The sequence below is a fragment of the Muscardinus avellanarius genome, assembly GCF_963383645.1.
Source record: "Muscardinus avellanarius genome assembly, chromosome: 13".
In the NCBI taxonomy this organism is placed as follows: Eukaryota; Metazoa; Chordata; class Mammalia; order Rodentia; family Gliridae; genus Muscardinus; species Muscardinus avellanarius.
The window spans coordinates 37,841,344-37,955,096 of record NC_137799.1 but is presented as its reverse complement, the minus strand read 5'-3'; the positions used below and the strand labels follow the sequence as shown (position 1 = coordinate 37,955,096).

The following is a 113,753-nucleotide window of genomic DNA, read 5'->3' as shown; positions in this document are numbered from 1 at the left end:
TAAAAAATAAAATAGGGCTTGGGTGTAGCTTGGAGGTAGAAATAGATAAAAAGAGATAAAAAATTAAAAAAAGGAAAGGAAAGCCGGGCATGGTGGTGCATGCTTATAATCCCAGCATTTGGGAGAAACACGGTTCATGGACAGCCTCAGCTACTTAGTGAGGCCTTTTGCAACTCAGTGAGACGCAGTTTCAAAATAAAGAATAAAAAATAGGGCATGGGGTATAGCTCGGAGGTCGAATGCCCCTGGGTTCTGTCCCCAGACCCACAAAAATAAATAATTAATTAATTAATAACATAAAAAATAGGGCTGGGGTTAGAGCTCGGAGGTAGAATGCCCCTGGGTTCCATCTCAGGTACTGCAAAAAAAAAAAAAAAAAAAAAGGGAAATAGGAACAAAACCAGACAGCCAGGCATGGTGGCACACACCTGTAATCCCAGTACTCTGGAGACTGAGACAGGGACAGGAGGGTTGTAGTTTCGAGGGAAGACTTAGCTACTTAATGAGACCCTGTTTCAAAATAATAAAATAGAACTGGGAGTGTAGAGCCAGCCATTTAATTAGGGTCCATGAGTTCAATCCCCAGTACCACACACAAAAATAAGTAATAAAAAATAAAGCAAGGTGTGGTGGTGGTACACCTGTCATCCAGTACGTGGGAGGTAATGACAGGAGGTTTGCAGGATTAAGGCCAGCATGTTGTAACTTAAAAGACCCTGTTTCAGAGTAAAAAATTAAAATGGCTGTGGGTGCAGCTCAGTGGTAAAGTGCCCCTGGGTTCTATTTTCCATACTGCAAAAAATAAATGGCCCGGCATGGTGGCACAAGCCTGTCATCTCAGTATTGGGTAGCCTGTGACAAGAGGATCGCAAATTGGAAACAGGGTCTCACTGAGTTGCAGAGGGCCTCACTAAGTGGCTAAGGCTGTCCGAGAACTGCGATCCTCTGGTCTCAACCTCCTGAATGCTGGGATTACAAGTGTGTGTCACCATACCCGGCTGCCAGATACCTTATTTAGATAGTTCAATTTATTTATTTTTATTTTATTTTTATTTTTTGCAGTACAAGGGATGGAACCCAGGGGCATTCCAACTCTGAGCAACACCCCCAGCCCTATTTTTTATTCTTCATTTTGAAACAGGGTTTCACTGAGTTGCATAGGGCCTCACTAAGTGGATGAGGCTGTCCGTGAATGGCGATCCTCCTGTCTCAGCTTCCCAAATGCTGGAATTACAAGGGTGTGGCACCACCCTTGTAATAATTGTAATGTGTGCTTCGAATACATTTTAACACTAGCAACATCCTAGAGATTGTTATATATTAGTGTATATATATATATATATTTTTTTTTTTTTTGGTGGTACTGGAGTTCCTGGAAGCCCTTCTACCTCTGGGCTACACTCCCAGAACTCTTTTATACTTTTTTATTTTTGGAAACAGGATCTCCTAAGCCAGTGCGGCTGGCTTCGAACCTGCTCGATCCTCCTGTCTCTGCCTCCCAAGCGCAGGGATTACAAGCGTGCGCCACCATGCCCGGCTTATTAGTCAATATTTTTACAAGAAATAGTTATGGAGGGCAGGAAGAAGACTAAAGCCTCCAGGTGAGGTGCTCAGTCAACCTGGGTTCCCTTCTCTCTCTGTCTGTCCTCCTCTCAAATCCATCACCTTTCTTGGGTTGCAGCTGTATGGCATTGGCCTTTTTCTTTTCAGTCCCATGAGGACTAAGCCCCAGAAGTGATGGGAACCCCTCACTGTTGTTGAGAAGCTAATAATGTTCAGGAGAGGCCACCATGTTTGGCACTTTCTTTGTGATGCCGGGCCCCCCTACAGGAGAGAGCAGGATGAGACTCCAAACCCTGCCTCACAAAAGTCCATTGTTTCATGACTAAGAAACTACTGGACACTTATGCCCAGCCCCCCTTTTTTCATCTGCCCTTGTATCAGCTGATCTATCTCTTTCAGCAAACATTTATGGTACAGCCATGCCAGGTGGTGCCCGGTGCAGAATTAATGGATATAAATAATGAGGCGGGAATCCTATATTCAAGAGCTCCTGGTGGAGGTTAGATGCTCGTAGAGACAACATAAGGCATGGTGTGGGTGTGCTCAGGGCCACCAAGGAGAAGAGACAAGGTGCTGGGAAACCCCTAAAGAGACTGATGCCATTTGGGGAGTGAGAAGCAGAGTAGTAATCAGGGAAAGCTTCCTGTGGGGCAGCATTCATATGTCAGGAGTATTTATTGAGTATCTACCATGTGTCAGGGCACAGATTCGGTAGGTCGAATTTGGATGTATCAAGAAAGGAGAAAAGTAGCCGGGCGTGGTGGCGCACGCTTGTAATCCCAGCATTTGGGAGGCTGAGACCCGGAGGATCGTGGTATGGGGACAGCCCCGGCTACTTAGTGAGGCCCTTTGCAACTCGGTGAGACCCTGTTTCAAAATAAAGAATAGATAATAGGGCAGGAGGTATGGCTCAGAAGGTGAATGCCCCTGGGTTCCATCCCTAGACCCGCCCCAAAAAAAGAGAAAAGTCATTTATTCTGTCAATATTTACTAAGCAGTTGCATTGGAAATGCAACCATGAACATGTCAAGCAATCTCCTTAAGTTACAATTAGCAGAAAAGATAGAAAACAATACATTATTGACTGAGAAGTTATTTTATTTTATTTTATTTTATTATTTTTGGTGGTACTGGGGTTCCTGGAAACCCTTCTACCTCCGGGTTACACTCCCAGACCTATTTTTATACTTTTTTATTTGGAAACAGGGTCTCTTAAGCTAGCACGGCTGGCTTTAACCTGCGCGATCCTCCTATCTCTGCCTCTGAAGCGCAGGGATTACAAGCGTGCGCCACCACACCCGACAGACTGAGACATGATTTTAAAAAAACAGAGAAGATGCCAAGACAGGGGGAGAATGAGCCAATCTTACCTAGGGTGGCCAGAAAAGGCCTTTCTGCAAAGGGAGTGTTTAAACTGAGGCATAAAGGACGTGAGCCAGCCACAGAAACCATGAGAGGGAAGGGGCCAGTATATGCAAAGGCCCTTGTTGTGCTTAAAGCATTTTGAAACCAGTGCAACTGGAACATGGTATATTAGAGAGAGAGGGACAGGAGATGAGGTGGGAGGGGCAGTCAGGAACCAGGTGGTGCAGGCTTGAGAACAGGGTTGGGTTTTACATGCAGGTACAGTGGGGACCACTGAAGGATCTGGAGTAGAGGAGACACGGGGCTGGGTGTAGTGGCGCACGCTTGTAATCCCAGCATTTGGAAGGCTGAAACCGGAGGATCGCGGTTCACAGACAGCCTCAGCTACTTAGTGAGGCCCTTTGCAACTCAGTGAGACCCTGTTTCGAAATAAAAGAAGAAATAATAGGGCTGGGGATGTCGCTCAGAGGTAGAACGCCCCTGGGTTCCATCCCCAGTACCAAAAAAAAAAAAAGAGTAGAGGAGACACATAATCATATGGCAAATGGGTGACGTAGGGGAAGCAGTGAGACCAGGAAAAAGGCCTTTTCTTTCTACAAAAGGGTGGCCATGCACTCATTCAGAGGTGAAGGGACACAGTGCCATGTGTGCACATGTGTGTGGGAGGGTATCCATACAGCTGAGCGTGAGGTGCAGGGACGGGACTGGCAGCTATGGTGCGAGCTCAGTCTTGAAAGGGTCGCCTGAAGCTGCTCCAGCCACTTTGTGAGCCAGCTGACAGAGCTGGGTTTAGAAAACACCTTATGCAGGAGAAGGGCTGTTTTGTGACAGTGTTTAAAAATCACATCAAAGAGGCATTGACAGGAGGGATGCAAAGAAAAGTCCAGAATAAAAACAGTGGGTCAGCCGGGCATGGTGACACACACCTGTGTAATCCTAGTACTTGGGAGGCTGAGACAGGAGCGTCACAGGTTCGAGGACAGTCTCAGCAAGTAGTGAGACTCTCAGCAATCCAGTGAGACCCTGTTTCAAAATAAAAATAAAATAGAGCTGAGGGTGTAGGATCTCAGAAATAAAGTCCCCTAGGTTCGATCCCCAGTGACACACACACACAGAGAGAGACACACACAAAAAGAAAACATAAAAGAAAAGCAGTGGTCCAGAGAAGGCTCCAACGAGGCCTTGGTAGAGAGAGAGAGAGAGAGAGAGAGAGAGAGAGAGAGAGAGAGAGAGAGAGAGAGAGAGAGAGAGCGCTCAGGTTTATTTGTGGTATGGTTCTGTCCTAACGGGTGAGACTCCCAGGACTGCAGGAGTGAGGGGAAGTGTGCCTTTATCAACACAGGCGTGAGCAAGTTGCTTCATGTCTTCCAGCCTCGCTTTCCCCATTGATGGTGAAGAAAGATGGATAAGGTAGGGCAGGCAGAGGCTAGATCCCTTGCCTGCCAATCCCAGTCATACATTTCTGTTGTGAGTCTGGATAGCCAAGCAGAGAGGGGTTGTGCCCCAGGAAAGGGCTATGGTAGCTCCTGAGCCCTGCTAGTTATTGGGAAATCGAGCTAGGGCTAGAGCCCCAGGCTGAGAGATGATGGTGGGTGGTTCGAGGTGTGCTCCTACCTCAATTTTGCAATGGGCAGCATTTTTTTTTCCCCCTGAGGGGAAAAAAATACCCCTGAGGGGTATTGAGGATTGAACTCAGGGGCGTTTTTTACCTCTGAGCTACAACCCCTAGTCCTACATTTTTTTTTTTTTTTACTTTTATTTATTTATTGCGGGTCTGGGAATGGAACCCAGGAGCATTTGACCTCCGAGCTACACCCTTGCCCTATTTTTTATTCTGTATTTTGAAACAGGGTCTTACTAAATTGCGAAGGGCCTCACTACTTGACTGATGCTATCCATGAACCACGATCCTCTGGTCTCAGCCTCCCGGATACTGGGATTACAAGCATGCGCCACCACGCCCAGCTTATTTTATATTTGAAACAGAATCTCACTAATTTTCTGAGAGCCTCGTTAAATTCTTGAGGCTGACCTGGAACCTACAATCCACCAGACTCAGATTCCCAAGTACTGGGATTCTAGGCATGGGACATCACGCCAGTCTAATGTCCAGTCTCTAAAAACCAACAAACTGCCTGGTCACCTGCAGGAGCCCTGTGGGGTATTTAAGGGACTAGGATTGTAAACATCAACTAACAGAGGAGGAAACTGAGGCTGGGAGGAGCTCCTGGCCCAGCCCTCCGCACCGCCAGGTTGAAAACTACAATTCCCAGAATGCCGCTCGGAGCTGGGCCAGAAACCGGAAGTGGGCGGGGCGAGAGTGCGCGTCTGCAGGCCCACGAGCCGTAGGGTTCAGGTCCGTCGGGGACTGATTTCGGGAGGGCTGGCGGCTGTGGGGTCCTACATGGGGATGCCGGGCAGGAAGCGTTCGGGTCCCGCGGCAGCGGTACCCCACCCCGGTGGTGCTTCTCCTGCATGCCTCCCCGCGGGTTCGCATCCTACGCTCGGGCCTGGGTTTAGGGGCTCTAGCGCGGGTGGAGCGCTTGACCAGCGTGCACGAGGTCCTGGGTTGGATGCCCAGCACCGCAATAGTAGTAATAATGCCGGGCGCACGCTTGTAATCCCAGCATTTGAGGGGCTGAGACCGGAGAGGATCGCGGTTCGCGGACAGCCTCAGCTACTTAGTGAGGCCCTCTGCAACTCAGTGAGACCCGGTTTCAAAATTAAAAATTAAAAATAGGGCTGGGGCTGTAGCTCGGAGGTCGAATGCCCCTGGGTTCCACCCCCAGACCCGCAAAAAAAAAAAAAAAAAAAAAAAAGAAAAGAAAAAGAAAGAAAGAAAGTAATAATAATGATTAAAAAAAGACACATGATAAAGGATTTAAAATGTTAGGGGATTTACTTAAGTGATGTGACTTCTCCTGTTTCATTGGGAGTCGGTAAGTTTAAAGCAGGTAAATTTACTAATAAGGGGTTAAGGGGTTAGTTGCCAGACTAAAATCAGCTGGTTAACAATGGTTGCACTAGAAGTAGGTGCGGTAAGGGTGAAGAGCATTAGTTTTCATTATAAATAGGTCTTTATAGCCGTGCATGGTGGCACACATTTGTAATTCCAGTACTTGGGAGGCTCAGACTGGCGGATCCGGGTTTGCGGGCCAACCTCAGCTAGTCAGTGAGCACCCCCACCCACCCACCCACCCCGCCCGGCAACTTAGTGAGGCCCTGTTTCAAATTAAATAATTAAAAAATAGGGCTGGGAGTGTAGCTCAGAGATAGAATACCCCTGGGTTCAATCCCCAGCACCACAATAAATGAGTAAGTAGGTGATTATACTACATACATCAATTGCATTACATGCATTTACATTTTTAAATATATTTTTTTTTCTAAAATAACGGCGTTACAACTCAGGACCAGCACGGGCAATGAAAATGGTCATGCAACTCTTGATCTGTGTCACTTGACACATGACCAGAGACTGGAGCCAGCATGCCTTTCTCTCTCCCTCTTCTTTTTCCTTCTCTTCCTTCCCCTGGATTGAACCTAGGGACTTTCTGCCTCCAAACTACACCCCCAGCCCTATTAAATTTTACTTTTTTTAACTTGGAGACAGGGTCTTGACAAGTTGCTGAAAGCCTTGCTAATTTGCTGAAGATGGTATACAACCTGGTATCCTCTGGATTCAGCCCCTCCTGTACTGGGATTACAGGCGTGTGCTGCCACACCCGGCTTAGACTAGAGCTTTCTGACCTATTTTCTCCTCAGGGAGTTTGACCACTGAACTTATAACATCCTTTGTTAAGTGTGCTGTTACTGTAAGTCCATATTTTTCAGCCTCAGCACTTCTGAGGGATATTAAACAGTCTCGCAGTTGGCTGGGACTTTGTGTTACAGTGGTACTCAGCTGAGGCAGGGGAGAAGGAGTAAATTGAAGAAATAAAACATGATACATCGCCAAAAAACCAGAAGCATCTGGGTTGGTTTTGTGCCACTTTACCACATTTTTTGGCTGGCTCTCTATTCTCCCAAAATGTTTTGGATACAGGATTTTGTATATAGTAGGTGGCTTACTAAGTATTTGCTAAGTTACTGACTTGAAAGTAAACTGTTTAAAAGATAATCACAGAGTACATTTCAAAGAACACAATAACATGGCTATCTGTCACTACAAAAATGGCTGGTCACTGATTGCTTGGAGATGTCAGGAATTGTGTTTGTTCTCTTAAGTGTGTTTGGCTTCCTTGCTACTAAGCTGTTGCTATGCTGGATATTTCTCTGGAAGACACATGCTTTTCTTAGTTCAATAAATCTGAGTCCATATTTTATACTCTTGTGCTCCATCAATAATACAATAGTACTATTTGTCTTTTGTATGTAGGGAGTTGGCTATGTAAGTAAAATAATGTAGTATTTCAAGTAATGGTGAATTTCCTCCTGTGGTTGAAAGGACCGAGGTCTAAGCACATGGCCTGGATGTTGGAAGGGAGTGCCCAGGGAACAGAGTCACCAGTGTTGCAGGGGCAAGAAGGCATCCCAGAGGAGAGTGGTGAAGATGGACTCTTTGAAAGCTTCCGGCTCCTGCAGATTGATGTGGAGTGTGAGTGCCGAGAGAGAGAGCCCCTCCCCACAGGCAGTGAGACCTGGTGCTCGGTGAGTGCAGGGCTTTGATGGCAGAGTGTCCCGGAGACCCCTGTCCTATGGGTAGATACTGATAATAAAAAGACTGGAAATAAACTTGGGGGTGGGGTACTGGGAGTTGAGCCCAGGGGCATTCTACCTCCAAACTACACCCCCAGTCCTATTTTATTTTTATTTTTTTTGAAACAGGGTTTTACTAGGTTGATGAAAGTCTCACTACATTGCTGAGGCTGGTCTTAAACCTGGACTCCTCCTATCCCAGTCTCCCAAGTATAGGACATGTGCCACCACCTCCCCGGCTAGCTTTGTGTATTTTAATTGGGGAATTAATTTCCTGCTAAGTGGCTTAAAGTTTCAGTTTCATCTGAGTCACAGGGAAAGCAAATAAAAATTCAAAAGGGAATTTTTGATATCAGAAGGATCAGGGAATCTAGACTCTAGGACTTGACCCCAGTGAATTTACTGTGGCCTTGAGCAGGTCACATGTCTTTTCCAAGTGCTGATTTCTCAAAACACAACCCAGTGTAGGTTTTTTATTTTATTTTACTTTATTTTATTTGAAGTACTGGGGATGGAACCCAGGGACATTCTACCTCTGAGCTACACCCCGAACCCTATTTTTTTCTTCTTTAATTTAAAACCGGGTCTCACTGGGTTGCAGAGGCCTCACTAAGTAGCTGAGGCTGTCTGCGAACCGCGCTCCTCTAGTCTCAGCCTCCCAAATGCTGGGATGACAAGCGTGCGCCACCACGCCCGGCTGTTTTTTTATTTTTTAAGACAAAAATATCTTTTTTTTTTTTCTCCTAACCTTAAGTGGAAAAAAGTAATTAAGTAATGTTTAATATTAATTTTCCTTTTTGGTGCTTATGAAGTTCTCAAACAATTTTTTTTTCTGCATAACATAAGAAAAATGTCCAGAGAAAACAGAGACACTGGGAAAAGATAGTTGCGGCCAAGAAGAGCAAAAGGAAGCAAGAGAAAGAGAGAAGGAAAACCAGCCGTGCCGAGAATCCAGGTGACAATGAGATTCTGACGTGATCACATGCTTATTCCAGAAAACTAGTGTCTTAATGTTTTTAGAAGAATAGGGAAAGCCGGGCGTGGTGGCGCACGCTGGTAATCCCCGCGCTTGGGAGGCTGAGACAGGAGGATCACACAAGTTCAAAGCCAGCCTCAGCTACTTAGTGAGGCTTTCAGTAACTTAGTGAGACCCTGTATCCAAAAATAGATCTGGGAGTATAACCCGGAGGTAGAAAGCCTCTGGGCTCCACCCCCAGTACCACAAAAAAAAAAAAGAAAAAAAGAAAGAAAGAAAGAAAGAAAGAAAGAAAGAAAGAAAAGAAAGAAAGAAAGAAAGAAAGAATAGGGAAATATCTGAGAGGTAGAACTCATCTGATTTTGTTGGGACTCGAAGTGTCAAAGAAAGCAAAAGTTAAGGCTGCTTTTTAAATATAAGCTGTCTAGTGGATATATGTATTTATAAACTCAAAAGCAGAAGAAATACTAGCAACAGCTAGCACTTACTTAGTGCCGTCTGCTAGGTTCCCTTGTAAAAAGGTTCAGTAAAACTCTACAACTTTGTAAGAAGTTGTGTGAAGGGAGATTTGTTTCTTACAGAATATTGTTTTCTATTTTCTTTTCTGATGTTTCTGTTACAGGCATCTGCCCTCAGCACAGCAAACGTTTTCTGAGAGCCTTAACCAAAGAGAAACTTCTAGAGGCCAAACACTCAGGACCAAGACTGTGTGTTGATTTGAGTATGACCCACCACATGTCCAAGAAGGTAGGGCATGCACTGAGGCTGGAATTCCTGCTCACCGGAGGGAGGCCCCAAAGGGTGCGCCTTTACGGAGAATCCACCACCACCGGTTTAAGAGTCCACCACCACTGGTTTCTGTGGTTCTTTAGTAATCTAGCTAAAGTGTTTGGTTTTCTACACTGTGCTACTAAGTTCCAAGGTGGCTGTTGGAAAGAATCTGTTAGAGGACATACATCCCTTGGTTTAGTTTGCAAATCTTACTATGGCTTCTGTTTTGAGCTCACCACCTTTGCTTCTGTGTTCATGGCTGCCCTGGTCTCCATGGCACCTTTCAGCCTCCATTCTCCAGACACTAAATCTTTGGCCTTCTGCTGGGAAGAAGAATATTTGCCTTTTGGAAGGCTACTGGTAGAAATCTTCTTGCAATGTATATGTTTTAATCATTTCTCAATCATCCTATAGGTGGGGGAGGGATTTCCAACACCTGCCACTGGACAGATGAGGAAGACAGTTTATTAGTTTCAGGTACTCATAACCCGGGGCAGGAGGATACTGCATGCCGCACAAGGCCACCTGTGAATAGAATGAGCAACCGGGACTCGTGGGATGCGGGCTTTGTTGTGTCAAGAGGATGTAGTGCCCCCTGGTTCCCACAAAAGTATATATCCATGGGGTGGCAGGGAACCAAAACCCACACAACTCAGATGAACAGGAACTATGCATCCCCTTGATAAAAAGATTTTTAAGCTGGGGTTTATGTCATGTGCAGGGGCAGAACTGGGAGAGAACTTGAATTAGGCCGTTTGAGGTCTTCCCAGTTTTACCAGGAGTCAAAGCGATTTATTTTCAGACTTCCCTATTACATGTACTAGTGCTTACGTGTTTTTCAGAGAAACTAGGAAAATTGTAGATCTGGGATCTTTCAGGAACATCTAACTGAAGCCCTGTGAAAAGATGAACTTGGGATTCTCTACTGTTTATGTTCATTGAAATATCAGATTAAATCAAACCAAGGCCTGTCTCTCCCTCCCTCCCTCCCTCCCTTCCTTCCAATAGACTAGGTTGTGAAACAGTCTTTCTAGAATCAGGGTAGACATTTAAACCTTTAAACTGGCATCTCTAAGTTAGGATGAAGTTGCCAGATGTGTCTGATGAGGTATTAAGATTTCAGTGTAGCTGGGCGTGGTGGCGCACGCTTGTAATCCCCGCGCTTGGGAGGCAGAAACAGGAGGATCGCGCAGGTTCGAAGCTAGCCCCGCGCGCTGGCTTAGGAGACCCTGTTTCCAAATAAAAATGCAAAAATAGGTCTGGGAGTGTAGCCTGGAGGTAGAAGGGCTTCCAGGAACCCCAGTACCACCAAAAAAAAAAAAAAAAAAATTTCAGTGTAGCCATCTAACCCCTTTATATTAGCTGAATAGTAAATATCACATGGTGACATTTTAGCTAAGAGCTAACGTAACCATTTCATATATCAAATATGCAGCAGGGTCAGCATGAGAGGGGATCCTGCTTATCCACCCACTCGCTACCTCTGGGCCAGCATGGTCTTATCTGTGAGGTGCCGTCTCGGGCTGTGCAGCGTGTGCATGGGCTCATTCCTGGAGTGACGGGGCTCGCCGAGGGCATGAGGTTTTCTGGGGGAGCACTTGGTGAACTTTCTGTGTAAACATTTTTGACTGAATTCAAAGTGAGTGCATGTTTCCATCCTGAGTTGGCCTTATTACTTTGAAGGAATTGAGTAGGCTGGCTGGACAGATCCGAAGATTGTATGGTTCAAACAAAAAGGCTGACAGGCCCTTTTGGATCTGCCTCGCTGGACTCACAACCGACGGTCCACTCTACGAAGAATGTGTGAGGATGAATGATGGATTTTCTAGCTATCTGGTAAGAATCTTTTTACTACTGTGTTTCATATTTTGATGGTCCTCTATCTCTGGGGATCCACCTCCACAGATTGAAACATATTTTTAGAAAATTTGAGAAAAGATGTGTCTGTAACAAAGATGTAGAAACTCTATCTTTCCCTTGTCATTGTTCCCTAAATGATGCAGTTTAACAGCTATTTACATACCATCTACTTTGTATTAGACATTGTACTCTAGTAATTTATATGGGAGGGGTATACATAGATTAAATGTAAATATTAGGCCATTTTATATAAGGAATTTGAGCATCAGTGGATTTTGATATCCATAGGCGGTCCTGGAACCAATTCCCCCATGTACTGTAATGTGTATATATAAAGAAAGTACAGCTTTTCTGTATTACAGTCTAAAAACATTTAGAAAGAAGAGTTCAGAACTTCTCATTCTTTAGTTCTTTTCTTCATTTTTTCATTCATTAAAATATTTTTCTCAGCCAGGCGTGGTGGCATACCCTTGTAATCCCAGCATTCGGGAGGCTGAGACAGGGAGATCGTGGTTCGAGGCCAGCCTCAGCTACTTAGTGAGGTCCTCTGCAACTCAGTGAGACCCTGTTTCAAAATAAAGAATAAAAACTAGGCAGGGGGTGTAACTTGGAGGTCAAATGCTCCTGGGTTCCAGCCCCATACCCGCAAAAGAAAAAAAAAAATTTTCTCAGCCAGGCATGGTAGCGCACACTTGTAATACCAGCATTCAGGAGGCTAAGACACATGGACAGCTTCAGTTACTTAGTGAGGCCTTCCGCAAATTAGTGAGACCCTGTTTCAAAAGAAAGAGTAAAAAATAGGGCAGAGGGTGTAGCTGGGAGGTTGAATGCCCCTGGGTTTCATCACCAGACCTGCAAAAAAAAAAAAAATTCTCTTTCTTCCACTGCATTGGCGAACTAATAATTAATATTACTAGTATCTAGGAAGTAGTACAGAATTAGGAAACATGATTTTCTTTTCTTTATTTCTCCCCCACCCCTGTGGTACTAGAGATTGAACCCAGGGGTATTCTAACTCTATATCCCAGTCCTATTTTATTTTATTTTATTTTTTTGTGGTACTGTGGATGGAACCCAGGGGCCTTCTACCTCTAGGCTATACTCCCAGACCTATTTTACATTTTATTTGGAAACGGTCTCACTAAGTAGCTGAGGCTGGCTTTGAACCTGTGTAATCCTTCTGTCTCAGCCTCACAGTACTGGGATTATAAGCACACACCATCATGCCCGGCCCTATTTTATTTTTTATTTTGAAACGGTCTAAGTTGTGGAGGGGCTCACTAAGTTGCTGAGGCTGGCCACAAACCTGCAATCCACCTGTCTCAGCCTCCCAAGTCCTGGAATTACAAGCGTGCACCACCACACCTGGATCTCATAAATGTAGTAAATAAACAAGTGAGAATCCAGATTGGTTTCGTGTGTGTGTGTGTGTGTGTGTGTGTGTGTGTGTGTGTGTGCGTGCGTGCGTGCTACTAGGGATGGAACCCATGTACATTCTATCACTGAGCTATACCCTTGATCTTATTTTATCATTATTGTTGTTGTTGTAATTATTATTATTATTCTTGTGCATGGTACTTGGGTTGAAGCCAGGGACATTCTACCTTTGAGCTACACCTCCAGCTCTATTTATTTATTCACTTACTTATTTTTTGTAGTCCTAGGGATTCAACCCAGGAGCATTTTTACTCTGAGCTACATACTCGACCCTATTTTTTATTCTGTAAAGAGTCTCATTAAGTTGTGAAGGGCCTCACCAAGTAGCTGAGGCTGGCTGCCAATCTTCCTGTGATCCTCCTGTCTCAGCTTCCCAAGTGCTGGGATTACAGGCATGCGCCACCACGTGTGGCTCTTATTTATTTTGATACAGAGTCTTGCTAGGTTGTTGAGAGTCTCACTGTGTTGCTGAGGCCAGTCTCAAACCTACAATCTTCCTTTCTTAGCTTCCCAAGTACTGGGATTGCAGGTAGCGCCGCCACGCCCAGCTCCAGATCAGTGTCACTTAAAATGCCTTTGCATTGTATATCTAGGGCTGAGCAGTGGTGGCCTTCCCTAAGGAGGCACAGAGGCCACAGGTGCTCCTTGATCCACCTAGAGGCATGCCTGCCAGGAGCAGGTGTCCAGTAACTAGCTGTTGGACTGTGGCTTTCATTTTAACTTCACTTCTGACATACTGGGTCCTTTGCATTTTCCAGCTAGACATGACAGAAGAAGACTGCTTTAGTTTATTTCCTCTGGAGACCCTGGTGTACCTGACTCCTGACTCTGAGCACGGTATGTTCATTACTGCACGGATTCACGTAGCACTTTGTTCCTAGCCCTTGGTCCAAGTACTTCCCGTGGCAGAAATTTATTTATTTATTTATTTATTTATTTATTTATTTATTTTTTGTGGTACTGGAGTGGAACCCAGAGGCTTTCTACCTCCGGGCTATACTCCCAGACCTATTTTCTATTTTATTTGGAAACAGGGTCTCACTAAGTTGCTGAGAGCCTCACTAAGTAGCTGAGGCTGACATCGAACCTGTGTGATCCTCCTATCTCAGCCTCCCAAGCGCGTGGATTACAAGCGTGCGCCACCACACCTGGCCAGACAGAATTTATTAAAGCCACTCAAGGAGGATCAAAGTGGGAAGGCGGATGAACCTGAAGTGCACGCCATTTGTGGGCAGGCATTTGCCAATGCTTTGTGTATGTCCTGCCATGTGCACACTGCTGTACAGTCAGGGCACCATCCTCAGTCCGGGCCCTCTTCCTCCTTTGGCCCTTCTGGGATCAGTATTAGACAAATTTGTTTTTCCCTAGGAAATCATCTGTCTCACATATCTTTCAAGTTTATTAAGTTGATTGTAGTATTCTCTTCTAATTATTACATGTTCCTCTATATAGTTTTGTTTCCTGGGATGAGGATATAGGTCAGTGATAGTGCTTGCCTAGTATGTGGAAGGCCCCGGGTTCAATCCCCATCACCACAAAAAAAAGTCATGATTTTATTTCCTTTCTGAATGTAGTGTTGATTTGAATAAACTCTTTTTTGATTAGATATGCCAACAGACTATTTTATTGGTCTTTTCAGAGAACTAAATTTCTAAATTTGGTTTTACTGGGCAAGTCTCCTGTCTTATCGTTACTATTATTATTTTTTTTTTTTTTGGCGGTACTGGACATTGAACCCAGGGGCATTCTATCTCCGAACCACACCCCCAGCCCTACTTTATTTTGAAACTGGGTCTCACTAAGTTGCAGAGGGCCTCACAATTTGCTGAGGCTGGCTGTGAACCTGTAATCCTCCTGTCTCAGCCTCCCAAGTATTGGGATTACAAGCATACGCCACCATCCCTGGCTGTTTTTTTTTTTGTTTTGTTTATTACATTTCATCTTTATTTGTTAATATTTATTTCCTTTTGCTTTCTTTGGATTTGGAAATTATAAAACAGATTTGATCTCAATAGCCTTCATTTTTTCATTAGCTCTTGAAGATGTCGACCTAAACAAAGTTTACATCCTTGGTGGACTTGTGGATGAAAGTGTTCAGAAGGTAAATATACTTCTGTCCCAGCATCTATATTTTGAAGTCCAGTGCTTTCTTTTAAAGGCATATGTGCAGTCATATTCTTACCCAAAGGGCCTAGGCGCTTAGAGGGCATTAGAGGACACAGAAAAAAAAGGCCCGCTTGTCTAGGTTGGCCCTCCCGCCAGTGAAGTCTGTCTTCTCATCAGCAGTGTCAGCAGTCCTGAGCCTGACAGAAGCTGGATTTAGGAATTAAGCTTCTTTCTTCTCAGTGCTGCAAGGTTGAGACCATGCATTGACTCAGCATTCTTTTTTTTATTTATTTATTTATTTTTATTGGTGGTACTGGGGTTCCTGGAAGCCCTTCTCCCTCTGGGCTACACTCCCAGACCTTAAATATTTATTTGTAAACAGGGTCTCTTAAGCCAGCGAGGCTGACACGAACCTGCGCGATCCTCCTGTCTCTGCCTCCCAAGCTCGGAGAAGCAAGCGTGCGGCATAATACAGCCACCACGCCCGGCGTCTTTTTTTTTTTTTTTTTAATGCGGTACTGGGGATAGGACCCAGGGGCATTCACTCTGAGTGACACCCCTAGCCTTTTTTTTTTTTTTTGCGGTACTGAAGATAGAACCCAGGGGCATATTACCTCTGAGCTACATCCCCAGCCCGATTTTATTCTTTATCTTGAAACTGGGTCTCACTAAGTAGCTGAGGCTGTCCGCGAACCTGATCCTCCCGTCTCAGCCTCCCGAATGCTGGGATTACAAACGTATGCCACCACACCCGGCTTCCGACTGCATTCTTACCAGCAATTTTTTTTTCCTAAGATTCTTATTCCAAAACTTCAAACTCAGTGAGACTGTCCAGATGTCTTTGTCGAATTGAAATTTTATTGGAATAATTGAAGTATCATCAAGGCTTTAAAATTTGTTTCTAAACCGGGTGTAGTGGTACACACATGTAATCCCAGCATTTGGGAGGCGGAGACCAGAGGATCATGGTTCGCAGACAGCCTCGGCTACTTAGTGAGACCCTCCACAACTTAGTGAGAACCTGTTTCAAAATAAAGAATAGGCCAGGTGTGGTGGCGCACACTTGTAATCCCAGCGCTTGGGAGGCTGAGATAGGAGGATCACACAGGCTGGAAGCCAGCCTCAAATACTTAATGAAGCTCTCAGCAACTTAGTGATACCCTGTTTCCAAATAAAGTATAAAAAAAATTAAAGGTCTGAGATTATAGCCCGAGGTAGAAAAGCCCCTAGGTTCCACCCCAGTACCACACACACACACACACACACAAATAAATAAATAAATAGGAAGAAAGAAAAAAACTAAGGAAAGAAAGAAAGAATGAATAAAAAATAGGGCAGGGGTGTTGCTTGGAGGTTGAATGCCCCTGGGTTCCATCCCCAGACCGGTAAAAAAAAATTGTTTATATTATACAAATATTTACTAGGAGCTGGGCACAGTGGCATACACCTGTAATGCCAGTACGTAGGAGGTTGAGATAGGAGGATCACAAGTTTGAGGACAGCCTCAGGAACTCAGCAAGAGCCTCAGTAAAAAAAAAAAAAAATGGCTGGGGGTATAGCTCAGAGGTAGAATGCCAGCTGGATGCACTGGCACATGCCTGTAATCCCAGTACTTGGGAGGCTGAGACAGGAGGATCTCAGGTTCAAGGCCAGCCTCAGCAACTTGTGAGACCCTCAACAACTTAGTGAGACCCTGTTTCAGAATAAAAGAATAAAATAGCCTAGGGGTGTAGCTTGGAGGTAGATTGCCCGTGTTCAGTCCCTAGTAACACACACACACACACACAAATATATGTCTATATATTTGCTGATATGATTTTATTTATATTTACTAATTAACATAATAGCTATTAAGTTGAATGATGGTAAAATAGATAACATGTACAAAAATACACAAATAGTGAGAACTAAGTCTTCTTCCCACTCTCCTCTCTCTCCATCTCCCAAGGCAAATTGTTAAGTTTTTCTTATGTATCCCTCTTGGTCTATTCTGTGATCACACAAGTATGTGTTGTGGATCTATTTTACATAACTGTTTTCTATATGTGAGGGTGTATTTATATAATTTCATATGTACCAATCTTAACAGGCATGGTAGCTTAAATGCATTTATTTTGGAATACACTGTTTCATGACTTCCTGGTGATGATCTAAAAAAATGGGCAGTGGGTCTCTTTAAAAAGCACACCAGCTGGGCGTGGTGGCGCGCGCTTGTAATCCCAGCATTTGGGAGGCTGGGACAGGAGGATCATGGTTCATAGACAGCCTCAGTTACTACTTAGTGAGGCCCTTTGCAACTCAGTGAGACCCTGTTTCAAAATAAAGAATAAGAGCCCGGCATGGTGGCGCACGCTTGTAATCCCCGCGCTTGGGAGGCAGAGACAGGAGGATCGCGCAGGTTCGAAGCCAGCCTTGCTGGCTTAGGAGACCCTGTTTCCAGATAAAAATATAAAAAAAAATTGGTCTGGGAGTATAACTCAGAGGTAGAATGTTCCTGGATTCCATCCCCAGTAACTGCAAAAAAAAAAAAAGCTAATAAATGAAGAATGTATCATAGAATTAGAAGGTCATCTTTGTCAGTCCCAGTATAATTATTGAATCAAGCATTTGATTAAATGAAAGGTTATGGAGGAATCAGCTATTTATGTGATCTTAAGGTATTACTACACAAATTATAAAGGGGAAAATGTACCATGACAGTGACGCAGTCTGGTGGTCTCCTTCCTACCGCACACCACCAGTCTGACATTGTGTCTCCTGATGCAGTAGAATCTCACCTGTGAAGTATTCTTGCTCAAAATGCTGAGGAAATAGACAAATACAGAATGAGGAACATTCTGTAAGATAACATTTTTTCTTTCAAAAACAAAGTCACTGTAATGGCAACTAAAACAGGCAGAAAGCTGTTTTAGACTAAAAAGATTAAAAAACAGGCATGGTGGTGCATGCCTGTAAGCCTAGTTCTTGGGAGGCTGAGACAGGAGGATCATAGATTCAAGGCCAGCCTCAGCAATTTAGCAAGTCCCTCAGCAACTTACTGAGACTGTTTCAAAATAAAAAATGTAAAGGGCTAGAAGTGTAACTCAGAGGCAGACTGTCCCTGAGTTCAATACCCAGTATCATTTAAAAAAAAAAAAAAGTATGCCTAGGGGCATGATCACTGGCTTCAGGCATCTGAATGGCCATCTTGTAGAAAGGCCATTTTATTTGCTTGTTGGCCTTGGCATAATAGAACTAGGTAAGTAAGTAGAAATCTTAGGGAAGACAAGAAATTTTTCTGTGTGAAGATTTTTTTTAACCAACTGATACCACCAAGTTGGAATGAGATGAGCAGGGCATAGTGGCACATGCTTGGAATCCCAGTTCTTGGGAGGCTATACAGGAGGATCACAGGTTCACAGCCAGCCTCAGCTACTTAGTGAAACCCTACTTCAAAATAAAGAATAAAAAATAGGGCTGGGGGTATAGCTCGGAGGCATAATGTCCCTGGGTTCCATCCCCAGTCCCTGCCCCCCAAAAAAAAAGAAAAAAAAAGTTGGACTGAGTCATTCCATTATATATGAACTCTGGTGTCCCAATGGTTGTCCATTTAGAGGTCAGACAGCCACTTTAGAAGGAGGTCATGGAGCCGGGTGTGGTAGCACATGCTTGTAATCCCAGCATTTGGGAGGCCTGAGGAGGATCGCAAAAATAAAAGCGGTCATAGAGAATATGGGACAAACATTGGAGCGGTAGTTGAAGTGGAATACTATTGAGGCTCTCTAAACCCAAGTCTGCCGGTTATCCTAGTGATTTAACCCTTTCTCTTTTACCCTGAACTCTTTTACAAGGAAGAAAATCCTTACTGTGCTTCTTACAAGGTAGCAAATATAACTTAAGCTTCAGTTTGTGACTCAGGGATATCTTACAGAAGTCATTTTTGGTACAGTAACCCTCAGTGGCCTCAAATTGTTGAGCTTTTTGAGTTGTGAATTTGTTGTTTGGAGCACTTCCTTTTGGTTGGGTTACCAGATTTTATACCTCATGCTGCTTTATTGCCTACTGCATACTCGTCTTAGATCTTATGTGTACATTAGAATGGAAGTAACTGCAGGTAACGAAGAATACTTATCCCAGGGCAGGGGCCTCTGAGCTACATCCCAGCCCTATTTTTTATTCTTTATTTTCAATCCGGGTCTCATTGAGTTGCATAGGGCCTCACTAAGTAGCTGAGGCTGGCCGGAACTGTGGTCCTCCACCAGTCTCAGCCTCCAGAATGCTAGGATAAGCATGTACCACGATACCCAGCTTTTTTTTTTTAATTACCTTTTTTTCTTAGATCTGTCTCTCTTGCAACTACTGCTTGGCTATGAGCTTAAAAAAAAGATATTCAAAACACTAGATATCCAAGGCAGGCATGGTGGCACATGTTTGTAATCCCAGTACTTGGGAGGGGGAGAAAGGAAGATCTGGGTTCATAGCCAACCTCAGCTACTTAGTTGAGACACTGCAACTTAGTGAGACCCTGTTTCAGAAATTAAAGAATAGAAAATTGGGCTGGAGGTGTGTGGCTCAGAGGTACAATGCCCCTGGGTTCAATCCCCAGCACTAAAGAAAAAAAAGATAATTAAAATAAAAAAGCTGGGTGTAGTGGCGCATGCTTGTAATCCCAGCATTTGGGAGGCTGAGACTGGAGGATTACGGTTCATGACCAGCCTCAGCTACTTAGTGAGGCCCTCTGCAACTTAGTGAGACCCTTTTTCAAAATAAAGAGTAAAAAATCGGGCTGGGGGTGTAGCTTGGAGGCCCCTGCCCTGGGATAAGTATTCATTACCTGTAGTTATTTCCATTCTAATGTATTCTTATTTTTAATATGTTTGTCCTTTTGTTATGACTACAGATTGAAACCAGAATAGTGAATTCTTATAACTTGCTAAACTATTATGAGATTATATCATTTTGTTTTGTAATAAGAAAGACATTTAACTTATTTACAGAAGGTGACATTTCAGAAGGCCCGGGAACACTCTGTTATGACAGCCCGCTTGCCAATCCAGGAATACATGGTCAGGCATCAGAATGAGAAAAACTACCATTCAGAGATACTGGCCATCAATCAAGGTACTGCTCGCATGGCGCACACCCAGTGTGCCTGGGTCCTGGGGCTGCTGCTTTGCACTGTGCTGAAGTATAAATGCTCCCTGACTCCGTCTCCTGTGACTAGTATGCCTGACTGACTGCACGCACTTTGCGCCATGTATTCTGACCACTGAGAGGCATTCTGCATTTCCTTCCCAGTCTCAGCTGTGTTAAAGATAGTTGAAATCCTCCCCTTTGCCGGGATGCCCCACCTTTAACCCCTCACTGAGCAGTGGACTCCTGTCTGTTCTTCACAGTGGCTTCCTGCCGGCCAGTTGGGGCCCTGTTTTCCGTTTCCCTGTGCTCCTGTGTTGTCGCACAGCCTGTATCTCTGTCTAGTGAAGTCTTTGTGAGCTGGCAGGGCTGTGTCTTTGCCTCTGTCCCAAGATCTAGTACCGTGTGTGATTGTTGCAGAAGACATTGGTTCAACAAAATATCCAGAACACCCCGTCCCTCTAGTCATTCACTGTTTCTCTTTGCCTGTATGGTCATTGTTTTCTGTTTATCCTTTAACAGTCTTCGATATCCTGGCCACTTACTTTGAGACTCACAGCTGGCCTGAAGCATTGAAGAAAGGAGTTTCTTCAGGAAAAGGCTACGTTCTTCGGAATCCAGTGGGATGACGGAGCCTGCGATTGCAGCTGCAGAAGTGCCTGAGGTGCCTTGACCAAAGAAAAGGGCACAGGGTGGCGGCGGCACACACTTGCCTCTGCTCAACATTATACTACAAGCTACTAATGACAAGGACCACCATTATGCTGTTGCGTTACCCATAGTGCCTGGCTCACAGAAAGTGCTCTGATAAATATTAGGTTTTTTTTTTTTTAAATGTAAGCCGGGCGTGGTGGCGCACGCTTGTAATCCCCGTGCTTGGGAGGCAGAGACAGGAGGATCGCGCAGGTTCGAAGTCAGCCACGCGTGCTGGCTTAGGAGACCCTGTTTCCAAATAAAAATATAAAATAGGTCTGGGAGTGTAGCCCGAAGGTTCAAGGGCTTCCAGGAAGCCCAGTACCACCAAAAAAAAAAAATGTAACAAGGAGTTAGCCCTAAAAGTACAGCTTTGGATGTACTAATTCATCTTTTGTACATATATCTCTTGTTTGCGAAGGACCTACTTGTAGAGATTGTTTACATGATTAAATAATTATATCAAGAGTTTAATTCGCATTAAACTGGCATAAAACTGTGTAGCTTTCTTCAGTCTTGTCTGAACCTGCTGCTTTTGTAGCTCAGTGATTCGCTTCCCATGGCTTTGCAGGTGCGGCCTGGCCTGGCCTGTCTACTTTGAGCTCCCATAGCACTGTTCCCTCCTTTGGCTTTTGCTTGTTCTCCAATTACTAGTATAGATAGGCATGCGGGCTTCTCTCTTCCAATTTATCTGAATAACTTTGTATCTTCTTGAGCCTTGTACAAACTAGAGTCTTCATATATATTTATAATTATTCACATTGAAAAGCAAAAACAGTATTGATAAATTTAACTTGAATAGCCCTAAAGTAGTTGCATTCTGACATGTGAGCATGTTAGGTAATCTACCTATATTACACAAATATCATACTTCTTGTGTCCAAGAGTAGCTGGTAGTTATTCTTGCCAGTTGGGTCAGCTAACTTGCTGGTTAAGCTGCTAACAAATTCAGAAAATTTTGTTGTTGCATGAGGTGTTTTGTTGTTGCTGTTTTGCTTGCAGTACTGGGGCTGAGACAGGAGGATCACACAGGTTCGAAGCCAGCCTCAGCTACTTAGTGAGGCTCTCAGCAACTTAGTGAGACCCTGTTTCCAAATAAAATATAAAATAGGTCTGGGAGTATAGCTCGGAGGTAGAAAGCCTCTGGGTTCCACCCTCAGTACCACACACACACAAAAAGAATCGATTGTAAAACAGTTATGAAGCCGGGTGTGGTGGCGCACGCTTGTAATCCCTGCGCTTGGGAAGCTAAGACAGGAGGATCGCGTAGGTTCAAAGCCAGCCTCAGCTACTTAGTGAGGCTCTTTAGCAACTTAGTGAGACCCTGTTTCCAAATAAAATATAAAATAGGTCTGGGAGTATAGCCCGGAGGTAGAAAGCCCCTGGGTTCCACCCCCAGCACCCCCAAAAATAATATAAAATAAAAATAAAACAGTCATGAAAAAAATATGTTGTTTAAAGTGGAGGAAGTATATTGCAAAGAACATATTAAACCTAGCCTGTAATCCCAGTTCTTGGAAGGTTGAGACCGGAGGAATGCAAGTTCAAGGCTGGCTTCAACAACCAGTGATACCCTGTTTCAAAATAAGAGCTGTGGATGTAGCCCCTGGGGTCAATCCCCAGTACCAAAAATAGCATATAAAGTATCCTGAATTCTAATTTGACAAACATACATACACATAGTGCTTGAGAATGTAGGCCAATTTAAACTGCCTGTTGCAACTATGAGGATATGTGTTCTGCAGTTAATAGGAATAAATTAATCCATGTAAGGGACTTGGAACAATACTTGCTACATGGTAAACAAAATTATTAGCTCTTGCTCTTCAGATTTGGGATTACAGGTGACTTGTTTGCCTCTTTATTATCTATCCTACATTTCCTTTGGTGAAAAGTTTTACTATTATGATCAGAAAATACTTTAATGCTGACTTCTAATTCACTGACTTGGGGGGGGTTACTGGGGGATTGAACCCACAGACATTCTGCCTCCAAGCTATCCCCCCATCCCTATTTTATTTTTATTTTGAAACAGGGTCTTGCTAGGTTGATTAGTCTTAACTACTTGCTAAGGCTGTCCTTGAACCTGTGATCCTATCTCAGCCTCCCAAGTACTGGGATTACAGGCATGTGCCACCATGCGCAGCTTCTAATTCATTATTGAAGCTACACTCCAAAACTAAAGGAGTTAACTTCAAATTAAGTAAACCAAAGCATTTACTTTTTAGTAAACTTTATTGTATAAAAAATACATCAAATCTTATGATTTTTCTCACCCACAAGAACATAAGTGAAAACCAATAACTTTCTTATAAAAATACCTTATTTAGAGCCAGGTATGTTGGTGTACACTTGTAATTCCAGTACTTGGAAGGCTGAGAGAGATCACAGGTTTAAAGCCAGCCTCAGCAACTTAGCAAGGCTTTCAGCAACTCAGCAAGACCATTTCCAAATAAAAAAATAAAATAGGGCTGTGAGTGTAGCTCAAAGTAGAACACCCATGGGTTCCATTCCTAGCACCACACAAAAAAATTTATTTAGGACTCTGAAGATTTAATAGGAAAAGTTTTACCTGAAGTTTCCCCAGGAAACCCAGTCTCTTCACTCAACTGACCCTTTAAGCAAGTCCACAGTATCAACTTTCTGCCAATCTGGCAAAGATTTGCTTTCTTTGATCAGATGTCATGTGTTCACAAGCTTCCAAAATGTTTGCCAAAATTAAAGTTTGCTGAATGGTTTTTGCTTTAACCCATATTCTTCCATTCATTCCAAATACAATCTCCAGTGGGTAGAGTTTTCCCACTTCCTGGATGATTTCACAATCTGGAGCTAATAACCTGGTGGGGAAGAGGAAAGAAAATGAAATTTAATAAAGTGGTGAGGTGTGTCTTGGATATCTTTTCCAAGGGTGCTCTTTCTCTGGATAGTTCTTCAAGTTATTCAAAGCCCTAGCGACATCATTGCAAGAATAAGACCTCTATGATGACATTTGCCTCCCTTGCATACTCCCCCCTTTTCTACATGGAGTCTTGCTATGTTGCCCAAGCTGGTGTCAAATTCCTGGGCTCAAGAACCTCCTGCCTCAATTTCCCAAGTAGTTGGAACTAGGGGCATGCCCTACTATGCCCCGTTCACTCCCCCCTTTCAAGAAGCTTTACACTTCTCAGAGGTATACCAGAAGTCACAGTGATGGGTTGTACCCCACAGAAAACCAAACTCCCTCTGTCAACAATGTTCTGTCATCAATCTTCCCTGGACTATAAGAATACCTTCAGTCTAGATGACAGAGTCTAGCTTTTTTAATTACCTACAACGCTAAAGGAACACTTCAAACTTATTTTCCTATGTAAATTATTCCCTGTCATTAAATTCTTGAAGAAGAGCACTGACTTTTTGAGAGCACAAGGATGCTGCTTGGTTAATAACATGCTTCTCTCATGTTCTAAACTTAAATGGGTAGCAAGGAAAGGCCTAGAAAACAGCTCTGAACTTCAATGACTGGTGGAGTCAAGTCCTTTAATATCACACAGCTTTGGTACATAAAGGTCCAAAGTCCTTAACAAGGAAAACCTGCCTCAGTGGGAACTATTAAATCTACCAGAACAAAGTAACAGGAGCCTTCTATAAATATGTAAGCTTGAGGATCATATCACCTTAGCTGCATTTGGTCACCATTAGAAAAATCCAGTAGGTCTGTACAAGTGCAGATTGCCTCTGTATTCAAATGCCTTAGAAATGGAGAAAAGGCCAGTTTTCACATTTGGACTGAGTATGTTGAACATAAGGAACAGCCAGAGAGTTGAGGCATGAAGTATTAGTCCAGATTCCACACTCACACCAGAAACAACCAAATTCATCTGAATTTGATATATTTACATTAAAAGTCAGCATTGATTCATGAGTTTATAAACATGCTAATATGAATATTGGATGTTTAACTTAGAACAAAATGTTGGATATTAACCAAGAACCCAAAATCCAAAGATTCACCAGCTTTCTGAGCAGCTATAGTAATAATGAAAGGCAGGACTAAGGACTTACTTTCTAACTAAGCCCAAAGTCACTTTAAAGAGCAGACCATCCTGTCCAATCACGCCCATCCCATTGGCTCGTCCGCAGCTGTCAATACAGACCATTTCTGGTTCCATATCTTTATTAGCAACCACAAATTGACCATAGATGAGATCTCCAACCTACAAAATATTAAAAAACAGTTCAATTCCTCTCAGCATACCATTATGCATGCTATTTTCAGCTCCTTCCCCTAGGTGGCAACACCAGCCACCTACAGGTCTACGGCTAAGGGATTGACTGCCCTCTACATTCTACTTGGGGAGGTGATGTACCACTCCCTTCACCCACCAGTAAATTCTCAGACCAGGAATCATCTCCAGGCCAAAGACCACTCCACAGCTGCACTGTTCAATATGGTAGCCAGTACACATATGTAATTATTTAAACACATTTAAACTGATTAAAATTAGATAATTGAAATTCAATTCTTCAGTTGCATTAGCCACATTTCATGTGCTCAACATATGTAAGTTATGGCTCAACATACGCCACCATATTACTGCAGATATAAAATAGCATCACCGTAGAAAGTTCTATTAGCACTACTCTAGAGAATTACAGAGTTATGGACAGAAGGGAACTCCTGGCTTGCAAATCATTCAAAAGAAAATGGAATAAAGGTAATTCACTGATACCTTCCCATTCAAGATTTGCTTTAGAAACCTCAGAGTTAACTTCAAAGTAATGAAATGAAGGAAATGAAGGTTGAATTTGTTTTGCTCACTCAAAACATTTTTATTAAGTACTGACTGTTTGCTGGTGACCAGAGAGTAACAAAACACTTTTCTGTCTTTCAAAAGCATTTGGTCTTAGAGGGCAGTGGGAATTTCTATATAAATAAACCTCATTCAATACTAAATCAAATAAGTGCTAGACAAAGATATAAAAATGACAATTATGGGCTTTAGAGAGATAGTAATGTTTAGCCTGGGCTTCAAAGCAATGAGCATGTATTCCACAGGCTGAGCAGGAGACCAGGACAATCCAGAGGGAACATGAGCAGACACAGGGCATGAATTTTAGGTCAGCAATGTTTGTATGGGTTAAGCATGGTTTTATGAAGGACATGGATGACGTAATGTCAAGAGATTCTGCAGACTTTGAAGAAGACTTTAAAATCTTTTCCTTTGAGAAAAGGAGTATGTGAAGATGTCAGTTCTTAAAAGCCTGGATCAAGGGGTAAAAGTATGGAGGCAACGGTATTAATGAGAGTGTTGGCTGATTTTGGTCAAAAGGGAACTAAACTTAGTGAGATAAAGGGATGGACATGCAAACACCAGATTCTAATAAGACCAAAAAAGAATTAAAGACTCACAAGAAGTGAATAAAAAGAGGCAAAGAAGCCACTACATTTTTGGCTTGGGTATATATAGGAAGAATACAGCTAAACTACCTGAAAAACTCACATTGAAAACCAGCAGTAACAAAATCACTTGTCTATTAGATACAAAGACACACAACCCAGATGGAAAGATGACTGATAATGACAGTGTGAACCACAGATATGAACATGAAAGATAAAAATGGGGAAAACATCCAACATTTCAACTCAGTAGAGAAAAAACATTCCCAGAACCAATGTAGCAAATGTAAAGTAAGTATATGACTGGTCCTGGAAGCCATTAAGCCTGTAGGATTAGGAAAATAGTTTAAGCTTTGGAGACCGTTCAAAGAGCCCCCTGGTTAGGACTGTTCTGGGAAATGGATTATTTTAATTACTATTGGAACCAAAGGCCTCCACTGGTTTTTTGTTTGTTTGTTTGTTTGTTTGTTTTATGGTACTAGGGATGAAACCCAGAGATATTCTACCTCTAAGCTACACCGCTAGCCTTATTTTTGCTGGCAGCAACCATATGATCCTCCTGTCTCAGCCTCTTAAGTACTGGGATTTCAAGCATGTGTCACAACGCCTGGCTAAGACTCCATCATTACCTGCACATTTGGTCTGTTTCTTTTAGTTGCACCTTCAAATGCCAAGTAAGACAAAGAAGCTGGCTCACTTCCTCCAACATCAACTTTGAATATATCTCCAGATTTAGCTGTCACTATGCCGATCACATGGTCTCCTTTCACTGGTACATACTACAAAACAAGAAAGAGAGAACAGCCATAAATGACAAGGTATCATTGGAAGATATCTTCAGCAAATCTTTAGTAGTTATTTTATTATTTGTCATTCAAGAGAGGTTTAGGAAATTTTTTCATTTTATTTTATTTTTTTGCAGGTCTGGGAATGGAACCCGGGGGCATTCGACCTCCGAGCTACACCCCCTATTTTTTTGTTCTTTATTTTGAAACCGAATCTCACTGAGTTGCAGAGGGCCTAAGTAGCTGAGGCTGTCCGCAAACCGTGATCCTCCGGTCTCAGCCTCCCAAATGCTGGGATTACAAGCGTGCGCCACCACGCCCAGCTTTAGGAAATATTTTAAAATTCAAGTTTACAGATACAAAACTCACAAGAAACATGATCATGTGCCACATTCAGTAAAAATCATATCACAAACCCTCAGGTTGCCAGGTTTGTCTGCTTTTTGAGTCAGGGTCTCTCTAGGTTGCACAGACTAGTCTCGAAGTCCTGGGCTCAAGTGATCCTTCCGCTTCAGCACACTCTAGTAACAGGCGCACTCAGCAGCACTGCAGCTTTCAATAGTCTGTTCGTTTGAGTCAGTCTCCCATACTTCTTCAGCACTTACCAGTAAGTCCCTAGCTTCTGCTGCACAAAAAGTCCAGGGGCATAGGGGTCCTTTAAAGCCAAGTTAGCCCATTCTGTGTGGGACAATTTTTCCTATATGAACATACTTAATATTCTAAAAGAAAGCCCGGCGTGGTGGCACAGGCTTATAATCCCTGCATTTGGGAGGATAAGACAAGAGGATCACAGTTCAAGGACAGCCTTAGCTACTTAGTGAGTCCCTATGCAACTCAGTGAGATCCTGTTTCAAAATAAAGAATAAAAAAATAGGGCTGGGGGTGTAGCTCGGATGTAGAATGCTCCTGGGTTCCATCCCCAGTACCGCAAAACACATTATATATATGTATGTATGTATGTATGTATGTATGTATATATATATATACATACGTGTTTTGTATACATATATAAATTACATGTTTTGTATATATAACTTCTAAAATAAATTTAACTTCCTGTGAACTCACTGCAACTGGTTCTGCCCTTGAAGATTCCGAGGGTAGGCCTACTGCTTCCTGGCCTTTGGGGTTTTGAAGACAACCAAAACATGCCACATAATGTCCAGAGGCCTTTTTCTCTCGGTCGCCCTTCTCTAGCTACGTTTCTATTTTTCGCAGTCCCTCTAAAGAAGATGGAGAAGTGGGCACAATGCTACGGTGGCCTAAGCTAGCCTGGGCTCTAGGCTAGCCCAGGGCCACATCACTGCCCCTTTTAGAAAGTCTTCCCAGCGCGGGCATTCGACTTTCACCGCCGTCGGTCCCCTCCGAAGCCCCAGCTCACCCGCTTCTGTTGCGAGTCCACCCAATAAACGCCACCACTGCTGCCGCTGCCGGGCTCCTTGTGACGGAGGCGGCCGCACTTGGTGACTAGGAGCCGGTCCCCACAGCGCCGCAAGCCGGGGCCACACACCACGCGCAATCGCGAGCGCGCCCCGGCGTTCAGGCGTAATGGCCTCTCTCCCGCGCCACCAGGGCCTTCCAAGTCCTCCTGTTCGGGCAGTAGCAGCTCCTCACCCGGGAGCACCACCTGATCTAAAACAGTACGCGCCGCCCTGGCAGAGCGGCCGGCGAGAAGCTGAGCCGAAACCGGTACGGCTTCAGCCATCCTGGACCCAACCAAACCCACTTCCGGCCTCTGACTTCCGCTTCCGGCTCCGCATCCAGTCCCCAGCGTGCTCAGGAGCTCCCGTTTCCGGCAGTTGCAGTGAGTCGGACCTGTACCTGGTCCACGACGCTTTCAGCCAGTGGGTTCTCCCCGACTTCCCCGCAGCTGTTAGTGTATCCCTAGCGGTTCACACATTTAGCAGACTGTCCGCGAGTGGGTTTGAGAAATACGCTGCTTCGGTTGATTGAGGAGCCTCCACTTCCGGTACCTCGGGTCGCACCTGTTGAATACGCGGTGCTTCCACTTAGGGTTCCCGTGAGAACCCTGAAAACTGAGTGAAGAACTCCGCCAGTTGAAGGTTGGCTTGGATTCAGAGCCTTTGCCTTCCGATCTCGCCCCCCGTAGAAAGGCGGCTAGCATTGTAGCTGAATTTTTTTTTTTTTTTTTTTTTTTGGTGGTGGTACTGGAGGTGGAACCCAGAGGCTTTCTACCTCCGGGCTATACTCCCAGACCTATTTTCTATTTTATTTGGAAACAGGGTCTCACTTAAGTTGCTGAGAGCCTCACTAAGTAGCTGAGGCTGGCTTCGAACCTACGTGATCCTCCTGTCTCAGCCTCCCAAGCGCAGGGATTACAAACGTGCGCCACCACGCCCGGCTTTTTTTTTTTTTTTTTAATAAACCTTTTTGTCTGGCATGGTGACGGGCACTTGTAATCCCAGTACTTGGGAGGCTGAGACAGGAGGATCGCAGTTCACTGACAGCCTCAGCTACTTAGGCCCTTTGCAACACAGTGAGACCCTGTTTCAAACTAAAGAATAAAAAATAGGTCTGGGGTGTAGCTCGCAGGTAGAATGGCCCTGAGTTCAATCCCCAGTAAAACACACACACACACACACACACACACACACACACACACACACATGCACACACACACTAATGCTTTTTTATTGTAACTGGATTTACATTGTGGGAAACAATTTAAAAAATAATGTATTGGTCTTTCCCCTTCAATTTATATGTTGTCAGCTGTAGTTCTGATTCTTATAGACTGCAATACCTGATGGGTGAAACACTTTGGCGTTTATTTCTCTCTAGACTTTTTGCCTTCTGCAAACACACACATATTAAATGCACCTTTTCACATACCTATCTCCAGGACTAGAAAAGTCATTAACTCAGACAAGTCTCTGCTGCTTTCTCTGGAGCACACTTTAGTAACTCATGTAAGATGTAACTGAAACCCAAATCTGCAGTACAGATACTTTAACCTTACAATCTTCTTAGTTTAGGGGGTTTTCTTTGAAATCGCCATTTCTCTGTTAACTGGCATTTTCAACCAACACAAATTCCCCATCAACGTCGAGAGCTCCTGGAGACTGGGACAGCATGATCCGTGGCTTTTAGCTGCCCTCCATTTCTACTCCCCACCTCTGCTTCCTACGTGAATTTTTAGATTTGGAAGTGAGATGGTGTTTAAGACAGCCCATCATGAACACCTCCTCCAAATCTGGCAAAATGGAGCGAGCCATTTTTCCAAGATGTAATACAAGGGCAACTGGAATATAACTTGTTGTTTTGCAGTAAGATTGTTGAAATAACTGTTCTTGCTTAATCCCCCTGGAAGAAGTGGGAGCCTAAGCAAAGAAGTCTATAAACTCTGTCTCTCTCCCCGACTCCAACCCAACTCCAGGGGCCTGTGACCCGTAGGTATTCTGACCCAGCACAAAGCTCCATGACCTCAGCCAGACCGAAGGAAAGTCGCCCAGCGCTCCCTGGTGCGAAGGGCGGAGGCAGCAGGGCGCGAGCCGGCCCGAGACCCCAGCGGGCCAGAGGGGGGCGTCTCGGCTGCGGCCGCCGCCCTTCGACAGAGACCGGCTGCGCTGCGCTGCGCGGGGCGCGATGTGGGCGCCCTGGGGTCTGCGCGCCCTGGGGTCGCGGGTGAGTGGGCGCTGCGGGCTGGAAGCGGGGCCTCCCCGAGGGTCGCGTGGGGTCGGGGTTGGGAAATTAGAAATTTGGAACAACACGTGCCCCCTTTACTGGTCGTAAAAAGTGAGGGCCCGCGGAGATTGTGGAATAGGAGGCGGCGGGAGGCCGGGGCTCCACGCTTTGGAGCCCAGGATTTGCAGGCTGCCCGCCTTCAGGGGCCTCTGGCAGGTATTTCCCATCGGGAAATGGCAAAACTGTCTTTCCCCAAGACTGGACCTGACAGGCCTTCCAGATTCTTATCCAGAAAGTACTCTAGAAATGTTTGCTACTTTAGAAGTTGGAAAGATAGCCGGGCATGGTAGCGCACGCTTGCAATCCCAGCGCTTGAGAGGCTGAGACAGGAAGGTCACACGGGTTCGAAGCCGGCCCCTGCTACTTAGTGAGGCTCTCAGTAACTTAGTGAGACCTTGTTTCCAAACAAAATATAAAAGAGGTCTGGGAGTGTAGCCCGGAGGTAGAAGACCCCTGGTTTCCATCCCCAGTACCCCCCCACACACACACACACGTTGGAAAGATGGCATTTTGTAGTTGCTTTTTGTTGCTTACTGATGAGATGGGGGTGAGGGTATTTTGGGGGGGGGGGAATGGGCTTGGTGTTCAAACCACACCACTTGGAGCATTTGCACCCAGCAGGAACTTGGCAAGCAGCTATATCCTGTTCCCTGCCCTGGGAGAGTTTGCTGTCTCCACAGGAGGACGCCCAGGTTTGTGGTGGCAGTAACAACCTGAGGAGAGAGCTTTCTCCTGCCACCCTACCCCCAGTACAGAGGATGAGGTGGTTCACTCTACATGGTGGGATGTCGGGGTAAAAATAGATGTCCTAAATGAAGTGGCTTCTGAATGAACCTTTGATATTTTTTAGTGTGCTGGTTCCTAAAAATCGCAAATGAATTACCTGCCCATCTATGTACAGAAATCAGTGGTAGAATAGCCCATGGAAGTATTAATATCTTTATTCAAATACAGGATTTAATCTAAATTATCAGTGCATAAATTAAAGTTTAGTTGCTATAAATAGTTTTGTTTTTGTTTTGTTTTGTTTTGGTGGTACTGGGGTTCTTGGAAACCCTTCTGCCTCCGGGCTACACTCCCAGACACCTATTTTTTTTTTTTTTTTGTGGTACTGGAGGTGGAACCCAGAGGCTTTCTACCTCTGGGCTATACTCCCAGACCAATTTTCTATGTTATTTGGAAACAGGGTCTCACTAAGTTTCTGAGAGTCTCACTAAAGAGCTGAGGCTGGCTTCAAACCTGTGCGATCCTCCTGTCTCAGCCTCCCAAGCACTGGGATTACAAGCATGCGCCACCACGTCCAGCTATAGTTTTAATCACAAAGAATCATATCTTCTCAAACAAGATTTATTGTGGATAAAAACACTTCCTCATCAGTAACAGTTTTTACCCCCTTGGTACTAGGGACTAAACTTTCAATCCTCCCTCCTCAGCTGGGATTACTGGAGTGTGCCACAATGCCCATCTCAGCTATTTTAAATGTGAAATTCTATAAGATATAATTTGGTTTCCTTATCCTCTTCATCTGAACTTGTGTAACCAGATAGATTATTTGACATGGTACTCAAGTTAGATCCAGGTGTATCACAGTCCAAAACCAATTTTTTTTTTTTTTTTGTGGGTCTGTGGATGGAACCCAGGGGTATTCCACCTCCAAGCTATAACCCCTGCCCTATTTTTTATTTTTTATTTTGAAACCAGGTCTCACTGAGTTGCAGAGGGCCTAAGTAGCTGAGGCTGTCCACGAACCAAGATCCTCTGGTCTCAGCCTCCTGAATGTTGGAATAACAAGCGTGTGCCACCACGACCGGCTTCAAAACCAATTTTTAATACGCGAAGTTATATGATTCTCTGGTTTCCAACAGGTTTGCAACTTATCTGCATTTCTAAAATAAGGACACATTTTTCTAGCTTATATTTAATCTCATTTTGTAGTGTGTGTATGTGTCTGTGTCTGTGTCTTGTCACCTTTTATTAGTCAAAGAAGAACTCCAGTCTTATAAAGGATTAACAAGAAGTAGTAGCAAGATTCTAAAGGAAATAGCTAAGCAAGAAAATAGGTTCTTCTACCACAATGGAATAGGTACGAAAAGTAGATGAGATTTAGTGGATCAGATCCAGAAGTTTAGTACTTGGAGGAAAAACACCAGTACCCTCAGCATGGTAGGTTCTCGGCCCCCAAGTCCCATGGAACACACGCAGTAGGCTAGGCTGATGGCTACACATGCAGTGGGTTATAGCGTGACAGGAATCCAGGGGCTAGCATATTTTATCCTAAGCAGCAAACAAACCAGTCTCCTTTCTCCGGGGAAGAAACAGTGTCCTGGTAGCTATCCTGTGATCCTCTTAGCCTACTTCATTTCTTATGTGATTAGCCACAGACACTGCTTAGTATGAAGGGAATGTTAGGCCTTGTGTGTGGCACACCTGGCGAGCACATACAGATGAAGGCCTGTGGCAGCTTGCCCCTCCTGAACAGAAGCTCAGGTCTGATGAAAACATCATCAGACTGCAGCTTATCTCTGCAGGGTCATCTCACTGTATTTTTCTTCAGTTCTCCTAAGTTTCTATCATTCTGGCTTATTCATTAAGCTCACTTTGGCTGTTGTTATTCTCCTAACTTCTGATTCTCTTTTCTCTTGCCATACTTCAAACTCCTCGAAACAGAGAGGGCATGATACTTTGAACAGATAGGAACTGTTAAAAAACTGTAAGATGGATGATGGATGCCAGGTGTGGTGACACAGGCTTGTAATCCCAGGACTTGGGAGGCTGAGACAGGAGGAATGCCGGTTCCTGCCAGCCTCAGCTACTTAGTGAGGCCCTCCGCAACCTAGTGAGACTCTGTCTCAAATTAGAGAATAAAAAATAGAGCTGGGAGTGTAGCTCAGAGGTAGAATCCCGCTGAGTTTAATCCCCAGTACCACAAAAAATATATATACATCATATATATATATATATATATATATATATATATATATATATATATATATATAATATATTTATAAAAGACGGATAAAAGAAAGAGCTTGAATTAATGATACCTGCATATGGAAATTGTGTGTCATGATGCTATTAAAGGATATTGAGTATAATAGCTTCCTGTATACTAGGTCCAGACACAGATGAATACATGGAAAAGTATTAAGTGTCTCTGTCAGTTCAAGTACAATCAAGAGAAAAACCACACCATACTTGGAACAGTGAAAGGTTTTTTGTTTGTTTGTTTTTTGCAGTCCTGGAGATGGAACTCAGGGGCATTCTACCTCTGAGCTATACCCCCAGTCCTATTTTTTATTCTTTATTTTGTTGTTGTTGTTTTTGTGGTACTGGGGGTGGAACCCAGAGGCTTCCTACCTCCGGGTTATACTCCCAGACCTATTTTCTATTTTATTTGGAAACAGGGTCTCACTAAGTTGCTGAGAGCCTCACTAAGTAGCTGAGGCTGGCTTCGAACCTGTGCAATTCTCTGTCTCAGCCTCCCAAGCGCTGGGATTACAAGCGTGCGCCACCACGCCCGGCTTATTCTTTATTTTGAAACCAGGTCTCACTGAGTTGCAAAGGGCCTCACTAAGTAGCTGAGGCTGTCCTTGAACTGCAATCCTCTGGTCTCAACCTCCCAAATGACAGTGAAAGTTTTGAAGGGAAAGTTTAATATAATGAATTATTAATTATAACAGGACATTGAAGTAATGAGGGAATGGCTAGTAAGAACTAAAGAGAGCTTTAAGAGTATAGGAATAAGCCGGGCATGGTGGCGCACTCTTGTAATTCCAACATTTGGGAGGCTAAGACTGGAGGATCGCGGTTCACGGACAGCCTCAGCTACTTAGTAAGGTCCTTTGCAACTCAGTGAGACCCTGTTTCTAAATAAAGAATAAAAAACAGGGCAGGGGGTGTAGCTTAGAGATGGAATGCCCCTGAGTTCCATTCCCAGACCCGCACACACACAAAAAAAGAGTATAGAAATAAGCGCTGTACAGTGGCACATGCCAATAATCCTAATTATTTGGGAGGTTGAGGCAGGAGTATCACAAATTTGAGGCTGCCCTTGGCAACTTAGTGAGACCCTGTCATAAAGAGAGAGAGAAAAAAGTGAGGCGTGGGGTACACACCTGTAACACCAATACTTGGGAAGCTAATATAGGAGGATACCAGGTTCAAGGACAGCCTCAGCAAGTACTGAGACTCTCATCACCCTAGTAAGACCTTGTTTTGAAGTAAAAATAAATAGGGCTTAGGGTAGATAATAAGCCCATGGAGCTTTTCATAAATCTCCCTTCCAGAATTTGAAGGTACTTCTAATGTGCTAGAGAAAGCTATTCACTGGGAGGGATCTCCTGGAAGCCTCTGCCACAAAACTGCCTGGTAGAGTACCTGGAAAAACACCTGGCTACCAGCATTTCTTGCTACCAAGCCAAGCAAAAACAGGTCTTGGAGAAGCTGCTGAGCTGCAGGATGGCTAGTAAGCACAGCTGTGGAAGAAAAAAACCCATTTCTTCTATAGTTCCTCTCTAGGACTATATTCTACCTTTTAAGCTTGTTATCATGATAGATAGCAATGGAAAAAATAGTTCAAAGGCCCAGATCCATTTTCTCAGAGCAGGCCCTGAAGGGTGATTTGAGAGGTAATAGGCTGATGCCTTTGTAAGAATGGTGGAGTTCTTATGCAGTTGCAATAAGGTGGGGTCTGCCAGGGCACAGACAGCTTCACTGGTGAAGATGCCACATCTAAACAAGCGTTAATATGCCATCTCATTAGATGCAGATAAAATATACGACAAAATACATCACCCTGTCGGGATGTTTTTAAAAGCTAGTATTAAGAAGGAACTTCCTTCACCTGATGAAAGGCATCTATGAGAATCCCACAGGTAACCCCATACCTAAAGGACTGAAAGCTTTCCCCTAAGATGAAGAATAAGACAGGAAGTCTGCTTTTGCTACTTCTAGTCAACATTTTACTGGAGGTTTTATCCAAGGAAATTCTGTAAGAAAATTTTTTTTTAAATTTAAATCTAGCCAGAAGCCGGGCATGGTGGCGCACGCCTGTAATCCCAGTGTTCGGGAGGCTGAGACCAAAGGATGGTGGTTCATGGACAGCCTCAGCTACTTAGTGAGGCCCTCTGCAACTCAGTGAGACCCTGTTTCAAAATAAAGAATAAAAAATAGGGGCTGTAATAAAAAAAGCAGGGGCTGTAGCTTGGAGGTCGAATGCCCCTGGGTTCCATCCCCAGACCCGCAAAAAATAAAAATAATAAATAAATAAATAATCAATCAATCAATCAATCTAGCCAGGCATGGTGGCACACTCCTATAATCCTAGTACTTAGGAGACTGAGACAGGAGATTGCAGGTTTGATGCCAGCCTCAGCAACTTAACTAGACTCTGTTTCAACATTTAAAAAAATAAAAGTGGTTAGGAGAGCCAGGTATGGTGGCCCATACTTGTTCTTGGGAGGTTGAGACCAGAGAATCACAGGTTTACAGCCAGCCTTAGCAACTTAGTGATGCCCTCAGCAACTTAGTGAGATCTTTTTTTATTTTATTTTTTTGTTAGTACTGGAGATGTAACCCTTCTACCTCCAAGCTACACTCCCAGGCGTATTTTATATTTTTTATTTGGAAACAGCTCTCTTAAGCCAGAGAGGCTGTCTTTGAACCTGCGCAATCCTCCTGTCTCTGCCTCCCAAGCATGGGGCTTACAAGCCTGCGCCACCACACCCGGCTGAAATCTTTTTTTAAAATAAGAAAAAAACCCAGCATTTGGGAGGCTGAGACAGGAGGATCGCAGTTTGAGGACAACTTCAGCTACTTAGTGAGGCCCTTTACAACTAAGTGAGACCCTGTTTCAAAATAAAAAATAAATAAAAGCAAATAAAAAATAAAAGCAAAAAAATAAAATAAATAAGAAAAAAGAATAAAATTGGGCTGGGGTGTAGCTTGGAGGTAGAATACCCCTGGTTTCCATCCTCAGTACCACAAAAGGGGGAGGGGGGTAGTGCTGAGGTATAGCTCAGAGGTAGAAGGCCCCTGGTTCAACCCCCAGAACCAAAGGGAAAAAAAAAAATTCAGATAAGAAAGAAAGAAGTAAAACTCTCTATGTGCAGGTAATACAATCTGGGTATATAGAAATTCCTAAGGATTCCATAAAACAAAATGAAAGTTCAGTGAGGTTTCAGGGTCAAGAACAATATATAACAATCTTTTCTATTTCTGTACACTTGAAGAAGAGCCCCCAAAAATGAAATAAAAAAAATAACTCCAGTCAGGGTCAGTGGCTCACATCCATAATCAAGAAGTTCTGGAAGCTAAAGCAGAAGGATCACGAGTTCAAGGCCAGCGTAGGAACCTTGGTGAAGCCCTATCTCAAAATAAAAAATAAAAAAGGGCTAGAAACATAAAAATCCCCTGGGTTTGATACCCAGTACCACAATATAGTAAAACTAATGATAATTTCATTTATAGTAGAATGAAGATAATAAAAATTTGGGAATAAATTTATTATTATTTATTATTATTATTATTATTATTATTATTATTATTATTATTTAGTGGTACTGGGGTGGAACCCAGAGGCTTTCTACCTCCGGGCTATACTCCCAGACCTATTTTCTATTTTATTTGGAAACAGGGTCTCACTAAGTTGCTGAGAGCCTCACTAAGTAGCAGAGGCTGGCTTCGAACCTGCGCGATCCTCCTGTCTCAACCTCCCAAGCGCGGGGATTACAAGCATGTGCCACCACGCCCGGCAAAATTTGGGAAAAAATTTAACAAAAGAAATTTAACAAAAGAAATCCCAGTACTTGGAAGGGTGAGACAGGAGGATCACAGGTTTACTGCCAGCCTCAGCGACTTAGCAAGGCCTTTCACAACTTAGGGAGATCCTGTTTCAAAATATAAAATAGGACTGGGGGTATAGCTCAGAAGTAGAATGCCCCTGGGTTCAATCCCTAGTGGAAGAAGAAGGAGGAGGAAAAGGAGGAGAAGGAGAAGGAGAAGGAGAAGGAGAAGGAGAAGGAGAAGATTTCTCTCCAAACTGGTATACAGATTCAACCTAATCCCTGTCAAAATCCCAACTAACTTCATTTTAGAAATTAACAATTCACACCTAAAATTCATATGAAAATTTAAGGGGCCCATAATAGCCAAAACAATCTTGAAGAACAACAAAGTTGGAGGATTCACACGTCTGATTTCAAAGCTTATATGTCAGCAATAATCAAGACAGTGTAGTATTGGCATAAGGAGTAGTTATAGGTCAACGTAATAGAATTAAGAATACAGAAATAGTTGATGTGGTGGCGCACATTTGTAATTCCAGCATTCGGGAGGCTGAGAGAAGGATCTCGGTTCGTGGACAGCCTCAGCTAATTAGTGAGGTCCTTTGCAACTCAGTGAGACCCTGTTAGTAACACACACACACACACACACACACACACACACACACACACACACACAAAATAACAACCAGAAATACACCCTCACACCTTATGATCAACTTATTTTTGGCCAGGATGACAAGAAAATTCAGGGGGAAAATAATATTTTTATAATGATACTGGGACAAATGGATATCCATATGCAAAAGAATAAATTTGGACTGTGTCCCAAACCACATACAAAAATTATCTCTAAATTGGGCATGGTGGCACACTCTTGTAATCCCAGCATTTGGGAGGCTGAGACAGGGGGATTGCAGTTCATGGACCTCATCAGTGAGACCCTGTTTCAAAGTAAAGAGTAAAAAATAGGCCCTGGCTGCCAGGCGTGGTGGCGCATGCTTGTAATCCTCGTGCTTGGGAGGCAGAGACAGGAGGATCATGCAGGTTTGAAGCCAGCCTTGCTGGCTTAAGAACCCTGTTTCCAAATAAAAATACAAAAAATAGGTGTCTGGGAGTGTAGCCTGCAGGTAGAAGGGTTTCCAGGAACCTCAGTACCACCAAAAAAAAAAAAAAAAAATAGGGCTTGGGGTGTAGGTTGGAGGTAGAATGCCCCTGAGTTCTATCCCCAGTACCACACATACACATACACACACACACACACACACACACACACACACACACACAACCACCTCTAAATAGATCAAAGTTCTAAATGTCAGAGAAAATTATAAAACTCTTAGAATGGGAAAGTTTTTATCTTATTTAGTTTTGAAGTTCTGGGGATTGAACCTGGGAGCATTTTACCTCTAACTATACCCCCCTCCCAGCACTATTTTATTTTTTTGAAACAGGTCCTCTCTAAGTTACTACAGGCTTCTAACTTCGAACCTGTCATCCTCCTGTCTGAGCCTTTCAAGTACTAGGATTTCAGGCACATGGTACTGCACCCAGCTGGCTTTTTTTTTTTTTTTTTTTTTAGTCAGGAATACATTGAGGGAAGAATAGAGATTCTGGAGTAGGATAATTCTGGAGCTGAAGCCAGACACAAACATTTAACTCTGTATGGCCTAATCTTGTGTGTGTGTGTGTGTGTGTGTGTGTGTGTGTGTGTGTGTGTGTGTGTATTACTAGGGATGAATCCCAGGGCCATTCTACCTCTGAACTATACCCCCCAACCCTGCTTTTTTATTATTTTATTTGGAAACAGGTTTCACTAAGTTGCAGAGGGTGTAAGTTGCTGAGGCTGGCTGCGAACCTGCGATGATCCTGTCTCAGCCTCCCAACTACTGGGATTAAAAGCGTGTGCCACTATGCCTAGCTAGAACCCAACCTTTCTGTCCATAGTTTTCACATCTGTAAGATGCAAAATTGCTGGGAGTACTGGACAGTATATGCAAAAACCCTGGTACATAATAAGTGCTTATGTCATAGTAATATTGTTGGCAGAGGATGGTTAAGATCCTGGCAATCATTTGGTAAACTTAAAAGGCTGAAGATAGATTTGAAGAGCCCCGGGAGGTTTTATTGTTAGTAAGTGGTACTGAGCTAGACTTTAACTCAGCATTGCAAATATCAATTCACTGGACCACCACATCCCTTTCCACATCAGACATTCCTAATTGATTGCAGCACTGTTTCATGTTGGTCCCAGGATCCTTTTCAGGATTGCTCATCTCAGGGACTTTGGATCAGTGGGAGTTTGCCCAGGAGATGGAACCTTTTTGCCCTCTCTCTTTTAAGCCTAGATACAGATTATCTACCCAAGCCACTCCTTCAAGAGCTCATGTCTGTGTTCCCTTTCAGGTTTTTCTTCGCCATGTGACAAGTAGGATTTGGAAGAAGTCACCCAGGGTGACCCTGAGCTTGCGCCTTTATGAGACTCAGCAGGAAGAAAAGTTAAAACCCATTGGTCGTTATCCCATTCCCTATAAGAAGGACCTGCCTTTTGACATTGTAGAGCTCATGGAGGAGACAGAAAAGAAGGTGAGACACGCCCAGTCCTAGGAGCCACAGCCAGTGCACACCTTTGTCAGCTTGAGCGGAATCCCTGGTATTAGTTACCGCTGACATCCACATTCTCCACTGCAGATGAACCCTTCCTTAGGGGGCCAGTTCTAGCTCATATTTTCTTTTTCTTTTTCTTTCTTTTTTTTTTTGGTGGGTCTGAGGATATACTCCCAGACCTATTTTATATTTTATTTGGAAACAGGGTCTCACGAAGTTGCTGAGAGCCTCACTAAGTAACTGAGGCTGGCTTCGAACCATGGGATCCTCCTGTCTCAGCCTCCCAAGCGCGGGGATTACAAGTGTGCGCCACCATGCCTGGGCTTGTATTTTCTTTCTTTCATCTTATGCATGGGCACCTTGGGTTCTGGAACTCTCCTCTGTTACTGAGTCCTCTGCTCTTTGTGACTGAGGCGGACATTTTTGTCTTGGTTAGTACAATAGTGTTGAGATTCAACCACTGAGAATATGTGGAGCTGCTTAAACAAATATGGGAGGTATCTTGCACATTCCTGTAAAAATTATTTTTAAAAATCACATGTTGAAAAATTAGATAAAGCAGAAAATTAAAAAATGATATCTGGGGGCCAACGGCCGGTATCGGAGCCTTCCGTGAGGCAAGGCCGTTATTGAGGCCTCCGAGGCTGGGATCGGAGCCTGCCGAGGGGTTAGGCCGGTGCTAGGGCCAGCGAGGCCGGGATCGGAGCCTGCCGTGAGGAAGGCTGATGCTGGGGCCTCCAAGGCCTGGATCGGAGCCTGCCGAGGGGTTAGGCCGATACCAGGGCCATCGGCTAACATTGGAGCCTGTTGTGAGGCAAGGCCAGTGCTGGGGCCTCTGAGGCCGGGATCAGAGCCAGCTGAGGGGTTAGGCCAGTGCCGGGGCCACTGGCCAGCATCGGAGCCTTCCATGAGGCAAGGCTACTACTGAGGCCTCCGAGGCCTGGATCGGAGCCTGCCGAGGGGTTAGGCCAATGCCAGGGCCATCGGCTAACATCGGAGCCTGCCATGAGGCAAGGCCATGCTGGGGCCTCCGAGGCCGGGATCAGAGCCAGCTGAGGGGTTAGGCCAGTGTCGGGGCCAGCGAGGCTAGAACCGGGGCCTCCCATGAGGCAAGGCTGCTGCTTGAGCCAGCGAGGTCTGATCAGTCCACCGGGTAGCCAAGCCACAACTGGGGCCATCAAGAGTGAGATCGGTATTTACAACGCGGCATGCACAGAGAAATATCGCAGAAAATTAAAACCAGATGCTTCCCCTAATCAGCAATAACTAGGAAGAAACGGGCAACAGGAAGTGGTCGAGCTATAGAAAGGGCCCTATAGTGAATCAATTAAGGTGATCAATCAGAGGGTATGGAATAGGGGAGGATGGAGCCTCTTTAAAAAGCAGGAGGTACATAAACATATGTATCAAAGTTAATCACCAAACAAGCATGGGATCGAGGGAGGGGAAGGGAATGGGATGGGGGCTGAATGAGGGCTAATTGGATGATGTGTGCTTGTATATCCTCTCAAGTCTTATATTCCAATGTGATGTATGATTACAATGCACCAATAAAAATAAATTTAAAAAAAATTAAAATATATATATATAATTATTAAATACCCTATTGATTTGCTCCAAATTAAAAAAATAAAAATAAAATAAAATAAAAAATGATATCTGATTCCAGTATACAAAGTCAACCACTATTAGCACTTTGGTTTGTTTTCTTCTCCCTATTTTGTTTGTATACATAACTTGTTTTTTCATTATACTTCTGAGCTACACTTGCCCTCGGCCCTATTTTTATTATTGTTTTTTATTTGGAAAGAAGGTCTCACTAAGTCGCTGAGGTTGGCTTCAAGTCTGAAATCCTCCTATCTTATACTTCCAAGTGCTGGGATTGCAGGCGCATGCTGCCAGGCCTGGCCGGTGAATGGTTCTTTTTTGCTGAGCCTTCTAAATCATAGTGACCATTTAGCATCTACTATCAGTTAGGGTATTTTCACCTACAGATTACATAGAAAATCCAATTTATCTGGCATAACAGTAGAGAAAATGCAAGTCCAGAGGGAGATTGCTAGTTGTTAATACTTTAGTGGCTCAGTGAAAACCATCATGGATTAGATTCTTTTTGATTGTTTCTTTTTGCAGGTCTGGGGATGGAACCCAGAGGCATTTGACCTTCAAGCTACACCCCCTGCCCAATTTTTTATTCTTTTTTTTTTTTTTTGGTGGTACTGGGGGTGGAACCCAGGGGCTTTCTACCTCCGGGCTATACTCTCAGACCTTTTTTTATATTTTATTTGGAAACAGGGTCTCACTAAGTTGCTGAGAGCCTCACTAAGTAGCTGAGGCTGGCTTCGAACCTGTGCGATCCTCCTGTCTCAGCCTCCCAAGCACGGGGATTACAAACGTGCGCCACCACACCTGGCTTTATTCTTTATTTTGAAACAGGGTCTCACTAAATTGCAAAGGGCCTCACTAAGTAGCTGAGGCTGTCCGCAAATCGCGAACCTCCAGTCTCAGCCTCCCAAATGCTGGGATTATAAGCATGCGCCACCACACCCAGCTAGATTCTTTCTTTCTTCCTTTCTTTTTTACAGTACTAGGAATTGAACCTAAGTCCTCATGTATGCTAGCCTTTTTTCATTTTATTTTGAGATAGGGTTGCAATAAATTACTTGGGCCAACTTCAAATTTGTCATCCTCCTGCCTCAGCCTGTAGCTGGGTTACAGGTAGTGTGATGGCTCAGATTTATTCCCCCAAGGTCATTAGATGACTATAGCAGCAACAAACATCACATCCTAGCAGCACCTCTAGCAACAGTAAGAAGGGGCTACCCTTTCCTTGTATTCCTTTTGGAGCCAGGAAGTTTCCCCACTGACTTCCCTCCTATTTCTCCTTAGCCATGTGGCATCACGTGCCTATTTCTTGAACAATCACTGACAAGTGAAATGGAATCATTATAATTGGTTAATAGCAATCATGATTCATCCACTAGAGTTGGAGAAGGGGTCAGCTTTTCCTGAAATCCACGACAACCTCATATCTAAACAACATCTAGGTTCTGCTGTCAAGGGAAGAGGGGAGAAATGGTCACCTGCCACAGCTTCCTAGTAGAAAATATACTGAAATTTTAAAAATACCAAGAGGGCTGGGTGTGGTGGTGCACGCTTGTAATCCCCGTGCTTGGGAGGCGGAGACAGGAGGATTGCACAGGTTCGAAGCCAGCCTCACTGGCTTGAGACCCTGTTTCCAAATAAAAATATAAAATAAGCCGGGCGTGGTGGCGCACGCTTGTAATCCCAGCATTTGGGAGGCTGAGACCGGAGGATCGCGGTTCACGGACAGCCTCAACTACTTAGTGAGGCCCTCTGCAACTCAGTGAGACCCGGTTTCAAAATAAAGAATAAAAAAATAGGGCAGGGGGTGTAGCTCGGAGGTCAAATGCCCCTGGGTTCCATCCCCAGACCCTCAAAAAAAAAAAAAAATAAATAAATAAATAAAAATATAAAATAGGTCTGGGAGTGTAGCCTGGAGATAGAAGGGCTTCCAGGAACCCCAGTACCACAAAAAAATTAAATTAAAAATAAAATAAATTAAAAAATAAGCCGGGCGTGGTGGTGCACGCTTGTAATCCCCGCGCTTGGGAGGCAGAGACAGGAGGATTGCACAGGTTCGAAGCCAGCCTCACTAGCTTGAGACCCTGTTTCCAAATAAAAATATAAAATAGGTCTAAGAGTGTAGCCCGGAGGTAGAAGGGCTTCCAGGAACCCCAGTACCACCAAATAAATAAATAAATAAAAATAAAAATAAAACAAATTAAAAAATAAAAAGGGCTGGTGGTACAGCCCAGTGGTAGAGCACACCTGTGTTCAAGCCCCAGTATCCCCCTCACACACAGAGAGAAAGAAAAATCCAAGGCTGCCCCTTATCCTAGTGTGGCCTTGAGCAAGTCACTCCAATGCTCTGAGCCTCAGTTTTACTATCTGTAAACTAAGGATAATAACACCTGCCTCACCCGACTCATAAGGTTGTAGAGAAGGACAAATGAGGTTAGATGTATGAAAGAACTTTACAAAGTACTTGACCAATATTAAGGCTTGTTACTAATCTCATTCTTAGAAATACTGAACACTAGCCCTTCTGTGAAAGGGTAGGGCCTAACCAATAGAACCTAAATTCTAAGAAGCATCATTTGGTTTAGTTGTTACATTCATCCTCCAGATTTCACAAGATCACTTACCAAAATGACATCATTTACACCTTAAGAAGTAACAGTTATAATCGGGGTGTGTGGTACACACCTGTAATCCCAATATTTGGAAGGCTAAGACGGGAGAATCTCAGGTTCGAGGCCAGCCTTAGCAACTTAGCAAGACCCTGTTTCAAACTAAAAAATAAACTAGGGCTGGGGGTGTGGATCAATGGTACAACACCTCTCGGTTCAGTCCCTAGTACCACAAAAAATGAAAAGGAAAGAAAAGTAACAGTTATAATACCCTACAAGATGAAGTTATATGCAGACTGGCTGCGACTTTCCCAAGACCGCTGGGCATCCAGCGGACAACAGAGTGAGTACCCCGTTACTGCTTGCCTATCCTGCCGATAGTTTTCATTTTATGTGACTCTGTCTTTTTTTCCTCCCTGCAGACAGGATTTCTACCAAATATGTTTAAAGTGTTGTCGTACCGGCCGTTGGAATTCCGAGCCTTCTTTGCCTTTTACAATGCCGTTTATAACAAAGAAACAGGTAATGAAGAAAGAATACGAAATCGTTCTGGGCTGGGCCCCAGGCGCCTGCTCGCTGCCATTCTTTTCCCATGTCCTGCTAGAGTTAGGGAGGAGCTCAGCTTCTGTGACATCTCTGGATTCTCAGCGTCAGGCCTTTATGTAGCTTCGTGGTTGTAGATATAGGACTGATATAAATTAGGTAATAGCCCTGGTTCATCTTTCTTACTCTGGGCTTAAAAGCTCTCCAGGGTTCCCTAGGCCCTGAAAAAAGTCATAAACCTGGCAATCATGGATTTACCTCTTAGGATTCAGGTTAGGCTGCTACTGCCCAAAGCCAGAGATACACTGGTTTAAAGATGTTTCTCACTCCCTTTTTTAACCTAATAGCCTCCAAATGAGCTGCCCAGGGCTGGCATAGTGCTGTTTCCTGTCTGGGGCTGCCCTTGCCTACAGGCTTGTGTTGGTCTACGACCACCTACGGGCATTGTATTACTAATACCCAGTCTGCAGAGCTTATGTGAAGAGCAAATGAGATTCCATATGTAGAGTTCCCAGAATTGTGCCAGGAACTGGAGTGAGCTTTCTCCTTTTCTGCCTCTCCCTACCTTCACATAGTAGGTTTCCTCACATTACGAAGCCTCTTCTTTTTCCTCCTCTTTTGTTTGTTTACTTGTGTATTTTTGTGTGTGGATGGTACTGGGTTTTGAGCCCGACGGTCTCACACATGCTAGGCAACTGGACTATTTTATTTTGTTTTCAGATAGGGTCTTGCTATGTTGCCCAGACTGGTCTCAAACTTGTAATACTTCTGCTTCCTGAGTAGCTGATATAACAAGTGTATACCCCCATACCAGTTTTGTTTTGTTTTGTTTTTTGTTTTTTTGCAGTGCCAGGGATTGAACCTAGGGGCATCTACCTCCGGGCTATACCCCCAGCCCAATTTTTTTTATTCTTTACTTATTTTTAAAAAATTTTTGGTGGTACTGGGGATGGAATCCTTCTACCTCCAGGCTACACTCCCTGACCTATTTTTAATGTTTTTTAAAATTTGGAAACAGGGTCTCTTAAGTCAGTGAGGCTGGCTTCGAACCTGCGCGATCCTCCTGCCTCTGCCTCCCAAGCGTGGAGATTACAAGTGTGCGCCACCACGCCCAGCTTATTCTTTATTTTGAAACAGGGTCTCACTAAATTGCTGAGGGCCTCACTGAGTAGCTGAGGCTGGCCTCAAACCCGGATCCTCCTGTCTCAGCCTCCTAAGTACAAGCGTGCGCCACCACACCTCGCTGTTGTTGCTGCTGCTTTTTTTTTTTTTTTTTTTTTTTGGTGGTACTGATGATTCAACCCTGGGGCATTCTGCCTCTGAGCTACACTCTCAGCTTTTTTTTTTTTTTTTTTTTTTTTTTTTTGCACTAGGGATGGAACCCAGAGACATTCTGCCTCCAAGCTATACACCCAGCCTTATTTTCTTTCTTTCTTTTTTTTTTTTTTTGGTGGCACTGGGGTTCCTGGAAACCCTTCTACCTCTGGGCTACACTCCCAGACTATATATATATATATATATATATATATATATATATATATATATATATATATATTGTTTGTTTGGAAACAGGGTTTCTTAAGCCAGCAAGGCTGGCTTCGAACCTGCATGATCCTCCTGTCTCCACCTCCCAAGCACAGGTATTACAATCGTGCACCACCATGCCCGGCCTCTTATTTTATTTCTTATTCAGAAATGGTCTCATTAAGTTGCAGAGGGCCTCACACGTTGCTGAGACTGGCTGTGATCCTGCGATCCTCCTGTCTCAGCCTCACAAATACTGAGATTACAAGTGTGTGCCAACATGCCTGGCTTCACCCAGCTTTTTCTCCTCTTTATTAAAGTGTTAGTCTAGCACCTGACTGGCCTTCTAAACTATTTCTTGAACTTAATGATTCACTCAACACATCTTCTGAGCAACCAAGGTACTCCTCTGGGGATAATGCAGTGGTCTCCTTTCTTCTTCCTCCCCAGGCCAGCTCAGCAGAGCTGACAAGGAACTCATCACTGTAGTGGTCAGCCTGTCCGACAGGAGCCTGTATAATGTGGTTGTCCACAGTGCTTGGTACAGGGTCTACTCCAAGGACCCAGTGCTGTCTGACCAGGTTAGTGCTCACCCTGCCCTGCCTGTGCCAGTTTCAGGGCCTCTCCATACCTGAAGAAAGGGCAAAGCCTAGGTAACATCCGGTGCAGTGAGCACAGATCTCCAGCTCCTTCCATGGCTTGAGTTCCCTTCCAGTCCCTGTCACTGGGCCCCCTGCTTCCACATGCTTGGTAGTGGGGTGTCTGGTCGTGGGAGGTAACTGAGCCCCAGCTTTATGCCAGACGTGATACTGGGTATTTGACCTACATTCTCTTAAACGTGCTGAACTCCCCCTCTACGGCAAGCCTCATTATTACCATTCACACTTGAGACTCGGAGACTTAGTTTGGAACTTGCAACTCGAATGTGACAGTTTCTTTTCAAAGTTTTCCCTCTTTCTGTTATATTATACAGGGTTTTTTTTTTGTTGTTGTTGTTGTTTGTTTGTTTGGTGGTATTGGGATTGAATCCAGGGGCATTCTGCATTCTGCCTCTGAACTACACCCCCAGCCCTATTTTATTTTTTATTTTGGAACAGAGTCTCACTAAGTTGCCGAGGGTCTTGCTAAATTGCTGAAGCTGGTTGTGAACCTATGACCCTCCTGTCTCTGGCTCCCAAATTCTAGCTAGGATTGGAGATGTGCATCACCACGCCTGGCTCCTGTTTGCATTTTATCTATTCACTAACTGTTCCTGGTGGGGGCCCACACCAACTTTTTAACTTTCTTTTCTCAACTGCTGGCCCTGTGTCTGGTCCTGTCTGCCTCTCTTTCTGGAACTGCCTCGCTCTGCTCTTGCCCACCAAGACCGGTTGCAAAATGGGTCTCAATCCCTCAGTCTGCAACTTCTCCTCTCCTTGCTTTATCCAAAGCCACGCCCTTTGAATGTCAGAGATCATACTAATTATTTCCAGAGAAATAAGATGAGGGAAAGGCGTAGCAAATGTAGGCTGTCGCCAAGTTTACAAAGTCCTACTGATCCCTGTAGTGATAGCCTTAGGGATGGGAAAGAGAAACATATGTTCTCTGCTTTTATCCCCAAGGTTTAGGTTCATAGGTTTCCTTACTACCCAGTCTTCCCTCCTTCTCTGACATCAGTGGAGAATTTATTGCCTGAGGGCCTCTGTTGCCAGCATGGAGATAACTGTAAGTCCAACCCCTTTGCTCTGCCGAGCACCCCCTGATCTTCACTCAGCCAGGACCCTCCAAGCATTGCCTCCCGAGTGCCATAGGCTATGCTATCACTCCATGGTTTGCTCAACTATTTTAATTCTACTTTTTTTTTTTTTTTTGCCGGTCTGGGGATGGAACCTCTGAGGTACACCTCCAGCCCTATTTTTTATTCCTTATTTTGAAACAAGGTTACGGGGGACCTCACAAGTAGCTGAGGCTGTCTGTGAACCGCGACCCTCAAGTCTCAGCCTCCCGAATGCTGAGATACAAGCGTGCGCCACCACGCCTGGCTTTCAACTATTCTTCTATTTTCATTTTTAGTGGTTTCCAGTATTTTGCTTCATCAAGGGCAATGATTATTAGTAGAGTCTTTGGAATCCATCATACTTGGAGTCAGATCCCAGCTCTGCCATGCTCTAGCTATGTGACCTTGGAGAAGTCACTTCATCTCTTTGAGCTACAGTTTCTTTTTCAATAAAATGGGGATACAGTGGGGTATGATGGCCCAGGCTTATAATTCCAGTACTTGGGAGGCTGAGACAGAAAGATCAAAGGTTCATAGCCTAAGCAACTTAGTGAGACCCTGTTTCAAAATAAAGAATAAAATAGGGCAGAGGGTGTAGTTTGAAGGTAGAATGCCCATGGGTTTAATCCCCTGTATGGCAAAAATAAATAAATTAAATAAATAAGTAAATAATAAAATGGGGATGATAATAAAAACGCTACTGTCTAGTGTCTCCTCCCCAGTATTGGGAATTGTACCCAGGGGCATTTTACTTCTGAACTACACCCTCAGCCCTTTTACACCTGTAATCCCAGTTCTTGGGAGACTGAGACAGGAGGATCACAGATTTGAGGACAGCCTCAGCAAGTAGGAAGACTCTATCTCAGAATAAAAATAGAAAAAAAAATAGGCTGGGGGTATAGCTCAGAGGTAGCATGGACCCTGGCTTCAAGCCCCAGTACTACACACACACACGGGGGAGGGGGGGAGGCGAGGGGGAGAGAGAGAGAGAGAGAAGAGAAAGAAGAGAGAGAGAGAGAGAGAGAGAGAGAGAGAGAGAGAGAGAGAGTTAGAGAGAGTTTTACTATGTTGTCCAGGCTGGCCTTGAACTCCTGGGCTTAAGCTATCCTTCTGCCTCAGCTTCCTGACAAGTTGGGACTATAAGTATGGCACCACACCCAGCTGAAAAAGAGGTTTCTGTAGCCAGAGTGGGCATAAAAGACTTCTTGGTAGAGATGGTATGGAGCCAGGCTTCTCGTGTGCATTTCATTGGAATTTACCAAGAGATTTACCCTCCTACAAAGTTTGACTTGTCTTTGTCCCTCTATTCTAAACTTGAGGATTTTTTCCCCCATTACCTAATTTCATTAGGCTGCATTTTAGTCTTTGTGTCATATAGAAGTCTGCTTCTGACTACGTATTTTCTTGCAGGTCTGCGTGAATTGGAGAAAGTCTGACCTCCCTGCTCGGGAAAAAGCAATGCTGGAGTTTGCACTCGCTGTTTCCCGGGCTGAAGACCTAACAGATGACCATTTCAAAAAGCTTGAGACGCATGGCTTCAGTAGAGAAGATGCCTGGGACATAGCTGCCATTTCATCCTTTTCTGCCATGTCCAACCGCTTTGCTCATTTTATCAAACTCATTCCCAACAAAGAATTCTATTCAATGGGCAGAGCCAGCGATGTTAAAGACATTGATGTTAAAGACATCTAGAGCATAGTCCCTGCTCCCAAAGTGTGAGCTGAGAGGAAAGGCCAGTGATATCCCTTCAGGCATGTTGTATTATAAGACATCAGTTGGAAAGTAATTTTTTAAAAAATCTAGTCATTGGGTAAAGAAGAAAGTAAATAAATTTATTCCCTTCCTGCTTGATGAGATAGATCCTGTTATGAATATCCAGGGACATGTGATATGTGCCCCTGGGAGACACATTTCAGAAAACTTTTGCTAATTATTTACTTTTATTGTGATCTAAAAGGACCATCAAGGCAAAGGTGTTTTGAGGATGTATTAGGTTGTGTGTGTGTGTGTGTGTGTGTGTGTGTGTGTGTGTGTTACTGGGGATTGAATCCAAGAGCATTCTGCCTCCGAGTTACTCCCCTAGCCCTTTTTATTTTTTATTCAGAAATTATCATCCAGGCATGGCTGCACATGCCTTTTTTCACTTGGGAGGCTGAAACAGGAGGATTATAGGTTCAAGGCTAACCTCAGCAATTTAGTGAGACCCTGTTTCAAAATAAAATTTTAAAAACTGGGCTGGGGGTGTACCTCAGAGGTAGACTGTCCCTGGGTTCAATCCCAACCCCCACAAAAAAAGAGAGATTGTTTTACTAAGTTGCTAAGGGTCTCACTAAATTTATGAGGCTCATCTTGAACCTGTAATCCTCCCATGTCAGTCTCCCAAGTGTTGAGATTACAGCTCATGCCACCACACTGGCCTCTAGATCTTTCTGATGAGCTGATAATTAACTGAATTTCAGCTGTTGAAGTTGGATGTGTTTGTGTGTGTATGTGTATGTGTGGTACTGGGGTTTCTGGAAACCCTTCTACCTCCGGGCTACACTCCCAGACCTATTTTATAATTTTTTATTTGGAAACAGGGTCTCTTAAGCCAGCGAGGCTGACTCCAAACCTACGCAATCCTCCTGTCTCCGCCTCCCAAGCATAGGAATTACAAGAGTGCGCCACCATGCCCGGCTAAAGTTGGAAATTCTTTTTAGCTTTCCCAAGTGGTGTTACATAGAAACTAGTCTATACAGATTGTAATTTGAAATAAATTTCTTGTTAACATGGTTGTGTTAAAATACTTCCAAAGGCAGTGGGTCAACAACAGCAGGCATAGTTTAGTTCTCTTTAGTGCCTTCTCAATTAACCTGTGATTTATTTTACACCAATAGGTTATAAAATCATGGTAATTTCAATTTCAGTCCTTACACAATTTATTCTTATTTTAAGTTTTCATAACAATTACTTGGAAAAAGAGTGCTCAGACTTTAAGTAGGATTTTTTTTTTTTTTTTTTTTTTGGTACTAGGGATGGAACTCAGGGGCATTCTACCTCTGAGCAACACCCCCAGCTCTATTTTTTTATTCTTTATTTTAAAACATGGTCTCAATGAGCTGCAAAGGGCCTCAGTAAGTAGCTGAGGCTGTCAGTGAACTGGGATTCTCCTTTCTCAGCCTCCCAAATGCTGGGATTACAAGCGTGAGCCACCTCACCCACCTGGAATTTAAAAAAAAAAATTACTAAACCAGGTGTGGTGGCATAAACTTGTAATTCCAGTACTTGGGAGACTGAGACAGGAGGATCACAGGTTCAAAGATGGCCACAGCAATGTAGCCAACTCTCAGCAAACATGGATGCTATCTCCAGAAGAATGGCTTAACTTGAGGCACATGCTCCTTGCCCTTTTCCCAGTCAGTTCATGGACAGGAAAAACAGTAACTCAGGGGAAGATATGCTGAATATTTAGCCTCTGAATCTCATTCCCTTCCTGGAGAGCTCTATCTTCACAAGATAGATCTTCCTCCAGATTTGCCATCATAGTTACTAAATGTGAGCTTCCTACAACACTGTGTGTGTATGCGTGCGCGTGTTTTGTTAGGTACTAGGAATTAAACCCAGAGGCATTCTATCTCAGAGCTACACCCCTAGCCCTTTTTATTTTTTGCTTTGTCTTTTTTTTTTTTTTTTTTCAGTACTGGGGATTGAACCCAAGGGCTATCTACTGCCAAGCTACATCCCTAGCCCTATTTTTTTATTCTCTATTTTTATTTTGAAACAAGGTCTCACTAAGTTGCAGAGGCTTCACTAGTAATTGAGGCTGTGATCCTCTTGTTTCAGCCTCCCAAATACTGGGATTACAAGCTTGTGTCACCATAGCCGGCTTTTTTTGTTTTGAAACAAGGTTAGGTTGCTGAGAGTCTTACTACACTGCTGAGGCTGTCCTCCAGTCTCAGCCTCCCAAGTACTGGATTACAGGCAGCACCATCTTGCCTGGCTTACAACACAAGATTTTTTTTTATCAAGGCCTAGACAATTTGTCCATTCTTATATCTACCTTTCTTTGTACTTCAAACTCTCATTTATTGAGGACTGCTTCACTCCCAGGAAATCCACAGTTCCTGTTAACCCTTTTCTACAGACCTCTGTGTATTATCTTTAGACAGCAGTGAAGAAGTCTCAGGTCTGTCGTGTCCTCCATGCCCTGCCTAAGCAGGATGGCCTCTGGGTCTGTAGCTTACGAGGCTGATTTGATTCTGGTCTCCAGCCCTTCCTGGCTGGATATGTATTCTTTCCTATAGGGAGGAGTCGTGGCGTACAGGGCAGTAGATGGAAGTTGAGTAGAGAGATTCAGGGTACCAAAAGGTCCCTTTATTGTAGGTACTGCACAGGCCTTTTTATTATTTTTGCAGTGCTGGGGATTGAACTCAGGGTCTTGCTCTTGCTGAGCAAGCGCTCAACCGGAGCTACACCACCCAGCTCCAGACCAGGGCTTTTTAAAAGTGTGTAAATTTTTTTTTTTTTCCGGTACCGGTACTCTGGATGGAACCCAGGGACATTCTACCTCTGAGCGACACCCCCAGCCATGCTTTTTATTATTTTGAAACAGGGTCTCGCTGAGTTGCAAAGGCCCTCACTAAGTAGCTGAAGCTGTCCTCGAACACGATCCTCCTGTCTCAGCCTCCCAAATGCTAGATTACAAGCTTGCATCACCATGCAGGGCAAAAGTGCGAAAATTCTTAACCTGAGTCCTCAGGGTTCCGGGCTGAGCAGGCAGTGTGCCATGCCGCTTACTTGGTGACCTGCGCATCATGCAGTAATCCCACCCCCATGCCCCCGCCTTTATCCCAGTGTGAAGTAGGGACAGGCTACGCTCCGTAATCCTACTCAGCCTCTCAAGGCCGGTCAGGCGCGCAGCCGCTGCTCCTCGACAATTACAGACCGACTCCAGCCTGAGGCGGCACCCGCGCGGCGTCCTCAGCGGCCCGCTCGCAGCCAGCTCCTCCCCGTCTCCGGCGCCGGCGGTGTCCCCGCGATCCTGGTCCCCGCGATCCTGGTCCCCGCGATCCTGGTCCCCGCGATCCTGGTCCCCGCGATCCTGGTCCCCGCGGGCGGACCCCGAGCGGCGGCGCGGGTTTCCCAGCCGGCGGGTTTAGGCCGCCGCACCCGGAAGTGCCGGCCGGAGCGGGAGCGGCGCGTCGGCCTGCGGGACGGCGACCCTGAGCGAGGGGCGGGGGCGCCGGTCATGTTTCCCTTAGCGCGCCGCAGCCCGGGCCCGGAGGAGCCCGCGGCGGCCGCCGGGCCGCCCTCCCCCGCCGCGCCGCCGCAGCCCCGGGCCGACGCGGCCCCTCCCCCGCCGGCCGCCCGCAGCCCTCGGCGCCCCGGCGGCCCCGCGCCCGCCCCGGCCGCGCGCGCGGCGGAGCTGGGGCCCCCCGGAGCGGCCGCCCCGACCGAGGCCTCCCCGCCGTCCCCGCCGCGCCGGCGGCCCGGGCCCGACTGCAGGGCGGGGAGCCGCGGCCGGCACGGGCTGAGCGCGGGCCTCGGCGGCCCGGGCGCCGGGCTGTTCGGGTGGCTGCGGGAGCGCAGCCTGGGCCGCGGGCTGTTCGTGGACCCGGCGCGGGACAATTTCCGCACCATGACCAACCTCTATGGTTCCATCCACCCCGCGGACTCGGTGTACCTCAGCACCCGCACCCACGGCGCGGTCTTCAACCTCGAGTACTCGCCCGACGGGTAAGCGCGGGCAGCCCCTCGGCGGGCTCGGCTGCGGGGCCCCGGCCGGCGGGACCGCCCCCAGCCGCTGGCCTCCGTGCCTCCGGTAGACAGGCTGCAGGACCCCGGAGACCGAAGGAGAAATGCCCCGCGGGTCCCCAGGCAGTGTAGGTCTTGGGCTTTTGGCACCCCGTAGTTGCTCAATAAACGCAATTTTGTAAATAACCGTTTTTCGCTGTCGTCCTAGGTTTTTTAATCTAAGCTTGTATCAAGGGTAGGGAGCCTGCAGAATCTCTGTACCTGAGCCTGAACCTGCCCTCAGGAGACAAATGTGTGTTTATTTGCTCCAGAAAGATACTAAGACACTGCAGAGAGGTGGCTCTCACGATTTAGACCATTTGTGAAGTTCCCAGGCTAGATTATTCTGTTAAGGGTATCCAGCCTTTTTTTTTTTTTTTTTTTTTTGGATGCTTACATATTTGATGTTTGGTCTTGGTTTATTATTTGGGGCTATGGGAATTATCAAGATATTATACTGTATATTTAAAGCTTTTTTTGTGAGTTCACAAGTTTAATATCAGTGAAAGGAAAAATTTACATAAAGTTCCACGAAGAGTTGGTGTATTTTTGTGGTTGTTTTTGCCATAGTGGGGATGGAACCCAGGGACATTCTACCTCCGGGCTACACCCCCAGCCCTAATTTTTACCCTTTATTTTGAAATAGGGTCTCACTGAGTTGCAAAGGGCCTCATTAATTAGTAGCTGAGGCTGTCTTTGAACCGGGCGCCTCCTATCTCAGCCTCCCAAATGCTGGAATTACAAGCATGCATCCTCGGTGGGGGGGGGGTGTTTTAATATCATTAAATGTAGTTAATATAATTCTTGCCACATCAAGGCCTCTGGGTTGTTATTTTATTTGTTCATTTAGCAGATGTTCCTTGGGCAGTTGCTCTGTTCTAAATGCAAGAATAACAGTGGTAAGCAGAACTAGTTAATGAGAGCTTAGGACCTTTCAGTTCAACTAGATTTTAAATAATCCTACTAAAGAATGCATAATGTCTATTTACAAATTGATATAAAGGCCTTAAGGAATCTGTTGGATACTAGAGTGTTTGAAATTTCCCTGAGAAAGTGACTCTTGAACCAAGGTTAAAAAAAAAAAAATTAGTAGTAGCCAGGTTCAGTGGCACAAGTTTATAATCCCAGTAATTGAAGAGGCTTGAGGCATGTTCAAAGCTAGCCTAGGGTAATTGAGTGAGACTGTGTTTCAAAATAAAAAGAGCTGGGGTATAGCTCAATAGTAAAGCATCCTAGTACCACACACACACATGTACATGCACATAAATTATAGGAGATAAATGAGTCAAGAGAGGTTTGGAGAGGGAACAGAAGTATTTTAGATAAAAGTTGATATGAAGCCAGGTGTGGTGGCACAGGCTTGTAATCCCAGCATTTGGGAGGCTGAGACAGAGGACCACAGTTCACAGACAGCCTCAGCTACTCTTTAGTGAGGCCCTTTGCAACTCAGTGAGACCCTGTTTCAAAATAAGGAATGTAAAAAAGGGCTGTGGGGTGTAGCTTGGAGGTAGAATGCCCCTGGGTTCCATTCCCAGTACTGTAGTTAAAAAAAAAAAAGACCTATAGTAGGAGAGAGGCAGTATGTCATGTTAGGGAAGCTGAGAACTGATGAAGAAAGTTTGTTTGTTTTTTTTTTCTGAAGAAAGACCTAAAATATACCATATTTTATTAATGCAAATGCTACTTCTTAATCACACCTGTGCTAGGATGGGGGGGAGTCTCCTTATAGCAGTTGGGTAGAGATTGACTGGCTGGCTCATAATTTAATAATTAATTACATAATATGTTTATTGTGGAAAACCTACACAATAAATGTGATAACTTATCCTTGAGACTAAATGGATTTCAAGGAAAGTTTTTCTTTGTATGTGTTTGTTTCAATATAAACATGTAACCAATCAAGTATGGTGGCACATGCATGTAATTCCAGTACTTGGGAGGCTGAGCAGGAGGATGGTAGATTTGAGGCTAGCATATAGAACTTAGGCCCTGTTTCAAAATAAAAAGGGCTGGGCCTATAACTTAGTGGTAGAATACCACCACCACGCCCGACTTGAACATTATCATTTAAAATCTTGCTTTACGCATGATGTACTTATTCATATTGAAGTCAACCACTAAACCAACCATGGGAGGGAGAGATGGGGAGGGAGTGAGGTGGGGACTGGGTGGGGGCTGGCTGGGTGATGTGTGCATTTATGTCTACACAAGTTTTTTACCCCATTACGATGTATAAATACAATATACTAATAAAAATATATATTAAAAAATTAAAATAATAGCCGGGCATGATGGCGCGCGCTTATAATCACAGCATTCGAGAGGCTGAGATCCTCTGAGAGGATCGTAGTTCGTCAACAGCCTCAGCTACTTAGTGAGGCCCTCTGCAACTCAGTGAGACCTGGTTTCGAAATAAAGAATAAAAAATAGGGCTGGAGATGCAGCTCAGAGGTAGAATCTCTCTGGGTTCCATCTCCAGTACCGCAAAAACATAAAAAATAAAAAATAAATAAAATCTTGCTTTAAGTGACATGTATAGAATACAGAGTTCAGTCAGGCCTGATCTTAAGCTGCTTGTGCATATTGGTTCTGCTGTATCAGGGTATTTTTGTTGTTTTGTTTTTGCAGTACTGAGAATTGAACCCAGAATTGAGGCACTCTAAGACAGGCTGGCCTCAAACTTGAGCTCTTGCTGCCTCACCTGGGATTACAGGCATGTGCTAGTACACTCAACCAGTTGTTACAATATTGTGGTTGAATAGCTATTGCCCAGACCTTAAATTTTATGCTAATTCTTTAGCACCTTCCTTGGGACTTCCTAGAGTAACCCATTACATAGCAATTTCATAGTTAAAAACTGGAACAGTGAGAGGTTGTCAACAAACATCTCACTGGAGAATAGGCTGTGTTCTATTCTAATTGCTCCTTACCCGTGCCTCGCGCCCTCTCACACTCACACAGAAATCCTTAGGAAAATGTCCAGTGATCATTTGGCTTCCGTGAGGGTGGGTCTACCTATGTTTTTCATGCATTCTTTCTATCATTCTCACATGGTCACTTGTGGAAACTACAGACTGAGGAGATCCAGAAAGATGAAAAGAGCAGTCACATGAGAGTGGTAGTACTACTGTGCGCACCGTCCAAACATAGTAACCGTGGGAAAAGGGTACAGTCCCATGGCAGGATAGACTCCTTCCTTAATAAGGCCTATGGAAACGGCTTATGGATGAACAACTTCTGGGAAGCAGATCTCTAGTTTTATCGTTCTTGTTGATTTTACCATTGTGTAGTGGGATAAGTTGGTCAAAACTCATGGATTTCCTGCCCGTCATAGGCATTAATATCACTCCTCTTACTAATGAAAATGACCATTAAAATAAAAGTTTTTTCTCTGTATCCAGTTCATTTGGATGGAGGAACTGAGAAGCAGAAAGGTTATTAACACAAAGGATGTGTACCTTGGCTTATGACCTTAACCGCTGTATTGGTCCTCATCTGGGCTGAGGGATTAATTTTCATTGAATTAAATATGATGTATCAAGTTATTTTGTGATTTTTTTTTTTTTTTTTTTTTTTTGCTGTACTGGGGATGGAATCCAGTGACATTCTACCTCTGAGCTACACCCCCAGCCCTAATTTTTATTCTTTATTTTGAAACAGGGTCTCACTGAGTTGCAAAGGGCTTCACTAAGTAGCTGAGGCTATTCCCAAACTGCCATCCTCCTGTCTCAGCCTCCCAAATTACAAGCATGCCCCACCACACCTGGCTTATTTTGTGACTTATTAATACAATTTAAAAAAGATAGGATAGCTGGGCGTGGTGGCGCACGCTTGTAATCCCCGCACTTGGGAGATGGAGACAGGAGGATCGCGCAGGTTCGGAGCCAGCCGCGTTTGCTTGAGACCCTGTTTCCAAATTAAAAAAATATAAAATAGGTCTGGGAGTATAGCCCGGAGGAAGAAGGGCTTCCAGGAACCCCAGTACCACCAAAAAAAATGTGTGTGTGTGTGTGTGTGTGTGTGTGTGTGTGTGTGTGTGTGTGTGTAGTGTAAAATTACCAACAAACATTGAAGAACTAAACAAATTTTCTTACTATTCAGCAAAACCTGAAAAGAGGATTCGGTCCCATGAATTTGTGTGAGCCTAGGGGCTGTCTACCACTAAGCTACATATCCAGTTATATTTATTTATTTATTTATTTTTCTGTACTGGGGATTGAACCCAGGGGCATCTCACCTCCAAGCCACACCCCCCACCCCAGCCCTATTTTTCATTGTGTGTGTGTGTGTGTGTGTGTGTGTGTGTGTGTGTGTGTGTGTGTTACTGGGGATGGAACCCAGGGACATTCTACCTCCAAGCTACACCCCCAGCCCTATTTTTTATTCTTTATTTTGAAACAGGGTCTCACTGAGTTGCAAAGGACCTAAGTAGCTGAGGCTGTCTACCAACTGTGATCCTCCAGTCAGCCTCCTGAATGCTGGGATTACAAGCATGTGCCACCATGCCCAGCTTTTATTCTTTATTTTGAAACAGGGTCTCACTAAGTTGTGGAGAGCCTCACTAAGTAGCTGAGACTGGCCACGAACCTGCGATCCTTCTGTCTCAGCCTCCCAAGTACTGGGATTACAGGTGTGTGCCATCACAACTGGCTTTTTATTTTATTTTAGATACAGTCTAAGTTGCTGAGGCTGGCCTTAAACTTGCAATTTTTCTGCTTCAGCCTCCCAAGGAGCTGGAAGGATAGGTGTGCACAACCACATCTGGCCTCTGAATATAAAGAATGTTTTTTTACTCACTAAAACTACAAATTAATCCTGATTTAGTGGTGCTCGTCTATAATCCCAGTACTTGGGAGGCTAAAACAGGAGGATTACAGGTTTGAGGACAGCCTCAGTAAATAGTGAGATTCTCATCAACCTAGTGAGACCCTCTTCCAAAAATAAAACCTAAATAGGGCTAGGGGTATAGCTTGAAGGTAGAATGTCCCTGGGTAGAGTCCCCAGCCCCCCCCCCCACAAACTACAAGTTATTTAGTAACTATCAATTTAATGTGGAATTCTTAGAATGGCTTTATCTAATTTTTATATCAATATATGGTTCCAACAAGGGCATCTAGGTCAAATAAAAGATTTTAGGTAGCCGGGCGTGGTGGCGCATGCTTGTAATCCCTGTGCTTGGGAGGCGGAGACAGGATGATCGATCTGATTTGGAGCCAGCCTCTCTGGCTTAAGAGACCCTGTTTTAAAAAAAAAAAATTATATATATATATATATATATATATATATATATATATATATATATATATATTAGGTCTGAGAGTGTAGCCCAGCGGTAGAACCACTTTAAAAAAAAAAAGATTTTAGGTATAGTTTCCCAAATTAATAAATACTTGGAAATTATTGAATAACTTGATGAACAATTTGAGATTCAGCTGATATCACCTGATGAATGTGTTGTGTATGTAAGGTATTGGAGATTGAACCCAGGGGCGTTCTATGAACTCCAAGCTACAGCCCCAGCCCTCTTTTGTTTTTATTTTTGAACCGGGGTCCTGCTAGGTTGTGAGAACTGATGAGCATTTTTAGGATGGTCTTGTTTATTTAGAGAATAAACTGTTTACTCATGTTCCTTTGTGTTGTCTTTGATCATTTAGCCTCTATAGAATACTATCCTTGACTATACGTAGCAGATGTCCCATGCTTGTTTGTCTCAAACACACAAAACATTTACAGAATTTTCATTCACAAGGCCACAAATTTTAAGATTGGTATCATACAGATTATGATTTCTTATCATAGTGTGATTTCTAGAAGTCAATAGTAATAAGATAACTTTAAAAATCTCATGGGTAGAAAATATACATCTTCTAGCTTTGTTCTTCTTTGAGACTGTTTTGGGTATCTAGAGTCCATATTCCATATCAGGATAGATTTTTTCTGAAAAATAAATAAATAAATGTATGATAGTTTCACCTAAAAAAAAAAAGAAAAAAATATTCTCTGGTAAGAAAGAAAGCAAAAAGAAATATTGAAATGTTATCTTTAAGTCATCAAAAGTTTGGTACCAGACAAATGAAACTGTTATGTGAGATTATCAATGTTAATATTGTATAAATTGCTATAATACTAGATGTCAACCAGTAAGCCAAGCTTGGGAAGGAGGGATGGGGAGGGAATGGGGTGGGGATCGTGGTAGGGGCTAACTGGGCGAGATGTGCATGTATGTCTACAAAAGTATTTTCTTTATACCACTATGATGTATGAATACATTGCACCAATAAAAAATAAATTAAAAAAAAATATCATGGGTAGCCTGGCATGGTGGCATGCACTTAGAAACCCCAGTACTTGGGAGACTGAGACAGAAGGATTGCAGGTTCAAGGATAGTCTCGGCAACCTAGTGAGACGCTGTTTCCACATAAAAAATAGGACTGAGAGTGTAGCCCAGAGGTAGAATGCCCCTGGGTTCCATCCCCAGTGCCACCAACAAAGAAAAGAAGACATCCTGTGTGTTTTCAAGAAACACATCAATAATTCCTGGGTTGAAGAAATGGAATTAGAAATGTTTAGAGCTAGCCAGGCGTGGTGGCGCATGCTTGTAATTCCCTCGCTGGCTTAAGAGACCCTGTTTCCAAATAAAAAAATATAAAATAGGTCTGGGAGTGTAGCCCGGAGGTAAAAGGGTTCCATCCCCAGTACCACCAAAAGAAAAAGAAAAAGAAAAAAAAGAATAAAAAATAGGGCTCAAGTGTAGCTTGGATGTAGAATGCCCCTGGGTTAATCTCCAGTACCACAAAAAAGAAAAGAAATATTTAAACTAAATTAGAAAAAAAAAAAAAAAGCATACCTCAGCTGGACATAGTGGCACATGCCTGAAATTTCAGTTACTTGGGAGGCAGAGGCAGGAAGATAACAAGTTTGAGGCCATCCCCAGTAATTTAGCAAGTTGTTATTAAAAAAAAAAATTAAAAGCCAGGCATGATGGCGCACACTTGGGAGACTTGAGGATCGCAGGTTGCAGCCAGCCTCAGCTACTTAGGCTTCTGCAACTTAGTGAGACCCTGTTTCAAAATAAAGGATGAAAAATAGGGCTGGGGTTGTAGCTTGGAGGTAGAATGTCCCTGGGTTCCATCTCTAGTACCGGAAAAAAAAAAATCTGTTTAAAAGAGTGAAAATGTAAGTCAGTGATACAGTATCCCTGGTACCAATTCCTAATGCCACCCCAAAAATTATATATAAATGGGATTTCAGAAGGAGGCTTTTGAAAAGAGAATAGGGATGAAGAAGTATTTGAAGAGATAATAGCTGAAATTTTATAAACTTGACAAAAGGCATGGAATCAAGAAGAGCCACAAATCCTAAGCAAGAGAAAGACAAAAGAAACCACACTGGTACAGAAACAAAGCTGCTAAAAACAAATGAAACTTGGGCACAAAGACAAAGAGGAAAGAGATGGATTACTTTTTAATTATTTTTAAAGGAGACATAAAAAGGAGCTAAATCTTCAAACAATGGAAGTCAGGAGGGAGTAGATGCTGTATCTTTTTTTTTTTTTTTTTTTTTTGTAGTGCTGAGGGTGGAACCCAGGGGCTTTTCTACCTCCGGGCTATATTCCCAGACCTATTTTATATTTTATTTGGAAACAGGGTCTCACTAAGTTGCTGAGAGCCTCACTAAGTAGCTGAGGCTGGCTTCGAACCTGTGCGATCCTCCTGTCTCAGCCTCACCACGCCAGACTTGTATGTACTTCTAAACAAGCTTCAAAATCCGTTTTTCTAATCAACAGATCAAAGAATGCCCTGGTTTCCATTTCCAGACCCACCAAAAATAAATAAATAAATAAAAAATAAAAACAAAAGTGTGTGATCCCAGCATCCAGGAGGCTGAGACGGGCGGGCGGATCATGGTTTGAGGACAGTCTCAGCTACTTAGTGAGGCCCTTTGCAACTCAGTGAGACCCTGTTTCAAAATAAAGAATAATAAAAAAAAATAAAAAAATAGGGCCGGGCATGGTGGCGCACGCTTGTAATCTCTGCGCTTGACAGGCTGAGACAGGAGGATCGCACAGGTTCGAAGCCAGCCTCATCTACTTAGTGAGGCTCTCAGCAACGAGTGAGACCCTGTTCCAAATATAAAATAGGTCTGGGAGTATAGCCTGGAGGTAGAAAGCCCCTGGGTTCCGCCCCAGTATCACACACACTCACACACACACACACACACACACACACACACACACACACACACAAATAGGACCAAGGATGTAGCTGGGAGGTAGAATGCGCCTGGGTTTCATCGCCATTACCACACACACACACACACACACACACACACACACACACACACACAAAAGAATAAAAGGGAAAAACTGGATGTGGGTGTGGTAGTACACACCTATAATACCACTACTTTTGTGTGTGTGTGGTACTGGGGATGAAATTCTAGGGCTTTCTACCTCCGAGCTATACTCCCAGCCCTATTTTTAGCTCTTTCTTTTGAAACAGGGTCCAAGTTGCGGAGGCCTCACTAACTAAAGCAGGTGAGGCTGGCTGCGAACTTGGAATTCCTGTCTCGGCCGCCTGAGTACTAGGACTGCAAGCATTCGACACCACTCCTGGCTTAATCCCAGTCTTTGGATACTGAAACTGGAGGATCATAGATTCAAAGCCTCAGGAACTTAGCGAGACCCTGTTTTAAAAAAAAAAAAAATTTAAATAGTGCTGGGTGTATGGCTTAGAGGTAGAATGCCCCTAAATTCAATCCCCAGTACAAAAAAAAAAAGTTATAGTACTTTAGAGGTGCTCTCCAAACATTAGCTGTATCATTTTATATGCCATAATATATATAATGTAATATTTGTAATATGTAATATTTTGTGGTATTTTTGCTACCAGTGGATAGCATAAATTATTTTTATGTATTTTATTCAATTGGTACTGGTAATTGAACACAGGGGCATCCTACCTGTGAGTTAGACATCCTTGGCCCTGTTTTATTTTTTATTTTGAAACAGGTTGTCACAAAGTGGTGGAGGGCCTGGCTAAGTTGCTAAGGCTGGCCTCATACCTGCAGTCTTTCTGTGTCAGCCTTTCAAGTACTGGGATTACAGAGTATGCCACCTTGCCCAGCTCATTTAAATATTTTCTCGTGCCAGGTGTGGTGGCACACTCTTGTAATCCCAGTACTTGGGAGGCTGAGATAGGAGGATCACAGGTTTGTGGCAGGCTCAGCTACGTAGCGAGACCCTCAGAAACTTAGTGAGAACCTATTTCAAAATAAAGGATAAAAAATAGGGCTTGGGGTATAGCTTGGAGGTAGATGCCCCTTGGTTCCATCCCCAGTACCCCCCAAAAATTGCTAGTAATATGGGTGAAAAGAAGTTCTTCATCTAAAGTTTGTGTAATAATAAGTTAGTATTAGCTGCGTGTAGTGGCCTATATTTGCAATCCTTTGGGAAGCTGAGTTCAAGGACAGCCTCAGCAACTTAGTGAGACCTTTGGCGACTTAGCAAGATTTTGTTTCAAAATAAAATATAAAGCCGGGCGTGGTGGCGCACGCTTGTAATCCCAGCGCTTGGGAGGCTGAGGCAGGAGGATCTCACAGGTTCAAAGCCAGCCTCAGCTACTGAGTGAGGCTCTCAGCAACTTAGTGAGACTCTGTTTCCAAATAAAACATAAAAAATGGGTCTGGGAGTATAGCCCTCAGGTAGAAAAGCTCCTGGGTTCCACCCCCAGTATCACACACAAAAATAAAATATAAAAAAGGTTTGGGTGTGTAGCTCAGAGGCAGAATGCTCCTGGGTTCAATCCCCAGTACCAAATAAATGTATATGTCTATATTCATAGCCAGAGAATGCTAGGAAACTAAACGAGAATGTGCTGTTTGCTTTTAGGTCAGTGCTAACAGTTGCTTGTGAACAGACTGAAGTTCTGCTTTTTGACCCTATATCTTCAAAGCACATAAAAACACTTTCTGAAGCTCATGAAGACTGTGTAAATAATATCAGGTTAGTATTATAATGAGAAAACTGAACTTTATTAGTGTGACTCAAAATAATCTGTTGTGGGAGTTAGTTAAAAAAATGTCATTCCTTGTCCAGCATCACTAAATGATCCACATGTGTGAATTATGATTTTAATTCCTTGTAAAATATTGCTTTAATTATAAATTTTACTGTTATCTATTTTGGTTTGGAATATTTTTGAAATGCATTGTTCACTTTCATATGAATTTTTTCTTCCTTCTCTTTATAGTAAGGTCATCATAATGAACCTCAGCCATGTATTATGCTGGTCCTATCATGCCTTTATGCTAATGATTTTTGTGGAATTATAATTGGCAGTCTTATTATTTAACATCTGTCCACCACCACGTTACCACCCCTAGATTCAAACTGTCAAGAAGAAAAACACATACATAGAGAACTTATTTGTAGCATTGGTGGAAGCTTCTTAAATTCCTAATAATGTGGGAAGTAAATTACAACAGAATAGTCTGTTGGATTAATAAGCAGCCATTAAAATGATGGTTGGAAAGCCGAGTGTGCTGGCACAGACCTATAATCCCATAATTGGGAGGCTGAGACAAGAGGATCCCAGGTTTAAGGCCAGCCTCAGCAATGTAGCAAGACCCTCAGCAACTTTGCAAGACCCTGTTTTAAAATAAAAATTAAGTTGGGCGCACGCTCATAATCTTAGTGCTTGGGAGGCTAAGACAGGAGGATCACGGGTTGACGCCAGCCTCAGCTACTTAATGAGGTCCCCCCACAACTTAGTGAGACCCTGTTTAAAAATAAAGAATGAAAGAGGTCTGTCTGGGAGTGTAGCTCAGAGGTAGAATGGCCCTGGGTTCAGTCCCCAGCAACAACAACAAAAAATAAAAATTAATATTAAAAGGGGCTAGGCATGTAGCTCAGAGGTAGAATGACCCTGGGTTCAATCCCTAGTATCAAAAAATAAGAAAAATGATGGTTGTAGAGACTACATAGCAACAGACATAGGTTAAACTCACAAAATTATGAAATGATGTAGAAGAAAATGATTAAAAGGAAATATTTTAAAATGCTAATAGTTTATAATGAATGGATTATCATTAATTTTATGTTTCTAAACTTTATGAAATGAGCTTGTTACTTTAATAATTATTTTGTATTCTAAAACAGTGAAATGTGGCTAGAACAGTGACACACACTTGTAATCCCAGTACTTGGGAGGCTGAGACAGGAGAATTGCAAGTGAGGCAAGCCTGGGCAACTTAACACCCTGTCTCAAAATAAATAAAAATAAAAGGGGCTGAGGGTGTAGCTCAGCAGCAGAGCGTCCCTGGGTTCAATCTTCAGTACCACACAAAAATAAATAAAATGTGGACATTACTTCTAATCAGGATAACATACTGAGTTTTGATGCAGCCCCTTTTCACTAAACACATAAAATAATAAATAAAAATTAGCACAAAAATTAGCTGATTCTAAGACCAAGCTAAGCATGTCTTTGGAGTAGAGTGTAGATACGGAACTCTGTGCTCTGAACAGGCTGAAGGCATAGTCCTGCCAGCTGCTCAGTCTTGCTCTGACACCCGGGGGTTTCCTCCAGCCACGTAAAAGAACTAAAAAGGCTCAGATGTTTCATGTGAGGCCATGAAGCAGAGCCAGCATCACCGCCTGATGCAGGGTCTAGCAGAAACCCTGGTCTGCTTGTGAAAGGCTAAGAAAGGGGAAAGCTCCTTACTGCCTGATGTTGCAGGTTTAGCTGATAGAGTTCCAGCCTCAGCCACAGGAGACCGAGGCCGCTTACTGAATCAGGGACTGCATGTGTCCGTGTGGTGATTGCCAGTAGCTTTGTGAACCTGGAGCCCTGCAAGCTCATGATAAGCCGGGGTTGTGGACAGGGTCCCCGGTGGGCAGCCAAGTAGAAGCCACTCTAAAACTGTCAAATAGGAAGGAAGAAAAGAAGAAAAAACCCTTTTCCTACTCGAGCCTATAAACAAAACTACAAAATTCATGAACACATCTAATATTAATATTATAAAAAAACTATCAGAAGAGGCATTCTCTGGATGAAATTAATATAATGGAGTAGTCCAACGAAGACATTATTTTAAAAAATAAATTATTTATTTTTTTTTCGACTAGGTAATACATGCACGTGGTACAAAATTCAAAGGTACAAAAGGGTAAACAGTGAAAAGTAAGTCTATTTCCACCTCTGTCGCCTAGCCACCCAGTTTCCCTCCCCAGAGGCAACCACTACTACCAATTTCTTGCTATCCTTTCTTATAGTTTATGCATGTATAAGAATATAAATACATACATACATAAGCTTTTATATAAATGGTAGCATTCTAAACACACTGTCATATGCCTTGCCTTTTTTACTCAACAGTAGAGATCATTCTATTATTGGTATCCATGGAGTGATCTTGTTCTTTTTAATGGCTGCATAGTATTCCATTGACTGGGAAAAACTTGAAAACATTTCTAGAATGTTCAAAGAAATAATTTAAGCCTGGCATGGAGCTGCACGCTTATAATCCCAGTACTTGGGAGGCTGAGACAAAATCCTGGGTTTGCAGCCAACCTCAGCTACTTAGTGAGGCCCTTTTTCAAAATAAAAAAAAAAAAATAGGCCTGGGGGGTTAGCTTAGAGGTCGAATTCCCCTGGATTCAATCCCCAGGACAACAAAATACAAAAATAAAAAAACAAAGAATTTGAGGGATACTCTAATTAAAGAGCTCAAAATTATAAAATAAAACAGGTTTAGAAACAAGAACACATTCGTATAGTAAATAACCAGCTAGAATGCTTCAAAATTTGCAATATAATTGATATATAAAATACTCAAAAGTGGAAGGAGGGTCTGTGGGTGTAGATTAGAAGTAGAATATATACATAGTACACGAAAGACCCTGGGTTTGATCCCCCCAGTATTGTGCAGGATGGGTATGTTTTGAGCTGGCCCCGTTTTGGGGTTGAGGGTATAGCTCATAGGTAGAATACATGTTTAGCATGTGTGAGGATCTGGGTTTAGCCCCTACACCAAAATAAAAATTAAAAATTAGCCGGGCATGGTGGTGCAGGCCTGTAATCTCAGTACTTGAAAGGCTAAGACAGGAGGATCACAGGTTCAAGGACAGTCTCAGCAAGTAGTGAGATTCTCATCAACCGAGGGATACCCTGTTTCAAATAAAAAATAAAATAGGTCTCAGAGTGTAGCTTAAAGGTAAAATTCCCCTGGGTTTAATCTCCATTACTACAAAAAATAAAGATAAAAATAAAATAAATAAAAGTTAGCTGGGCATGGTAACAAACATTTGTAATCCCAGTACTTAGGAGGCTAGGACAGGAGGAACACAGGTTCTCTGCCAGCCTCAGCAAATTGTGAGGCCCTCTACAACTTAGACCCTATTTCAAAATAAAGAATAAAATAGGGCTGGGGGCGTAGCTCAGCGGTAGAATGTCCCTGGTTTTAATCCCCAGTACCACATAAAAAAAAGAACTAAAAAATCCTTAATAGATGAGATAAACTTCAATAATTTTATTTATTTATTTTTGTGAGTGGTACCTGGGAATTGAACCCAAGGGCACTCAACCTCTAAGCTCCACCACCACCCCAGTTTTTTATTCTTTATTATGAAACAGGGTCTTATTAAGTTGCAGAGGGCCTCACAAATAGCTGAGGCTGGCTGCAAATCTGTGATCCTCCTGTCTCAGCCTCTCAAGTACTGGAATTACAAGCCGGTGCCACCATGCCCAGCTTAAAATTTATTCTTTCTAACACTGATGAATAATAGTGAGTTATAAAGTAGTACTAAAAATATTTACCCCCCTAACACTAAAAGAAGATAAAAATATGAGTAGTTTAAAAGACAGAAGATTGCTGGGTGTGGTGGCTCATGTTTGTAATAACAGCAGTTTGGGGGCTGAGACAGTAGGATCGAGGTTCATGGACAGCCTCAGCTACTTAGTGAGGCTCTCAGCAACTTAGTGGACCCTGTTTCCAAATAAAGAATAAGAGCCGGGGCTGGGCGTGGTGGCGCACGCTTGTAATCCCAGCATTCGGGAGGCTGAGACCGGAGGATCCCGGTTCATGGACAGCCTCAGCTACTTAGTGAGGCCCTCTGCAATTTAGTGAGACCCTGTTTCAAAATAAAGACTAAAATATTGGGCAGGGGGTGTATCTCGGGGCCAAATGTCCCTGGGTTCCATCCCCAGACCTGCAAAAAAGAAAAAAGAAAAAAAAACGAAAAAAAAAAAGAATAAAAGCCGGGCCTGGTGGTGGTGGTACACGCTTGTAATCCCAGCACTTGGGAGGCTGAGACAGGAGGTTCGAAGCCAGCCTCAGCTATTTAGTGAGGCTCTCAGCAACTCAGTGAGATCCTGTTTCCAAATAAAATATAAAATAGGTCTGGGAGTGTAGCCCAGAGGTAGAAAGTCTCTGGGTTCCAGTCCTGGTATCTCCAAAAAAAAAAAAAAAAGAAAAAAGAAAGAATAAAAAATAGGACTGGAAGTGTTGCTCGGAGGTAGAATGACCATGGGGTCCATCCCCAGTACCACACATACATACACAAAAAGACAGAGGATTAACTGAGATATTGCAGTGTCTATAAAGAGTTACAGAAAGCCAGGTGTGGGAAGCTGAGACTGGAGAATCACAGGTTCAAGTCCAGCCTCCCAGTTTAGCAACACCCTTAGCAACTTAGTAAGACCCTATTTTACTTTATTTTATTTAATTTATTTTGGTGGTACTGGGGGTGGAACCCAGAGGATTTCTACCTCTGGGCTATACTCCCAGACCTTTTTTATATTTTATTTGGAAACAGGGTCCACTAAGTTGCTGAGAGCCTCACTAAGTAGCTGAGGCTGGCTTCGAACCTGTGTGATCCTTGTGTCTCTGCCTCCCAGGCACTGGGATTACAAGCATGCGCCACCATGCCCGGCTCGTAAGACCCTATTTTAAAGTAAAAACTTCAAAAAGGCTAGGGGTGTTGCTTGGAAGTAGGATGCCCCTGGATTCAATTCCCAAGTACTCCCCCCCAAAAAAAAAGTTTCAGAAAAATAAAATATAGAGATAAGTGAAAAATTAATTTTATAATGACTTAGAATTCTTAGCATTGAAGAAGGACCAGAGTCCTGAAATCAAAAAAGTTAACTTTAGCTGGGCGTAGTGGCATAGCTTTGTAATCCCAGTACTTGGGAGGCTAAAACAGGAAGATCTCAGGTTCTCAGCCTGTCTCAGCTACTTAGTGAGGCCCTCTTCAACTTAGTGAGATCTTTTTTCAAAATAAAGAATAAAAACTAGAGCCGGGCGTGGTGGCGCACGCTTGTAATCCCCGCGCTTGGGAGGCGGAGACAGGAGGATCGCACAGGTTCGAAGCCAGCCGCGCTGGTGTAAGAGACCCTGTTTCAAAAATATAAAATAGGTCTGGGAGTGTAGCCCGGAGGAAGAAGGGCTTCCAGGAACCCCAGTACCACCAAAAAAAAAAAAAAAAAAAAAAAAAAAAAAAAAAACTAGGACTGAGGTATACTGACAGAGGGTGGAATGCCCTTGGGTTCCATACCCAGTACCCCCCCACACACAGAGGTAAGAGTGCCTAGGATACTTAAATAAATTCACATCTTGACAGCTTGTGGTGAAACTCAAGAATATCAAAGATCAAGAGAAGATGGGTGTGGCAGTGCATGCTTGTAATCCCAGCATCTGGAAGGCTGAGACGGTAGGATCGCGGTTGGAGGACAGCCTCAGCTACTACTTAGTGAGGCCCTTTGGAACTCAGTGAGACCCTGTTTGAAAATTAAGAATAAAGCTGTGTGTGGTGGCATATGCTTGTAATCCCTGCGCTTGGGAGGCTGAGACAGGAGGATTGTGCAGGTTCGAAGCCAGCCTCAGCTGGCTTAAGAGACCCTGTTTTCAAATAAAATATAAAACAGGTCTGAGTGTGTAGCCCGGAGGTATAAGGCCCCTGGGTTCCATCCCCAGTACCACAAAATAATAAATAAATAAATAAATAAATAAATAAATAAATAAGAATAAAAAATATAGGGCTGGGGGTGTAGCTCAGAGGTAGAATGCCCCTGGTTTCCATCCCAGTACCATGCCAAAAAAAAAAAAAATCGAGATAAAAATCTTAAAAGCCACTAAAATTAGAAGCTGAATTACATATAGAGGCATCATAGTTGAACTAATAGATTTCTTACCAGCAGTAGTTGGTACCAGGAAAAAGTGTAAGAATATTAATAACTGATATTAAGGCAGAAATAATGTTCAATACTATATTATATCTAAGTTAACTCTTAATCCAGGTTAGAGAATTTTAGGCACAATGTTAAATGTTATTATTAAAAGTATAGAAGTATGGTAGCACACATTTGTAATCCCAGTACTTGGAAGGCTGAGACAGAAGAATTTCAGGTTCCCAGCGAGTCTCAGCTACATAGTGAAGCCCTCCACAGCTTAGTGGAACCCTGTTTAAAAATAAACAATAAAAGCCGGGCGTGGTGGCGCACGCTTGTAATCCCCGCGCTTGGGAGGCGGAGACAGGAGGATCGCGCAGGTTCGAAGCCAGCCGTGCTGGCGTAAGAGACCCTGTTTCAAAAATATAAAATAGGTCTGGGAGTGTAGCCCGGAGGAAGAAGGGCTTCCAGGAACCCCAGTACCACCAAATAAAATAAAATAAAATAAAATAAACAATAAAAAAATAAATAGGACTGGGAGTATAGCTTGGAGGTAGAATGCACCTGGGTTCAATCACCAGTTCAACAACAACGTGTGTGTGTGTGTGTGTGTGTGTGTGTGTGTGTGTGTGTGTGTGTGTTTTAGAGGTTGTTTGGGGGTACATTTAAAACACAAGAAAGCTGGGTGTGGTGGTACACGCTTGTAATCCCTTCGCTTGGGAAGCTGAGACAGGAGGATCGCGCAGGTTCAAAGCCAGCCTCAGGTACCTAGTGAGGCTCTCAGCAACTTAGTGAGACCCTGTTTCCAAATAAAGTATAAAATACATCTGGGAATATAAGCCTGGAGGTAGAAAGCCTCTGGGTTCCACCCCCGGTACCACCAAAAAAAAACCAAAAAAAAACATAAGTTAAAACTAGTAATGTACCTGTAGTCCAGAGAGCCTGAAGCAGGATGATCAGTTGAGCCCCAAAGTTCAAGGCCACAAAGATGGCATAGTAATACCCTATTTCCAAAAAAAAGTTCAAAATACATAAGGCAGGGTAGGGATGCAGTTCAGTGGAAGAGCACTTGCCTAGCGTGTCCAAGGCCATGGTTTTGATCTCCAGATCCACAAACAGGTTAAACTTCTAGAATACCACTATCCAATAGAAATGTAATGCTAACCACATATGTAATTTTAAAATTTTATAGTAGTTACATTGAAAAGAAGAAGAAAGAACCCAGGCCTGGTGGCACACCTGTAATCCCTGTATTTAGGAGGCCAAGACAGGAGGATCGCAGGTTTGAGGACAGCCTCAGCCTTAGTGAGACACACATCAACCTAGTAAGACCCTTTATTATTTCCAAATAATAAAGTCAGGCTGGGGGTGTAGCTCAAAGGTTCAATCCCTAGTACCACAAATAAAAGGGGAAGGAGAAAGAAGCCAGGCATAGTGATGCATGCCTATAATTCTAGTACTTGGGAGGATGAGATAGGAGGATTGCAGATTGAGGCCAGCCTCAATAACTTGATGATGCTCTTAACTTAGTGAAACTGTTTCAAAGTAAAAATAAGCTGAGCATGATGGTGCATGTTTGTAATCTCAGTAGTGTGTGTGTGTGTGTGTGTGTGTGTGTGTGTGTGGTACTAGGGGTAGATCCGAGGGGCTTTTCTACCTCTGGGCTACACTCCCAGACCTGTTTTATACTTTATTTGGAAACAGCATCTCACTAAGTTGCTGAGAGGCTCACTAAGTAGCTGAGGCTGGCTTCAAACCTGTGCGATCCTCCAGGTAGAATGCCCCTGAGTTCAATCCTCAGAACAACAATAAAAGAAAAGGAGAAAGAGGAGAAAAAAGCCAGGCATGGTGATGCATGCCTATAAGCTTAGTACTTGGGAAGCTGAGATAGGATTGCAGGATTGAGGCCAGCCTCAACAACTTGGTGAGGTTCTTAGTAACTTAGTGAAACCCTGTTTCACTAAGCGCATGCATGTAATCTCAGTACTTGAAAGGCTGAGACAGGAGGATCGCAGGTTCACAGCCAGCCTCGGCTACTTAGGCCCTCCACAACTTAGTAGTGAGCTCCTGTTTCAAAATAAAGAAAAATAGGGAGCCTGTCTGGTGGCGCACACTTGTAATACCACCATTTGGGAGGGTGAGATCCTGGATCCAGATTCACAGACAGCCTCAGCTATTTAGTGAGGCCTTTTGCAACTTAGTGAGACCCTGTTTCCAAATAAAGAATAAAAAATAGAGATGGGGGTGTAGCTTGGAGGTAGAATGCCCCTGAGTTCCATTCCCCAGTACAAAAAGAAAAAGAAAAAAAGGGGGGCTGGGGTATAGCTCGAAGGTAGAATGTCCTTGGGTTTAATCCCCAGTACTGCAAAAAATTAAAAAATAAAAATAAAACCTGGCGTTGTGGTGCATGTTTGTAATCCCAGTACTTGGGAGGCTGAGACAGAAGGATCACTGGTTTGAGGACAGCCTCAGCAAATAATGAGACATCAACCTATGGAGATGCTGTTTCAAAATAGAAATAAGGCCAGGCGTGGTGGCGCATGCTTATAATCCCCGCGCTTGGGAGGCTGAGACAGGAGGATCGCGCAGGTTTGAAGCCAGCCTCAGCTTCTTAGTGAGGCTCTCAGTAACTTAGTGAGACCCTGTTTCCAAATAAAATATAAAATAGGTCTGGGAGTATAGCCCGGAGGTAGAAAGCCTCTGGGTTCCACCCCCAGTACCACCAAAATAAAGATAAATAAGTAAATAAATAAAAATAATTTGTTAAAAAAATAATAGAAATAAAATATAGATAGGGATGTAGCTTAGAGGTAGAATGTCCCTGCATTCAATCCCTAGTGCCACACACACACAAAAAAAAAAGTTAATAGATAAGGGGATGTATAGCTCAGAGGTAAACTGCCCTGAACAGTCCCTAATACCATGAATAAATAAGAAAAAAAGCAAAAGCAAAATTAGTTTTAATAATGTATTCTGTTTAGCACAATATGTCCAACATATCATGATTTCAACATGTAATCAAATATAAAAATTATTGAGGTATTTTACTTTCATTTCTTCATGCCAAGGCTTGAAATCCAGTATACATTTTATGCTTGGAGTGTATCTCAGTTCATACTGGTCATCTATCATGTGGCTAATGGCTACTAAACTGGACAGGGTAGCTTGAAATAGTGACAATAAATAGGCCAAATGTGTGCGGAGTTCTATTCAGTAGGAGAAAGGTAGAAATGTTATTTCTGATGCTTTTAGATCAGTGCATAATTAGATCTATACAATGGAAAAAACACTAAATGATAACTAAAGTAATGAGATGAGAATATTGGAAATTTGATTCATTCAGTATATAAGAAAGCTTACAAAAGTAAAAATAAAAATAAAGCAAAGGAAGTCAGGCATGGTGGATATACTTGTAATCCCAGTATTAGGAGGCTGAGACAAGAGGATCCCAGGTTCAAGATCAGTCTCAGAAACTTAGTGAAGCCCTGTTTCAAAATAAAAAGTAAAAATAAGGCTCAGATAGAATACCCATGGGCTCAATCGCTATTACCACAGAATGAATATATATATACACATATATATACATACATACATACATACATACATACATACATACAAGAATGGGATAAAAGCCGGGCGTGGTGATGCATGCTTGTAATCCCAGCATTTGGGAGGCTGAGACAGGAGGATCACAGTCCGCAGCCAGCCTCAGCTACTATACTGAGTGAGGCCCTTTGCAACTCAGTGAGACCCTGTTTCAAAATAAAGAATAAAAAATAGAGCTGAGGGTGTCGCTCAGAGGTAGAATGGCCCTGGGTTCCATCCCCAGTACCACGAAAGAAAGAAAGAAAGAAAGAAAGAAAGAAAGAAAGAAAGAAAGAAAGAAAGGAGGGAGGGAGGGAGGGAGGGAGGGAGGGAGGGAGGGAGGGAGGGAGGGAATAAAACAAAATGTAAAAAGGGTGCCATTTTCACTTCTGGAAAAAGATCATCCCAGAGCCTTTATTTGGAAAGTAACCCTTTATCATGACCTCTTAAACTGTATCCCCACGTCCCTAAATAAACCTCTTTTGTTCCCCTAAAGAAAAAGTGGTGGCTCATATCTGTAGTTCCAGTATCATGAAAAGTCAGTTCTCAAATTAGTATATTAATTCAGTGTAGTTTTAGTAAAAAATGCCAGCAGGGGTTTTATGTTTGTTTGTTTGTTTGTTTATTTTTGGTGGTACTGGGGTTCCTGGAAACCCTTCTACACTCCCAGACCTATTTTATACTTTTTTTTTTTTTTTTTTGGAAACAGCACAGCTGGCTTCGAACCTGCACGATTCTCCTGTCTCCAGCATTTGGGAGGCGGAGACCAAAGGATGGCAGTTAGCGGACAGCCTCAGCTACTTAGTGAGGACCTCTGCAATTTAGTGAGACCCTGTTTCAAAAATAGAATAAAAAAACAGGGCAGAGGGTGTAGCTCGGAGGTCAAATGCCCCTGGGTTTCATCTCCAGACCTTCAAAAAAAAAAAAAAAAGAATAAAAAATATGGCTGGGGGTGTAGCTTGGAATTAAAATGCCTCTGGGTTCCATCTCCAGACCAGCAAAAAAACAAAACAAAAAAAAACTTCTCAGCTGGGTGTGGTGGCACACACTTGTAATCCCTGCACTTGGGAGGCTGAGACAGGAGGATTGCACAGGTTCGAAGCCAACCTCAGCTACTTAGTGAGACTTTCAGCAACTTAGTGAGACCCTGTTTCCAAATAAATTATAAAACAGGGCTGGGGTATAGCCCGAGGTAGAAAGCCTGGGTTCCATCCCCAGTACCACAAACACACACACAAAAATTTTTCTTACTAGGGCACAAATAATAATACAGACAAGCATATTCTGTACTTTCTTCTAAAAATATAAAGGCTTGCTTTCATAATTAGGTCTTTAACTGGAAATTATTTTCAGTTATGGTATTAAGCATATCTAGTTTTATTTTTTCATATATATGTCCTCTTTTTCTACCAATTTATAAGCTACACCCCCTGCCCAATGTTTTATTCTTTATTTTGAAACAGTGTCTCACTGAGTTGCAGAGGGCCTCACTAATGCGATCCTCATCTCAGCCTCCTGAATGCTGGGATTACAAGCGTGTGCCACCACACCCGGTAGAAGAGATTTTTAAGACTCTAAAAGCACAGGCCATTAAGGATTGATAAGTTCAACTGCATAGAAATTTGAAAATTCAGTGGAGTTTTATTATAGACATGACAAAATGAGAAAATTCAGGCTGATAGGAGAAAATACTTTCAGTATCATAACCAAAAAAGGACTAAAATCCAGAATATTTTAAGGCTGTAACCTTATATCAAAATAAGCAGAGAGCAACATAAGAGAAACTATAGTGAGCAACAAATATGGAACATTCAAGCTTTGTAGTTATGGAAATGTAAATAATAATAAAAATGAAGTAATACCAATTATTGGCAAAGATGTTGAAAAATAGGAACTCTTAGATATTATTGGTAGCATATAAATTGTAAAATCTTTTTTTTTTTTTTTTGGTGGTAATGGGGTTCCTGGAAGCCCTTCTACCTCCGGGCTACACTCCCAGACCTATTTTTACAAATTTATTTGGAGACAGGGTCTCCTAAGCCAGCACGCGTGGCTGGCTTCAAACCTGCGCGATCCTCCTGTCTCTGCCTCCCAAGCTCTGGGATTACAAGCATGCGCCACCACGCCCAGCTTGTAAAATCATTTTGAAAAACAGTTTAGCAATATCTGGCATAATTGTTGCTTATTATGTTTCTTAAGAAGTTAATGTACATGAGAACAAATAGACATGTAAAGAAAAGAGGGTTCATTTTAGCATTGTTAGTAGCAGACAGAAGCTGGAAACATCTTGAATGTCCATCAAGAGAAAATAGCCAAGCTGGGTGTTGTAGAGCATGCTTGTAATTCCAGAACTTGGGAAGCTAAGACAGGAGGATCTTGGTTCACAGACAGCCTCAGATACTTAATGAGGCCCTTTGCAACTTAGTGAGACTTGTTTCAAAATAAAGAATAAAAATAGGGGCTGGGTGTGGTGGCGCACGCTTGTAGTCCCCGCGCTTTCGAGGTGGAGACAGGAGGATCGCGCAGGTTTAAAGCCAGCAATGCTGGCTTAAGAGACCCTGTTTCCAAATTTAAAAAAAGTATAAAAATAGGTCTGGGAGTATAACCCGGAGGTAGAAGGGCTTCCAGGAACCCCAGTACCACCCCAAAAAAAAAAAAAAAAAAAGAATAACAATAGGGCTGGGTGGTGTAGCTCAGAGGTAGAATGTCCCTGGGTTCCATCCCCAGTACTGCAAAAAAAAAAAAAATAGCCAAGTGTGGTAGCACATGCCTGTATTACTAGTACTTGGGATGCTGAGACAGGAGGGTTGCAGGTTTGAGGTCAGCCTTAGCAACTTAGTGAGGTCCTGTTTCAGAATTTAAAAATCGCTGGGCGTGGTGGCGCACGCTTGTACTCCCTGTGCTTGAGAGGCTGAGACTGGAGGATCCCGCAGGTTCAAAGCCAGCTCAGCTGGTTTAAGAGACCCTGTTTCCAAATAAAATATAAAATAGGTCTGGGAGTGTAGCCCAGAGGTAGAAGGCCCCTGGGTTCCATCCCCAGTACCATCAAAAAAAAAAAAAAAAAATTAAAAAAATCAAGCAATGGGTATATCTGAGGTAAAATGCCCCTGGGTTCAAACCCTAGTATCAAAAAAAAAAAAAAATTAAAATAAAAAAAGAGCATAATAAGTAAATTCTAGCATACTCTGCAATGGAATACTATCAGTTAAATGAATTAAATGCATCAGTATTTGGTATGCATTTCAGAAATATAAGGTGAAGGCAGAAAAGCAAATTGTAGAATGAGCTGTACAGTGTGGTGTCATTTATATAAAGTTTATACACATAAGCTCAGTGAAAGCATGTATTTTCTGCTCTATTCCAGCACGAGCCTCACATGTGATGGGTGCTCATTAAATACTTACAGAATAAATTTGAATGCAAAACAATATGATAAATTATTGGCAGATACGTAGGAATTCATGGTATTAATAACTTGCATGGGGAATGACATCACATTTGGATAGTGGTTCCCTCTGGAGAAGGAGGGAGGGGAATGGGGTTGGGGAGGGAATCCACAGTGTACTTCAGCTCTTTGTAATATTGAAAAAAATCTGAAAGATAACAAAACGTTAAAATTTGATAAAGCTGAGTGGTGGGTATCACAGATGTTTGTTATATTTATTTTTTCCTCTGTTTCTAATATTTTAGAATTTTAAAAATTCTTATCTCAAAAAAAATAGACTTGTGTAAGGTTGTTTGCCCCTCTTCAAAATGACTGACTAATCTGCTGTTAGAATTTGTTCTTTATCAGTGTCAGTTTTCACTTGCTGCTGTTGCTGTGCTTGCCCCAGCACCCGCATACCTACAAATTTGAATCGGTTCTTTTGATCAGTTGATTAGGAAAATGGATTCTGAAGCTTGTTTAGAAGTACATACAAAGCCGGGTGTGGTGGCGTACACTTGTCATCCCAGCATTTGGGAGGCTGAGACAGGAGGATCGAGGTTTAAGGACAGCCTTTGGTACTTAGTGAGGCCCTTTGCAACTCAGTGAGACCCTGTTTAAAAATAAAGAATAAAAAATAGGGCTGGGGGCATAGCTCGGAGGTCGAATGCCCCGGGGTTCCATCCCCAGTACCATAAACAAAACCTAGTGAGACCCTGTTTCCAAGTAAAGAAATAAAGAAATCAGGCTGAAGGCATAGCTTGGAGGTAGAATGCCTCTAGGGTCAATCCTTAGTACCAAAAAAAAAGTGACTATCTCACAGGACTGAAGAAAGGCTCTTGGGAAAGTTGATAAAAAAAAAAAACCTTGACTATTTATTAAAAATTACCCTCTTTGATTGTAGTTTAAAGCTCAAATATATAGTAAGGATGTCCTATTTTATCATAATTTCATTGAAAAGATTATGCAAAAACACCACTTAATTCATTCTTGTTCTGAGAATTTAAATAAAATTAAGTGAGGAAAGGTTTATTTTCTTAATATTTAAGATATTGAACAACACTTTCTTGTTACCTCTATTAAGAGAATTCACTTCCAATTGCTTTTATTTTTTACCAGTTATCCTGATAACGAAGAACTCCATTGGTCCAGATTGTCTGTTTATTCAGTGCTGTCATAACTGCATGTTGGAGTTTGGGATAGATATTTGGGGAAGTTCTATGATTTAAAGACACCTAGATTTCAGTGTGTGAAAAGTGTCTCCTATTTATCAGGGACTGTGGTGTTATATTTTATAATTATTAACTTCCTGGGACATTTTTTTTTATATTTAGTTTGAGAAGACTGGGCCACATCTCCAAGGACTTGTCTAATATTCTCTGCCTCTGCTTATTTTGGGATTTAAATTGCCCTAAGTGTTTTATTTATTTATTTATTTATTTATTTTAATTTTTTGGTGATACTGGGGGTGAAACCCAGGGGATTTTCTACCTCTGGGCTATACCCCCAGACCTACTTTATACTTTATTTGGAAACAGGGTCTCACTAAGTTGCTGAGAGCCTCACTAAGTAGCTAAGGCTGGCTTTGAACCTATGCGATCCTCCTGTCTCAGCCTCCCAAGCACCGGGATTACAAGTGCATGCCACCACACCTGGCTGGCCTAGGTGTTTTAACAATTCTTTTTACCAGTGATTCTCCAGTATAAATTTTTTTTTTTTTTTTTTTTTTTTTTTTTTTTTTTTTTTTTTGGTGGTGGTGGTATTGGGGATGGAATCCAGGGGCTTTCTATCTCCGGCTACACTTTCTGACCTTTTTTTTTTTTTTTTTTTTTTTTTTTTTTTGCGGGTCTGGAGATGGAACCCAGAGGCATTTCGACCTCCAAGCTACATCCCCTGCCCAATTTTTTATTCTTTATTTTGAAACAGGGTCTCGCTGAGTTGCAGAGGGCCTCACTAAGTAGCTGAGGTTGTCTGCGAACCGCGATCCTCCAGTCTCAGCCTCCCCAATGCTGGGATTCCAAGTGTGCGCTACCACGCCCCGCCTATTTTTTATATTTTATTAGGAAACAGGATCTCACTAAGTTTCTGGCTTCGAACCTGTGAGATCATCCTGTCTCAGCCTCCCAAGTATTGGGATTACAAATTTGTGCCACCATTACCTGTCTCCTTTTTTTTTTTTTGCTGCTCGAGATAGAACCCAGGGGCATTTTACCTCTGAGCTATACCCCCAGCCCTATTTTTTATTCTTTGAAACAGGATCTCATTGAGTTGCAAAGGGCCTAAGTAGCTGAGGCTAGCCGAGAACTGCGATCCTTCTGTCTTAGCCTCCCAAATGCTTCTCAGACCTATTTTATATTTTTTATTTAGAAACAGGGTCTCTTAAACCAGTGGAGGCTGGCTTTGAACCTGCGCGATCCTTCTGTCTCAGCCTCCCAAGTGCTGGGATTACAAGCATGTGCCACCACGCCCGGCAGTATAATTTTTTTTAACAATGTATGTATGTATTATGTATTTATTTATTTATTTATTTATTTATTTATTTATTTATTTATTTTTGGTGGTACTGGAGTTCCTGGAAGCCCTTCTACCTCCAGGCTACACTCCCAGACCTCTTTTATACTTTTTTATTTTTGGAAACAGGGTCTCTTAAGCCAGTGGGGCTGGCTTTGAACCAGCGCTATCCTCCTGTCTCTGCCTCCCAAGTGCAGGGATTACAAGCGTGCGCCACCATGCCCGGCCAGTATAAAATTTTTTAACAGATAATACTATCTGGCAAAAATGAGCTAACAAAAGTCAAAGTATTATATTTTTTATTAAGATAAACTCAGTCAACTCAAAATTATTAACTTTTGATTTTTTACTTATTTTTTCTTTTTTTGTGTGTGGTACTAGGGATAGGACATAAGGGGTCTTCTACCTTTGGGCTACACTCCCAGACCTATTTTATATATTATTTGGAAACAGGGTCTCACTGAGTTGCAGAGGATCTCACTAAGTAGCTGAGGCTGGGATTATAAGTGTGCGCCACCATGCCCAGCTAGCAGAATTTTTAAAAACTCTATTGTGCCAAGAGTTGGGAATAATATTCTTTTGGAGGACAATTAAGCTCTATGTTTCAAAACCATTGCATTTTTAGAAATTCCTTTTTATGCTGGGCATTAGGGTGAATGCTTGTAATCTCAATACTTGGAAGGCTAAACTAGTAGGATTGTAGGTTTGGAGCCAGCCTCAGCAATTTAGTGAGAAGACCCTATTTCCAAATAAGAAATAAAAATTGGTCTGGGGATATAGGAGTTAGAAGACCCCTGGGTTCCATCTCTAATACCAAAAAAAAAAAAAAAAAATAGAAATTCCTTTTTACTGGTAATACATTTGTCTGGGAATATACTTAGAGAAATAAATAGGGGTATAATTAATATTTAACTATAAGAATATTCCTTTTAGAGTCGGGCGTGGTGGTGCACAGTTGTAATCCCAGCATTTGGGAGGCTGAGATAGGAGGATCCAGGTTTGCGGCCAGCCTCAGCTTCTTAGTGAGGCCCTCCACAACTTAGTGAGACCCCGTTTCCAAATAAAGAATGAAAAATAAAGCTAGGGGTGTAACTCGAAGGTAGAATGCCCTTGGGTCCCATCCCCAGTACTGCAAAAAGAAAAAAAAAAAAAAAGAATATTCATCTTAGTATTTTTAATAGTAAAAGATGAAAGCTAACAATTGCACATCAGTTTAAAAAAGAAAACAGTTTATGATTCATTCATTCAGTTAACACTGAAGCCATTAAAAGTGATTTTGTTGGGCTAGATATGTAGCTCATGTCAAGTGGGTTCTTATCATGCCCTAGGCCCTGCAACAAAAAGTGATGTTGAGCAAGGCGTGGTAACACACACCTGTTATCCCAACTACCTGGAAGCTAAGACAGGAGGATCACCCTACCTGTTTACACTTCCCACTCATAGTACTCTCTTACATGCCTTTTTTTTACCTCTTGGCCACTTAGGGAGTACGTGCTCTTTTAGGGGAGGAGGGGGTCTGGGAATGATTAAACCTAGGAGCATTCTATCTCTGAGCTACACTCATAGCCTACCTATTTAGAAACAGGGTCTTAACCAGGCGTGGTGGCGCACGCTTGTAAACCCAGTACTTGGGAGGATGAAACAGGAGGATCACGTAGATTCGAAGCCAGCCTCAGCAGCTTAGTGAGGGTCTCAGCAACTTAGCAAGACCCTGTTTCCAAATAAAGTATAAAATAGGTCTAGGGGAATTTATCTCAGAGGTAGAAGGCCCCTGGGTTCTATCCCCAGTACCACAAAAAAACAAACAAACAAACAAACAAACAAAAAACCAGGGTCTTACTGAGTTGCTGAGGCTATCCTTGAACGTTTCATCCTCCTGTCTCAGCCTCCCAACTACTAGGATGCACCACCATGCTTAGCTTTTCCTCATTGCTTACAGTTAGTTCAAATGATGCACCATCAAGACTTCCCCAGCCATCTTCTTTCCTTTGCTTATTCTACACAGTCATTTTATGTAACTGTATGTATAATGTCTTCTTCAGTAAATATTGGTTGGATGTGTATGTGCCTGGCACTGCGAGTTTTGGGTACTACTGCAGATCTAACCATGAACTAAGCAGACAGATTCTCCCTGCCATCAGGGAGTTTGTAGTCATGTAAAGTTATTCTTACACTATAGAATTAAATATTATAATAGAAGTATAAGGGTTTGAGGAGCTTAAAGAACTGGTAGATCTACCCCTGGCTGGAAAGATAGGGAAGACTTCCTGGAGTGGATGATAGCTGAATATTAAAAAGAAAGCAAGAGTTCATCAGACCAAGGGGCAAGGGGAGGTGGGCCTGAAATGTTTAAAACCATGATAATTTCTGGAAGGTCATGCATGGTATTTGCGGATATTGACATTGATTCTGATAAGAATTATATATAATTTGGTCTTAGAAGAAGTTCCAGGAATCATTTCTAATGGAAAAATTAGGAAGTTGTATATAACAACATATGTTAGAGAAACATCCTAAAACTTAATTAGATAGAAATTCAATTGTAAATAGTAGGTTTGTTATTATTTAAGTATTTGTATAAAATATATTCTTGCTAATGATTGAAAAGTTAGTGCCAAATGATAAAAAGTCTGAATAATAGATTGTTTTCATTAAGTTTATCTTGTAATTTTATCTGGTCCTAATAAAATGTTGCTAAGTAAGATTATTTAGGGAATACATTTGGCTTAATAGATTAAAATGATGGCAATTTGAAGCTGGGCACTGTGTTGTACTCCTGGAATCCCAGTACTTGGGAGGTTGAGATAGGAGGATCATAAATTCAAAGCCAGCCGGGCCTGGTGGCACAGGATTGTAATCCCCGCACTTGAGAGGCTGAGTCAGGAGGAGCGAAGCCAGCCTCAGCTACTTAGTGAGGCTCTCAGCAACTTAGTGAGACCCTGTTTCCAAATAAAATATAAAACATAGGTCTGGGAGTATACCCCAGAGGTGTAAAGCCCCTGGGTTCAATCCCCAGTACCACCAAAATAACAATAACAACAACAACAACAACAACAACAACAACTATTATTATTATTATTATTATTATTATTATTATTATTATTATTATTATTTCAAGGCCAGCCTCAGCAAGTTAGTGAGACCCTATTTCAAAGTAAAAAGGACTGGGTGTATAGTTCAGGGGTTGATGTAAAAAGGACCGGGGGTATAGTTCAGGGGTAGAATGCACTTGGGTTTAATCTCTAGTACCACAAAAAAATAAAATGGCAATTTGAATAGCAATTTCATATGTAAATGAGTTCTGAATAGATATGTATAGAATAAATAGTTCTCATTATTTAGAATCCTTTATACTAACATGCCTTCTTTAGCAATCAAGTCTTTAAAAATCTTTCTCTTCCAATAAATTCTCATAATTTTTATTTCCTATATAGACTCCAAAGCTTTTCATTTCCTCTGTCACTGTCTCCAAACACTTTCATTTCCAGCTTCAAAAAATATTAATAACTTAAAGTAAATGGATCAAATTATACTGTGGTTCTCATTAAATTATAGTAGCTTGACCCTGAAATTATGTGAATTTTACTTACTGTTTATCATATGTCAGAATCATTGGGTTCATACAATGAGTTTGTGATCCTTGTTTTTTCTTCTTTCTTGGTTAGGTCAATGTAGAGATTGTTTCTCAAATCAAAAAAATTTTTAAAGAGATTGAATGAACCAGTTTTTCTTTTCTGCTTTTATAGATTTCTTGATAACCGGCTGTTCGCCACCTGCTCTGATGACACTACAATCGCACTATGGGATCTGAGAAAACTGAACACCAAAGTATGCACTTTACATGGTCACACTAGCTGGGTGAAGAACATTGAATATGATACTAATACAAGACTCTTAGTAACATCAGGATTTGATGGAAATGTCATTATTTGGGACACTAACAGGTTTGTGAATAGGAGACTTCGTTAGGACTATGAATAAAAAAATGTTTAAAAGATGGTGAACAATCCTTTGAAAAGTTTAGAAAAATATTCTATCCCAAACTCAAGAAATAAATGGTTTTAGGATAAACAAAAAGCCGTCTTTTGTTACTTAAACTGTCATATAACAACTAAAAATTTTGAAGTGAGAAATGGAGGGTGGGTGTGGGAATGTAATTCTGTGGTAGTGCACTTTTCTGGCATGTCTGAAGCCCTGGGTTTGAGCCCCAGCACTGCAAAAATAAATAAATACTTAAAAATAAAAACTTTGGAGAAAATTGTATTGGAAATAGACCAAGTAATATAGCTAATGATGAGAATTGGTTTATAAAATGAATTTCCTTCAAGCCAGGCATGGTGGCGCACACATGTAATCCCAGCATTTGGGAGACTGAGACAGGAAGATTGTGGTTCACGGACAGCCTTAGCTACTGCTTAATGAATCCCTTTGCAATTCAGTCAGGCCCTGTTTCAAAATAAAGAATTAAAAAAAAAAAAAAATAGAGCTGGAAGCATAGCTCAGAGGTAGAATGCCCCTGGGTTCCATCCCCAGTACACTATTGTAATCCCAGCATTTTGGAGGCTGAGACAGTAGGTTCGCAGTTCACAGCCTCAGCTACTTAGTGAGGCCCTTTGCAACTCAGTGGGACCCTGTTTCAAAATAAAGAATAAAAAAATTGCCGGGCGTGGTGGTGCACACTTATAATGCCCGCGCTTGGGAGGCGGAGACAGAAGGATCACGCAAGTTCGAAGCCATCCTTGCTGGCTTAAGAGACCCTATTTCCAAATAAAAATATAAAATAGGTCTGGGAGTGTAGCCCGGAGGTAAAAGGTTCCATCCCCAGTACCACAAAAAAAAAAAAAGTAGGGCCGGGTGTAGCTCGGAGTTAGAATGCCCCCGGCTTCCATCCCTAGTACTGGAAAATAAAGAGTACACTGACTATATTCTACTTTGAAGGGCAAAATAATCAGTCACTGAGCCATGACATGTGTGGTGTTTGTGGTTTGATTTGTTCTGCAGGTGTACAGAAGATGGGTGTCCACACAAGAAATTCTTTCACACTCGTTTCCTCATGCGAATGAGGTTAACACCAGATTGTTCCAAAATGCTGATCTCAACGTCCTCTGGGTATCTCCTGATTTTGCACGATCTGGACTTGACCAAGTCCTTAGAAGTGGGCAGCTACCCTATTTTGAGAGCCAGAAGAACAACATCAAGTTCTGGTAAGCTTTTTTTTTTTAATTAAGCTTTTCTAAAGAATTATTTGTACCTATCTTTGACATGGCATTAATTTGTTCCTCTATCACAAATAGCCTAGGAAGAATAACTGCTAATTCTAAAAATATATATATATTTTTTTAGTTTTCTGCTAGCCAGAGAATCTTTGATGAGTACTCTGGAATCATCACCCTCTCTAAAATTAGTAATGGCCCAAGACATTATTCATCTTCTCAAGTCCTTCTGGAACCCAGCAGAACCCAACAGTGGTGGCCCTCATAGAGTTTTACTTTCAAGACTATTGTACCCCATACTTCCAGATGTCTAGGTACGGGTCGCTGGTGCCATCTTATAAACACCCTGTAGCTGCCGGGCGTGGTGGCACACGCTTATAAATCCTAGTGCTTGGGAGGCTGAGACAGGAGGATTGCAGGTTTGAGGACAGCCTCAGCAAGTATTGAGGCTCTCATCAACCTAGTGAGACCCTGTTTCCAAATAAGAAATAAAATTGGTCTGGGGCTATAGCTCAGAGGTAGAATGTCCCTGGGTTCAATTCTTAGAACCACACAAAAATAAAGTAACACCCTGTAGCCCAAGCCCTTCTTTCATTCCATCAGACTTAAGTGAGGTGAGAGCTCAGGAAAACATTAGGTCCTCTATTTTATCAGCATTATGTACTGAGGAGACTGTAAGTCATGTCGTCTGCCTTTGGGAAAGAGAGGACTGCTCTGGGAACACATCTGTCATTGTGACTGTTTCTAGAAACAAGAACCCAGAAGAAAAGGCATCATTATTTGGTGCACAGGCTGTTATAAAGTGCAATTAGAAAGCAACTTCAGCTGGTTGGAATCTTTCTCCTGCATGTACAGGGCACCTCCTGAAGACTTCTTTGGAAAAGTACAGGCATAATTATAAACTGCCCAGTTTAACTGTTAAAAGTACAAAATTAAGTTTTACCAACTTATTTATAAGCAAGGAGTTTCATAACTATGCAGTTATAGTCCTTATAGGTCCAGAATTGCTGTGTGGGTGGGGGTGCTGGAATTGAACTCCGGCATTCTACCGCTGAGCTCCACCCACGCCATCCACGGACTTTTTTTTGGTGGTATCAAGGATAGAACTCAGGGGCATCCTACCGCTGAGCTCTACCCCAGCGCTATTTTTATTCTTTGTTTTGAAATAGGGTCTCACTAAGTTGTGAAGAATTTCACTAAGTACTGAGGCTGACGTGAACCGTGATCCTCTTGTCTCTTGGTTTTGCACGACGTTGATTTAACCTGGTCCTTAGAAGTAGGCAGCTGTCCTCTTTTGAGAGCCGGAAGAACAGCATCAAGCTTGTGCCACCACACCTAGCAGAATCGCTTTTTTACTTTAAGGTAAACATTGTTAATCAGCTTTAGTGAGATAATTTAACTTAGTGATAAATGATGATTTAAAAGGTTTAGACAGCCTTTTGTAACTCAAAAACAAGAACCATAATCCCAGTACTTGGGAGGCGTCAGCAAAAGGATAACAGGTTTGAGGCCAGCCTCGGCAATTTATCCAGGCACTCAGCAATTTAGTGACACTCAGTTTCAAATTTTATTTTATTTATTTATTTATTTAATTTTTTTTTTCAGGTCTGGGGATGGAACCCAGGGGCATTTTACCTCCGAGCTACAGCCCCTGCCCTATTTTTCCTTCCTCCCTTCCTCCCTCCCTTCCTTCTTTCCTTCCTTCCTTCCTTCCTTCCTTCCTTCCTTCCTTCCTTCCTTCCTTTGTGGGTCTTGGGATGGAACCCAGGGGCATTTTACCTCCAAGCTACACCTCCAGCCCTATTTTTTATTCTTTATTTTGAAACAGGGTCTCACTAAGTTGCGAAGGGCCTCACTAAGTAGCTGAGGCTGTCTGCGAACTGCAATCTTTTGGTCTTAGCCTCCTAAATGCTGGGATTACAAGCATGCGCTACCATGCCCGGCTTATTCTTTATTTTGAAACCAGGTTTCACTGAGTTGCAGAGGGCCTCACTAAGTAGCTGAGGCTGTCAGCGGACCGCAATCTTCTGGTCTCAGCCTCCTGAATGCTGGGATTACAAGCATGTGCCACCACGCCTGGCTCAAAATTTAAATAAAGGGCCAGGTATAGTGACCAAGCCTGTAATCTCAGTACTTTGGGAGACTGAAACAGGAGGATTACATAGCCAAGGCCATCTTCAGCAACTTAGCGGGCCCTCCACAACTTAATGAGACCCTGTTTCCAAATAAAAAAAATAAAAATAGGGCTGAGGATATAGCTCAGAGGTAGAATGCCCCTGGTTTCAATCCTCAATACAGAAAGCAAAATCTTTTCTTTTGGTACTGGAGATTGAACCCTAGGGCATTCTACCTTTGAACTACATATATATATATATATGTAATCCTACATATATATATATATGTAATCCTACATATATATATATATGTAATCCTACATATATATATATATATATATATATCAGCATTCAGTAGGCTGAGCCCAGAGGATTGCAGTTCGCGGACAGCCTCAGCTACTTAATGAGGCCCTCTGCAACTTAGTGAGACCCTGTTTCAAAATAAAGAATAAAAAATGGAGTAGAGGGTGTAGCTCAGAGGTCAAATGCCCCTGGGTTCCATCCCCAAACCCGCAAAAAAACAAAAACAACTGTCTCACCAGGTTGATAAGAGTCTCACTACTTGCCAACACTGCCCTCAAACCTACAATCCTCCCGTCTCAGCCTCCCAAGTACTGGGATTACAGGCATGCACCACCATGCCTGGCTCAATGGGTAATTCTGATACAAAATACTAGCACAGGAAATTAGATTAATATGAATTCCCAACATACTGGGCATGGGAGTGCACAGTTGTAATCCCAGTACTTGGGAAGCTGAGACAGGAGGATCATAGGTTCAAGGACAGCCTAAGCAAAGTAGCAAGCCCCCCCCCCCCCCAGCTAGTGAGACCTTGTTTCAAAATAAAATAAGAGCCGGGTGTGATGGGGCACAGTTGTAATCCCAGTACTTGGGAGGCTGAGACAGGAGGATCACAGGTTTGTGACCACCCTTAGCAACTTAGTGAGACCCTATTTCAAAATAAAGAATAAAAAAATAGGGCTGGGGATGTAGCTTGGAGTTAGAATGCCCCTGGGTTAAATCTCTGGTGCCACAAATAAGTAAACAAACAAACAAATAAATAATGAAAGGGGCTGGAGGGTAGAGCTCAGAGGTAGAATGCCCCCTGGGTTCAATCCCCAGTACCACAAAAAAAAAAAAAAAAAAAGGAGAAAGAAAAAAAGAATCTCTAATAGAAGTGTGGGATTGCTGTTACTGGAAATGTATGCTGAAATTTAGATTGCTATTTGAAGAAATATGTCAAATTCAACTACCCAATATTCATTTTTTCCACAGGTATTAATGTAAACCTTTATGTTGTATTCCAAAGATGCTGTTTACATATTTGAAGGATTATAATGCAAGTTTTACATATACTTTAAAGAAAGATGTGTTCCTGTTCTCAGTAAGGGCCCTATTTCTAACATTGAGCAGCTCAGTTTTCATTGTCATTGAATTTTCTTGTTCTGTTTGAGGACAGAAGTGATAAAGAATGAAAGATGTTCCAGTGCCTATTTAGCTTTTCATTTTTATTTCATGTACACAAGTCTTTGGTATAAAAGTTTTTAGGAAGGGATTAGGCCTCAAGCAGAACACTTCCAGGTTATAGCTTAATTTTATGGAACCTTTTTTTTGGCCATGTTTTGGATAGATTTTAAGAATATGGCTCAGATAAATAATTAAAAAGAAACACTACCAAGCTTATTGTCAAACTGTTTGTATTTTTAAGATTTGACCACTTCATCAAGTTCATCTGGTCCTAGAGTTTCTGGTTCACCTTGTCATCATAGTGATTCTAATTCATCTTCTGAGAAACACATGTCACGAGCATCTCAAAGAGAAGGTAGGTTAAAAGTTGGATTTATAATCTTGTAATAACAGATTCTATCACATATTTGTTTGGTTTTTTGTTCTGTTTTGTTTTGTTTGCAGTACTATGGATTGAACCCAGGGGCATTCTACCTCCAAGATATATCCCCAGCCCTATTTTTTATTTTTCATATTGAGACAGGGCCTCACTAAGTTGTGGAGGCCTCACTAAGTGGCTGAGGTTGGCTGTGAACCTGTGATCACAGGAGTGTCTTAGCTTCCCAAGTACTGGGATTACAATTTCGCCACCATGCCCAGTTTGGGGAGTGTGTGTGTGCGTGTGCCTGTGCGTGTGTGTGTGTGTGCCTGTGCGTGTGTGTGTGTGTGTGTGTGTGCACCTGTGCGTGTGTGTGTGTGTTACTTGGGATGGATCGGGGGGGGGGGGTTACTGGGGATGGAATTTAGCAGCATTCTACCTCCAAGATATCCCTCCAGCCCTATTTTATTCTTTATCTTCCAAGTTGCTGAGGCTGGCTGCAACTCTGTGATCCTCCTAACTCAGCCTCCAACGTACTGGAATTAAAAGCATGCACCACCATACCCAGCTTGTTTGGTTTGGTTTTAATCTCTAAAAATGAAAGCCAGTAGAGACTATTTCTTTCCCTTTAGTGTCTACTCAGAAACCTGAGGCAGGAGGATCTGAAGTTCAAGGCCAGCCTCAGCAGCTTAGCAAGACCCACTCTCAAAAGTGGCAAGGGATGTAGCTTCTATGTAGCAACTTAGTGAGACCCTATTTCAAAATAAAGAATAAAAAATAGGGCTGGGGATGTAGCTTGGAGTTAGAATGCCCCTGGGTTAAATCTCTGGTGCCACAAATAAGTAAACAAACAAACAAATAAATAATGAAAGGGGTTGGAGGGTAGAGCTCAGAGGTAGAACCCCCTGGGTTCAATCCCCAGTACCACAAAGAGAGTCCCTAGGTTTGATCTCCCGTACTGCTAAGTAAATAAATAAGTAAAATACCATATCTGCTTGAGAAACAATTCTCAAAGTGTCTAACAGAGGAAGTTCTTTACCTTCAAAATAACTTTTTACCAAGTAGGGAAGTATTAAATTATTTCTTTGTTTTTGTTTTTGCTTTTGCTTTGCAGGTCTGGGGAAGGAACCCAGAGGCATTTGACCTCCAAGCTACACCCCCTGCCCTACTTTTTATTCTTTATTTTGAAACAGGGTCTCACTAAATTGCGGAGGGCTTCACTAAGTAGCTAAGACTGTCCCCAAACCGCGATCCTCCAGTCTCAGCCTCCTGAATGCTGGGATTACAAGCGTGCGCCACCATGCCCAGCTAAATTATTTCTCTTGATGTTAAGTGTGTGTGTGTGTGTGTGTGTGTGTGTGTGTGTGTGTGTGTGTGTGTGTGTGAGAGAGATACTGAGGATTAAACCCAGGGGCATTCTACCTCCAAGCTATACCCAGCCCTATTTTATTTTTATTTTGAAAGAGGGTCTTGCTAGATTGCTGAATCTCATTACTTGCTTAGGCTATCCTTGAACCTGTGATCCTCCTGTCTCACCCTCCAAATACTAAGATTAAAAACATGTGCCACTATCATGTGACCAACCAGCTGATCTTAAATTTTTAAGGTGCTTCTTTATAATGTCTGTGAAAGTTCTCTACATACCCAAGGAATCTGTTAGTAACAGTGGATTACCATCATAGTTATAGTATAATCTTTGACTTTTAATGGTTCAACTTTGGAATTTTAGACTTTAGTGTGGTGCAAAAATGGTATGCATTCAGTAGAAACCATATTTTGAATTTTGACTTTTTCCCAAGTTAGCAATATGCAATATAGTACTCTTTCATGATGCTGGGCAGCAACAGGGAGCCCCAGCTCCCGGCCAGCCACTCAGTCCCAGGGAAAACACCAGTTACTTCTGGTGTGCTGTGTTGCTAAGGTAGAATATTCTGTAGATTAGGTATATTAAATGCATTTTAAATTTGTGATATGTTAAAATTAAGATGGGAGCCAGGCGTGCTGGCACACGCTTGTAATCCCCATGCTTGGGAGGCTGAGACAGGAGGATCACGCAGGTTCGAAGCCAGCCTCAGCTACTTAGTGAGGCTCTCAGCAACTTAGTGAGACCCTGTTTCCAAATAAAATATAAAATAGATCTGGGAGTATAGCCTGGAGGTAGAAAGCCTCTGGGTTCCACCCTCAGTACCTCCAATAAATAAATAAATAAATAAATTAAATAAATAAATAAATAAATAAATAAATAAATAAAATTAAGATGGGTTTATTAACCCCATTGGAAGTAAAGGAACATCAGTACCATCCTTGGGAAACGTAAGTTCTGATCAAAGCTTTTATTTACTTAAAGTCAATCCTCCCCAGGCGTGGTGTGCACACTTGTAATTCCAGTACTTGGGAGGCTTAGAAAGGAGGATTGTAGATTCAAGGACAGCATCAGCAAATAGTGAGACTCTCATCAACTTAGCAAGACCCTGTTTCCAAATAAAAATAAAATAGGCTGGGAGTCTAGTTCGTAGTAGCTAGCCCCTGGGTTTAATCCCTGTACCACAAAAAAGGAGGGTAATCTTTGTGGCGCCCAGGTATTTCCTTCTTTGGCTTATAGAGCACTAGGTTCTCTGAAATGTGAAATGTCATCTTTTAATTTTCTAGATTCCTTCCACGTTATGTAACTGTTCTTCAAGCACTTTCTGAGGTGTAGATACAAATCAAAAGAACACATACTTGGCTTTCATACCTTAACTACTTTAGGTCCTGGTGACCCCTGATGCAGAAACTTGAGACAGGGTCTTTCCAAGTTGCCCTGGTTGGTCTCACACTTGCAGTCCTCATGCCTCAGTCTCCCAAGCAGCTGGAATTACAGATGTGGTGCTTTGCTTAACTAGGAGTTTTGGGTTCTTTAATTATAGTAATACTCTTTTCCCATATTCACATCCTCAAAACTCACATACCGTGCATTGAGGAATACCATATTATTTTATATGTGGGAACATAAAGGACAGTCTAAGGGATGAAGACATGGGAGGTGGCTTCCAGATATTACAGCTTGGAGCCAGGCGTGGTGGCGCACACTTGTAATCCCAGTACTTGGGCTGAGACAGGATGATCACAGGTTCACGGCCAGCCTCAGCTATGTAGTGAGGTAAAGAAGAAAAATAAGGGCTGGCGGTGTAGCTCGGAGGTAGAATGCCCTGGGTTCAATCCCTAGTACCACAAAATTAAAATATATATATCTTGGATGAACTGCCTTAGTCCTTCATTAATATAAATCCCAAATCCTCATATTCTTGTATTTTAGGAGTTTCACCACGAAATAGTCTTGAAGTCTTAACCCCTGAAGTTCCTGGTGAGAGAGACCGTGGAAACTGCATCACGTCTTTGCAGCTGCACCCCAAAGGCTGGGCCACTCTTCTCCGGTGCTCAAGCAACACTGATGATCAGGAGGTACAGGCGGCAGTACGCCACTTCAAAAGGCTCGTTGGACAAATTGCTATCGCCACATGGCAGACCTTAGGTGCACTGGAGCCAGAGATCCCGCTCCTCAACTCTTCTGTTTCTGTCCTCTGTTGCTTTGCAGTATTTTATCTCTAGCACATTCTTTTTCTCTCCTGCCTACATGTAGTGAGCTGGGAAATACCCCAAAGGCCATCATCAGCTCAGATTGTACCTAACTTCTTAATTCTTGCCTCCTTCATCTCATTCTAAAACAAAACAAACACGCAAAAAACATTGTTATAGTAAAACAGCACTGTGATTTTTCAGCTAAGCTGGGTACATGTGAGGTTTTGGTAAGCCAGTTATCATTTTCTCTTTTTTTTTTTTTTTTTTTATGATACTGGAGATAGAACCCAGGGGCATTCTACCCCCGAGCTACACCCCCAGCCCTATTTTTTATTCTTTATTTGTAAACAGGGTTTCACTGAGTTGCAAAGGGCCTCACTAAGTAGTAACTGAGGCTGTCGTGAACCATGATCCTCCTGTCTCAGCCTCCCAGATGCTGGGATTACAAGCGTGCACCACCACGTCCGGCTTCATTTTCTCCTTTTATTTTTATTTATTTATTTATTTTTGGTGGTGCTGGGGGTGGAACCCAGAGGCTTTCTACCTCCGAGCTATACTCCCAGACCTATTTTTATATTTTATTTGGAAACAGGGTAACACTAAATTTCCGAGAGCTTCACTGAGTAGCTGAGGCTGGCTTCGAACCTGTGTGATCCTCCTGTCTCAGCCTCCCAAGCGCGGAGATTACAGGTGTGCGCCACCACACCCAGCTCATTTTCTCCTTTTAAAACCCAAAAGGAGCCGAGCGTGCACGCTTGTAACCCCAGCCCTTGGGACTGAGACAGAAGGATTGCACAGGTTCAAAGCCAGCCTCAGCAACTCAGGCCTGCATCAATTTAGTGAGACCCTGTTTTCAGATAAAAAATATAATAGGGCAGGGGGTGTAGCTCAGAGGTAGAACACCTCTGAGTTCCATCCCCAGTACCACAAAAAAAGAAAAAGAAAAAAGTATTACTACAGAAGTCACAGGCAGCCTCAGGAACAAAAGGCTTTAAAACATCATAGATGCCGGGAGTGGTGGGGCACGCTTGTATTCCCAGCATTCAGGAGGCTGAGCCCGGAGGATTGCGGTTTGCGGACAGCCTCAGCTACTTAATGAGGCCCTCTGCAACTTAGTGAGACCCTGTTTCAAAATAAAGAATAAAAAATAGGGCAGGGGGTATAGCTCGGAGGTCGAATGCCTCTGGGTTCCATCCCTAGAGCCGCAAAAAAAAAAAAAAAAAAAAAAATCACAGAGTAGAATAACCTTAGCTTATGATGATAAGAATGGATGGGGCTAACATGTTTCATTAGTTGGGAGGGTGATAGTGTTCATGTGATTTCTTGCACCAGTCCTGTGGCTTTCAAAACCTGTTGAGCTTTTAAAAAATAAGGAATACCTATAGCACTATTTGTAACCTTAGTTTGTCTCCCTTTTCTTCCCCTAGTGGACTTGTGTCTATGAATTCCAAGAAGGGGCTCCAGTGAGACCCGTGTCCCCGCGCTGTTCCTTGCGACTGACTCATTACATTGAAGAAGCCAATGTAGGCAGGGGTTACATCAAAGAACTTTGCTTCAGCCCCGATGGGCGAATGATTTCTTCCCCACACGGCTATGGGATTCGCTTGTTGGGATTTGACAAACAATGCAGTGAACTCGTTGACTGTTTACCCAAAGAATCCAGTCCCCTGCGGGTGATCCGTCCTCTGTACTCTCATAATGATGTGGTACTGACAACAAAGTTCTCTCCAACACATTGTCAGATTGCCTCAGGGTGCCTTAGTGGACGGGTCTCTTTGTATCAGCCAAAGTTTTAGGCACAACGTACATCAAATAAGGAACTCTTCTGATGTTTGACTTACTTCAGTTTGGTGAAGTGTTTTCTTTTTAGAAGATCTTACAAGTTTGGGTCAAGATCTTGGTTCTTATGGGGCCATGCACACACCTGGGACCCGAGTCCTTGATCATCCAGCATCCTCCAGGCATCTCCAAGTAGACTCTATGCAGCGGCATCATTCTCAGCATTCCTCTGCTCCTGCTGGTCTGCGCCACTGAGCTCCAGTTCTTCTGTTTATTTCGCATGGTAGTTAAGTTCTCTCCCTCCTTCCTCCCTTCCTCCCTCCCTCCTCTCTCTCTTCCTTCCTGTTTTTTGGTTTTGGTATGAATTTTGTGGATGTTTGACAGGAATTTTGGTTGGGATAAAAAAAAAAAATCAACCCATGGTACTAGTATTGAATAAAACTAGAAGTTGGATATTGGCATACCATTTATTGAAAAAAATTATCATTTATTAGTATATTTGCCCTTTTAAAGTTGCTGTTACAGTTCTCTATACTGAGCACAGATAATGGCATTATTCTCATAACTGTTAAAATGTCTTTTAAGTTTCCTCTTAAAATTATACAAAATTTTTCATGTGAGAGATTTTGTGAAATCTAGAAAATTACCACTTCTCTTTGTAATTTGTATGAATTTAAAATCTCCAGCTTATGTCCTTACATGGTATTTTGTTCCTGTCAAGGAGAAAGCGTGGGCTTTGGTCATTTGTGTTGTACAGAGAGGGTTTATTTATTTAGACGAGTACAGTATCTGCCCACAATGATGAGGACAGTGTGACTTGGGTTTTCTGTGTTTTCTCTGCCGGATTCTTGGAGTCAAACAGAATGATGGCATAATGGTTTAGGGGTGGAGGGGAAAGTAATAGTAAAGAGATGGAATTTTCTTGAGCCAGGGATCCCAAGCTCAGCTCTCCCCATCACGAGTGGAGAGCCACAGTCTCCTTCAGGCTGTTCTCCTAGCCTGATGGTGACTGGGTGTCAAGACTAAGTGCTCATGTGAGTACTTTTTTTCTCTTTTTGTTTTAGAACACAGCAAGTGCAGGCTGCTTCTCTGTTAAGACAGCTACCTTGTAGTTTTCTTCACAGTGAATGGCATTAATGTCGGAGGGTTTTGCCAGCGGCAGAGTCATTTAAGTTACGCACCTGCCTTGCCCTCTTAGGTCATACACTCTTTAGGCCAGTGTCTATCAAACATCAGGGTGCGTTCTAATCATGGGAGAGAATGTGAAAATGCAAAAACACTCACCTTAGGAAATTTTGATTCGTTTAAGGAGAGAACAGGAATCTATTTTTCTGTGCTTTTTTTGAAAGGGGGGTACTGGGGATGGAACCCAGGGGCATTCTACCCCTGAGCTACACAAGCCCTATTTTTTATTCTTTATTTTGAAACAGAGTCTCATTAAGTTGCAGAGGGCCTCACTAAGTAGTTGAAACTGCCTGCATCCTGTGATGTTCCGTCTCAGCCTCCCAAGTATGGGGATTACAAGCATGCGCCACCATGCCTGGCTAGGAATCTCCTTTTTTTTTTTTTTTTCTTTTTCTTTCAGTATTGGGGATTGAACACAGGGGCATTCTATCTTGGAGCTTCATCCCCAGCCTTATTTTTTTTTTACTCTTTATTTTGAAACAGGGTCTCAATATTCTTGAGGTACTGGTGATGAAATCCAGGGGCATTTTACCTCTGAGCTACACCCCCATCCCTATTTTTTATTCTTTATTTTGAAACAGGGTCTCACTGAGTTGCAAAGGGCCTTACTAAGTAGCTGAGGCTGTTCTTGAACCGTGATCCTCTTGTCTCAGCCTCCCAAATGCTGGGATTACAAATGTGTGCCACTGTGCCTGGCTGGGAATATATTTTTAACAAGACCCCCAGGTAGTCTTTATTCAGGTGATCTCTGGATTACAGTTTAAAAAAAATACAATCTTAAATATCAGTAAGTACTTATATTTATGTATATTTACTTATATATATTGAGCATACAAGTATTTATATATTACATTAAGCACCATCTGGTACTTAGTGTAATTCCTAGAAGGTGTTTTGATTATTTAAATAAGTAAAGGAAAACAATTTTAGAAGTAGAAAATAACTTCGGATGGAATCAGTTGCATTATTTGATGTTCAGTGACTGGCCTAAAGTCAGCCTGCAAAATTAGTGACAGGGCCAGGACTCACGTTCACTTATCCAGAAGCCTTGCTTAGAACAGTCTACAGTACTGTGCTGGCTGTTAAAATCAGTGACTTAGCCGAGCGTGGTGGCTCACGCTTGAAATCCCAGCATTTGGGAGGCTGAGACAGGAGGATCATGGTTCAAGAACAGCCTCCTGAGGCCCTTTGCAACTCAGTGAGACTGTGTTTCAAAATAAAGAACAAAAAATAGGCTGTGGGTGTAGCTTGGAGGTAAAATGTCCCTGCATTCCATACTCCAGTACCAGAAAAAAAAAAGAGAAAAAAAAATCGGTGACTTATGAACACTTTGTCTTTAAATTGTATTGTTATGAATACCCTTCAACTGAACAGTAGATTATAAAAGGAAGGCTTAGGAGTAGATGCTAAGAATTTGGACCATAAGAAGTATTTTAAATCTTACTGAAATGTTTAAACAACCCACATACATTAATAAAAAATCGCATTTCTTTGTAGGATCTGTTGAACAGCCACTCACACACATGTATAATGGTTGAACAATGTTTGCCCTAAAACAAATTTTAAAAATTAGATCTTACCATGGATGTTGGAAAAAACTGGAAATATTATAGTTGTTGAAAAACTTAGCACAAAAACACAGTGTAAATACAGGCTTGTTTTTAGTACTGGGTACGCTAAGATAGGATCACAGGTTTGAATTCAGCATGATTTCAAAGTTATGCTGTCTCAAAATGAAAACGGCTAGGGGTGAAGCTAATGATAGAATGCCCCTAGGTTTACACACATGTAAAATGTAGTATTTGAGGTAAATACACTAAAAAATGTTATCATTAAAGTAAGTTATAGCTAGGCATGGTGGTGCATGCTTGTAATCCCAGCATTCGGGAGACTGAGACCCAAGCATCATGGTTCACGGATAGCCTCAGCTACTTAGTGAGGCCCTCTGCAACTCAGTGAGACCCTGTTTCAAAATAAAGAATAAAAAATTGGGCAGGGGGTGTAGTTTGGAGGTCAAATGCCTCTGGGTTCCATCCCCAAACCTGCCAAAAAAAAAAGTTAGGATGCCAGGGGTAGTGGCACATGCCTATGATCCCAGTACTTCGAGGAAAAGACAGGAGAATCACAGGTTTGAAGCTACCTCAGAACTTAGCTAGACATTTTCAAAACAATAAAATGGGGCTGAGGGTGTGTCTTGGTAGAATGCCCCTGGGTTCAGTTTCCAGTAAAAAACAAAGACTGAAAGCTAGCTAGCTAGCTGTGATGTATATTAATCAATTAATCAAATTGATACTCAAAAGAAGATTCTATAAGTTGTATCAACTTTGAAAATAGTTCTGTGTCAGCTGCTAGGCCCACATGTCACTCAACTCTTTTTTTTTTTTTTTTTTTTTTTTTTTTTTTTTTTAGGTACTAGGGATGGAGCCCAGAGGCTTTTTACCTCCAGGCTATACTCCCAAACTTATTTTATATTTTATTTGGAAACAAGGTCTCACTAAGTTGCTGAGAGCCTCACTAAGTAGTTGAGGCTGGCTTCAAACCTGCGTGATCCTCCTGTCTCAGCCTCCCAAGTACTGGGATTACAAGTGTGTGCCACCACGTCTGGCTAAATTTTTTTTTTTATGTGTGTATTGTATTTACGTGTTACTGGGGGTGGAACACAGGGGCCCTCTACCTCTGGGATATACCCCCAGACCTATTTCATATTTTATTTGGAAACAAGGTGAGACTCACTAAGTAGCTGAGGCTGGCTTTGAACTTGTGTGACCTTCCTGTCTCAGCCTCCCAAGTACTGGGATTGCAAGTGTGCACCACCACACCCGGCTCCATTCAACTTTAAATTTAGACAATGATTCTTGGGCCACTTTAGAGTACCTGTCATGTTAAATTATATACCACTTGGAACCCTCACAAAAACCGTGGAAGTGAGGTGGAATGAGCCCCAAGTTACTTTGGAGTAGTGATGGGTCAGAAGGATTCAGTGACTTCTCTGAATTCAGAGTTGGCAGTGTTTGGCAGCACTGGGAGTCAAACCCAAGTTTGCCTTAGTCCAGAATTTTTTTTTTTTTTTTTCAGGTTTGGGGATGGAACCCAGGGGCATTTGACCTCCAAGCTACACCCCCTGCCCTATTTTTTATTCTTTATTTTGAAACTGGGTCTCACTGAGTTGCAGAGGGCCTCACTAAATAGCTGAGGCTGTCCACGAACCACGATCCCTCCGGTCTCAGCCTCCCGAATGCTGGGATTACCAGCGTGTGACCACGCCCGGCTAGTCCAGAACATTTTGCTCTTTCATTTATAAAGGATGGTGAACTGGCCTGTTGACTTACTTGTTTAGAATCTTCTGGAATATGTGTTATTACAGTGCTGGACTTACAGTTACTGTGAGAATGAATACCACAGACTCCGCATACATACAGTCCATTCCTCGCTAAAAACCTCAAGCATAGCCAGGTGTGCTGGCAACATGGTTGTAACCCAGCTTTTGGAGGCTGAGAAAGGAGAATCGCACAGGTTCAAAGCCAGCCTCTGCTACTTACTGAGGCCCTCTGCAACTTAGACTCTGTTTCCAAATAAATTATAAAATAGGGCTGGGGGTGTAGCCCGGAGGTGAAAGCCCCTGTGTTCTACCCCCAATACCACCAAAAAAATAAAAATTAAAAATAAATGAAAACCTTAAGCAGGATATGTACCCATGATAAATAGCATTGTATAAAAATACAGCCACTCGGAGGAGAATTAAAAATTAACAGCCAGAGCCAGGTGTGGTGGTGCATGCTTGTAATCCCAGTATTTAGGAGGCTGAAACAGGAGGATTGATGGTTTGTAGACAGCCTCAGCTACTTAGTGAGGCCTCCGCAACTTGGTGAGACTTTGTTTCAAAATAAAGAATAAAAAATAGGAGCCAGGCATAGTGGTACATGCTTGTAATCCCAGCATTTGAGAGGCTGAAACAGGAGGATCACAGTTCAAGGACAGCCTCAGCTATTTAGTGAGGCTCTTTGCAACTCAGTGAGACCCTGTTTCAACATAAAGAATAAAAAAGAGTTGGGGGTATAGCTCAGAGGTGAATGCTTCTGGTTTCCATCCCCAGTACCACCAAAAAAAAAAAAAAAATAGGACTGGGTTGTAGCTTGGAGTTAGAATGCCCCTGGGTTCAATCCCCAGTACTGCAAAAAATATATATATATTTAAAAATATAGAAGCCGAGCCTGGGGCCACATGCTTGTTATCCCAGCATTTGGGAGGCTGAGACAGGATTGCAGTACAGACAGCCTCAGCTACTTAGGCCCTTTGCAACTCAGTAAGACCCTGTTTCAAAATAAAGAATAAAAGAAAATAGGGCTGGGGCTGTAGCTCAGAGGTAGAATACCCAGGGTTCTATCCCTAATACCAAAAAAAAAAAAAAGAAAGAAAGAAAAATGCTATTCTACAGAAAGAAATACAACTCAGTCATTTCACTTACAGTATAAATATCTAAAATTTTTACTCTAAATTTTATTGTCATTTTTATTCATGGTAATTGATAAATGTATTATAATTGATAATGTATAATTCGGGCAAATGTAGTATAAATAGTTCTGTTTTAAAATCTTCTCCAGAACAGTATATTTATGACAATACTATATTTAATGAGTTAGGCACTCAAGTATACAGTAGTTCTCTATTTCTCAGTTTGAAATGAAGCTGAAAGAGACCTCTATTTTAGCTTTTTAAAAATGTGCATGGTCAGCCGGGTGTGGTGGTGCACGCTTGTAATCCCCGCACTTGGGAGGCGGAGACAGGAGAATTATGTAGGTTCGAACCCAGCCACGTTGGCTTAAGAGACCCTGTTTCCAAATAAAAAAAAATATAAAAATAGGTCTGGGAGTGTAGCCCAGAGGTAGAAGGGTTTCCAGGAACCCCAGTACCACACACACACAAAAAAAAGCGCATGGTCTTTTCTCAGAAGGCCAAAATACTCATGCATATATATGTGTATACACATATAAATATATTTATGCACACAAGCATACACACACATTACATTTTTAATATATCCCTGAGAAGACTCAATACCAAAAACTTTAGGAAAACAAGTAAGGAAGCCGGGCGTGGTGGCGCATTCTTGTAATCCCAGCATTTGGGAGGCTGAGACCGGAGGATAGCGGTTCGCGGACAGCCTCAGCTACTTAGGCTCTCCGCAACTTAGTGAGACCCTGTTTCAAAATAAAGAATAAAAAATTGGGCAGGGGGTGTACCTTGAAGGTCAAATGCCTCTGTGTTCCATCCCCAGACCTGCATCAAAAAAAAAAAAAAAAAAACAAGCAAGGAAAAAGTAAATTCCCCACTTCTGTGTCTAGAACCAAGTTCACATTGTTTTTAATGTTGTGTTTGCTAGAAAGTGCAATATATAGGGAGAAAACACTCCAGTTCTCTTGAAGCCTAATGTTTCCCATGTTAGTCAGAACATATGATACTAGCATCCATAAATGCCTGTTAAATTTTCATTTAGCAGGAAGAAAAGTGTGATAACTCACTGAGGACAATCATCCCCGTTGAGTGGCCAGCAGTCACTGGGTGCAGTAGCTCCCGGTGCTGGTCATGAAGGAAACCGTCCATGCGAGTTTTGGATAACTAATGCATATCTCTTAATATCTCTTAAGTGCCAAAATTTGAAACTTGTAATTATTTCTAATGCAAGTCTTTCAGGTGTGTTAGTATACCTCCCTGCCTTCTTAAATAGCATGTGCAGTATAATTCACTTTTTCATGATGAACTGTTAAAGTTTTATTCATAATGTGTTATTATAAATATTCACTGAGCTCTGATGTATGTAAAACATTTTATAAAATATAAAGGGCTATTACAAATATGAGTTAATATCTCTTATGAAGTGAACCCCTCAACTCTGAAGTATATATAATAATTTGCCTCACATCGCTAGCTTATTTTTAAGGTTTTCTATCTGCTAAGTAGTGTGTTCTTTCAACATGCCTCCACTTTGGTCTAACGTGTCGTGCTCCTCTGTTAGGAGCTGGGATGTGAGACACTAGGCCTGTTCAGTGTCTTTGATAAGAGCTAGACACACTGTGTGCAGTCTGTGAGACAGCTCCCTGGGTTGCTTTCCACTTACCTTCTGGATAATAAAAGATCCCAGTTCAAGCCTAGGCTAGTAATTTTTCAGTTGCAACTAAGTTGAGATACTTTAAGGAATCTGCTAGATTAAGAAAAAGAGAACAATGTACCAAAGTACAGCAAAGCAACAACAGAAACTGCATTTATGCAGGAGTCTTTCATGTTTTAGGCTTTTAAGAAAAGAGGAGGAGCCGGGTGTATTGTCCATACTTGTAATCCCGGTGCTTGGGAGACTGAGACAGGATCCAGGTTCAAGGCCAACCTCAGCTACTTAGTGAGCCCCTTCACAATTTAGTGAAACCCTGTTTCAAAATAAAGAATAAAAAATCTGGCTGGGGGTATAGCTTGGAGGTAGAATGCCCCTCGGTTCAATCCCCAACACTACCAAAAATAAAAAGAAGAGGAAAGAAAGAAAAATGCAGGGTGTGGTGGCGCAGGCTTGGAATCCCAGCACTTGGGAGGCGGAGATGAGGATCGCAGTTCCAGGACAGCCTCAGCTACTTAGCAAGGCCTTTTGCAACTCAGTGAGACCCTGTTTCAAAAAAATAATAAAGAATAAAAAATAGGGCTGGGAGTGTAACTCGGAGGTACAATGTCCCTGGGTTCCATCCCCAGTACCGCGAAAAAAAAAAGGAAGAGTGCAGGAAGAAAAAAAATCCAGATAGATGGAAGACTATTTTAGATGCCATTGAACTTTGTCAATAACCATTAAAATGTCTGCTTAAATTATCACATGTTGTTACAAAGACACAGTTTAGTCTTATTGTAGAATAAGATTGTACTAAAATTTATATCTTAGAGATGATTCTAAATTATTTCTTAAGGATTTTTCTCATTCAAATTATAATGGAAGTTATCAAAAGAAAGTTCCAGTTTATATTATGCTGCTCTCTTTAGAAGTTATAAATGAATTAAGGATAGAATTATGGGTTTTATAAAAAGCCCAAGGAGCACATCTCACATACACACACCTATATGTACATGTATATAAATGTCACTATAAATGAACATGTTACCCAGAGATAATAAAATAATTTATGAAATTTAAATCTGATCCAAAGTCTTTCAAATAAGTAGAGTTTTCAGCTTTCCTAAGTTTCTCATTTAGATTTTGTGAGTAACTATTTGAGCTTTTTTTTTTTTTTAATTTCACTGCATCTTTCATTTCCAAACTCTGCCTTCTGGTAAATTTTAGATTCATATTTTCAGGAAACTTGGAGTGTTTCAGGTAATATGCTAGACACCCAGGAAGTTTCTCAGTAGGCTCTAAGGTGCTGTCAATTGTTACGCTAGACTGTGAGCTCCTTGAGGGCAGGGACTGTCTTATTGACTCCTGTGTCCACAGTGCCTGGGATAGGACCTGACACAGAATAGTTGTTCAATAAATACTTGTTGAATGAATCAAATGAACATTCACCATATGTGGCCTCAAGCTCCCATGAGGCCAGAATGTGATGTGCAAGTTATTCACTACTGGAGGAATACACGGTCTATTATAATTAAGACTGTCTTCATCCGGGTAAGATTTATTCTGACCATAAGTAACTAAGCATTTCTCAATTGATTTAGAAAACTGCAAATTAAGCCAGGTGTGGTGGCGCACACTTGTAATCGCAGTACTTGGGAGGCTAAGAGGAGGCCGGCCTCAACAATTTAGGCCCTCCTCAACTTTGTAAGACTCTTGTTTCCAAATAAAGAATAAAATGGGGCTGGGGGCATAGCACAGAGGCAGAATGCCCCTGGGTTCAATCCCCATTGCCTCACACACACACACAAAAAAAAAAAGACTCAGTTTTTTGGTGATACATAATCTGTAATCCCAATACTTGAGAGGCTGAAAACAGGATGATTGCAAATTTGTGGCCAGCCACAACAATTTAGCAAGACCTTCTTTTCAAATAAAAAATAAAATAGGACTAGAATGCCCCAGTTTCGATCCTCAGTAACACACACACACACACACACACACACACACACACACACACTGATTCAATTTTTCTTTCAGCAAAACCTATTATATCCCTAATGTAGCACCAGGGACTCGAGAGACAAAGACAACCAAAGTTTTGATCTTCCACAGTGGCAGTTGGAATAAGATTCAGGGCTGGCTTTATAGGTGTTGGGTCCATGTAGTCATACAGAGCCCCACACTTAGGCCTCATACTTAAAGCCGGGCATGGTGGTGCATGCTTGTAATCCCAGTATTTGGGAGACTGAGACAGGAGGATTACAGGTTTGAGGACAGTCTCAGCAATTTATCAAGACCTTGTTTCCAAATGAAATATAAAATAGGGCTGGAAGTATAGCCTGGAGGGAGAAGGCCTCTGGGTTCTACCCCTGGTACCACACACACACACAGGCCTCATACTTGGTTTAATGCTCTGCTATAGCCATCTTGAAGAGTTCTGAACAAGGAGCCCACATTTTACATTTTTTATACAAAAGCTAATTTGATTTTTAAAATCAAAGTTCAAGCTGAGTACAGTGGCACACACCTGTAATCCCAGTACTTGGGAGGCTGGGACTAGAGGATTGCAGGTTCAAGAACAGCCTAAGCAAGTAATTAGGCTCATCAACCTAGCAAAACCCTGTTTCAAAAGAAAAATCAAGCTCAGAGTGTAGATCAGAGGTAGAATGTTCCTTGATTCGATCCTCAGTACCACCAAGATAAGTAAATAAAAGTTCATTTAGTGATAATGTACATTTTATAATAAAATTGTAATATACTGACATTTGATAGTTTGAACAAAGTAATCATACAAACGTGATAGCATATAAATTAATTGGAAGATTTGAATTCACAAAAGTACATATATTTTGTTGATAGCTTGAGAACATTATCACAAATTTAAGATACAGAAAAAAAGTTGACATTTACTATAAAGTTTGATACTGGATCCACTGATATTTTTGTTAATATGGGGCACTTGAAATTGAGACTACCAATGAACTGACATTTTATTATACAACCAAAATCTGCTAGTTTTATGTCTAGTAATCAATTATTTCACTAATAATTTAAATGACAGAGATCTAGTTGAAGACACCACTGACATATCCTTGATGGGATAACTAAAATATAAGCATAGCTGGGTGTGGTGGCGCACGTTTGTAATCCCCGCGCTTGGGAGGCTGAGACAGGAGGATCGCACAGGTTCGAAGCCAGCCTCGCTACTTAGGCTCTCAGCAACTTAGTGAGACCCTGTTTCCAAATAAAGTATAAAATAGGTCTGGGAGTTTAGCCCGGAGGTAGAAAGAAGCCCCTGGGTTCCACCCCCAGTACCACCAAAAAATAAAATAAAATATAAAGCACTACCAGACTTGATTTCCATTTCACAAACAGATACAAGATAAATCTGTATTTTACAATTAAAATTTGTACAAAAGCCCTGACGTATTTTCCCCTAAGAGAAAAGTTCTAACCATATTTTTATTTTGTCCTGGGCTCACAAATTATGTAGCTGATCATATTTAGATATTATTATGACACTGGGAAAATATTGAGTTCTATCTTCCACCTATAATTAGGATATTCACAATTAACTATAAAATGCATGATTTAGTGAAATAACTTCCAGGTGTGGTGGTGCATGCCTGTAATCCCAGAACTCGGAAGGCTGAGACAGAAGGCTTACAGGTTCAAGCACAGTCTCAGCAACTTAAGACCCTGTTTCAAAATAAAAAGGGCTAGCTGGGCATGGTGGCGCACGCTTGTAATCCCAGCATTCAGGAGGCTGAGACCAGAGGATCGGGTTTCACGGACAGCCTCAGCTACTTAGGCCCTTTGCAACTCAGTGAGACCCTGTTTCAAAATAAAGAATAAAAAATTGGGCTGGGGGGTATAGCTCAAAGGTAGAATGCCCCTGGGTTCCATCCCCAGTACCAAAAATAAATAAATAAATAAATAAATAAATAAATAAATAATAAGCCGGGTGTGGTGGTGCACGTTTATAATCCCAGTACTTGGGAGGCTGAGACAGGAGGATCACATAGGTTCAGAGCCAGCTTCAGCAGCTTAGTGAGGCTCTCAGCAACTTAGTGAGACCCTGTTTCCAAATAAAATATAAAGGCCGGGTGTGGTGGTGCACACTGTAATCCCCGCGCTTGGGAGGCAGAGACAGGAGGATCACGTAGGTTTGAAGCCAGCCGTGCTGGCTTAAGAGACCCTGTTTCCAAATAAAAAATATAAAAATAGGTCTGGGAATATAGCCCAGAGGTAGAAGGGTTCCATCCCCAGTACCACCAAAAAAAAAAAAAAAAGGTCTGGGGGTATAGCTGGAGGTAGAAGGCCCCTAGGTTTTACCTCCAGTACCACAATACATACATACATACATACATACATACATACATACATACATAGGGCTGAGATGTATCTCAGAAGTAGAATGCCTCTGAGTTCCATCCCTGGTCATTCTGTCTGTCTGTCTGTCTGTCTGTCTGTCTGTCTCTCTCTCTCTCTCTCTCTCTCACACACACACACACACACACACACACACACACACACACACACATTCTTTATTCGGTGACACTTTTATTCGTATCAATGGGAAGTATAGTGGGTACTTTCCCCCCCTTGTACTGGGGATTGACCCAGTGGCATTCTAACTCTGAGCTACACCCCCAGCCCTTTTTATTTTGAAACAGAATTTTGCTAAATGCTAAAGTTCTTGCCAAGTTTGATCCTGGCCTCAAACCTGCAATTCTCTTGTTCCAGCCTCCAAGTAACAACTAGATTGACAGACGTGCTCAACCGTGCTCGGCCATTAGTTACTTCTTGTACTGTTAAATTTACAACAGGCTATTTTTTCATATGTTCCCTAGAGTAACATTTTCTTGTTGTATTATTCAACAATTTGATTGATGGCTAATTTTACAAAGTTATTTTCACTCACTAGGATAAAGATAGTCATATCAAGTCATTGACAATATTGGAATGCAGCAGCTGGGTGTGGCTGCGGGGCTTGTCCTGCAGTCCCAGCTCCTCTGGAGACTGAGCTGGGAGGACCATTTGAGTCCAGGATTTCCACAGTTGCCTGGGCAACCTAATGAGACCCCATCTCAACATGGTAAAACCCCCATTTCAAAAACGAAAATAAGCTGGGTGTGGTGGCACATGCTTGTAATCCCAGTACTTGGGAGGCTGAGAAAAGAGGATTGCCGGTTCAAAGACAGCCTCAGCTACTTAGGCCCTCTGCAATTAGTGAGACCCTGTTTTTGTTTTTGTTTTGGTGGTACTGGGGTAGGAACCTGTCTACCTCCGGGCTACACTGCCAGACCTATTTTTTATATTTTTTATTTGGAAACAGGGTCTCTTAAGCCAGCGCGGCTGGCTTCAAACCTGCACGATCCTCCTGTCTCCGCTTCCCAAGCACGGAGATTACAAGCGTGCGCCACCAGGCCTGGTGAGACCCTGTTTTAAAATAAAAAATAAGCCAGGCGTGGTGGCATACGCTTGTAATCCCAGCATTCGGGAGACTGAGACCGGAGGATCGTGGTTCACGGACAGCCTCAGCTACTTAGTGAGGTGCTCTGCAACTCAGTGAGACCCGGTTTCAAAAAAAAGAATAAAAAACAGGGCAGGGGGTATAACTCTGAGGTCAAATGTCCCTGGGTTTCATCCCCAGACCCGCAAAAAAAAAGAAGAATGAATCCAGAAGCCGGGCGTGGTGGCGCACGCTTGTAATCCCAGCACTTGGGAGGCTGAGACAGGAGGATCGTAGTTCACGGACAGCCTCAGCTACTTAGTGAGGCCCTCTGCAACTCAGTGAGACCCTGTTTCAAAATAAAGAATAAAAAATATATAGCCGGGCATGGTGGCGCACGCTTGTAATCCCCACACTTGGGAGGCAGAGACAGGAGGATCGCGCAGGTTCGAAGCCAGCCGCGTACGCTGGCTTAGGAGACCCTGTTTCCAAATAAAAAATGTAAAAATAGGTCTGGGAGTGTAGCCCGGAGGTAGAAGGGCTTCCAGGAACCCCAGTACCACAAAAAAAAAAAAAAAAAAAATAGGGCTGGGGATGTAGCTCGGATGTAGAATGCCCCTGGGTTCCATCCCCAGACCACAATAAAATAAAATAAAATAAAATAAAATAAAATAAAATAGGCTAAGAATGGAGGATTGCGGATCACGGACAGCTTCAGCTACTTACTGAGGCACTCCATAACTTACTGAGACCCTGTTTCAAAATAAAGAATAAAAAATAGGGCAGGGGGTGTAGGTCAGAAATAGAATGTCCCTGGGTTCCTTCCCCATACCCGCAAATAAATAAATAAATAAATAAATAAATAAATAAATAAATAGGGCTGGGGTTTCAATTCTCAGTGCCGCATCAAAAAACAAACAAACAAACAGCCGGGCACGGTGGCACACGCTTGTAATCCCCACACTTGGGAGGCGGAGACAGGAGGATGGCACAGGTTCGAAGCCAGCCGCGCTGGCTAAGGAGACCCTGTTTCCAAATAAAAAAGTATAAAAATAGGTACTGGGAGTGTAGCCCGGAGGAAGAAGGGTTTCGAGGACCCCCAGTGCCACCAAAAAAAAAAAAAAGGGATGCATCAGGCCGGGCATGGTGGCGCACGCTTGTAATCCCAGCACTTGGGAGGCGGAGACAGGAGGATCGCACAGGTTCGAAGCCAGCCTCAGCTACTTAGTGAGGCTCTCAGCAACTTAGTGAGACCCTGTTTCCAAGTAAAATATAAAATAGGTCTGGGAGTGTAGCCCGGAGGTAGAAAGGCCCCTGGGTTCCACCCCCAGTACCACACACACACAAAAAAGGGATGCATCTTCTTCAATTGAGGCAAACTATTTCAATTATCCATTTATACCAATTTTCACTGTTATCTCTATAACTTGACATTTTGGGCTATTTAAAAAATTGTTAGCCGGGCGTGGTGGCTCACGCTTGTAATCCCAGCATTCGGGAGGCTGAGACCTGAGGACCGCGGTTCGCAGACAGCTTCAGCTGCTTAGGCCCTCTGCAACTTAGTGAGACCCTGCTTCAAAATAAAGAATAAAAAATAGGGCAGGGGATGTAGCTCGGAGGTCAAATGCCCCTGGGTTCCATCCCCAGACCCCACACACACAAAAAAAGCAAAAGAGCATATTGCTACCATGTCCAGCTCAAGCATTTCCTAATTCTTAAAACATCCTTATGAAGTAGATACTATTATCCCCCCCCACACACACACCATTTTTGGGGGGAGGGCAGTACTGGGGATAAAACTCAGGGCTATTCTACCTCAAAGCTACATCCCCAACCACTAAGTAGCTGAGGCTGTCCGCAAACCATGATCCTCCTGTCTCAGCCTCCCAAATGCTGGGATTACAAGCGTGCGCCACCATGCCCAGCTCACACACACCCTTTTTGATACTAGGGATTGAACCTGAGGGCATTCTGTCTCTGAGTTACACCTTCAGCCATTTTTTTTTTAAATTGAAGCAATGTCGGTTGTTGAGGCTGGCCTCAAACCTGCAGAACTCCTGTCTCAGCCTCCCAAGCACTGGGATTGCAGGTGTGCAGGATTTCATTGTCTCTATTATTCCCATTTTATAGAGGCAGTCACTAAAGGGCTCCAGGGGTCAGAGGCCACTATGTTCCAGAGTTAGACACACACACACACACACACACGTTCTGACTTCAACTGCTATGCTGCTTTGATAATTCATTGAGAAAATGTTCACTGAATTCAACCTGTCGAGAACACTGTGATTCCAGGTGGTCATGCTGAACGAGACATTTCAGTTGTATTGCATAGTTAGGTAAAATTCTTCTAATGTCACTGCAATAGAGAGCCTCTGCCTATGTGTTTAGGGCAGCAGTGTTTTCAGAGCTGTCATCTAACACATAAGCGCTTTCCCCCGGACCTTTTCCTATTCGGGGTTAGCTATTTGGGGCTTTTTTATAGTTATCATCTCGGCTAGTAACTAAGCCGGGCGTGGTGGCGCACGCTTGTAATCCAGCATTCGGGAGGCTGAGACCTGAGGATCACAGTTCACGGACAGCCTCAGCTACTTAGTGAGGCCTTTTGCAACTTGGTGAGATCCTGTTTCAGAATAAAGAATAAAAAATAGGGCAGGGGGTGTAGCGCAAAGGTAGAACGCTCCTGGGTTCCATCCCCAGACCTGCAAAAAGGAAAAGGAAAAGGAAAAGAAAATGCAGTCTTTTAAACCGGGCATGGTGGCGCACGCTTGTAATCCAGCATTCAGGAGGCTGAGACGGGAGGATCGCGGTTCACAGACAGCCTCAGCTACTTAGTGAGGCCTTCTGCAACTCAGTGAGACCCGGTTTCAAAATAAAGAATAAAAATAGGGCAGGGGGTATGGCTCAAAGGTCGAATGCCCCTGGGTTCCATCCCCAGTACCACAAAAAAAAAAAAAAAAAAAAAAAAGAAAAAGAAAAGGAAAGGAAAGGAAAAGAAAAGAAAAGAAAGAAAAGAAAGAAAAAAGAAAATGCAGTTGTTTTATAGAAATGTATTACCTTGTTCCTCCTATTTTGTGAGCCAATAGTCTTCTTTTCTCAGTACAAACAGGTGCTGGGCATCCAGTGATCTCTGCTGCGTGAGCTTTTTTGTTAGCCTTCTTTGCTCATCTTCACAAGGACAGACAGCTCTGACATCACTGGTCAAAATGCATCACTTAGTTAGCAAGGTCAGGGGGCCTCGTGGTAGGAGCCTGCCTTGTTCTTTGTTTTCAGTGTGTGTATGTGTGTGTGTGTGTTGCTGTGGGTGGAACCCAGGGGCTTTTCTACCTCTGGGCTATACTCCCAGAATTAAGTCTTTTAAAATATAGAGGCTTTAAGGCTTTAACTATTTTGGTGCTATTAGTAATCAATACAGCTTACTTTTTAATATTTTTAACTGAGTCTAAACTTTGTGAGAGTCTGCATAATTCTTTTCTTCTAAGTACAGGTGTCTATAAATTCAGCATTTGGTGTTCTGCCCCTTATCTTCCAGCCTCGGGCTAACAGCCAATTTCTTTTTCTTTTCTTTTCTTTTCTTTTTGTCTGTCTTTCTTTCTTTCTTTCTTTCTTTCTTTCTTTCTTTCTTTCTTTCTTTCTTTCTTTCTTTCTTTCTTTTTGGCGGGTCTGGGGATGGAACCCAGGGGGTATTCAACCTCCAAGCTACACCCCCTGCCCTATTTTTTATTCTTTATTTTGAAACCGGATCTCACTGAGTTGCAGAGGGCCTCACTAAGTAGCTGAGGCTGTCTGCAAACCGCGATCCTCCAGTCTCAGCCTCCAAATGCTGGGATTACAAGCGTGCGCCACCACGCCCGGCACTAACAGCCAATTTTTAGCTGAGCAAGGTAAATCTTGGCTGGAGCTTTTGACTGACAGCCTAGAGACAGAGGGAATTTTTTTTTTTTTTTTTTTTGCTGTTTTGCCTAAGTATAGCTTATTCTTATTAGCAATACCACTATCGTTATTAGCAATTAATAATGCCTCAAACCCCATCTCTGGGATAATTGTAGAACAGCCCGGCCCGCGATGGGGTAAATATGAACGTATTAAAGAAAGTCACTGGTCATTAGTCGTTAGTCTGAAGAGTAAGAAAACTGTGTCAACTCTATATGACAGTCGTTCCCAGTGGGTATCAGAGGGCAGAGACAGACTGCACATCTGCGTTTATATCCTAGGCCACCTGAGGCCTTAGAACCAGGTTCTTATCCTTGGCTCCTCACCCTTACAGGAGCACTCAAGACAGTGGGCCAGTATTTGGGTCCCACTAGGGTTTGGATCTGAAATCTACCCTGAAAGCCCATACTGTAAAGACTTGGTCTCCAGCCCACAGAGCTGGGAGATGGTGGTACCTTTAAGAGGTGGGAATTGTTTGGGGGAAGTTAGGTCATTGGGGGCGTGTCTTTCCAGGGGAGTTTGGGACTCCGCCCCTCCTCTCTGCTTCCAGAGAAGAGCAGTTTCCTCTACACTTACTTCCACCAGAACAAACTGCCTTGTGACAGGCCCCAAAGCAACCAGCTGACCATCGACTGGAACGTACAGAACTGTGAGCCAACATTTTTTTCCTCTCTTTTTGTTTATTGTTGTTATTGTTGTAGTGCTAGGGAATGAGCCCGGAGGTTCACGCATGCTAGGCAAGTGCTCTACCATCTAGCTACATTCCCAACCCTTTTTCTTTTTTTATTTCCAGACAGGGTCTCGCTAGATTGCTCAGGCTAGCCTTGAACATGCAATCCTCTTGCCTCGGCCTCCCATTAGCCGAGATTACAGGCATGTACTCTGGTCCTGGCCACTTTTCCATTTTAAATGGATTCATATCAGGAATTTGTTATAGTGATTTTTTTGTTGTTGTTTTGTTTTGCAGTACTGGGGATGGAACCCAGGGACCTTCTATCTCCGAGCTGCCCCAGCCCTATTTTTTAGTCTTTTTATTGTTTAATATTTATTTATTTATTTATTTATTTATTTATTTATTTATTTATTTATTGTGGGTCTGAGGATGGAACCCAGGGGCATTTGACTTCCAAGCTACACCTCCTGCCCTATCTTTTATTCTTTATTTTGAAACAGCGTTCACTAAGTTGCAGAGGACTTCACTAAGTATTTGAGGCTGTCTGCAAACCGTGATTCCCTGGTCTCAGCCTCCTGAATGTTGGGATTACAAGCCTGCGTCACCACGCCCGGTGAGTCTTTTTTATTTTTGAAACAGGGTCTCACTGAGTTGCATACAGCCTCACTAAGTAGCTGAGGCTTTCCGTGAACAGCGATCCTCCAGTTTTAGCCTCCTGAATGCTGGGATTACAAGCGTGCGCCACCACACCCGGCTTGTTATAGTGATTTGAAACGAATAGGAACCCTAAACAGCTGTTTCTTGTCCTCTTACTAGGGATTAGAAATGCCAGCTGTGACACCTCATTAATTAGCGCTTATTTTGTGCTGGAGCATAATTCTTATTCTTTGGGGAGGCTTCAAACTCTTGGGAGAGTCTGATTTCTGTTCCTAACATCCCCTGTGCCCGCCACTGAGCTTTTCTCCAGATACCTCCCTTCCAGCTGAGAGAAAATGGTACTCAAACACCAGCATGCATTAAATGTTAGCCCACAGGTGGCTGGGTCTATATCCAGAGTGTCTTACTTCATAGGTCTAGGACTGAGCCCAAGTTTTGCTTGTCTAACCAGTTCTCAGCTGTTGCTGTAGGTTTGGGGACCACACTTTTCAAACTACAGATAATGAAAATGCAGTTAAGCCGGGCATGGTGGTGTCACGGGAAAACATGTTAATTCCTTGGAGAGTCCCGAGGAGTTCCCAGATCTGGGGAGGAAAACTCACCTCAGGACGGAAAGGCATTTCAGCACACACCAGTCAGAGACAAAGGCAGAGGTTTTATTTTGCAAAAGTGGGAAGGCTCGTTCAAGGGAGAACACAAGCCACCTCCAGAATGTGCGAGGCCCTTGGGGTCTTTGCAGTCTTTCTTTGATAGGGGCCCCAGAGAGGGGGTGGCTGGGGCACAGGGCACAGGGCGGGGATGGCTAACATAGGGTGGCCTTTCTCCTTTGCTTGAGTCCTCGGGTTCTTGACATTTCATTGGTGAGTGCTAGGTTTGACAAAAGGTGAGATTTCCTTTGGGATTTTTGTTTGTCAAGAATTCCAGGAAGGGGCTGGGATGTAGCTCAGTGGCAAAACGCAGTGCACCGCCCTGGGTTCCATCCCCAGTCCAAAAAGACAAAAAAAAAAAAAAAAAAGAGCCCCTTTAAAAAAATAAGCTAAGAAGAATTCCAGGAAGGTCAGGTGTGAAGATCGACCATTATGATTAAAAAGTGTAGGCCAGGCCTGTTGAGGACTAAGGACAGGACAGGCAGGCTACTATAATAGCTCAGAGGTCAAATGCCCTGGGTTCCATCCCCTGCCCCGCAAAAGAGAAAGAAAGAAAGAAAGAAAGAAAGAAAGAAAGAAAGAAAGAAAGAAAGAAAGAAAGAAAGAGAGAGAAAGAGAGAAAGGAAGAGAGAAAGAAAGAGAGAAAGAGAAAGAGCAGACCCCAGGCTGGCCGGATGTGGTGGCTCACATTTGTAATCCCAGTACTTAGGAGGCTGAGACGGGAAGATCCGGTTCGTAGCCAGCCTCAGCTACTTAGTGAGGCTCTCCGCAACTTAGTGAGACCCTGTTTCAAAACAAAGAATAAAAAATTGGGCTGGGAGCCAGGCGTGGTGTCGCACACTTGTAATCCCGGCACTTGGGAGGCTGAGAAACAGTAGGATCGCACAGGTTCAAAGCCAGCCTCAGCTACTTAGTGAGACTGTTTCCAAACAAAATATAAAATAGGTTTGGGAGTGTAGCCCGGAGGTAGAAAGCCCCTGGGTTCCATCCCCAGTACCACAAAAATTGGGCTGGAGGTGTAGCTTGGAGGTAGAATGCCCCAGGGTTCAATCTCCAGTCTGAAAGAAAAAAGAAAAAAAAAAAGAAAAAGAAAAAGAAAAAAAAAAAGACCCTGTGAGGTGAAATTAAGGATTAATGAGGTTTCTAGATTTTTTGTTGTTGTTGTTGTTCTGAGAATGGAACCCAGGGCATTCTACCTCTGAGTTATACCCCAGCCCTATTTCTTATTCTTTATTTTGAAACAGGGTCTCACTGATTTGCAAAGGGCTTCACTAAGTAGCTGAGGCTGGCCGCAAACCT

The 113,753-nt window shown here is 42.8% G+C and overlaps 3 protein-coding genes across 3 annotated transcripts; 2 read left to right on the top strand and 1 right to left on the bottom strand.

The window, feature by feature from the left end:
* Positions 1–7,392: 7,392 nt before the first annotated feature.
* On the top strand, positions 7,393–20,517 carry TRMT10B (tRNA methyltransferase 10B; the record flags this gene model as incomplete). Its single annotated transcript, XM_080708930.1, has 8 exons — positions 7,393–7,578; positions 8,473–8,581; positions 9,225–9,349; positions 11,057–11,209; positions 13,429–13,507; positions 14,704–14,771; positions 19,753–19,876; positions 20,411–20,517. 8 exons carry the CDS (start codon positions 7,393–7,395, stop codon positions 20,515–20,517), a joined length of 951 nt encoding a protein of 316 aa, XP_080565056.1.
* Positions 20,518–23,216: 2,699 nt separating this feature from the next.
* Positions 23,217–28,448, bottom strand: EXOSC3 (exosome component 3; the record flags this gene model as incomplete). Its single annotated transcript, XM_080708806.1, has 4 exons — positions 23,217–23,418; positions 24,623–24,774; positions 26,588–26,737; positions 28,125–28,448. 4 exons carry the CDS (start codon positions 28,446–28,448, stop codon positions 23,217–23,219), a joined length of 828 nt encoding a protein of 275 aa, XP_080564932.1.
* A 1,490-nt stretch (positions 28,449–29,938) lies between these two features.
* On the top strand, positions 29,939–93,839 carry DCAF10 (DDB1 and CUL4 associated factor 10; the record flags this gene model as incomplete). The annotated part of the gene is made up of 13 exons (XM_080708928.1): positions 29,939–30,001; positions 30,193–30,624; positions 39,637–39,816; positions 44,474–44,573; positions 46,569–46,699; positions 49,285–49,551; positions 52,748–53,589; positions 63,537–63,650; positions 83,080–83,277; positions 84,335–84,537; positions 88,369–88,482; positions 91,781–91,926; positions 93,471–93,839. The coding sequence occupies 13 exons, from the start codon at positions 29,939–29,941 to the stop codon at positions 93,837–93,839; spliced, it is 3,159 nt and encodes a 1,052-aa protein (XP_080565054.1).
* Positions 93,840–113,753: the final 19,914 nt, after the last annotated feature.